The sequence below is a fragment of the Engystomops pustulosus genome, chromosome 11 (assembly GCF_040894005.1).
Source record: "Engystomops pustulosus chromosome 11, aEngPut4.maternal, whole genome shotgun sequence".
NCBI lineage: Eukaryota > Metazoa > Chordata > Amphibia > Anura > Leptodactylidae > Engystomops > Engystomops pustulosus.
The window spans coordinates 1,982,516-2,126,694 of NC_092421.1; the positions used below are offsets into that span (position 1 = coordinate 1,982,516).

The 144,179-nt window shown below is 41.8% G+C and overlaps 3 protein-coding genes across 8 annotated transcripts in view; all 3 read right to left on the reverse strand.

The window, feature by feature from the left end:
• Nucleotides 1-3,349: 3,349 nt before the first annotated feature.
• Nucleotides 3,350-18,103, reverse strand: LOC140106319 (uncharacterized). Of its 3 annotated transcripts, XR_011850761.1 has the most exons (8): nucleotides 17,850-18,103; nucleotides 16,619-17,073; nucleotides 16,349-16,468; nucleotides 14,862-14,918; nucleotides 11,847-11,975; nucleotides 7,140-7,243; nucleotides 5,520-6,131; nucleotides 3,350-5,436 (listed from the first exon to the last, which is right to left on the reverse strand). XR_011850761.1 is itself a non-coding variant. In XM_072130713.1 (7 exons), the coding sequence occupies exons 2-7, from the start codon at nucleotides 17,069-17,071 to the stop codon at nucleotides 6,092-6,094; spliced, it is 900 nt and encodes a 299-aa protein (XP_071986814.1). In that variant the 5' UTR covers nucleotides 17,072-17,073; nucleotides 17,850-18,103; the 3' UTR covers nucleotides 3,350-6,091. The 3 variants fall into 3 exon arrangements, 2 of the variants coding, with proteins under 2 accessions (XP_071986814.1, XP_071986813.1); XM_072130713.1 differs by having other exon boundaries at nucleotides 3,350-6,131; nucleotides 7,140-7,240; XM_072130712.1 differs by having other exon boundaries at nucleotides 3,350-6,131.
• Nucleotides 18,104-23,722: 5,619 nt separating this feature from the next.
• On the reverse strand, nucleotides 23,723-99,592 carry LOC140106318 (membrane-spanning 4-domains subfamily A member 4D-like). Of its 2 annotated transcripts, none has more exons than XM_072130710.1 (7): nucleotides 99,533-99,592; nucleotides 43,044-43,490; nucleotides 36,161-36,271; nucleotides 30,753-30,809; nucleotides 26,020-26,136; nucleotides 25,687-25,806; nucleotides 23,723-23,909 (listed from the first exon to the last, which is right to left on the reverse strand). In XM_072130710.1, the coding sequence occupies exons 2-7, from the start codon at nucleotides 43,476-43,478 to the stop codon at nucleotides 23,835-23,837; spliced, it is 915 nt and encodes a 304-aa protein (XP_071986811.1). In that variant the 5' UTR covers nucleotides 43,479-43,490; nucleotides 99,533-99,592; the 3' UTR covers nucleotides 23,723-23,834. The 2 variants fall into 2 exon arrangements, with proteins under 2 accessions (XP_071986811.1, XP_071986812.1); XM_072130711.1 differs by lacking the exon at nucleotides 99,533-99,592 and adding an exon at nucleotides 55,183-55,376.
• Nucleotides 99,593-121,592: 22,000 nt separating this feature from the next.
• The window catches only part of LOC140106328 (membrane-spanning 4-domains subfamily A member 4A-like), a 43,228-nt gene continuing 20,641 nt past the window's right edge, over nucleotides 121,593-144,179 (reverse strand). Inside the window, exons 2-7 of one of the 3 annotated variants that reach the window (XM_072130726.1) lie at nucleotides 142,575-142,858; nucleotides 132,984-133,094; nucleotides 127,299-127,355; nucleotides 126,564-126,722; nucleotides 124,531-124,650; nucleotides 121,593-121,878 (exon numbers count right to left, since the gene is read on the reverse strand). In XM_072130726.1, coding sequence (XP_071986827.1) covers nucleotides 121,768-121,878; nucleotides 124,531-124,650; nucleotides 126,564-126,722; nucleotides 127,299-127,355; nucleotides 132,984-133,094; nucleotides 142,575-142,844 — 828 coding nt within the window. In that variant the 5' untranslated portion in view covers nucleotides 142,845-142,858 and the 3' untranslated portion in view covers nucleotides 121,593-121,767. Of the gene's footprint in view, nucleotides 121,879-124,530; nucleotides 124,651-126,563; nucleotides 126,723-127,298; nucleotides 127,356-132,983; nucleotides 133,095-142,574; nucleotides 142,859-144,179 lie in introns of those variants that run through there. The other 2 variants (XM_072130729.1, XM_072130727.1) reach the window with 2 other exon arrangements.

Consider the following 144,179-nt stretch of genomic DNA (forward strand, 5'->3'; position numbering starts at 1 on the left):
CCTTCCTGAGAGCCTCGGGTCCTTCCTGAGAGCCTCGGGTCCTTCCTGAGAGCCTCGGGTCCTGTACACAGTGCGGATGTTTTATGGCTTCACGGTAAATGTCATTAGTGGTGTCTGAGAGCAAACAAATACACACGGGGGGGGGGGGGGGGGGGGTTGTCTATGTTTGGCGTTGTTTTGCCGCAGTTCTAGTGCACATGCTGTTTTGTGACTTTCCATTGCGCCACATAGGACAGTGCACAGTCCCTGGGACATAGACCCCAAATTCATTGTTTGCATAGACCAGCTCTCACAACTGGACTGGATTCATGATTTGCACATTTCCATTTTGGCTCAAGTTTTAATTGATTGCTTGTTCATTTCCCTTAGTGGTACAAGTAAAAAAAAAAAAGTAAAAAAAGTTTTTAAATAAAAATAAACTAAAAAATTAAGGCCTATTAAGGCCTATACATAATCTTTTACTTGTAACATAAAAAAGTGAAAATCACCATACAAACCTATAAAACACCATAAAGTATTGTCATGTCCACAATGACCCCTATAATAAATCAAAATCACTATTGAACCCAAGTGATGAAAGCCATAAAGGCATTAAAAAAATTTTTAAACACTAAAAATTATGATTTTTACCTATCTTGTCCCACATAAAATACATAAAAAGTGATAAAAAAAAAGTATATACTTATGTGTAATTAAATGTATATGCCATGTATAGACCAAAAATGAAGGGGGACATTAATCATCGGGGTCTCAGGTTCACCTATTTTTCCACTTGGTTTGTTCTTTCTTTGGCTTGTGATTTATGATGGATCTAGTTTAGTAAATGAGTTTTTGAATTGTCTCTTGTCCGATTCATTTGCATCTAGTTTTGCACAAAATTTGTCTCAAATGATTCCCCTACAGATTAGATCTGATTTGTGACCAATAATGGAATGGGTGCAGAAACTCAAAACCACTAAGTGTTGGACTTTTGCTTGCACCCAAAAAAGATGCAAAATTGAGACAAATTTAATAACTGTGCAAAAAAATGTGCAAAAAACAGTTGATAAAACTATGATCATTGCTTCAGTATGTGAGAGCACGTGTTCCATCAATGATCTGTATCTCCTCACATCCGGCAGCACTCGTGTAGCCTCACACCATGGACGCAGACCAATGTAATGCAGAGTGTGGTGTATGGTCTGAGCACTGATAGGCTGACCCCCCGCACCTCTGTGACCCCTCACCTCTATGACCCTTCACCTCTGTGACCCCTCACCTCTATGACCCCTCACCTCTGTGACCCCTCACCTCTATGACCCCTCACCTCTGTGACCCCTCACCTCTGTGACCCCTCACCTCTATGACCCCTGGAGCACTCACACGACAAGCTCTGGGTAAGACGCTGGGCATGTGCACTCAGTTTCTTCGGTTTGCCACGGCAGAGCCTGTTCTTAGTGGAATCAGTCGGACAGTGTGTGGTCTCGCCCAACGTGCTGCGTGTCAGTTTAGGGCGTCTTCTTATAGTCTAGGGCATTGATGGGGAACCTTTCAGAGACCGAGTGCCCAAACTACAACCAGAATCCACTTATTTACCATGAAGTGCCAACAAGGCATTTCAAGCAGTAACTTATTGTTACATCATTCAGTTGTATTGTCTCTCCTAAGGCCACCAATAGAGGAGGGCAAATTCAGAGCATCATTGTAGCTTCTCTCCAGGAAGAATGGTTGGTCCAGCAGGAGGACAATCTCCAAAGACCATGCAGCCCAGTCCACACCTTCTCACTTTTCCTTCAGTTTCAAACAGCCAGTGAAGTGTTGCTTTAAAATAGCTCTCAGCGTCTCTTTATTTGCTTGGGACTGCAGGAAGATTTGGTGGATGTGGTCCTGTTTGGTGAAATTGGGGCGGTGGCCCGGGTGCCCACAGAAAGGGCTCCAAGTGCCACCTCTGGCACCCGTGCCATAGGTTCGCCACCACAGGCCTAGGACATCTTCATGTAGATCCTCAGAGAGTTCTTAGCCATTATTTGCCATGTTGTTCTTCCAGGGACCAGTATGAGTGCAGGCAGTAACACCAAATCTACCCTGCATCCCACTCCCCATTCACACCTCAAACCCTGTGACACTAACGAGTCCCATAACACTAAGGAAGGAAAATGGCTAATTGGCTACAAGGGTTTAAGCCACTTTTATTGCCAGTGTCCTCAGTGTTTTCCATTGAAGAGATGAGGGGTGCACACAATTTTGTGAGATACATTACATTCAGATAAGAACAGAGGAAGTATGTGAACCCCTTATTGACTGTTGGAACGAACGTTTTTCTGTAAATAATAATGTAATAGTAAGAACAATGACGAGAGCGAGCCGGCTGCAGGTATGTCAATCACAGCTGAAGTGGGAAGAACTTGACTAGAGTGTCGATCGCTCTGACCCTACGGCCCAGATTTATTATGGCTTCTCTGCCAGTTGTCAGGTGGATAAACCACATGAATCTCCCTCTTCCTGACACTTTTCAGGTATCTACAACCCACATGCCACTGTAGGGACAGGGAGTGAGGCTGGCGGAGGGCGGGCCGTGGTGTAAATGCCCGGCCCGACACATTTACTATAGTCTCTGCTGGAGTTCGGGCAGAGACTGGAACAAAAAACTCTGCTCGGATCTACCGGTCAGATTTAGAGGAATTTGCTCCCATGTCAACACCTCTTAGTGAATGTCAGCGCAGGACGGCCGGGGAGGGTGATTGTAGGTGATATAGGACAACTAGAAGACAGTCCTTCCCTATGCCAAAGTGAGAACATAAAACATACATATACATACAAATAACACAAAAGAGAGGTCAGAGGTCACAGCAGAGACATGGCACAAAACCCGAATATAAAGTGATTATTGAAATACGTAAGTCAAGATCGAATAACCAGAAAATGTTGGGGGTCTCTGCACTCGGGAGGAGGAATTGCAGAACTAATTTTAAGGTGGGATTTCTATTTTTATCTTTTGGAAATGTGTAAATTTTAGGGCTAAATGAACGTATAACCGGCACAACTTCACCTCCATTTTGATTTATTGGGGTTAACGATCTTCCAAAAAGCTAAAAATTTAAAAACACTAATTATTCCCAAAATAGTCAATTCTGAAAATACAAAAAAATCCGATAAGCCGCATGACTTCAAAAAAAATTATCCAGACATTTAAAAAATGATGAAAATGTAAAGGAGACGATGGGAAATGTTATTCAGCAACTTATTTAGGTGGTAAAACTTCTGCCTGAAAACAAGATAACTTTAGTATTTAGAAATTTGTTTTATAAATAAACCCAAAACTTATCAGCCAAAATTTACCAGTAAAATGAAGTACAACATGTGGGGATGAAACAATCTCAGAATCGCTTTGATAAGTAACAGAGTTCAAAAGTTATAACCATATAAAGCGACGCAAGTCAGAATCCAAAAAATGGGGCTGAGCCTTAAGCTACAAAATGGCTGCGTCCTTAAGGGGTTAAAGACTCCCTCTCCCACAGCCCCAGGAAGAGACTGACGCGAGTAACCATGTCCTCAACCAAATGTAACACGCTTTATATAAATAATTGGGACCTTCCAATAAACATTTGCAAAATACTTCAGAACGTTTTTGTCTTTGTCTATACAGCAGTAAGTACAAGAATGAAAATGAGAGTCCATTGTCCATAGTCACGCTGCATTGTCGGCGTTACCGAGACCTTCAGCGTGGGAGTGGTCTGACGGGTGTAGCTCCTCCTTTCTCAGACTTGCGCGGTCTCCTAACCTCCTTTTTATACGTTTCTATTACATACATCACGTTACCATTACAAACGATACAGAAATCGCATCAATTACGTTTCCTGCTTAAAATATCAAAGAACTACCAAGGGGCCCCCCCCCCCCCCCCCCACCGTAATCCAGCCCTGATGACAAGGATCTATTCACACCCTTTCCATAGTAGACAGACATCGTCCACATAACAGGTCCACGGCGCTATCGATTCACTCTACCGACTCATATACAGGCAGTCCCCGGGTCACATACAACATAGGGTCTGTAGGTTTGTTCTTAAGTTGAATTTGTATGTAAGTTGGAACTGTATATTTTATCATTGTAATCCCAGTCAGAACTTTTTTGGTCTCTGTGACAATTGGATTTTAAAAATGTTTGGTTTTCATAAAAACCGGGATTAATAATAAAGCTTCATTACAGACACCTGTGATACCTGTTATAGTAGTTTATTGTAGCCTAGATATCCAGAGGTCCGTTTGTAACTAGGGGTCGTATGTAAGTCGAGTGTTCTTAAATAGGGGACCGCCTGTACAAATGTTTTTTCAAAAAATGCAATATAAATATTGGCATAACTTGGAGCCACATGGCCCCATTGAGGATCTGTAGCTGCAGGATATTTTACTTGACTATCCTCTGCTCTGCTGAAATGTTTTTCAGAAGTGATTTATGTGTAAAGAGAGTTAAATCCTTAATGGTAATAAATAAATCTATCGTGTCAGGGGGTGAGGAGGATAGAGCCTTCTGGAAGACGTCCATCCGAGGGCTCAGGACATCTGTAGTTGTTGGTCTTGGTCTTCTCCTGCCCCGCGGCCACCATGACTCCGGCTATTGTCTTATTCCTTTTAGAATGTTCTGTTTTCTGTTACTTTTATTGTATCTTATACTGTGTCTCTTATTTGTGGCTTCGGTTCTATACGGCCGATGCGGATTATCCTCCTAGCGATTGTGTAACCCAAGATCGGATTATCAGAATAAGCAGAAGAATAAAACGACGAGGCAGGGACCAGCGGACAGCGAGGTAGGGATAGGATCAGAGCCAGTAGCAGAACACTACAGACATTGGAATGAAGGTCGGTGTCTGACCAGCCGGGCCGCAACATTGCAGTTTATGGAAAAGTAAATGGTTTTTTTGCCCTAAATGGCAACTGATATCCTCAGCGAGACACAAATCCCACGAGACACAGATGTACCTGATGTATGCAGTAACTGCCTAGTGGGCCAGGAATCCAGCCCAACCTTCTGGGTCCCCGAGTGTCCCGGACCACCAGCAGCCTCTACGCCGGCCACAACAGCGGCTACAAGGGAAACACTCACTAGCGGATTCTGCTGATTCATAACTAAAACCCAGAGCTGGTATTTCTGGATACAAGAAGCAATTATTTATAACTATCGGTACCGGATAGTCCATTCTTACTGATATAAAATAGATCAGTACTCGGCCGGATTCCTTTACTCTTATATTTATAACACAGTTTACACTATAGCTGCTACAAGTAGAAACTACAAAAAGTGCATTCACTGGGCAAACCACAAAGGTCAGAGAAAGAACAATACAGTTTTATCACAATAAGGTGCATAACTCATGAAAAACATTTATAATAGGTAAGTAGTAAGTACACTTATTTTAAAGGCAACTGTCTTGCATGACTGTCTCTACTGTCTATATGACTGTCTCTTGTCTATATGACTGTCTCTACTGTCTTTATGACTGTCTCTACTGTCTATATGACTGTCTCTACTGTCTATATGACTGTCTCTACAGTCTATATGACTGCCTCTACTGTCTGTATGACTGTCTCTACTGTCTGTATGACTGTCTCTACTGTCTATATGACTGTCTCTACAGTCTATATGCTTTCTCTACAGTCTATATGACTGCCTCTACTGTCTGTATGACTGTCTCTACTGTCTATATGACTGTCTCTACTGTCTGTATGACTGTCTCTACTGTCTATATGCTGTCTCTACTGTCTATATGACTGTCTCTACTGTCTGTATGACTGTCTCTACTGTCTTTATGACTGTCTCTACTGTCTATATGCTGTCTCTACTGTCTATATGACTGTCTCTGTGGTCCTGTATTGCTGCCACTGCGGTCTTGGATCGCTGTCACTGTGGTTTTCCATGACTGTCTCTACTGTCTGTATGACTGTCTCTACTGTCTATATGCTGTCTCTACTGTCTATATGACTGTCTCTGTGTCTCTGTGGTCCCGTATTGCTGCCACTGCGGTCTTGGATCGCTGTCACTGTGGTTTTCCATGACTGTCTCTGTGGTTTTGGGTCACTGTTGTTGTTTTTTGCTGGTGTCACTTTGCCTCATGTCATCCTAGTGGCATCATGGCGAGTACATGGGAAGGTGATCTGCAGAGAGAGAAAAGAGTTTGTTAGGTGATAATTGATTTTAGTGTCATTTCTCTTCTTTCCCGGATTCTATTCTCTATTCCTTCCTTCCGGTTCTGTGTCCTCCTGTCTCCTATTCGATAATGATCTGCCACCATCAGGATGACGTAGATGACACAAAGGTTGACATTTCAGTAAAACAATAATCACAAAAACATTGAGGAAAAACTCCATTGGGATTAGAGAGAGAAAATAAATGTGGAATGTCCCATCCTATCGGAACAATGGATGTAACGAGTGTCTCCGTACCGGAGGCGTCATGTGGCCTCATCACCAACAAAGGCTTTTTATTAAAGGTTCTAATCTTTTTCCCGGTGTCTCATTATTACATTATATCATTTATGGACAGTTATAGTTTTATTTCTTACCCGATGCGGATTGGATGGGTCGGCACTGGAGGTGAGTGGACCCGCGGTGTAGGTTCAGGTTTGGATTTTAGGCTCATTCCTCCAGCCAGTTCCCTAGGAAACAGCAATGTCTATGCCCCAGGGAGCTCTAGTAACCAATCATAACCGTGGCTGGGGGCATTAATTTTCCAGACTTTAATACGCCGTACGCCAAACCTACATTTTGGGTCCACTCATCTCTGGTACCAAAATAGAAATGTGTATTTTTTACTTAGTGTAATGGTGACTTGTTCACTATATTTTTCACTCCTGTCTGGTGCTGTCAGCAGGTTTGAGGGGTCTGACCCCCTGATTGACTCCCTCAAACCCCAAAAGATACATGACCTTGTCCTGACACATTGGGGGTCATTATGGATAAATAATAGTGAACTTCCATTGAATGATCCATCGTCCAGTGGATGGAATGAAGGAAGGAGCCTAGAATCCTCGCTGCGTTCTCCATACAATGTTACCTAGAATGTAGAACCCGTGTCCGGTTTGTAACCTTCTGGAGACATTTATTACATACCGATGGAGGAGCCGCTGGGAAGGGCTCTCCCCGCAGGATTGGAGCACAAGTTACCTGTCTTCTAGAAAGGCACATCCGATGCAGGACGCAGCGAAGGAGATGAACAGCGTCAGAGCATTTAGTCCAATAAGGCAGCAGTATATGACAGTCGCTTTCTGCTGTGGGAACAAAATCGGGAAACTATGGTTACACCGTCTTCTAGATCTTTCTTATACACGTCACAGAGTTCAGGTCTATAGACATCCGGGAAATAAAAGAACTAACGCAGAGTGAGAGAAGGTAAAAGTGAGAAACAGACGGTAAGGAAAGAAGAGAAAAAGTTTAGCGAAGACCCATCAGCATGAACCTGCGACCTCTGATCAGGATTAACTCTTTAGATGCATTGATCCACTTCATTCGCTTCATCCAAAGTCTCATTTACATTTGCAAAGTAAAACAAAGGCTCCCACCAAGATCATGGAAATTGTTCCCATTCCTCATCATCGAGGCTCACAGACGGGTCGATTACTGTTCTGCCTAAATATATATGTACGCTGCATATAAAGGATGTAACAAAAAGGTTGGGACGGTGGAACATCTTGAAAAATATACATGAGATCGAAAAACAAAAAATGTGTCCAATATTTTTTAAAAATCTATACCAACCTCAGCCCCCTACCCCTGGGGGTGGAGCCAGGAGGCAACTTAAAATTCTTAAATGGGATCCCCCTTATTTTGTATCATTCCTTTTTTTGATAAAGAGAGAGTTAACAAAGGATACAAAGTGCAATAAGACGCAAATAGACAACATAATATCCAATTCTAAGTGAACAAAATCACCTATATAGGTGATGGACAATGAAAAGCCAATAGGGAAAGGCAAAGACACAGAAGTCTGAACCGGGTATTTCTATACATCCGCCTCATGCAGGGAAAAATAGATGGCGTCCATCATAGTATACACAAAACGTACCAGGAAAGGAGGAAAATAACAAAAACAATAATAAAGCGTATAAGGGAGACAACTCATGTGGAGAGGGTGGGGGTCAGAGGAGAGGTCAGGGATTGGGAGGAGTGATCCTGAAAATCTCAGCACTAAGCAAATACAACACTTTCCACATCAGGTGGACTCCCAGCTGGCAAGTCGGCCAACCGAGCAACCACCATCTCAAATCTCCCACCATTCCACCTGCTGTGACTTGAAATTAATCATAAAATGCAAAGATAAAACATTACAGAGAAACATAACATCTTAATAACAGGGCAGGAGGGACAACTTGAGTGTCGCCTCAAAGAGGGAGATAAGCTTGATTTATCAGCCATATAAACCGCCACATCCTGTAGGAGGGGAAGACGTCATGAGGTAACAGGGGAGGGGTGAGAACACATCTTAAGGGCACAGATCACCAACCATATTAAAGTGCAATAGCACCCAAACATTAACCCTTTTGCATCTAATAACATCAGCCCCCAGAGTAGTGGAAGCTTCCTTAAACAGTCAGGTGTAAACCACATGTTTAATTTTAACTGTGCAGTATCTGTACTGAGGAAGTATTGCAGGTGTTGGACTACTAATATTAGAAACTACTAACAGACTATTAACATCTGAATTGCTGCACATTTACGGAATGTACTGGATTAGTAATATCTGAAATATTGTCACACGATTAGAATTCATATCATTTGGACGACACATAAAGTGATATGGACCACTAACATCTGAATCACTGTGCACACTGTCAGGCTTCCGGGGCAGTGAACCCCTTGGACCACCGTGGACAATAACACAAGCCGACAGCTGGGACCGGAATCTAAGTGTCATCCGCCAGCGCATGCCATAGGGAATGGGGACACATGCGCTGGGACGGGAGCAGGAGCATGGAGAGGTGAGACTGGTAAGGACCACTGCCACGGAGAAGGGCACGGGATGTGGGACGCAGCGGCACCCGTGACACTTACCAGACATATTGTGGTCTAAAAGACTGGGAATTATTGGTGCAGTAATTGTACCCGCTATTAGTATCTATGTTATATTGAGCGGCAGATAAAAGGTCTTTCTGTATTGTTGGGAGTTGAGTTATGGGATTTCCTCGATGCAGCAATAAAATGGCAAATATGATGCAATATTTCCCTCCAAAACAATCTTGAAATAAAGGAATTTTAGGCCTTTAATCAAAAAGTACAGAGTTTCTTATTCCTCTGAAAGCTCTATGAATATACAAAATTAAAAGAATGTTTGGTGACCAAGAAACAGCCCAGACCCCTCAGCCAATATCACCCCCAACAGCTACAGGGGGCACTAAAAAAGGAAGGATCGCTGGAGAGAATGCAAAAACAGAAACATAAGAGAGGACCTGGATGCAGGTCTATAGTATAACATAACATTTCATATACCCTGAGGCACACAGCTTATACATCATGCCGCCCTTCCCTGCTGAGCCCTGCCCTGTGCCCAGCCTGCAGATTATTGCCACATATGGGGTATTGCCATATCCGGGAGAACCCACATCAAGATTTTTGTCTCCAGTGGCAGGGGCTGGGCACAAGATATTTAGAAATGCTGTTTTTGTACTATGCACTATACATAATGCACTATCCTTGGGTCACCACTTGTGGGGTTAAAATGCTCACTACAGCCCTAGAGGTTTTCATGGATGGGTGTAGTTTCCAAGATAGTGTCGGTTTTTAGGGGTTTCTACTGTACTGGTCTGTAAGGCCATCTACAAATGCTTTATGCTGCCAAAAGTATGTGAAACGCCTGTTCTCCAGTCCTTAACTTCTGAGCTCTGCCGTGCGCCCAGCATGTAGATTATTGCCACACATGGAGTATAGACCAACCCTGGGAGAATCTGCATCATGATTTTTGTGTCTCACCAATGGAATGAAGTGGTAAAAATATATTTGGCAATAAATTGCCATATGTAAAAAAAAATGCAGATTTTACTCTGCACCATTCTCTTTGTATCAGCATCTCAGGGGTTAAAATGCCCACTACAACCCTAGATAAAATACATTTTGGTGTAGTTACCAAAATGGTGACATCTTTTTGGGTTTTCTACTGTTCTGGTACTTTGTGTCACCTGAAAATATTTGTAGCCAAATCGGCCGCCAGAACCTAATAGCACAAATTCTCTTCTGCACTTCGCTCTGCGCCGCAACAGCAGCATCTGATATCCACATGTGAGGGATCGCCGTCCTCAGGAGATAAGATGTATTCTTACCCCTCAGCCTATGGATGTGCACCTTTCAGGGCTAAATTAGAATATTCTTATAAAAAAAATTTATATGAATAAATTTCCAATCCATTTTCGTTTGATTCCTGAGAAAGAATTAAAGGGTTAACAGACTTCCCAAAAGTTGGGGGTTTACAAAGTGGGTTTATAGTACAAAAGCTTCTAAAAGGGACTTACAAGCGAAATGATTCACCAAAAATACAGTATTTTGCAAATCCCTGGAAAATTTGAGAATTTGCTGCTAAAACTGTAAACATTGTAACATCTATACAAAAACCAGAAAAAAAGGAAAGAAGTATTTGAAAAATCCCCCCCCCCCCCCCCAGCGCTACAGTCTCTACTAAGAGGCTCCGGTAAATATGGGCCGCTCTGACCTGTAGACCTGGTAGGGACTGCTGGGGTTCCAGTGGGGACTATAGTAAATCCTATGGGTGTGTGAACGTTATACAATTTTCCAATATACATTCTGTATCAATTCCTCGTGGTTTTCTAGATCTCTGCTTGCTGTCCTGCTATAGAAAGCTTCTTTGTTGCGAGATGTAATTATTGCAGAGAGCAATCAGAGTCGTGTGATAGTAACAGCTCGTGTCCATCACACCCCTTACTGTACAATGTTACTCAGTGTTGTTGCTGTTTTAGCTCCTATCACTCAGTAATGGTCGGTGTAAGACTCCAGAGTGTGAGCGGGGTCTCTCTGAGCAGACACTTCATGATCCCTCTAGTTCTGTGAGCGGGGTCTCTCTGAGCAGACGCTTCATGATCCCTCTGTGCTGTGAGCGGGGACTCTCTGAGCAGACACTTCATGATCCCTCTGTGCTGTGAGCGGGGACTCTCTGAGCAGACACTTCATGATCCATCTAGTGCTGTGAGATGCTGTGTGCTGACAATGTGCTTAGATTATCAGGGTACAGGGTTATATACACTTTTATTTAGCTTCTCAACATTGTACTAGTATCTGACACATAGAACAAGAGATGAGACAGATCAGAGATGGATATAAAACACAATGACACTCTCGGTTCTGTTCACTCACCTAATCAATAAAACACACAGCTCTACTTTAAAGACTTTATCTTGCCTGTAGCTTGTAGAATAAGTCCCTGCACAGGAAGTGCCTGTGTCTGAGCTGGTATGGCAATGGAGGGGGAGGGGAAGGAGGCAGAGATAACTGCAGTGTGCAGACAGGAGAAGCTATTCATGAGAAGAATATGACCATAGTCAGAAGATTTATGGTCATATCCAAGGACAAACAAATTGTGTCCAGCAGGACTGATAGAGACAGGATGAACTTATATCTGTGAAATGCTGGATTTTTGTTAATAACAGTGAACTAGAGAATATGTTAATTTGTTCATCTGTGTTTATTTAAGAATCTTGTCTTCAAGGGGTTAAAGGACATCTACCATGAGACCATCTACCATCATCAAACGTAAAATCTTTCTAGATGATATGTATATTATGAGCTGCATGTCGCTGACCCGTGCTCATGTATGTCACAGATAACTGCACTGATTTACATGACTATATTTCGGATGATCTCATGACTTACCCGAGCTTTGTAACACATCGTAGGTTGTGTAAAGGTGCAGTGCAGGCTGTTTAGGTTATAAACATAAAAGGCAAGTCCAATCCCACTGACGAGGAAAGATAATACATTCATATAGAGGGCACATTGCACCTGCAAAATATCAGAATTGGGTTATGATGACTTTTGTTTTACATCACGACTAGAGCTGAGCGGTACTGACGTTCATGTCCGGTGTTTGAGTCCGGCGGCCGAACCTGTCCGCCAGGTCCTCTCATCTCTACTCACAACTTTTGTGGATGAAAATGAGGGACAAATGATTTTCTGGCCCTAAACCTGCACCCCCCCCCCTCCACCCCCACATAATTTCCCTTTTGTGGTAGAATTTGTCCCTTTCACTTTGTGGTAGATACATCCCACCCATGTATCTACTGTCAGCCAGGATGCCGTCTGGCTTTGGGGTAGCAATGGTGGCACCTTGTACAGGGGTGAGGGTGCTGGGGTCCCCATGAGTAGTGGGCAAAGCAACAACATCCCTTTTGTCCTTATACTCGACCAACACCATGTTCTGATTGCTGAGCGCCTTGATGTCCCCCTTTCTAAGTGGCTCCCTAATAAGGATCCAGGAGACCTCTATGGGTCCAGTGCCATAAGGACAGCGCCGCACACTACAGAACCTCTGGACCTGAGGGATTGGAATAGTGAAATGCTGGTATAAAAGTTATCCAGGTACAGGTGGTGACCCTTCTCCAGCAGTGGGTGCCCCAGATCCCACACAAGCCCCCCACTAACTCCTAGGACAGGGGGCATCCTGGAGGGATAATTCCGGTGTCATAAGCCCTAAACCTGTGGTGCTCCCGCGCAGCTTGTACATTGTGATGTACCTATGGGCAGTTACTGGTGGAATTTTAACCTGCCTTTGGAATGTACCCGTGTCTCGTCTACACAGATGTTTTGTAAAGGGGGGTGCGCCTCGACAAACTTTGGGCCAAAATGGTCGAGGCTTGGCCTAATTTTATATTGATGGTCAAATTATGGGTAGCTTTAAGGTGGGCATCGTGCATTGTATTGCAAAAATGTGATGATTGCCTCGTAGCGTGGCCGTGTCATCACTGTGCCGTAAATTGGAGTATTGTAGAAAACATCAGCACTCCAGCACTGACCAATCACACTGCCATGTGCAACACAAGACCCCAAAACCTCATCATCTGCATCTACAGGGTCCACCTAGAGAATGATGATGTGAGGTTTTGTGCCAAAAATTGCTGGACATATAAATTTGTCTGTGACACTACGAGATCTATGAGACCGTCAGCTGATCATAAATTAGGGGCAGATAATTTTCAGGAGGTGGGGTCCATGGAGGATCACTTGCAGACTCTAACTTTCATTGTTCTTTTTAGATCCATTGATTTTTACGCTTATAGTGACAAATAATGGGAAAACTGGCAAGACAGCCGGGAGCCTCTGGAAGGACATGTCCAGGACAATTGGATCAATATAGATTGTAACTAGAGATGAGCGGACCCAATGCTCAGAAATGAGTGGAGCCAATGGTGGGGTTCAGGTTCATTGTTCTGACTTAGACATTCTTGGGTTAAGAGATCAAACCTGTACCTGAACCCCAACATCGGCTCCGCTCATTGTGACCCAAACCAAATCTTTTGAAGAATTGAAACTCCTCAGAGAAATGAAACCCGGATGATTCTTTTATTGTTAGTTTGCAGTCAGGCACTTTGCTTTCCGGCACCCTCCAGCGCCCTTTATCAGGGCCAACACGTCAGGTATGTGAAGTGCATGTGATGTCCATGATGCTATATGAGCGGTCATTTGAAGCTGTATTGTGTTACAGTGTAATGCTACAAGCACACACACGTGTGCCCGCCGTACCGTAGCACAATGGACACACGGCGGTGCCGGGGAGAGGAGGAGGGGGTGAGCGCCGCTCACCCTCGCCCCTTTCCATAGAGGAACATGGCGCACGGACATGTCCTATCTTTTTACGGCTATGTAACCATACGGCGTTGCACTCCCATTGCTGATCCATAGGGGACGTATATCCAACGTGTATATGTCCCCCAACGGCTATGTGCATGAGGCTTAACTTTGGAGACGGTACCACACTGGCTAACAGCCCACTGGTGTTACAAAAGGTCTCTCCCAATGAGAGACTGCTGTTACCTAGTGTCCTCTTCCTATTGTTCAATCACCCTAGATTGTCTGAGGGGCATCTTAAAGGAAACCTACCATGTGATGTGATACAGTATGAAGGAAACATACCTTGAGACTGCTGTAGCTACACTGATGCAGGATCAGATCTTGGTTAATCCCTGAGCTGAGTGGTTTTGCTGATCAAACAGATATAATATTATGATAATGAAGCTCTGCCCCTTCTATGGCTGCTTCAGCGCTTGGTTCAGCGCTTCTCCTAGCAGGAGAGTTTTTCTCTGCAGGAGATGATGATGCAATCATTTTTCTACCTGCCAGACAGAATAATCAATTGCTTCACCATCCCCCAGCTGCTGTGTATGAGTGATCCAGCTCAGGTTGATTAGTCATGTCTTGACTAACCTACATTTGTATTTACAAGCTCCTGTGTGTAATGCGTTACATGCTGACCCAGCTTTCCCAAGGTCCTGAATGTTATAATTGTTTTTTCAGCAAAACCCCTCAGCTCAGGGATTAACCAAGATCTGATCCTGCATCAGTGCAGCTGCAGCATTCTCAGGGTATGTTTGCTTCATACTGCACCAAATCACATGGTAGGTTTCCTTTAAATCAGGATCAAGCAGAGGTAAGTAACCTCGTTATGTATGTATACTGCTTTGCTGATATTTTTACATTCAGAAATAACCCCTAATGGGAGCTCCCTGCATACACGATTATACGGCTCCCATTGAATATACATTGTATTTATCCATTTATGTAGGACAAGATCTGATACAATGTGATACAATGTGATACCATGTGATACGATGATTTGGTGGATAAACAAGATTTTTGGTCCATAAATCAAAAAAGTAAAATAAAACAACTCACGGAGCAGATGGAAGTCCGGGTCCAACTAAAAATCAAGGCGATTCCTGCAACGATGTGCTGGAAAGAAACCAAGAAATGTACAAATATTTGTAAAAGTCCATTTACCAAAATTGTGGCAAGGTTACAGCATCTTATACTGCGCCAGATTTATCTCTGCGCCTGACGATGTAGTGTAAGACGCCATGGCCCGGATTTATCCGTAGTGCGCCAGTTTGTAGTAAGTGTAGCGCGTCGCGCTCTGGTGCAGGGTGGGGTAGATTATAGTATACTGGCACCAGGTCTGCAATAATCTGGCGCACCCTCTTTTTTTGGGTGCACCTTCAATATATAGGGGAAGACACAATTCTGTCGAGTTGCTGTATTATACGCAGACACAAAACTGGCGCAGACACTTTATATACATGTGAAAGATCCAGAGACGTTCTTTTCAGTGCAAGGTCAGAGAAAACTGGTGCAGCCAATAACTCTACTTTGCACCCCCCATCACACATGCTTGCAATATCTAACCTTCAAGATTATTTCATGGCTTCTACTCAAGAGTTCTGGTGCAGAAACCCAGATAAATACCCCCCCCCCATTTGGGTCAATTATTTTTAAATAGTGTCTTGAGGTACATTCATGTCATGTGACCAGGGTGATGTCACCTAAGATCCTATACCATTTACATTTGCAAAATCTACCTATGCATAAATCTGATCCCATGAAATCATAGCAATCTTCATGGAGGATGAGGAGAAGTAGAAGTCCATGGAGGCTGCTGTGATTTCATGTGATCACATACATACATGGGGTAGATTTTGCAAATGTAGAGGATAATAGGACCATAGATGACATCACCCTGGTCACATGACATAAAGTGCCAATAGTAAGGAGGCATAAAGCATGGGAGGGGCCGGCCAATCAGGACACGCCCCCTTTAAAGTCAGGTAATATAAGATAAAGTTGTTTTATGGGGATGTGAGGGCAACAATTTTTAACTAAAAGCAGGGTGGCAGATGGTTAATAGGACTCTATGGGAACCTGTCACCAGCTGTATTTGTAAAAATGTGGTGACAGGTTCCCGTTAAATGTATGTCTGAGCATATGATGTATATATATAATAGATGGGGGGGATTTATCAAGCTGCCTAAGTGTATGAATGTGCTTAGTTGCCCATGGCAACCAATCACAGCTCCCCTTTAAAATATTCATGAGCAATGGTAAAATGAAAGCTGAGCTGTGATTGGTTGCCATGGGCAACTAAGCACATTCTTACACTTAGGCAGCTTGATAAATCTCCCCCGATGTGTGTATATAATGTACAGTATATATTATAAGGTAAAGGGCGGCTCCAGGCAACATCTTCTATGGGTTCCGGCCTCTCCTGGTAAAGTTACCTGATTTTCATACATCTTCAAAATGTTGTTGTTTAGGGACTTAAAGGGGCAAAGAATGATAACCCTATAAGGGAGGGCTCGGGGGGAAGGAATAGATAATAAAGTACTTACAAAGGCCGGCACCCAATATACAATGCCAAACAATGCGGGTGACACGTCACTGCTGATAGGAGAAGATTCCACCGATATTCCCAGAGATATCTCTATAATGAACACAATAATCAGGAGAATCTGGAAAGAAGACACAGACTCTGGTTAGGAAATCACAATGGCGCGCCTTTAGGTGCACAGTTATCTGCCGCAAAACTGGCGCAAACGCTACTCACAGACAAGTGCAAGCCTCTTATCACACGTCTCTGTGTGCCAACTACACAAACTCACCCCAAGAATTTTTGTTTGAAACCTCCTCATTGTATCTTTGAGGTCAGTATTTTGGGGAACTCCTGTGTTCTGATGGGAAAGAGTAGAAAGTCCACTGGGATCCGGAGAGACAGATGGAGTGTTAGGAGTGTTATCCTGTGGGTCTGGAGCTTGTTGAGCACTGGGAAGCACATTTGATACTTGAGAAGTAGAGAAAACATTATTTTCAGTTCTCGGTATCCAAATTTCAATAGTCGGTGATGTGTACAAGTAAGGATTACGCTCGTTCCACCCCGGTATTCGGTCAATGGTGTCATACGCAGGAGGAGGAGAAGAGTTGTCCCATTGCTGAGTGGCAGGTGGAGCAGAACGGATGTTTGACATTTGTGAAGTGCTGGACATTGGATACCCTGGAGGTCGGTAGTGAACGCGGCCATAGTCACAGCTGTTGTCTCCATTCATCGATGAGGACATTACTTGGTTAAAAAAAGAGTAATAATCGATTAATACAACAGATTTCTGAAACTGAAGTAAATGTAACAAACTGCCCACCAGAGACTTATCGTGAAGGTCTTAAACCTCTCCAGAACATCCGTACTAAACCAGACAGACTCTCACAGCTTTGCTTCGCTGTCGTGTATTATGGGGTCATGAAACGCAACAACAACAAAAGCCCAAAGGGTTTCCTCTGCCTCAACTTTGACGGAACAAAGGGGAAAATTACAGAGAACCAAGAAATAATCTATGGAACCAAACTCTAAAATAATGGAGAAGATCAGAAGCTCCTGCCGCAGACCCAACCTACTAAGCAATGAGGCGTCTAATAAGATGAGAACTTCCCAGAGACTGAAGCTGGAACCTAGTATTGGAGGACAATGTGGTGATAGACAACAAATGTTTGCTAGAGTTTAGTGGGCACCACGTAGCTCAGTACACCAGGATGGGTCGCTCGGTGCTCGGTGCTCATTTCATGTATGTAGAGCTCTAGTAGCCACCAACACAGCCAAAGCCAAAAACTAAGCCCGCTACACTCTATACATCACAATATACTATAGAATGTGTATCTCGGCTCTTGTGCATCGCTATATAAAGACAAAACTTTCCTTGTAACTTATAGAAGTTAATAAAATACAAAGGAAAAGGAGTTTTATACAATTCTGTAACGTGTTCTACCTAAATTAGACTATGAAAAGCTCAGCCAAGAACTAATATATGCAATAAAATGTAATAGTGGGAGCCGTCTGTGACTTACCTCGCCTGCGACAGAAGAAACCTTCTCCCTTGTGTCTGCTGATTCCTTCTTCATCCTCAGTGGAGGAATTACATGGAGCCGCATCATCCGGAGCCTGGAGCCTGTTACATAGAAATGTCAGAGATAGATGCTTTCCTCTGCTGTTGGCATCGCTCCCAGACCCACAGGCAGTGACGTCATCACCGATCACAGGGTCCTGGCATCTGGAGTTACATTTCTGGAGAAAGTAGTCCCTGCATTTTGATGTACGTCAGACTGTGTCTGCCCAAAGCAACCAGCTGGGGCGCGGCCCATTGTAGCCGAGCTTTTTATGGTCAACTAGAAGCACGTGTCCTAAAGAACAGAGAAAGCAAAGAAATCAAATGACTCTCCTCATAAGGGCATGCTTAGGCCGCGCACCTCCCAACTCTCCAGGATCATAGTATCTGGCTCTGGCCCACTGTGTCACCCAGAAGGAGGTCACCAAGAGAGCTGATTACAGACTCAGCTCCCCCTGTATTCCCCCGGGCCTGTGCTTCTCCTGTGTGTAGCAGAGCCGGCGGGCACAATGTGATGATGGCATCTGGCTGTCCACTTCAGAGCGGCATATAGCAGGGGCAGAGGAGAGAGGAGCTGCTGCACGGAACAGAAGAAGGTGAGTATATATGTTTATTATTCTACTGTGGGGGCATAGTAAGAGCGGGGACTGCTGGGGGATCACAATATGTGGGGGAGCTGCTAAGGGTGCAAAATCAAAGAGGAAGCTGCCTAAGGGGGCCCAATAAAAGAGGAAGCTGCCTAAGGGTGCAAAATAAAAGAGGAAGCTGCCTAAGGGGGCACAATAAAAGAGGAAGCTGCCTAAGGGTGCAAAATAAAAGAGGAAGCTGCCTAAGGGTGCAAAATAAAAGAGGGAGCTGCTAAGGGTGCAAAATAAAAGAGGAAGCTGCTAAGGGTGCAAAATAAAAGAGGAAGCTGCTAAGGGTGCAAAATAAAAGGGGGAGCTACCTAAGGGTGCAAAATAAAAGAGGGAGCTGCCTAAGGGTGCAAAATAAAAGAGGAAGCTACCTAAGGGTGCAAAATAAAAGAGGGAGCTGCCTAAGGATGCAAAATAAAAGAGGGAGCTGCCTAAGGGTGCAAAATAAAAGAGGGAGCTGCTAAGGGTGCAAAATAAAAGAGGAAGCTGCTAAGGGTGCAAAATAAAAGAGGGAGCTGCTAAGGGTGCAAAATAAAAGAGGGAGCTGCCTAAGGGTGCAAAATAAAAGAGGGAGCTGCCTAAGGGTGCAAAATAAAAGAGGGAGCTGCCTAAGGGTGCAAAATAAAAGGGGGAGCTGCCTAAGGGTGCAAAAAAAAGGGGGAGCTGCTAAGGGGGCACAATAAAAGAGGAAGCTGCCTAAGGGGGCACAATAAAAGAGGGAGCTGCTAAGGGTGCAAAATAAAAGAGGAAGCTGCCTAAGGGGGCAAAATAAAAGAGGAAGCTGCCTAAGGATGCAAAATAAAAGAGGGAGCTGCCTAAGGGTGCAAAATAAAAGAGGGAGCTGCCTAAGGGTGCAAAATAAAAGGGGGAGCTGCCTAAGGGTGCAAAAAAAAGGGGGAGCTGCTAAGGGGGCACAATAAAAGAGGAAGCTGCCTAAGGGGGCACAATAAAAGAGGGAGCTGCTAAGGGTGCAAAATAAAAGAGGAAGCTGCCTAAGGGGGCAAAATAAAAGAGGAAGCTGCCTAAGGGGGAAGAATAAGAGGGGGAAGCTGAGGGAGGCCACGATTAGAGGGAGGAGCTGCTGCGGGGGCACATACTTGAAAATTTGCTGGCCTTGATTATTTCAACCCCAGGTAGGTCCTGGAATAGATATAAATGCTGCACAGGCCCCCACCGGGTACATCAAGAGGCCACAGCATCTTAAAGCATCTGGCTGAGCCAGAGCAGAGACGCGGCTACATGTGCCAACGTATGGTAAATAACCCTCTATGTTTGACTTAGTCAAAATCATATGGAAATGGTAACAGTAGCTTCCTGCACTATTATTGGTTAATTATATCTTTACATATTGGGCCACATTTATTAAGTTGTCTGCACACATGTATTTATGGAGTGTTTCCACCAGCTTGCGACACAAAACTGTGCACCGTATTTGCACCGGCCGCCACATTTATGTGGAAAGTCTGACATAATTGTAGTGCGCACCCGTTTACCTGAGTGCACCAGAAAAAAAATGATGCACTCAGTTTAAGCAGTGTGGGTGAGCACAGGGTGCGCCACATTCATGCAGACCGTGCTGTTTGCCTTACGATTAGTACATGTAAAAGTCTTTATATGGTGCCGGACGAATGTTTCATTTGTAAAGTCCGAAATGTTTCTTGCATAATGTTGTACAGTCTCATGTGATTTGTGATGAAGTCAGACAAGCACATTCTTTCCTCCAAAATTTAGTTAAAGGGGTTTTCCCACGAAGACAAGTTAAGCCGTATCCACGGGATAGGGCCTAACTTACTGATCATTGGGGGTCTCAATGCTGACGGACCCCTCGCCGCTCCTCAGAGTAATGGAGCACACAGCCGCATGTGACGGTTCTGCTCCATTAATCTCTATGGAGCTGATGGAAATTGCAGGGCGTCTGCTCTATTACTCCTATGGAGCGACGTTTTTGCGGTCTTCGGGGACACTTCCCATGGGGTTTATGTTATTGAATGCACTCGCTGTAATGGCAAATATACAACAGGTTGTACAACTCGTAAATAAGCGAACATGTAAGAGATTCCACCATGACCTCTATTCAGGGCTTGTCGGGAACTTTTTCCTTCTATGGAATTGAATATGTCAAGAAACCGAAAAGAAGGGTGATTGGGGTAAAACTCTCCTCAGGCGAGAGGCGTTATGGATTTTCATCCGGCTCCCGATAGAATGAAATTATAAATCAGACGTCACATATTTCTATTAACATTTGATTTTTGTGTTTACATCGCGGCTTAATATTGTAACACTCCTTGAGAACGCAAACTTGTCTCTAATGTGTCCTGTGGTCATGTCAGGGTTAATATTGGTGTTTGTTTATTACAAAATGTTCGCTGTGCCGTGACTAAGAGCAGAGACGCGCGAATCGCGGAGGCTTTTCTACACCAGTTATGCTTTTATTATCTAAGATTGTGATCTCACCGAGCTGCCGTGGACAACGTCTCTTCTTATTCCGTAGTTTTCACAAAAAAAGGCTTTTAAATTATGCAAATTAGCTGTGCTGCCTGTGTGCACTCTGGGGGTCATTTACTTACCCGGTCCTGTCGCGAAACAGTGGTGCGTTCTCGGACGAGGATTCAGGTCTGCCAGGATTCACTAAGGCGCTCGATGTCCACCAGGTGTCGCTGCTGCGCCGAGGTCCGCCAGAGTTCACCATCCTCTTCCTGGTGCATGTAAGTGCATGTCAAGCGACACTTTTTCTTTCCGACGTTTTTCGAATCCGTCAGGTTTTCCGACGGCCACGTCCTCTGATTTCCGTTGCATGCAAGCCGGCGACGATGTGACACAATCCAATCACGTGCACCAAAAACCTGGGGCAATTCGGCGCAAAATGGTAACATTTGGAAAACCTGGTGAAAAAATGTGATTCAAACCCTTAGTAAATGAGCCCCTGTGTGTGTGTGCTATCAGTGCTGCCTGTGCTGTATGCATTACACATGTATGTGTAAAATCCCAGGATGTGGGCGGGACTCTCTAGCAGACACATTGGGGCAGATTTACTTACCCGGTCCATTCGCAATCCAGCGGTGCGTTCCCCGACGCTGATTTGGATTCTGTCGGGATTCACTAAGGTCGTGCGCCCGATGTCCACCAGGTGTCGCTGCTGCTCTGAAGTCCGCCAGAATTCACCTCCTCCGTCTCGGTCTATGTGAGTGCTATTTTTGCGACACCATTTTTTTTTTAATTCCCCGTTTTTTCCAAATCCGTCGGGTTTTCAGGCGGCCATGAAAGCTGGCGCCGATGCGCCACAATCCAATCGGGTGCGCCAAAATCCCGGGGCAATTCGGCGCAAATCAGAAAAATTCAGGAAACCCGACGGAAAAACGTGATTCGGACCCTTACTAAACGTGCCCCATTATGAGGTGTATATACACTTTCATCTGGCTTCTTACATTGTACTGACACATAGAAGGAGATGAGACAGATCAGTGAGATCCATGAGATGTCTATTACTGAGTCAGCTCTGCTACATCTCTGTTCTCAGTCTCACAGATATGTGCCTGCCTCCCCCTTCCCCCGGATCACTTATCTCCTTGTAGTTTGCAGCTTGTCTCTCCTCACAATCTCCTGCCAGGAAGTGTCTGTGTCTCTGAGCTCTGTGCAGGGGGCGGGGCTACAGGCACAAGACACAGAAATCTCAGCTGCACAATCTCACACAAAAATCCAAGATGCTGCCTCATCCTAAATCAGAAGTTACAGGGTCGTGTCTAGGGGCAACTGAAATTGTGTCCAACAGGACTGATAGAGACAGGGGGGATTATATCTGTGAGATGCTGCATTTGTGTTAATAACAGTGAATTAGAGAATGTGACTTCGATGTGCTGCCCCAAATTCAGGGATGTAGTCCAGTGATTGGGACCACGCGTTTCCGTGATGTACTGTCCCCTTTCTCCGGTCCTGTAGTCAGTCATGTCTGCGAATCGTGTAGTCCCAATTTTATCGGAAAATAAAAATATTGTCATATCAGTGACCTGAATCCTCGGCCTTTGGAGCAGGTGTCCAGGTCACATGGTTTGTCCTACACCTAAACGTCTACAATTTACTTACCCACCAGTTTCTAGTGACGGTATCCAGGGCGCTGCGGCCCATGCCGGCCACCTATCACGCCTCACTACCCAAGGTACATACTGGGGCAAATTTACTTACCCGGTCCATTCGCGTTCCAGCGGCGGCTTCTCCGCTCTGGATTCGGGTCCGGCCGGGATTTAATAAGGTAGTTCTTCCGCCGTCCACCAGGTGGCGCTGCTGCGCTGAAAGTAAACTCATCGCGCCGGAATGCACCGAGCTGGACCAGGTGAAGGTAAGCGGTCCTTATGCGACACATTTTCGGGTTTTAAATGCGGCGGTTTTTCCGAATACGTCGGGTTTTCGTTCGGCCACGCCCCCCGATTTCCGTTGCGCGCATGCCAGCGCCGATGCGCCACAATCCGATCGCGTGCGCCAAAATCCCGGGGCAATTTAAGTACAAGCGGCGCAGAACGGAAATATTCGGGTAACACGTCGGGAAAACGCGAATCGGGCCCTTAATAAATGACCCCCACTGTCTGTAACTATTATCTATAATACCTGGTGTAAGTTTCCTCTACCGTAATTGAAAGACGCCATCACAAACCTTGTACTATGATTGCTATGAAATTCAGACTTCCAACTGCGCGATGGATACAACAGTTTATTGATGTGTTTTTTACAATATCAGCACTAAGTGTATAAATACAGAATATCAAATCAGGAAGCAATTTCAATCTGTACACATCTTACAAAACCTTAAAGGAAACCTACCATGTGATGTGATGCAGTATGAAGCAAACATACCCTGAGACTGCTGTAGCTACACTGATGCAGGATCAGATCTTGCTTAATCCCTGAGCTGAGGGGTTTTGCAGATAAAACAGATATAACATTATGATAATGAAGCTCTGTCCCTTCTATGATTGCTCCCACGCTTCTCCTAGCATGTGAGTTGTTCTCTGCAGGAAATGATGATGTAATCACTTTTCTCCCTGCCAGACAGAATAATCAATTGCTGCACCATCCCCCAGCTGCTGTGTATGAGTCATCCATCTCAGGTTGATTAGTCATGTCTTGTCTAACTGGGATTAACCAAGATCTGATCCTGCATCAGTGCAGCTACAGCAGTCTCAGGGTATGTTTGCTTCATACTGCATCACATCACATGGTAGGTTTCCTTCAACATTTAAATACTAATATAACAAAACATTTTTATATCACATTGTTCTATTATAATTACACACTGAGGGGATACAGTATATGATTCCTCATCAGGATCTCTGGGTAACATATTCTGTTGGTGGTGGCGATGCTGACGAAACCCCAGCATTTGGAATGGGAAATAGCTGGAAAAAAAAGTGTGTTCATTTTTATCAGATTCATAAACAGTAGGAAAAATCTTAGGAATAACATCCACACTGTGTAAAGCATATATATATATATGTAAATTATTGAGGGTCACAACATAATGCAACCTAGAGGTACTGTATGTTTATTTAGGTTTATATTATATATCGCATTATTGAGGGGTCCCTCTGTAAATGTTGATATTTACAGGGGGCAAAGTGCAGGTTTGTTATGGAGGGTACATTTGATATAGGTGGGGTAAGTTGTGATGTGTGAATAGTAACGTGGAGCACAGTGTGGGATGTATACTATATATAATCTTGATTGTGGGGAAGGGGACACTAAGACACTAAAATTTGAATACAAACTAATAGGGCAAAGAAATGGAGGTAGTACCTTCCTACATGCAGATATGGACCCCTTATTTTATATGTATGATTACATTACATCCTTTCATATATAACCATATAGATCCTGTTTTGAAAATGAGCTTTTACGTTTTAGTTTCACTTTTAGTTATTGCAGACGTGTATTAAAAGTATCAGTAATCAGTATTCTGATCAGTTTTATTGACATTTTGTTATTTGTAAATACAAGGTAGAAACAATGTTGCACGTTATAGATCTCTATTGCTGGAGCGCGACTTTGCCGCCAAACTACTGAATCTGCACATCTGAGGTCGCTCTTGCAGGTGTAATATTCTATTTTTCCCTCCTTGCACAACACAAAGGGGCTCATTCACTAAGGGTCTGAACGCCGCACTTACGTCAGGTTTCCCGAATATTTCCTTTTTGCGACGAATTGCCCCGGGATTTTGGTGCATGCGATCGGATTGTGGCTCATCGGCGCCGGCTTTCACGCAACAGAAATGGGGGGGCGTGGGCGTCGGAAAACCTAATGGAATCGGAAAAACCTCGAAATTTAAAAAAAAAATGTGTCCCAAAAATAGCACTCATACACCGGAACGAAGGAGGTGAATTCCAGCAAACCTTGGCGGACTTCTGTGCAGCAGTGACACCTAGTGGACATGGGGCGCACGACCTTAGTAAATCCCGGCCAGACCCGAATCCTCCACTGAGAACACGCCGCTGGATCGCGATTAGACCGGGTAAGTAAATCTGCCCCAAAGTCTCTCCCTAATGATATCCTACGGCTGTTTTACCACCTTAAAGGAAACCTACCAGTTGATCCCGGGTGAAATGACCCCCTCAAACCACCCTCTGGGCTCTTTACCACTGACCCCAGGACATCAGACACAAACTGATAGTTTAGGCCAAAAAAGGATTCTATAATCTATAGAAATGTGGCTTTGGCGCTTCCCTTACGTCACCCTGGCGATTCTGTGCACCTCCGATATGTAATTATGCACTCCCCATCTTCATTGTGTTCCTCCTCCTTGGACCGAGAGACGGTGATGCCACTCAGCTCTCGGCAATTCTCACGCATGTGCAGTCAATGAATCTTGCGCAGCCGGCCACGACACATTGCAGCTGTGCGAGATTCACTGACTGCGCATGCGTGAGAAGTGCCGAGAGCTGAGTGGCATCACCGTCTCTCGGTCCAAGGAGGAGGAACACAATGAAGATGGGGCGTGCATAATTACATATCGGAGGTGCACAGAATCGCCAGGGTGACGTAAGTGAAGCGCTGAAGCCACATTTCTATAGATTATAGAATCTGAATATTGAGTCTGAATTGATTCACTGGATTTTCATGAGTCTGTTCATGTCTTCAAGTCTCACATTTAATGATAAGAAACCTCCAGTTCATCCTTACCTGAAAGTGTTTTGACTTCCAAGATAGAGCGTAAACCCCATAACATGTGGCAGGAAAGGAAAGCAGGAGCACCAGTGCATTCATAGCAATGATGGTATAGTACAGAGAAGAAGCCCCTCTCTGAAAATGGAGAAGACAAGGAAAGCTTCATCAGCAAAAACGTATAACCCAAGATAAAGCGTGAAACACTTTCAATATTGTTACAAGAAACAATGAAAAGCTAAATGTTCCATGTCTATCATTTCCCACAAGCAAATACTTCAACCACAAAACGGGAGGTATGGCTGATCCCGCCCCTATGTATAACTCATAAAAGTGACTTATTAGACTTACATACGGGTCATTAAAGTGATCGAAGAATTCAAGTTCCTGAAGGCCGAAAATACTAAATGTCATTCCAACAGCACAGAGAATACAGGCAACAATGGTAACGCAAACTGAGCTCTTCACCTAAACAAATATAAATCAAACAGAAGGTATCAATGGGTGAGCCATGAACACTAACCCCCATATACATATACTGTTATCATAGTGACATCGAAAAGATACATTGATTCAACAAGTACAACTTATAAATCCTAAATAATGGATCCAGAAATACCCCGCAAGAAGGTAACGTGGTGACTCAATCAATGCAAGGGGTGGAATTCATTAAGAAGATTCCACTGGGGAAGATTTACGTTCTTTCTTTGCCAGAAAACTGGTGAAGGCATAATGCATCTCCCACAATGTGTACTCAAGCTGAAACCTAGTGTATCACTCGTAAGAGTATACAAGAAGGGTGAAAAAGAGTGAAGTCTCCACCACGCCCCCTTGTTCAAATCCAACAAAATTGGTGTTGAACGTCTGTGTTGGTTTGTGCAGCAGAAATTTTTATTTGTGTCGTTATCATTTTTAAGATATTAATAAAAGTTTCCAGAGGTCATCAGAGGTCAACCAGACCCCCACAATACCAGAATCAAACTAAACTGGTGCCAATCAATTGTGCTACATTTGTGCTGCTTTTGTTTTGAAGATATTAACGAAATTGTAAAGGTCAAAAGTCAGGTCAGCTAGTCTTACCCCCCTCCCACATTAACTGAAACAAACAAAACTGGTGTCAAAAGACTGTGCAACGTTTCTGCTGGTTTGTGCATAAAATTATTATCATTTGTGCTGCTATACTTTTAAACTTATTGATCATTTTTTCCAGAGGTCAGCAGAGTTATTTCCTTCCAAAGTACAATGGGGCACATTTACTAAGGGTCCGTGGACCGCATTTCCACCGGGTTTCCCAACGATTTCCGTTTTACATTGCAAAAACAGGATTTTTTATTGCACGCGATCGGGTTGTGTCGCAATCGCGCCAGCTTTCATGCGACACAAATCGGCGGGTGGGCCGCCACATGATCCGAAGGATTCAGACAAACCGCAGGATTTAACTTTAAAATTGTGTCGCATATAATGCACTTACATGCACCGGGAAGAAGAAGGTGAACTCCGGGGACCTGATCGGGGAAGTGACACATGCAGGATATCGGGCGCAGGATCTTAGTGACTCCCCGCACAGCGCATTATACACGGACAATGCACTTACATGCACCAGGAAGAAGAAGATGAACTCCGGCGGACCTGAGCGGGGAAGCGACACATGCAGGATACCGGGCTCACACTGTAAGTGAATTGCGGCAGACGTGCGTTCTTGTCGGGGATCGTCATGGGCGAACCTGCCATGAGACGAGTTGAGATACTCGCCTCAGGCGGAACGCCTCCTACAGGAGACAGGGGATGATGTCAGGCTCCCGCCACATTCACCTGCTGCCAGCCTGCACATAACCCCATTCGGCCAGAAGATCCTCATGAACGTCAGCCATCACAGGTACCTGCACATCCCCTGCCCGCTACATTCACCCGGCCGGCACTTCCATCCACCGGCGGGAACAGGTACCTGACCACCGGCTGGCACATCACATGACCGACGGCCGGCACGTGCACCAGCCCAAAGTGTCTCCGCTCCCAGCTCTCCGCTATCGGCTCTTCACTGACCGCTACACGGTCTCCGCTGTCTGCTCCCATGTCTCGGCTCCCTGATCTCCGCTAACACCTACCCCACCCCCACGCCGACGCCGATTTCCCCCCGGCTCTGGCAAACATCCCTCCCCCCCTGCGCCGGAGGACAAGGCCGAATGGCCGGAACAAGAAAAAAGTAAGACATTTTTTATGTATGTATGTACATATGGATGTGTATACACTCACCGGCCACTTTATTAGGTCCACCTGTCCAAATGCTCGTTAACACTTAATTACTAATCAGCCAATCACATGGCGGCAACTCAGTGCATTTAGGCATGTAGACATGGTCAAGACAATCTCCTGCAGTTCTCCCGAGCCTCAGTATGGGGAAGAAAGGTGATTTGAGGCCTTTGAACGTGGCATGGTTGTTGGTGCCAGTAGGGCTGGTCTGAGTATTTCAGAAACTGCTGATCTACTGGGATTTTCACGCACAACCATCTCTAGGGTTTACAGAGAATGGTCCGAAAAAGAAAAAACATCCAGTGAGCGTCAGTTCTGTGGGCGGAAATGCCTTGTTGATGCCAGAGGTCAGAGGAGAATGGGCAGACTGGTTCGAGCTGATAGAAAGGCAACAGTGACTCAAATCGCCACCGGTTACAACCAAGGTAGGCAGAAGAGCATCTCTGAACGCACAGTACGTCCAACTTTGAGGCAGATGGGCTACAGCAGCAGAAGACCACACCGGGTGCCACTCCTTTCAGCTAAGAACAGGAAACTGAGGCTACAATTTGCACAAGATCATTGAAATTGGACATTAGAAGATTGGAAAAACGTTGCCTGGTCTGATGAGTCACGATTTCTGCTGCGAAATTCGGATGGTAGGGTCAGAATTTGGCGTCAACAACATGAAAGCGCGGATCCATCCTGCCTTGTATCAGCGGGTCAGGCTGGTGGTGCTGGTGTCATGGTGTTGTTGCTGACCATGTCCATCCCTTTATGAGCACAATGTACCCTGTAACATCTGATGGCTACTTTCAGCAGGATAATGCGCCATGTCATAAAGCTGGAATCATCTCAGACTGGTTTCTTGAACATGACAATGAGGTCACTGGACACAAATGGCTCCACAGTCACCAGATCTCAATCCAATAGAGCATCTTTGGGATGTGGTGGAACGGGAGATTCGCATCATGGATGTGCAGCCGACAAATCTGCGGCAACTGTGTGATGCCATCATGTCACTATGGAGCAAAATCTCTCAGGAGCTTCCAGCACCTTGTTGTATCTATGCCACGAAGAATTGAGGCAGTTCTGAAGGCAAAAGGGGGTCCAACCCGTTACTAGCATGGTGGACCAAATAAATTGGCCGCTGAGTGTATATTTTTATGCAGTATTTTAGTTTTATACTTCATGGCAGCACGCTATATGCATTTTATACTACATGGCGGCACGCTGTATGCATTTTACACTACATGGTGGTATGCGGTATGCATTTTACAATACATGGCGGTACGCCGTATGCATTTTACACTACATGGCGGTACGCTGTATGCATTTAACACTACATGGCGGCACTCAGTATGCATTTTACACTACATGGCGGTACTCTGTATGCATTTAACACTACATGGTGGCACTCCGTATGCATTTTACACTACATGGTGGTATGCTGTATGCAATTAACACTACATGGCAGTAAGCTGTATGCATTTAATACTACATTGGGGCACGCTGTTTGCATTTTATACTACATGGCGGCACGCTGTATGCATTTTACACTACATGGTGGTACGCGGTATGCATTTTACACTACATGGTGGTACGCTGTATGCATTTTACACTACATGGTGGTATGCTGTATGCAATTAACACTGTTCCCAAGTGAGCGGGCCGTGCGCGGCCTAGTCGGGAAGCAGGAGCGTTAGAGAGTTGAGTCAGGGCCGGGGTTAACCGAACCACAAGGAATCCGTACCAAGGATCGTGGGAGCGGCCGTGACATTACCTTAAATATGATAGCACCATAAACATAATTTTTTACTACACAAACATAGCACAAACATTTGAAACAAGTTTTGTGATTCAGTTAATGTGGGGGGGGGGGGCTGGCTGACCTTTTGACCTTTACTATTTCATTAATGTCTTCAAAACAAAAGCAGCGCAAGCAAAAATTTGAGCAGCAAAAACCTGCAAAAAACGTAACATAATTGTTTGGCACCAGTATTGTTTGATTTGGGTAATGTGGGGGGGGGGGGGCTGGTTGAAAAAAAAAAAGGATAGCAGCAGAAACGGAAATTTCTACTGCGCAAGCACAAAAATAGCACAAACGTTTGACATCAAATTTGTTAGATTTGCACAAGGTGGGGGGCCCAGCTTCACTCAGGTGGGCACAACTACTAACAACAGTGCAAACTGCACTAAAAGCAGAGTGCCCTGTGTAGTGTGCAGGGTGCGCCAAATTCAGGATTTCTGGCGCACATTCTGCATGAATCTGGTGACCCTGCACTGCTCCAGCAGAGTGCAGCGCCTGGGCCGTGCTCACTAGTGCTTCCCCAGCTTCTTCCTCTTCTTGTCGCGCTGCTCCTCTTCTGCCTCTCTCTGAGCCGTGCGCAGGTGATGACATCACGCACCGCATCACGTGCTCCCGGGTCATAGAGAGAGGCCCAGCAGAGCTCCGCATGGGTCATTTTCAGGTGGCCGGTGCAGTGACAGCATCACTACCTCCATAAGTGCTGGGGAGGGCCTGTACTTATCTCAGGCAGACACTGACCCTCCAGAGCACCGGTCGTGGTCATACACCCTGCGATCACAATTGTTACCCCCCTGCCTGGCAGCCAGGTGCACATATATACAGGGACTTGCTATTGCATTAGACAGTATTCAGACAGGTAGGATTTGTTCATGTCTATGCTGAGGCTGAATTTGCGTTGACACGTGTTTTGTGAATAAAACCCTTGATTTGGACTATAACCTGCGTGTGTCCCTGATCCTGCACTACTGCCTAGTATCTGCCAGAGCAATTCCCCAAATGTATATATTCATATATAATAAAAAATGGATTTAATTTGGAAACTCACAAAACATAAGGAAGGTTTCTGCGCGGCCGCCAGTAACAGAGAACCTGTAGTCAGATACTGCAAGACATAAAATACAGGGTTAAAATGATGTGTAACACTACTGGATCTTAATAAAGCCACATAGTGTCCAGACTCCAAACACTTTCTACAGACACGAGGATTCAGTTCAAATAATGACACCTCCAAGACTTGTCCCGAGCTGCAGCAACTCTCCAAAGTTTCAAAGGTGCCCTTAAAGGGGTCGTGTGAGACCCATAAAAATAGATATGTGGCCGGGGAGCGGCTGCTTAAAGATTATTTCATTGGATATTCTGTGGAGTTTCTCTAAAGGAGGGCTCTGCTGTGGGGGACTTTGCTATGGACATTACATTAAAGGGGGGTCCTGCTGTGGACATTTAATATAAGGAGGGCTCTGCTGTGGACATTTAATATAAGGAGGGCTCTGCTGTGGACATTTGTTTATTGAGGTGCGGCTGCTGCTGGACATTTTATTAGAAATGATGGACATAATTATTTAAGCCTCAGCTTATATGTGAGTATCTCCTCATAGTAAAAAGGCCAAAGCCAAGGGGCCATTATAGCTGTGTATAGTATGGGGTATTATAGTGTCCCCTTTCCTGTAGGTGTAGAGAATGCCCCCTGTCTATGGTGATGGTGTCAATGGGGCACATTACTAGCCCGTCCAGAGGAGTTCACAGAAAGTGCATTGTCCGTGTATAATGCGCTGTGCAGGGAGTCACTAAGATCCTGCCCCCGATATCCTGCATGTGTCGCTTCCCCGCTCATGTCCCTGGAGTTCCCCTTCTTCTTCCTGGTGCATGTAAGTGCATTGTCCGTGTATAATGCGCTGTGCTGGGAGTCACTAAGATCCTGCACCCGATATCCTGCATGTGTCGCTTCCCCGCTCAGGTCCCTGGAGTTCACCTTCTTCTTCCTGGTGCATGTAAGTGCATTGTCCGTGTATAATGTGCTGTGCGGGGAGTCACTAAGATCCTGCGCCCAATATCCTGCATGTGTATATTCCCCGCTCAGGTCCCCGGAGTTCACCTTCTTCTTCCTGGTGCATGTAAGTGCATTGTCCGTGTATAATGTGCTGTGCGGGGAGTCACTAAGACCCTGCACCCAATATCCTGCATGTGTCGCTTCCCCACTCAGGTCCCCGGAGTTCACCTTCTTCTTCCTGGTGCATGTAAGTGCATTGTCCGTGTATAATGCGCTGTGCGGGGAGTCACTAAGATCGTGCCCCCGATATCCTGCATGTGTCGCTTCCCCACTCAGGTCCCCGGAGTTCACCTTCTTCTTCCTGGTGCATGTAAGTGCATTGTCCGTGTATAATGCGCTGTGCGGGGAGTCACTAAGATCCTGCACCTGATATTCTGCATGTGTCGCTTCCCCGCTCAGGTCCCTGGAGTTCACCTTCTTCTTCCCGGTACATGTAAGTGCATTGTCCGTGTATAATGCGCTGTGCGGGGAGTCACTAAGATCCTGCACCTGATATCCTGCATGTGTCACTTCCCCGCTCAGGTCCCCGGAGTTCACCTTCTTCTTCCTGGTGCATGTAAGTGCATTGTCCGTGTATAATGCGCTGTGCAGGGAGTCACTAAGACCCTGCACCCAATATCCTGCATGTGTCGCTTCCCCGCTCAGGTCCCCGGAGTTCACCTTCTTCTTCTTGGTGCATGTAAGTGCATTGTCCGTGTATAATACGCTGTGCGGGGAGTCACTAAGATCGTGCCCCCGATATTCTGCATGTGTCGCTTCCCCGCTCAGGTCCCCAGAGTTCACCTTCTTCTTCCTGGTACATGTAAGTGCATTGTCCGTGTATAATGCGCTGTGCGGGGAGTCACTAAGATCGTGCCCCCGATATTCTGCATGTGTCGCTTCCCCGCTCAGGTCCCCAGAGTTCACCTTCTTCTTCCTGGTGCATGTAAGTGCATTGTCCATGTATAATGCGCTGTACGGGGAGTCACTGAGTGAGATCCTGCATCTGATATCCCCCATGTGTCGCTTCCCCGCTCAGGTCCCCGGAGTTCACCTTCTTCTTCCTGGTGCATGTAAGTGCATTGTCCGTGTATAATGCGCTGTGCGGGGAGTCACTAAGATCCTGCCCCCGATATCCTGCATGTGTCGCTTCCCCGCTCAGGTCCCCGGAGTTCACCTTCTTCTTCCTGGTGCATGTAAGTACATTGTCCGTGTATAATGCGCTGTGCGGGGAGTCACTAAGATTCTGCGCCCGATATCCTGCATGTGTCGCTTCCCCGCTCAGGTCCCTGGAGTTCACCTTCTTCTTCCTGGTGCATGTAAGTGCATTGTCTGTGTATAATGCGCTGTGCGGGGAGTCACTAAGATCGTGCGTCCGATATCCTGCATGTGTAGCTTCCCCGCTAAGGTCCCCGGAGTTCACCTTCTTCTTCCTGGTGCATGTAAGTGCATTGTCTGTGTATAATGCGCTGTGCGGGGAGTCACTAAGATCCTGCGTCCGATATCCTGCATGTGTCACTTCCCTGCTCAGGTCCCCGGAGTTCACCTTCTTCTTCCTGGTGCATGTAAGTGCATTGTCCGTGTATAATGCGCTGTGCGGGGAGTCACTAAGATCCTGCACCCGATATCCTGCATGTGTCACTTCCCCGCTCAGGTCCCCGGAGTTCACCTTCTTCTTCCTGGTGCATGTAAGTGCATTGTCCGTGTATAATGCGCTGTGCGGGGAGTCACTAAGATCCTGCATCCGATATCCTGCATGTGTCACTTCCCCGCTCAGGTCCCTGGAGTTCACCTTCTTCTTCCTGGTGCATGTAAGTGCATTGTCAGTGTATAATGCGCTGTGCGGGAGTCACTAAGATCCTGTGCCCGATATCCTGCATGTGTCGCTTCCCCACTCAGGTCCCGGAGTTCACCTTCTTCTTCCTGGTGCATGTAAGTGCATTGTCCGTGTATAAAGCGCTGTGCGAGGAGTCACTAAGATCGTGCCCCCGATATTCTGCATGTGTCGCTTCCCCGCTCAGGTCCCTGGAGTTCACCTTCTTCTTCCCGGTACATGTAAGTGCATTGTCCGTGTATAATGCGCTGTGCGGGGAGTCACTAAGATCCTGCCCCCGATATCCTGCATGTGTCGCTTCCCCGCTCAGGTCCCCGGAGTTCACCTTCTTCTTCCTGGTGCATGTAAGTGCATTGTCCGTGTATAATGCGCTGTGCGGGGAGTCACTAAGATCCTGCGCCCGATATCCTGCATGTGTCACTTCCCCGCTCAGGTCCCCGGAGTTCACCTTCTTCTTCCTGGTGCATGTAAGTGCATTGTCCGTGTATAATGCGCTGTGCGGGGAGTCACTAAGATCCTGCATCCGATATCCTGCATGTGTCACTTCCCCGCTCAGGTCCCTGGAGTTCACCTTCTTCTTCCTGGTGCATGTAAGTGCATTGTCAGTGTATAATGCGCTGTGCGGGAGTCACTAAGATCCTGTGCCCGATATCCTGCATGTGTCGCTTCCCCACTCTGGTCCCGGAGTTCACCTTCTTCTTCCTGGTGCATGTAAGTGCATTGTCCGTGTATAAAGCGCTGTGCGAGGAGTCACTAAGATCGTGCCCCCGATATTCTGCATGTGTCGCTTCCCCGCTCAGGTCCCTGGAGTTCACCTTCTTCTTCCCGGTACATGTAAGTGCATTGTCCGTGTATAATGCGCTGTGCGGGGAGTCACTAAGATCCTGCCCCCGATATCCTGCATGTGTCGCTTCCCCGCTCAGGTCCCCGGAGTTCACCTTCTTCTTCCTGGTGCATGTAAGTGCATTGTCCGTGTATAATGCGCTGTGCGGGGAGTCACTAAGATCCTGCGCCCGATATCCTGCATGTGTCGCTTCCCCGCTCAGGTCCCTGGAGTTCACCTTCTTCTTCCTGGTGCATGTAAGTGCATTGTCTGTGTATAATGCGCTGTGCGGGGAGTCACTAAGATCGTGCGTCCGATATCCTGCATGTGTAGCTTCCCCGCTAAGGTCCCCGGAGTTCACCTTCTTCTTTCTGGTGCATGTAAGTGCATTGTCCGTGTATAATGTGCTGTGCGGGGAGTCACTAAGATCCTGCACCCGATATCCTGCATGTGTCGCTTCCCCGCTCAGGTCCCCGGAGTTCACCTTCTTCTTCCTGGTGCATGTAAGTGCATTGTCTGTGTATAATGTGCTGTGCGGGGAGTCACTAAGATCCTGCCCCCGATATCCTGCATGTGTCACTTCCCTGCTCAGGTCCCCGGAGTTCACCTTCTTCTTCCTGGTGCATGTAAGTGCATTGTCCGTGTATAATGTGCTGTGCGGGGAGTCACTAAGATCCTGCACCCGATATCCTGCATGTGTCACTTCCCCGCTCAGGTCCCCGGAGTTCACCTTCTTCTTCCTGGTGCATGTAAGTGCATTGTCCGTGTATAATGCGCTGTGCGGGGAGTCACTAAGATCCTGCATCCGATATCCTGCATGTGTCACTTCCCCGCTCAGGTCCCTGGAGTTCACCTTCTTCTTCCTGGTGCATGTAAGTGCATTGTCAGTGTATAATGCGCTGTGCGGGAGTCACTAAGATCCTGTGCCCGATATCCTGCATGTGTCGCTTCCCCACTCAGGTCCCGGAGTTCACCTTCTTCTTCCTGGTGCATGTAAGTGCATTGTCCGTGTATAAAGCGCTGTGCGAGGAGTCACTAAGATCGTGCGCCCGATATCCTTCATGTGTCGCTTCCCCGCTCAGGTCCCCGGAGTTCACCTTCTTCTTCCTGGTGCATGTAAGTGCATTGTCTGTGTATAATGCGCTGTGTGGGGAGTCACTAAGATCCTGCGCCCGATATTCTGCATGTGTCACTTCCCCACTCAGGTCCCCGAAGTTCACCTTCTTCTTCCTGGTGCATGTAAGTGCATTGTCCGTGTATAATGCGCTGTGGGGGGAGTCACTAAGATCCTGCACCCGATATCCTGCATGTGTCACTTCCCCGCTCAGGTCCCCGGAGTTCACCTTCTTCTTCCTGGTGCATGTAAGTGCATTGTCTGTGTATAATGCGCTGTGTGGGGAGTCACTAAGATCCTGCGTCCGATATTCTGCATGTGTCACTTCCCCGCTCAGGTCCCAGGAGTTCACCTTCTTCCTGGTGCATGTAAGTGCATTGTCCGTGTATAATGTGCTGTGCGGGGAGTCACTAAGATCCTGCACCTGATATCCTGCATGTGTCCCTTCCCCGCTCAGGTCCCCGGAGTTCACCTTCTTCTTCCTGGTGCATGTAAGTGCATTGTCCATGTTGGAAATCCCGACAAAAGTGCATTCGCGGACCCTTAGTAATAAAGCCCCACTATCTCTGTAAAAGCCCTGGTTTCCTAACTGATCCTGACGCTAATTCCCACAGTATATAATATTAATACATGGTACATACATCTACAATACTTACAAAAGCTGATGTCCAGTATGGAATGCCATAGGACATTAATGTTAAGCGATTGTCCATCGGAAGAGACATGCTGACTCCAATCTGCACAAAGGCTGCAGCGATAATCACACCCTAAAAAATTAAGTGGAGAAAAACTATTATATTTACTCTCTAATACTAGGGATCATTGTCATAGAATTTATTTTTAGTGGTTTTATTTTTTTGACATTTCGATATTGAAGGGCCGGTAGTAGTTTAGCCAGCGGCCCAGAGATTGTATAGAACATATATGTCAGACGGTCTCTAGCTGCGTCTGCGCTGTGAACGCCCGTCATCATATCTGGGCAGGTGAAGCTGATTGGGCTTCAGGAGCTGAGTGATGGCTTATTCCATGCCCACCACTGCTCATCAGTTTCCTATATCTTATCCAATTTGGGTCATAGAGCAAATGTGATCTGCTGTTCCTTTTGGGTGGGCAGGTCCAGATATGTTTGTATCTCCAGCACTTCCATGGGGCTTCTGTGGTTGGGTATCTAGAGATCATCCAAGTATCGCCGTTCCAGTGAATTGTGGGTAAATGTTCTATTTTATTCCATCCCAGTACAGATTCCTCTTTGTCCTGGAGTTGGGCATTACAAAACGTAACACTGGAATTCTTGTACCCAGGTATTTTGTAGTTTCCCAATCTCAGGTAATACAGATTTTAGGGGCCTCTTTAGCCTCAGGATCTCTTGCTATATTTAAGTCCCCTAGTTAGGCTGCAAAGTACAAGATTACCACCAAGTGGTGGGAATAGGGCATTATTAGAATGCATGTTTAGATGTCTAGCAACTGTAAGGGTTATTGTTTACATTGATACTACTTGTAACCGTCCTGAGGCTTAGCAGGAAGCTAATTGGCTGGCACCCCAGAGTGTCAACACAGAGCAAACCTATAAATATAGGCTCAGTTTAGGGCTCTGGGTCTTAGTCTTCAGACTTATGTGTCCGTTCTGATATAATATACTTATCAAAAAAATAAAGGAAATACTCAAATAACACATCCTAGACCTTAATGAATGGAATATTGTCATTGAATACTTTGTTCTGTACAAAGCTGAATGTGCTGACACAAAATCACAAAAAAATGATCAATGGGAATGAAATTTATTAACAAATGTTGGCCTGAATTTGGAATCATCCCCCAAAATGGCAAAACACAGTCAAAATGAGGCTCAGTATTGTGAGCGGCCCCCAAGTGCCTGTATGACCTCCCTACAACACCTGGGCATGCTCCTGATGAGGCTCAGTATTGTGTGTGGTTTCCATGTACCTGTATGACCTCCCTACAACACCTCCGCATGCTCCTGATGAGGTCAGTAGTGTGTGTGGCCTCCACGTGCCTGTATGACCTCCCTACAACACCTCGGCATGCTCCTGATGAGGTCAGTAGTGTGTGTGGCCTCCACGTGCCTGTATGACCTCCCTACAACACTACAGCATGATCCTGATGAGGTCAGTATTGTGTGTGGCCTCCACGTGCCTGTATGACCTCCCTACAACACCTCCGCATGCTCCTGATGAGGTCAGTAGTGTGTGTGGCCTCCACGTGCCTGTATGACCTCCCTACAACACCTCGGCATGCTCCTGATGAGGTCAGTAGTGTGTGTGGCCTCCACGTGCCTGTATGACCTCCCTACAACACTACAGCATGATCCTGATGAGGCTCAGTATTGTGTGTGGTCTCCATGTGCCTGTATGACCTCCCTACAACACCTCAGCATGCTCCTGATGAGGCTCAGTAGTGTGTGTGGCCTCCACGTGCCTGTATGACTTCCCTACAACACCTGGGCATGCTCCTGATGGGGCTCAGTATTGTGTGTGTCCTCCATGTGCCTGTATGACCTCCCTACAACACCTGGGCATGCTCCTGATGAGGCTCAGTATTGTGTGCGGCCCCCATGTGCCTGTATGCCCTCCCTACAACACCTCGGCATGCTCCTGATGAGGCTCAGTATTGTGTGTGACCTCCATGTGCCTGTATGACCTCCCTACAACACCTCAGCATGATCCTGATGACGTCAGTATTGTGTGTGGCCTCCACGTGCCTGTATGACCTCCCTACAACGCCTGGGCATGCTCCTGATGAGGTCAGTAGTGTGTGCGGCCCCCATGTGCCTGTATGACCTCCCTACAACACCTCAGCATGATCCTGATGAGGTCAGTATTGTGTGTGGCCTCCACGTGCCTGTATGACCTCCCTACAACGCCTCGGCATGCTCCTGATGAGGTCAGTAGTGTGTGCGGCCCCCATGTGCCTGTATGCCCTCCCTACAACACCTGGGCATGCTCCTGATGAGGCTCAGTATTGTGTGTGACCTCCATGTCCCAGTATGCCCTCCCTACAACACCCCGGCATGCTCCTGATGAGGCTCAGTATTATGTGTGTCCTCTATGTGCCTGTATGACCTCCCTACAACACCTCAGTATGATCCTGATGAGGTCAGTATTGTGTGTGGCCTCCACGTGCCTCTATGACCTCCCTACAACACCTGGGCATGCTCCTGATGAGGTCAGTAGTGTGTGTGACCTCCATGTGCCTGTATGCCCTCCCTACAACACCTCGGCATGCTCCTGATGAATCTCAGTATTGTGTGTGGCCTCCATGTGCCTGTATGACCTCCCTACAACACCTCAGCATGATCCTGATGAGGCTGCGGATGGTCTCCTGAGGTATCTCCTTCCAGAGCTGGACTAAAGCATCGTGACTGGGGTGGATGAAGTGAGAGATGTCCCAGATGCGCTTAATTGGATTCATGTCTGGGGAACAAGTGGGCCAGTGCATAGTTTCAATGCCTTCCTCTTCCGGGAACTGCTGACCCACTCCAGCCACATGAGGGCTAGCATTGTCCTGCATTAGGAGGAACCCAGGGCCAACCTCAACCAGCATATGGTCTCACAAGGGGTCCGAGGATCTCATCTCGGTACCTAATGGCAGTCAGGCTCCCTCTGGCAAGCACATGGGGGGCTGTGCCGCCCTCCAAAGAAATGCCACCCCTCACCATTACTGCCAAACCGGTCATTCTGAAGGATGTTGCAGGCAGCAGATCACTCTCCACTGCATCTCCAAGTATCCTGTATGGTGTTGGGCTGTGCGCACAACCCCCATCTGTGGACATCGGGTCCTCATACCATCCACATAGAGATGGGTTCTAACCGGTTGTGCAGACACTTGCACATCTGTGGCTGCTGGAGGGGATTTTGCAGGGCTCTGGCAGTTCTCCTCCTGTTCCTCCTTGCACAAAGGCAGAGGTATCAGTCCTGCTGCTGAGTTGTTGCCCTCCTGGTAGCGCCTCCAGCTTTTGGACACTACCAGAGACAGCAAACCTGACCACTGGTCCGGGCTATGGGGCCTCAAAAGGAAGGATTTGTTTCCAGACTGTTTTCTGCTGTGGCATCATTCTTCTAATAAAAGGAACCATGAGTTGCCTTCCACTTCCATCATGGTCCTCCCACGGATCATCTGTCAGGGAATAATCGCCTATCCTGGGAGCACCTCCCCCTCTTCTTGCCGGCCAGGATGGGTGTGGATGAGGCGTCCGCTGGGACAAAGGCTCCCGTGACTTATAAAGCAGGTCCTCCAGTCCTGGCCTCCAGCCGCTCCTGCAGAATCTCAGCCCTGGTCCGGTGGTGGCACTTTATTATTATGCCTAATACAAATGAACCCAACATGAACTACAAGTAATTTTAGAGAAAGGAAATTAGGCCAGAAATTGATGTAAATGACAAGCAGTTGTTTCCAGTTGAACATTCGGCCTCATGAACACAAATCACATTAACCTTTCAGTAGTTTCTCTATAAGAGGCTAAAAGGAGAATCGCGGAAGAAACCAGACGGCTACGGAGAACGGCAGCTGCTGCCATGTGACATGAAATCAGAGCATCTCCGAAACGTGAACTACTAACAGACGCTGAAGAGACTCTCCCTGGAGCAACTCTGCTTCATTTACATCTAAGGAAAGGATTGGAGAACACCTCTGTATGAACACTGTCTACAATCTTGGTCATGGGATTCACTACATAACCTGAAAACCACCTACTTAGGATCTACAAGACGTCATAACTGCACCGCTATGCTCCCTAACCTCTTGCCATGGGCGTAACAACAGCCAAAGCGGCTGCTACAGGGCCCAGATGCAGGGGGCCTGGAGATGGACGGGCAAAGCATAAGCGATTGATGTACATCTAGGCCTGACCCCTATGTCACTGCTGGCAGGGGGCTTCAGCGTAACAAAACCCTGATATAGGGAGGCCTCCGGGCCCTGGACATACAGACAATTATAATTTGTTGATGATGTCCTCACTACCTCTCCTGAAAGTGGGATGGGCCCGGGACACATCAACAACAAAGCCCAGCCACCTCATATACAGTCCTGGCCATAAGTCCTGAGAATGACCCAAATCTCCTCCTGTCACATGATGTGTCCCTCTGGTCTGTCAGATGTTTATCACATACAGAGATACAAGTGCAATCATATTATGGGGAGCAGAAGCTTTTATTGTCAGGTAGGAGGAGTCACTGCAGCGAGTCAGTATCTGCAGGACCTCTCCTTCTTCTTCAGGACCTCTGCAATTCTCCCTGGCAGCTCTCACTCACCTCCTGCACCAGATCCTGACTGATCGCCATCCATTCCTGCACAATCACTGCTGCATTCTGTCACAATGTGTTGGTTTTGTTTGTCCCCCGTCTCCTGATGATTGACCACAAGTTCTCAATGGGATAAGATCCGGGGAGTCTCCAGGCCATGGACCCAGAATCTCTGTGTTCTGTTCCCGGGCCATGGACCCAGAATCTCTATGTTCTGTTCCCGGGCCATGGACCCAGAATCTCTGTGTTCTGTTCCCTGCACCATTTAGTTCTCCCCTTTATGGCCGGTGCTCCATCATGCTGGAGGAGGCTCTGCTCATCACCATCTGCTCCTGGAGGGTCGGGAGAAGCGGCTCCTGGAGGACATTCTGCTCCATCCTTTATTCATGGAGGTGTTTTTAGGCGATCCCCTTGGCTGAGAAGCCCCCCCCCCCCCACATGAATGGCTGCAGGAGGCTTTACAGGTGCAGGAGACAGGACTGGGGGCATCACTCACCTTGTCTTCTCCCAACAATCGGAAAGGGGATTCATCAGAGACAATGACCCCCCCCAGTCCTCAGCGTCCACTCCCTGCACCTCCTGCAGAATATCCGTCTGTCCCCCAGTCCTCAGCGTCCACTCCCTGCACCTCCTGCAGAATATCCGTCTGTCCCCCAGTCCTCAGCGTCCACTCCCTGCACCTCCTGCAGAATATCAGTCTGTCCCTGATGGTTTCTGGAGAGAAGCGGCTTCTGTGCTGCCCTCCTGGACACCAGGCCTTGCTCCAGGAGTCTCCGCAGTGTCACAGTGCGTGCAGATGCCTCACACCTGCTGCTGCCATTCCTGAGCTCTGCGATGCTGGGAGCCCCATCCCCAAGCTGAGACACTTGTAAGAGACGCTCCTGGCGCTTGCTGGTCCTTCTTTGGCTCCTGGAGCCTTTTTGGTAACAATGGAGCCTCTCTCCTGAATCCCTTGATGATGCGATAGATTGGTGACTGAGGTGACATCTTTCTCGCTGCGATAGTCTTCCCTGTTCGGACAGTTTTGTGCAGTGCAATGATGACTGCACTTGTTTCTTTAGAGATAACCATGGGTAACAGAAGAGAAACAATGATGCCAAGCACCAGCCTCCTTGTAAAGTGTCCAGGGGTGTGATTGTTACTTACTCCTGACAGATTGTCCCCCAGCCCTGTCCTCACTAGCTCACGCACCTGTGTTAATGGAGACATCACTGACACCATGGCCGCTGCTCCGCCTAAGGCGCCTGCAATGAAGGGGAAATGTGTTTTGGGGGAAAAGTTCATTTTCTAGGTAAATACTGACTCTGTAATGAATTGCTGTTAAGCTGATCCCTCTTTATAACATTCTGGAGAATATGCAAATTACCATTATAACACCTGATGCCGGAGACTTTGTAACAATTTACATTTGTATCATTCTCAGAACTTATGGCCATGACTGTACAGCCTGCCCGCCCTCTCCTATACCTTCTACTTTATGATCAGGTCACACTATACTGTATGTACATATATAATGTGTTTATACCATATAGTAATTGTGCAAATGTGATGTGTATATACTGTATGTGTGTGTATATAATGGGGGTCATTTACTAAGGGCCCGATTCGCGTTTTCCCGATGTGTTACCCGAATATTTCCGATTTGCGCCGATTTTCCCTGTATTGGCCCGGGATTTTGGCGCACGCGATCGTATTGTGGCGCATCGCCGCCGGCATGCACGCGACGAAAATCGGGGGCGTGGCCGAACGAAAACCCGATGGATTCGGAAAAACCGCCGCATTTAAAAAAAGAAATGTGTCACTTGGGACGCGCTTACCTTCAGCGTGTTCAGATGCTTTTCAGTGCAGCAGCGCCACCTGGTGGACGGCAGAGGAACTACCTTGATGAATCCCGGCCGGACCCGAATCCAGCACAGAGAACGCGCCGCTGGATCGCGAACGGACCGGGTAAGTAAATCTGCCCCAATGTGTGTATACTTACGTGTATATAAATGTATGAATATGTAGACAAATGTATGAGGTCTCTGCCTCTTGTCTCCATCTACCCTCCCATACAGATTGTGTGCCCTCACCGTACAATACAGTACAATTTTTTCATTAATGTTAGACCGAAATTCGTAGCTTTATCTTTCCATTATTGGGTTTTGTTCACATCTCTCCACAGGCTTCCGTCATTCTGCTCCATTACAATATAGAATATCCTCTTATATATTTGATGAATTCTCATACATTTCATAGGCTTTTTTCTACTAATTTGTTAAATAGCTTTTATCACTCACCCCACAAACATTGGGCCTTCCTTTCTTAAACCTTTGTTCAATGACTGATGAAGTTGTCCTTGGGTTTGGGGCATTGACCCTTCTTGGCGGTGTGACGTTATTGGATGTGAGCTCTGCTGTTACCGTAGGCGATTGGTGACTGTAGGTAGATGTTGCTCGTGAAGGTAATGGGTCCATTTGATAAGGTCTTGGTGTCTCCACAATCCATGGTGTGACAGTAGGTGAGCTCCCAAGCTGAGACGATGGTAGGAGAACATTCATAGGTGGCACATTGCTCAGGGTGTGATAAGCAGGGGGCGACTGGTCTTTCCATCTTATATCATCAGATTGGGGAAGAGAAGTTGTCCATATAGGTGAAGCTCCGATCTCACTATATGGTGGAGGATTCTGCTCCGGGTACGTAACACTGATGACATCATTTAAAGGTGAGGACATAGCCAGATATCACTATGGAGAAAAATTACATTGATTATGTTTTGTTATTCATGTTACCCTTACATTTGCTTGCAGAAGGGGCTTCCCTTGAAGAATGATGCAAAACTTTCTGGCTCTAACTAAAAATCCTTGACTAGAGCCAAGAACTGTAAGATGCTTTAAGAAGACGGCCAAAGTAATGATGACTTCTAGCTGTCCTGCAGTGGCTCGGGGGATCTATGGAGAAGGACTACTGGTCACATACAGCCCTGTCTAGGTGTTTTATGTGGGGGTGCCCAGTTCCTTTGTAGAGGACAGTAGGGACTCCAGTGACTGTGTGTCCTTCCTTTTCTCTAAGCTGAAACCAGGTGGAAATATCTGGGGGTTGTTCTGTAAATTGCACGTTCTAAATGTTTTGCATCTGGTTTTGAACTTGGTATTGAATAGGAGTCGTGACAAATGTGACAATGACACCTCAATTGTAACAGTCCAAGGTCTGTGAGGCTCCACCAGGAGGTAGAGGATGGGCTTTTACCAGAGATTAAGTTATGGGTAAACACATCTTTATTTTCTCATAGTGCCGGACAAGCCATCAGTAACATTACACAATCCTCAGCACGTGAGTCTGGTCATAGGTCACCGTGTGGTTTATGTGGTTTGAGTCCAATTCCTTATCAGAAAAGTCACTACCTCTCTCCATTCCACTCAATAAGCCATAAACATTGAAGGCAGAAGGAGGGAGGGTGTGTTAACAAGTAGTCTATCTTATAGGCTCATCCCTATCTCTCTGGACCCCAGGAGCCGGTTTGTATCCACTCGCCAATCTCTGTTCTCAAGGTTTGTATCTTCACTCCCCACTCACCTCTGTGCCCGGTAAGTACACATGAGCTACTACCAAAGCTGCCCCCCATTGTGGTTCCACCTTGACCATACTGCAAAGTCTCCTTATCAGCACAAATCACGTGCGCTACACACAATATTGGACTGGAGACACAGAGGAGCCTTTGTTATACGAGACTTGATGCTCATAAACCAACTCAACGCTGGATCACAGAGATCCAGAAAGGGACAACCTAATGCGGAGGCATCTCCTAGGGCAGTGATGGCAAACCTTTTAGACGCTGAGTGCCCAAACTACATCCAAAACCCACATATTTTTCGCAAAGTGCCAATGTGACAATTTAAACAGTAACTTATTACTCCCTGCTCTGTCACAGGTTTAAATTGTATAGGCACCTGAGGACATCAATACAGTAGAAAGAAGGAGAAAAAAGCTTTTGCTATCATTGTAGCTTCTTTCTAGGGTCCTGGGCTGCCTGGGACTGCAAGAGGCCTTAAGTCCTGTCTGGGGAAGTCTGCAGTGGGGTGATGGCACGGGTGCCCATAGAGAGGGCTCTGAGTGCCACCTCTGGCACCCGTGCCGTAGGTTCGCCACCACTGTCCTAGGGGATGATGAAGGGAGGGGATCCAGGAGGGACCAAGGAAACCCAGTCCAACACTGTGTTACCTTCCATGTATACGTCATGGTTGGTTCTGTTGTTCTCTGTTGGTTTCTGCAGAGACACAATATTCTCTGCCTGCAAAATGTGATTAGGATGAATAAACTGATGTCCGGTAAGGAAGAGACGGATGTAATGGCATCAGCCTTTCATTTACTGACTCTTGCTCATCTGTATTCCTCACCACATGGAACGGATAATGAACCAGAGATTTTTGGAAATAGCTTCCTGACACATAACCGAGGACAATAAGCGCGGTCATCCTCCATCACAATGATGATTATATCATATGAGACTAAAAGTATCTATTTGTAACCTGAAATGTGTCATCACTGAACTTTCCCTTTCCCTGCTGGCTGTAATATGGAAGCAGCATAGTCTCAGTACAGGCAGTCCCCGGGTTACATACAAGATAGGGTCTGTAGGTTTGTTCTTAAGTTGAGTTTGTATGTAAGTCGGAACTGTATATTTTATCATTGTAATCCCAGGCAGAATTTTTTTGGTCTCTGTGACAATTGGATTTTAAAAATGTTGAGTTGTCATAAGAACCAGGAGTTACACTAAAGCTTCATTACAGACGCCTGTGATAACTGTTACAGCTGATTATTGTATCCTGGGGCTAAAGTACAATAAATTACCAATATCCAGAGGTCCGTTTGTAACTAGGGGTTGTATGTAAGTCGAGAGTTCTTAAGTAGGGGACAGCCTGTATATTCACAGCAGTATTGTATGGACAGCATAGACATAAGGAGATGGGGCTAAAGGTGAACTCCTTCCACCTAGAGAACGGCAATAGCCGCTGATAACTGCTCCTATATATTCATGGATCGGGACTATTGGGATGCAGCAATAATTATTATCCTTATAATTGCACAATTGTTGTTATAAAAACATGAGATGTTGTAAATACTTTCCAAAATCTGTAAGTCAGAGACTGATAACCAAATCTCTTATTTGCGGCCACACGTGGCGCTTACATTTACTTTTGAGACACATTTCACGAGCTGCGGAGATATTTGCCTATTAACATTGCATTAACATTTGCATAAAGAAAATGTTAACACATTATGTAAACGTTTCACTAACATTGTATTTACAAAACACTTTTGTAAGCTGCAAGGCTAACAGTAATGTCATTAGACAAGTCTTGTTTCCTGAGCTGTTGTATTGGATTTCACAATGTAATGTGAACGCAGCCTAAATAATTTCCCGTGCTGAAGCGTCAGGCACTTATTGTAGGTGACCTGTGACCATATATATAGAGCTTCATCTCTCCTGTGCAGGTAATGACACACCAGCAGTTTCCCATCTAGAACACGGGTCATCGCTGGGGGTCTTAGACGTGGGCAAAAACTCAGAATATGGTCATAGATGGTAAACGCAGCCAAATCCAAAATCCCCTTCATTATTCTCATTTTCCCACACAATGATATTTTCAAAAATATAAAACTTTTTTTTTATATTATTGAGAACCCACTACAGCCGGTCCCCTACAGAAGAACACCCGACTTACAGACGACCCCTAGTTACAGACACCTCTGGATATTGGTAATTTACAGTACTTTATCCTTGGGCTACAATAAACAGCTGTAACAGATATCACAGGCGTCTGCAATGAAGATTTATTGTTACTCCTGGTTCTTATGAGAATCCAATATTTTTAAAATCCAATTGTCACAAAGACCAAAAAAAATTCTGTCTGGCATTACAATGATTAAATATACAGTTCTGACTTACATACAAATTTAACTTAAGAACAATCCTACAGACCCTATCCTGTACATAACCCGTGGGCTGCCTGTATTCATTTATTGGTTATTAGAGGAGATTCTGATTTTAGTTTAAAAACTGGTTTCTTATTTTTTAATTTTAGGAAAAAATCCAGTGAAATAGAAGATGCGAAGTGACAGCTATAAGTGGATGATAATAACATGACACATGGATCTATAGAATATGGGAATGCAGCTATAACTGGATGATAATAACATGACACACGGATCTATAGAATATGGGAATGCAGCTATAAGTGGATGATAATAACATGACACATGGATCTATAGAATATGGGAATGCAGCTATAAGTGGATGATAATAACATGACACACGGATCTATAGAATATGGGAATGCAGCTATAACTGGATGATAATAACATGACACATGGATCTATAGAATATGGGAATGCAGCTATAACTGGATGATAATAACATGACACACGGATCTATAGAATATGGGAATGCAGCTATAACTGGATGATAATAACATGACACATGGATCTATAGAATATGGGAATGCAGCTATAACTGGATAATAATAACATGACACACGGATCTATAGAATATGGGAATGCAGCTATAACTGGATGATAATAACATGACACATGGATCTATAGAATATGGGAATGCAGCTATAAGTGGATGATAATAACATGACACATGGATCTATAGAATATGGGAATGCAGCTATAACTGGATGATAATAACATGACACACGGATCTATAGAATATGGGAATGCAGCTATAACTGGATGATAATAACATGACACATGGATCTATAGAATATGGGAATGCAGCTATAACTGGATGATAATAACATGACACATGGATCTATAGAATATGGGAATGTAGCTATAAGTGGATGATAATAACATGACACACGGATCTATAGAATATGGGAATGCAGCTATAACTGGATGATAATAACATGACACATGGATCTATAGAATATGGGAATGCAGCTATAAGTGGATGATAATAACATGACACACGGATCTATAGAATATGGGAATGCAGCTATAACTGGATGATAATAACATGACACATGGATCTATAGAATATGGGAATGCAGCTATAAGTGGATGATAATAACATGACACATGGATCTATAGAATATGGGAATGCAGCTATAAGTGGATGATAATAACATGACACATGGATCTATAGAATATGGGAATGCAGCTATAACTGGATGATAATAACATGACACCTGGATCTATAGAATATGGGAATGCAGCTATAAGTGGATGATAATAACATGACACACGGATCTATAGAATATGGGAATGCAGCTATAAGTGGATGATAATAACATGACACATGGATCTATAGAATATGGGAATGCAGCTATAAGTGGATGATAATAACATGACACATGGATCTATAGAATATGGGAATGCAGCTATAAGTGGATGATAATAACATGACACACGGATCTATAGAATATGGGAATGCAGCTATAACTGGATGATAATAACATGACACATGGATCTATAGAATATGGGAATGCAGCTATAACTGGATGATAATAACATGACACATGGATCTATAGAATATGGGAATGTAGCTATAAGTGGATGATAATAACATGACACACGGATCTATAGAATATGGGAATGCAGCTATAACTGGATGATAATAACATGACACATGGATCTATAGAATATGGGAATGCAGCTATAACTGGATGATAATAACATGACACACGGATCTATAGAATATGGGAATGCAGCTATAACTGGATGATAATAACATGACACATGGATCTATAGAATATGGGAATGCAGCTATAACTGGATGATAATAACATGACACATGGATCTATAGAATATGGGAATGTAGCTATAACTGGATGATAATAACATGACACATGGATCTATAGAATATGGGAATGCAGCTATAAGTGGATGATAATAACATGACACACGGATCTATAGAATATGGGAATGCAGCTATAAGTGGATGATAATAACATGACACATGGATCTATAGAATATGGGAATGCAGCTATAACTGGATGATAATAACATGACACATGGATCTATAGAATATGGGAATGCAGCTATAACTGGATGATAATAACATGACACACGGATCTATAGAATATGGGAATGCAGCTATAACTGGATGATAATAACATGACACACGGATCTATAGAATATGGGAATGCAGCTATAAGTGGATGATAATAACATGACACATGGATCTATAGAATATGGGAATGCAGCTATAAGTGGATGATAATAACATGACACACGGATCTATAGAATATGGGAATGCAGCTATAAGTGGATGATAATAACATGACACATGGATCTATAGAATATGGGAATGCAGCTATAACTGGATGATAATAACATGACACACGGATCTATAGAATATGGGAATGCAGCTATAAGTGGATGATAATAACATGACACATGGATCTATAGAATATGGGAATGCAGCTATAAGTGGATGATAATAACATGACACACGGATCTATAGAATATGGGAATGCAGCTATAAGTGGATGATAATAACATGACACATGGATCTATAGAATATGGGAATGCAGCTATAAGTGGATGATAATAACATGACACATGGATCTATAGAATATGGGAATGCAGCTATAAGTGGATGATAATAACATGACACATGGATCTATAGAATATGGGAATGCAGCTATAACTGGATGATAATAACATGACACACGGATCTATAGAATATGGGAATGCAGCTATAAGTGGATGATAATAACATGACACATGGATCTATAGAATATGGGAATGTAGCTATAACCGGATGATAATAACATGACACATGGATCTATAGAATATGGGAATGCAGCTATAAGTGGATGATAATAACATGACACACGGATCTATAGAATATGGGAATGCAGCTATAAGTGGATGATAATAACATGACACATGGATCTATAGAATATGGGAATGCAGCTATAAGTGGATGATAATAACATGACACACGGATCTATAGAATATGGGAATGCAGCTATAAGTGGATGATAATAACATGACACATGGATCTATAGAATATGGGAATGCAGCTATAAGTGGATGATAATAACATGACACATGGATCTATAGAATATGGGAATGCAGCTATAAGTGGATGATAATAACATGACACATGGATCTATAGAATATGGGAATGCAGCTATAAGTGGATGATAATAACATGACACACGGATCTATAGAATATGGGAATGCAGCTATAACTGGATGATAATAACATGACACATGGATCTATAGAATATGGGAATGCAGCTATAACTGGATGATAATAACATGACACATGGATCTATAGAATATGGGAATGTAGCTATAAGTGGATGATAATAACATGACACACGGATCTATAGAATATGGGAATGCAGCTATAACTGGATGATAATAACATGACACATGGATCTATAGAATATGGGAATGCAGCTATAACTGGATGATAATAACATGACACACGGATCTATAGAATATGGGAATGCAGCTATAACTGGATGATAATAACATGACACATGGATCTATAGAATATGGGAATGCAGCTATAACTGGATGATAATAACATGACACATGGATCTATAGAATATGGGAATGTAGCTATAACTGGATGATAATAACATGACACATGGATCTATAGAATATGGGAATGCAGCTATAAGTGGATGATAATAACATGACACACGGATCTATAGAATATGGGAATGCAGCTATAACTGGATGATAATAACATGACACATGGATCTATAGAATATGGGAATGCAGCTATAACTGGATGATAATAACATGACACATGGATCTATAGAATATGGGAATGCAGCTATAACTGGATGATAATAACATGACACACGGATCTATAGAATATGGGAATGCAGCTATAACTGGATGATAATAACATGACACACGGATCTATAGAATATGGGAATGCAGCTATAAGTGGATGATAATAACATGACACATGGATCTATAGAATATGGGAATGCAGCTATAAGTGGATGATAATAACATGACACACGGATCTATAGAATATGGGAATGCAGCTATAAGTGGATGATAATAACATGACACATGGATCTATAGAATATGGGAATGCAGCTATAACTGGATGATAATAACATGACACACGGATCTATAGAATATGGGAATGCAGCTATAAGTGGATGATAATAACATGACACATGGATCTATAGAATATGGGAATGCAGCTATAAGTGGATGATAATAACATGACACACGGATCTATAGAATATGGGAATGCAGCTATAAGTGGATGATAATAACATGACACATGGATCTATAGAATATGGGAATGCAGCTATAAGTGGATGATAATAACATGACACATGGATCTATAGAATATGGGAATGCAGCTATAAGTGGATGATAATAACATGACACATGGATCTATAGAATATGGGAATGCAGCTATAACTGGATGATAATAACATGACACACGGATCTATAGAATATGGGAATGCAGCTATAAGTGGATGATAATAACATGACACATGGATCTATAGAATATGGGAATGTAGCTATAACCGGATGATAATAACATGACACATGGATCTATAGAATATGGGAATGCAGCTATAAGTGGATGATAATAACATGACACACGGATCTATAGAATATGGGAATGCAGCTATAAGTGGATGATAATAACATGACACATGGATCTATAGAATATGGGAATGCAGCTATAAGTGGATGATAATAACATGACACATGGATCTATAGAATATGGGAATGCAGCTATAAGTGGATGATAATAACATGACACATGGATCTATAGAATATGGGAATGCAGCTATAAGTGGATGATAATAACATGACACACGGATCTATAGAATATGGGAATGCAGCTATAACTGGATGATAATAACATGACACCTGGATCTATAGAATATGGGAATGCAGCTATAACTGGATGATAATAACATGACACATGGATCTATAGAATATGGGAATGTAGCTATAAGTGGATGATAATAACATGACACACGGATCTATAGAATATGGGAATGCAGCTATAACTGGATGATAATAACATGACACATGGATCTATAGAATATGGGAATGCAGCTATAACTGGATGATAATAACATGACACACGGATCTATAGAATATGGGAATGCAGCTATAACTGGATGATAATAACATGACACATGGATCTATAGAATATGGGAATGCAGCTATAACTGGATGATAATAACATGACACATGGATCTATAGAATATGGGAATGTAGCTATAACTGGATGATAATAACATGACACATGGATCTATAGAATATGGGAATGCAGCTATAAGTGGATGATAATAACATGACACACGGATCTATAGAATATGGGAATGCAGCTATAACTGGATGATAATAACATGACACATGGATCTATAGAATATGGGAATGCAGCTATAACTGGATGATAATAACATGACACATGGATCTATAGAATATGGGAATGCAGCTATAACTGGATGATAATAACATGACACACGGATCTATAGAATATGGGAATGCAGCTATAACTGGATGATAATAACATGACACACGGATCTATAGAATATGGGAATGCAGCTATAAGTGGATGATAATAACATGACACATGGATCTATAGAATATGGGAATGCAGCTATAAGTGGATGATAATAACATGACACACGGATCTATAGAATATGGGAATGCAGCTATAAGTGGATGATAATAACATGACACATGGATCTATAGAATATGGGAATGCAGCTATAACTGGATGATAATAACATGACACACGGATCTATAGAATATGGGAATGCAGCTATAAGTGGATGATAATAACATGACACATGGATCTATAGAATATGGGAATGCAGCTATAAGTGGATGATAATAACATGACACACGGATCTATAGAATATGGGAATGCAGCTATAAGTGGATGATAATAACATGACACATGGATCTATAGAATATGGGAATGCAGCTATAAGTGGATGATAATAACATGACACATGGATCTATAGAATATGGGAATGCAGCTATAAGTGGATGATAATAACATGACACATGGATCTATAGAATATGGGAATGCAGCTATAACTGGATGATAATAACATGACACACGGATCTATAGAATATGGGAATGCAGCTATAAGTGGATGATAATAACATGACACATGGATCTATAGAATATGGGAATGTAGCTATAACCGGATGATAATAACATGACACATGGATCTATAGAATATGGGAATGCAGCTATAAGTGGATGATAATAACATGACACACGGATCTATAGAATATGGGAATGCAGCTATAAGTGGATGATAATAACATGACACATGGATCTATAGAATATGGGAATGCAGCTATAAGTGGATGATAATAACATGACACACGGATCTATAGAATATGGGAATGCAGCTATAAGTGGATGATAATAACATGACACATGGATCTATAGAATATGGGAATGCAGCTATAAGTGGATGATAATAACATGACACATGGATCTATAGAATATGGGAATGCAGCTATAAGTGGATGATAATAACATGACACATGGATCTATAGAATATGGGAATGCAGCTATAACTGGATGATAATAACATGACACACGGATCTATAGAATATGGGAATGCAGCTATAAGTGGATGATAATAACATGACACATGGATCTATAGAATATGGGAATGTAGCTATAACCGGATGATAATAACATGACACATGGATCTATAGAATATGGGAATGTTGCTATAACTGGATGATAATAACATGACACATGGATCTATAGAATATGGGAATGCAGCTATAAGTGGATGATAATAACATGACACATGGATCTATAGAATATGGGAATGAAGCTATAAGTGGATGATAATACCATGACACATGGATCTATAGAATATGGGAATGCAGCTATAACTGGATGATAATAACATGACACATGGATCTATAGAATATGGGAATGTAGCTATAAGTGGATGATAATAACATGACACATGGATCTATAGAATATGGGAATGCAGCTATAACTGGATGATAATAACATGACACACGGATCTATAGAATATGGGAATGCAGCTATAAGTGGATGATAATAACATGACACATGGATCTATAGAATATGGGAATGCAGCTATAACTGGATGATAATAACATGACACATGGATCTATAGAATATGGGAATGCAGCTATAAGTGGATGATAATAACATGACACACGGATCTATAGAATATGGGAATGCAGCTATAACTGGATGATAATAACATGACACATGGATCTATAGAATATGGGAATGTAGCTATAAGTGGATGATAATAACATGACACACGGATCTATAGAATATGGGAATGCAGCTATAAGTGGATGATAATAACATGACACACGGATCTATAGAATATGGGAATGCAGCTATAAGTGGATGATAATAACATGACATATGGATCTATAGAATATGGGAATGCAGCTATAAGTGGATGATAATAACATGACACATGGATCTATAGAATATGGGAATGCAGCTATAAGTGGATGATAATAACATGACACATGGATCTATAGAATATGGGAATGTAGCTATAACTGGATGATAATAACATGACACATGGATCTATAGAATATGGGAATGCAGCTATAAGTGGATGATAATAACATGACACACGGATCTATAGAATATGGGAATGCAGCTATAACTGGATGATAATAACATGACACACGGATCTATAGAATATGGGAATGCAGCTATAAGTGGATGATAATAACATGACACATGGATCTATAGAATATGGGAATGCAGCTATAAGTGGATGATAATAACATGACACACGGATCTATAGAATATGGGAATGCAGCTATAACTGGATGATAATAACATGACACATGGATCTATAGAATATGGGAATGCAGCTATAACTGGATGATAATAACATGACACATGGATCTATAGAATATGGGAATGCAGCTATAAGTGGATGATAATAACATGACACACGGATCTATAGAATATGGGAATGCAGCTATAAGTGGATGATAATAACATGACACATGGATCTATAGAATATGGGAATGCAGCTATAACTGGTGTGGCAGGGTGGCTGCCACTAGAGAAGCTTTTGGGCATAAGGTGTGCATTTTGCCTTATGAAAAGCTGAGTAGAAGACAGACCTGGAAAAGTTGGGTCTGTCTAATTAAGTTGATTAGTTTTCAGCTGGAGGGGCTGCACTAATACATGGGGCAGACTTCACACTGGGCTCCACCCTGGGGAAGAGACAGGCGACGGCAAAGGCCTGTGGAGCGGTGGCAGTGAACTTGCTGTGTTTTTGGGGTGGCTGGCAGTAGGCCAGCACCTGGTGAGGTAGGGAACCTCGGTGTGTAGTTAGTGCCGGAGAGGCTTAGGTGTTATTTTTATGTTTTGAGTTTGTGTACTGCCAAATAAAGCTGGCTGAGGCCAGTTTTAACCTTACTCACATTGTGTGAATTCCCTGTGTGTGCTGGTCGTCTGCTTAGGAGACGACGATCCCCGGAGCTAATCCCTTACATATGGTGGCGGTATGCTGTGGCATGGAAATCAGCACACACAGCGAGATTTAAAGGGCCAGTAACCCTCATGTGAGAGACTGTTGTTCCTGCTGCTGGAGGCGCTGTGGTCACGGGAAGATTTGTCTTGGTGTGAGAGATATACAGAGACTGCTTGTTTGCTGTGGGAGTAATCACCATGGGTCCGATGGATGAGTTCCAGAGACGCTGGCGGCAGATGATGTGGGAGGACCTTGGAATGCCAGAAGCCATTCGGGTTATGGAGACCCCAAATGCCAAGCCGAGCGGATCCCAGCCGATGGTCCGAGATGTCTGTGATCGGTCTGCAGTTCCTGAGGAGAGGTTGCTATGTGCCGTTGCCAGGGGTAACCGACGGGAGCAGCTTTGCAGATGTCTACGGATGACCCGGTGTGTGGCGGAATGTCCTGCGGCCAAGTGGCCACGTGTTGCAGCTTGTATGCAGCAGCGCAAAGATGTGGTTGCTAGGGGCAACCAACGGCGACAGCGCCATGTGAGGTCAGTGCACCTCATTGTCCTCTGGTCAGGAGACCAGAGACGTTGCCAGTCAAGACCTGTGAGATGATAGTGGGTGGAATCCCGCTGATGGTGGAACTGGACTGTTCTCAGGATGTCTCCAGAGTTAATCCGGACATCTTATTGTTCCTGAAGTACCAGCCAGGGAAGGGTAAGACTGTCTGGATTGACTTTGAAAGTGATATTGCGATTGTGACACATAAGCTGGAGATTTGTGCAGATCTGGAGGTGGAGTTCATCCTGGGGAAAAACTTCCCTTTTTTCTGGGACTTGTGGGAAAGTATTCCAAGTAGTGGGAATAGCTGCTTTTCCTGGGAGACCCCTCTGACATCGGGTACAGTCCCAATCTCCCCAAAGGACGATCTGGAGAAGTCTCAGCGACCTGAGGTGATGGTGGGTGGAGTCTCAACAGGTTGCAGTCTGAACTGTGACCAAGGGGTCTTGATCCCACAGAAGGAGACTCTGAGACTGATAAAGTCTGATGGACTATGTGATGATGATAATATTTGTGATGCCTTAATTTCTGAAGTTAAACCAGAAAAGTGTAATGTTGTGCATAATCTGCCTCTAACCTGTGATTATAGTGTTAACTGTGATTATATGACACTACCTGTAACATGTGACAATACTGCAATGCCGATAACATCTGATAGCGTTACAATGTCTGTTCAGAATTATGCAGAGTGTGAACTAGGTGCAGCCCTAGATACTGAGAGAGTTAGCTCAGAGGTGCCCCTAGAGGTTGTGAGATGTAATGACACAGGTAGCGAGCCTGAGATGTGTAATGTAGCTAATGGCAGTTCAGATAGGGATACCGCCATAGCAAGGGCAGGTGAAGATAATGAGATCCTGATTGTTAGTGGTTTCCCTTCAGCCCAGAGTTACACAAACAGTGAGTGTGAACAGAGCCCTAGAGAAGCAGCTACTCGCTCAGAACCTGCAGGAGGTGGGGATAGCCTGTGTCAGTCACCTGTGGAGGAGTCTCACATCAGTGTTCAGGAAATGTCAGGGGGAGACCAGACATCTGATACACCTGAGGCTTCTGAGGAGATTGATGTACTGAGTTCGTGTGTGAACAAGGCCAGAAGAAGCATCAATAAACTGAAGCGTCATGTGAATACTGGTTTGCGGAATAACTGGTATAAATGCTACAATTGTCACGTGTCTTATAGAAGAAAAGATGACCTAAAGAGACATATATTACAGAAACATGAGTTGAAGATTGATATCTCGTACTGTCCTTTCTGTGATACAGTGTTTGCAAAGAAAAGTGAATGGGAGGTTCACATGTGTACGTGTTCGGGGAACAAAAGAAAGTGCCAAAATGGTGATGCCGACCTCCAGGTGTGTTCTGTCGTGATGTGGCACCAGAAGTGTCCTAGGAAGGAGACCAGGCGTAAACCAGACCCCTGTACACCTGCTGATGAACCGCAGAATACGCATGATGGCGTGCTGACTGAAATTGTGTGTGAACAGGGTGGAAGCGCCACTCTTAACCATACACCTACGGATGAGGGGACCCCAGATCCCCAGAAGGTGGTGGAACATGTGATGCACCAGCCCTTTGGTAGTTCTGCCTGCAGTGTGGTGAGTGCAGTCTACAACTCTGTGAGGGAAGGTCGCCCATGCATCCGCAGTGATCGTGATGTTGCTGAGAAGGAGGAGAAGCCCTTGACTGACGTTACAGTGACTGGATCAAGGCCTCTCATAGGCATTCTGGAGCCACCGGTTGCCACAAGTAATGACTTTGCTTGCAAAGGTTTGGGGAAACAGGAGTCCAACCTGGCTTTTCTTCAGCAGCCAACTGGAAAAGCCGTATTGAAGACAAATACAGTGACTGGTGCCCGAGACACTGTTACAGGTGCGACGTCCGGTATATTGGGCTGTGAAGCTGGTGCAGTACAAGGCGGTGTGGGTGTGACTAAGTCTGTAGTCTCAACCATGATGGCCACCCAAGTGGGATCGCTTATAACCAGTAGCCTGAATACAGTCTTGGGAAAATCCGAAGAATGGGTTAATGGTTACCCCCCGAAGACAGGTGAAGAGCTGTCTCAGCCTGCTGAACCTGTGGAGAAGGTTGAAGTGGCGCCAAGTCTACAACAAAGGGACCAGCCGAGTTGCTGTGTACGTGTGGAAGCTCTGTCGTCTCATCTCTGTCATAGTGCATGCCAGCATTCTCTGGGCAAGTGGAGGAATACCCAGATGGGCCCTACAGAGACTCCAGCACAGCTGCACCCAACGGTAGATCTGCCTGATCATCTGAAGTGCAAAAGTGAAGATGGTCTGGATGGTGAGAAGTGCCTTGAAGATATACCGGGTGATGACTGCAGTGGATGTGAGGAGACGGTGTCTGATATAATGTCAACAGAGCCCTCGAAATTCCTACACAGGAAAGACTCGGTGAAGACTGAGGTGTTGGCCAGCAAGGCGTATGAAAGACTGACCGAGGAAGAGGTCAGCCAGGAACCTAGTGCAAGCCATGAAGAGCTTAAGGCTGCCATTGTGGAAAGTCCATGCCAGGACTTGGGTCCAAAGTCCGAAGTGTTAGCTGGAGGTGATGAGGATGATGCTGATGTTGAGATGAGTTTCACCTACACCGAGAGCGGAGGTTGTGACCTCAGAGATAGCAAGCGCACAGCTTTGCAGACATGTGACCAGAAGCTCACCAATGTGAATCGTGCCCTGGTTCTGAACGGTAATGCCCCCTTCAATGACAAAGAAGGTGCCGAAGCTGAAGACTGGAAAACGGGCAAACCCGTGCGTGTCGTGTGCAATGCTAAGGGGAAAAAGCACAGTGCATATGCCTCAGTGGAGGGTAAACGGTGTGACGGCATCCACAAGGTGATGAAGAGAGGGGGCCTAACCATGCCAAGCCCTGAGGGGTATGTGGAGTCTCCAGTAAAATGCAAGAGAAAGAGGAGAAGAAAATCTATCATTGTTAATAGAGACATGATTGGAGATGATCAGTTGTGTGAAGGAAGAGATGCTGGGACTAATTTTGAGCTGTCTGTGTCTCCTGCAGTTAAGGAAAAAAGCTGTCATTTTCCAGGTATAGAAGATGTAGTAGATAGTAGGGTCTCTACAGTGCTTCTAGGAACCGTAGGGATTAGACCCCAATATAGGAGCTTTGACCCCGGAGGGAGAATTAAGCTTATTGATCAGGCCTACGGCCTTGATCACAGGGGGAGGATATGTGGCAGGGTGGCTGCCACTAGAGAAGCTTTTGGGCATAAGGTGTGCATTTTGCCTTATGAAAAGCTGAGTAGAAGACAGACCTGGAAAAGTTGGGTCTGTCTAATTAAGTTGATTAGTTTTCAGCTGGAGGGGCTGCACTAATACATGGGGCAGACTTCACACTGGGCTCCACCCTGGGGAAGAGACAGGCGACGGCAAAGGCCTGTGGAGCGGTGGCAGTGAACTTGCTGTGTTTTTGGGGTGGCTGGCAGTAGGCCAGCACCTGGTGAGGTAGGGAACCTCGATGTTTAGTTAGTGCCGGAGAGGCTTAGGTGTTATTTTTATGTTTTGAGTTTGCGTACTGCCAAATAAAGCTGGCTGAGGCCAGTCTTAACCTTACTCACATTGTGTGTATTCCCTGTGTGTGCTGGTCGTCTGCTTAGGAGACGACGATCCCCGGAGCTAATCCCTTACACTGGATGATAATAACATGACACACGGATCTATAGAATATGGGAATGCAGCTATAAGTGGATGATAATAACATGACACATGGATCTATAGAATATGGGAATGCAGCTATAAGTGGATGATAATAACATGACACATGGATCTATAGAATATGGGAATGCAGCTATAAGTGGATGATAATAACATGACACATGGATCTATAGAATATGGGAATGCAGCTATAAGTGGATGATAATAACATGACACACGGATCTATAGAATATGGGAATGCAGCTATAAGTGGATGATAATAACATGACACATGGATCTATAGAATATGGGAATGCAGCTATAACTGGATGATAATAACATGACACACGGATCTATAGAATATGGGAATGCAGCTATAAGTGGATGATAATAACATGACACATGGATCTATAGAATATGGGAATGCAGCTATAAGTGGATGATAATAACATGACACACGGATCTATAGAATATGGGAATGCAGCTATAAGTGGATGATAATAACATGACACATGGATCTATAGAATATGGGAATGCAGCTATAAGTGGATGACAATAACATGACACATGGATCTATAGAATATGGGAATGCAGCTATAAGTGGATGATATTAACATGACACACGGATCTATAGAATATGGGAATGCAGCTATAAGTGGATGATAATAACATGACACCTGGATCTATAGAATATGGGAATGCAGCTATAAGTGGATGATAATAACATGACACACGGATCTATAGAATATGGGAATGCAGCTATAAGTGGATGATAATAACATGACACATGGATCTATAGAATATGGGAATGCAGCTATAACTGGATGATAATAACATGACACACGGATCTATAGAATATGGGAATGCAGCTATAAGTGGATGATAATAACATGACACATGGATCTATAGAATATGGGAATGTAGCTATAACTGGATGATAATAACATGACACATGGATCTATAGAATATGGGAATGTAGCTATAACTGGATGATAATAACATGACACATGGATCTATAGAATAAGGGAATGCAGCTATAAGTGGATGATAATAACATGACACACGGATCTATAGAATATGGGAATGCAGCTATAACTGGATGATAATAACATGACACACGGATCTATAGAATATGGGAATGCAGCTATAAGTGGATGATAATAACATGACACATGGATCTATAGAATATGGGAATGCAGCTATAACTGGATGATAATAACATGACACATGGATCTATAGAATATGGGAATGCAGCTATAACTGGATGATGATAACATGACACACGGATCTATAGAATATGGGAATGCAGCTATAAGTGGATGATAATAACATGACACATGGATCTATAGAATATGGGAATGCAGCTATAAGTGGATGATAATAACATGACACATGGATCTATAGAATATGGGAATGTAGCTATAACTGGATGATAATAACATGACACATGGATCTATAGAATATGGGAATGCAGCTATAACTGGATGATAATAACATGACACACGGATCTATAGAATATGGGAATGCAGCTATAAGTGGATGATAATAACATGACACATGGATCTATAGAATATGGGAATGCAGCTATAACTGGATGATAATAACATGACACATGGATCTATAGAATATGGGAATGCAGCTATAACTGGATGATGATAACATGACACACGGATCTATAGAATATGGGAATGCAGCTATAAGTGGATGATAATAACATGACACATGGATCTATAGAATATGGGAATGCAGCTATAACTGGATGATAATAACATGACACACACGGATCTATAGAATATGGGAATGCAGCTATAAGTGGATGATAATAACATGACACATGGATCTATAGAATATGGGAATGCAGCTATAAGTGGATGATAATAACATGACACATGGATCTATAGAATATGGGAATGCAGCTATAAGTGGATGATAATAACATGACACATGGATCTATAGAATATGGGAATGCAGCTATAAGTGGATGATAATAACATGACACATGGATCTATAGAATATGGGAATGCAGCTATAACTGGATGATAATAACATGACACATGGATCTATAGAATATGGGAATGCAGCTATAACTGGATGATAATAACATGACACACGGATCTATAGAATATGGGAATGCAGCTATAACTGGATGATAATAACATGACACACGGATCTATAGAATATGGGAATGCAGCTATAAGTGGATGATAATAACATGACACATGGATCTATAGAATATGGGAATGCAGCTATAAGTGGATGATAATAACATGACACCTGGATCTATAGAATATGGGAATGCAGCTATAAGTGGATGATAATAACATGACACACGGATCTATAGAATATGGGAATGCAGCTATAAGTGGATGATAATAACATGACACATGGATCTATAGAATATGGGAATGCAGCTATAAGTGGATGATAATAACATGGCACATGGATCTATAGAATATGGGAATGCAGCTATAACTGGATGATAATAACATGGCACACGGATCTATAGAATATGGGAATGCAGCTATAACTGGATGATAACATGACACACGGATCTATAGAATATGGGAATGTAGCTATAAGTGAATGATAATAACATGACACATGGATCTATAGAATATGGGAATGCAGCTATAACTGGATGATGATAACATGACACATGGATCTATAGAATATGGGAATGCAGCTATAACTGGATGATAATAACATGACACATGGATCTATAGAATATGGGAATGCAGCTATAACTGGATGATAATAACATGACACATGGATCTATAGAATATGGGAATGCAGCTATAAGTGGATGATAATAACATGACACATGGATCTATAGAATATGGGAATGCAGCTATAACTGGATGATAATAACATGACACATGGATCTATAGAATATGGGAATGCAGCTATAACTGGATGATAATAACATGACACATGGATCTATAGAATATGGGAATGCAGCTATAAGTGGATGATAATAACATGACACATGGATCTATAGAATATGGGAATGCAGCTATAAGTGGATGATAATAACATGACACACGGATCTATAGAATATGGGAATGCAGCTATAAGTGGATGATAATAACATGACACATGGATCTATAGAATATGGGAATGCAGCTATAAGTGGATGATAATAACATGACACATGGATCTATAGAATATGGGAATGCAGCTATAAGTGGATGATGATAACATGACACACGGATCTATAGAATATGGGAATGCAGCTATAACTGGATGATAATAACATGACACATGGATCTATAGAATATGGGAATGCAGCTATAACTGGATGATAATAACATGACACATGGATCTATAGAATATGGGAATGCAGCTATAACTGGATGATAATAACATGACACACGGATCTATAGAATATGGGAATGCAGCTATAACTGGATGATAATAACATGACACATGGATCTATAGAATATGGGAATGCAGCTATAACTGGCTGAAAATCACATGACACATGGATCTATAGAATATGGGAATGCAGCTATAACTGGATGATAATAACATGACACATGGATCTATAGAATATGGGAATGCAGCTATAACTGGATGATAATAACATGACACACGGATCTATAGAATATGGGAATGCAGCTATAACTGGATGATAATAACATGACACATGGATCTATAGAATATGGGAATGCAGCTATAACTGGATGATAATAACATGACACATGGATCTATAGAATATGGGAATGTAGCTATAAGTGGATGATAATAACATGACACATGGATCTATAGAATATGGGAATGCAGCTATAACTGGATGATAATAACATGACACATGGATCTATAGAATATGGGAATGCAGCTATAACTGGATGATAATAACATGACACATGGATCTATAGAATATGGGAATGCAGCTATAACTGGATGATAATAACATGACACATGGATCTATAGAATATGGGAATGCAGCTATAACTGGATGACAATAACATGACACATGGATCTATAGAATATGGGAATGCAGCTATAAGTGGATGATAATAACATGACACACGGATCTATAGAATATGGGAATGCAGCTATAAGTGGATGATAATAACATGACACATGGATCTATAGAATATGGGAATGCAGCTATAAGTGGATGATAATAACATGACACATGGATCTATAGAATATGGGAATGCAGCTATAAGTGGATGATGATAACATGACACATGGATCTATAGAATATGGGAATGCAGCTATAACTGGATGATAATAACATGACACATGGATCTATAGAATATGGGAATGCAGCTATAACTGGATGATAATAACATGACACACGGATCTATAGAATATGGGAATGCAGCTATAACTGGATGATAATAACATGACACATGGATCTATAGAATATGGGAATGCAGCTATAACTGGATGATAATCACATGACACATGGATCTATAGAATATGGGAATGCAGCTATAACTGGATGATAATAACATGACACACGGATCTATAGAATATGGGAATGCAGCTATAACTGGATGATAATAACATGACACATGGATCTATAGAATATGGGAATGCAGCTATAAGTGGATGATAATAACATGACACATGGATCTATAGAATATGGGAATGCAGCTATAAGTGGATGATAATAACATGACACACGGATCTATAGAATATGGGAATGCAGCTATAACTGGATGATAATAACATGACACACGGATCTATAGAATATGGGAATGCAGCTATAAGTGGATGATAATAACATGACACATGGATCTATAGAATATGGGAATGCAGCTATAACTGGATGATAATAACATGACACATGGATCTATAGAATATGGGAATGCAGCTATAAGTGGATGATAATAACATGACACATGGATCTATAGAATATGGGAATGCAGCTATAACTGGATGATAATAACATGACACACGGATCTATAGAATATGGGAATGCAGCTATAAGTGGATGATAATAACATGACACATGGATCTATAGAATATGGGAATGCAGCTATAACTGGATGATAATAACATGACACATGGATCTATAGAATATGGGAATGCAGCTATAAGTGGATGATAATAACATGACACATGGATCTATAGAATATGGGAATGCAGCTATAACTGGATGATAATAACATGACACACGGATCTATAGAATATGGGAATGCAGCTATAACCGGATGATAATAACATGACACATGGATCTATAGAATATGGGAATACAGCTATAAGTGGATGATAATAACATGACACATGGATCTATAGAATATGGGAATGCAGCTATAACTGGATGATAATAACATGACACATGGATCTATAGAATATGGGAATGCAGCTATAACTGGATGATAATAACATGACACATGGATCTATAGAATATGGGAATGCAGCTATAAGTGGATGATAATAACATGACACATGGATCTATAGAATATGGGAATGCAGCTATAACTGGATGATAATAACATGACACATGGATCTATAGAATATGGGAATGCAGCTATAAGTGGATGATAATAACATGACACATGGATCTATAGAATATGGGAATGCAGCTATAAGTGGATGATAATAACATGACACATGGATCTATAGAATATGGGAATGCAGCTATAACTGGATGATAATAACATGACACATGGATCTATAGAATATGGGAATGCAGCTATAAGTGGATGATAATAACATGACACCTGGATCTATAGAATATGGGAATGCAGCTATAACTGGATGATAATAACATGGCACACGGATCTATAGAATATGGGAATGCAGCTATAACTGGATGATAACATGACACACGGATCTATAGAATATGGGAATGTAGCTATAAGTGAATGATAATAACATGACACATGGATCTATAGAATATGGGAATGCAGCTATAAGTGGATGATAATAACATGACACATGGATCTATAGAATATGGGAATGCAGCTATAACTGGATGATAATAACATGACACACGGATCTATAGAATATGGGAATGCAGCTATAACTGGATGATAATAACATGACACCTGGATCTATAGAATATGGGAATGCAGCTATAACTGGATGATAATAACATGACACACGGATCTATAGAATATGGGAATGCAGCTATAACTGGATGAAAATAACATGACACATGGATCTATAGAATATGGGAATGCAGCTATAACTGGATGATAACATGACACACGGATCTATAGAATATGGGAATGTAGCTATAAGTGAATGATAATAACATGACACATGGATCTATAGAATATGGGAATGCAGCTATAACTGGATGATAATAACATGACACACGGATCTATAGAATATGGGAATGCAGCTATAAGTGAATGATAATAACATGACACATGGATCTATAGAATATGGGAATGCAGCTATAACTGGATGATAATAACATGACACACGGATCTATAGAATATGGGAATGCAGCTATAAGTGGATGATAATAACATGACACATGGATCTATAGAATATGGGAATGCAGCTATAACTGGATGATAATAACATGACACATGGATCTATAGAATATGGGAATGCAGCTATAACTGGATGATAATAACATGACACACGGATCTATAGAATATGGGAATGCAGCTATAAGTGGATGATAATAACATGACACATGGATCTATAGAATATGGGAATGCAGCTATAACTGGATGATAATAACATGACACACGGATCTATAGAATATGGGAATGCAGCTATAACTGGATGATAATAACATGACACACGGATCTATAGAATATGGGAATGCAGCTATAAGTGGATGATAATAACATGACACATGGATCTATAGAATATGGGAATGCAGCTATAAGTGGATGATAATAACATGACACATGGATCTATAGAATATAGGAATGCAGCTATAACTGGATGATAATAACATGACACACGGATCTATAGAATATGGGAATGCAGCTATAACTGGATGATAATAACATGACACACGGATCTATAGAATATGGGAATGCAGCTATAAGTGGATGATAATAACATGACACATGGATCTATAGAATATGGGAATGCAGCTATAAGTGGATGATAATAACATGACACATGGATCTATAGAATATGGGAATGCAGCTATAACTGGATGATAATAACATGACACATGGATCTATAGAATATGGGAATGCAGCTATAAGTGGATGATAATAACATGACACACGGATCTATAGAATATGGGAATGCAGCTATAAGTGGATGATAATAACATGACACATGGATCTATAGAATATGGGAATGCAGCTATAACTGGATGATAATAACATGACACACGGATCTATAGAATATGGGAATGCAGCTATAAGTGAATGATAATAACATGACACATGGATCTATAGAATATGGGAATGCAGCTATAACTGGATGATAATAACATGACCCACGGATCTATAGAATATGGGAATGCAGCTATAACTGGATGATAATAACATGACACATGGATCTATAGAATATGGGAATGCAGCTATAACTGGATGATAACATGACACATGGATCTATAGAATATGGGAATGCAGCTATAAGTGGATGATAATAACATGACACACGGATCTATAGAATATGGGAATGCAGCTATAAGTGGATGATAATAACATGACACATGGATCTATAGAATATGGGAATGCAGCTATAACTGGATGATAATAACATGACACATGGATCTATAGAATATGGGAATGCAGCTATAACTGGATGATAATAACATGACACATGGATCTATAGAATATGGGAATGCAGCTATAACCGGATGATAATAACATGACACATGGATCTATAGAATATGGGAATGCAGCTATAACTGGATGATAATAACATGACACATGGATCTATAGAATATGGGAATGCAGCTATAACCGGATGATAATAACATGACACACGGATCTATAGAATATGGGAATGCAGCTATAACTGGATGATAATAACATGACACATGGATCTATAGAATATGGGAATGCAGCTATAACTGGATGATAATAACATGACACATGGATCTATAGAATATGGGAATGCAGCTATAAGTGGATGATAATAACATGACACATGGATCTATAGAATATGGGAATGCAGCTATAACTGGATGATAATAACATGACACACGGATCTATAGAATATGGGAATGCAGCTATAACTGGATGATAATAACATGACACATGGATCTATAGAATATGGGAATGCAGCTATAAGTGGATGATAATAACATGACACACGGATCTATAGAATATGGGAATGCAGCTATAAGTGGATGATAATAACATGACACATGGATCTATAGAATATGGGAATGCAGCTATAAGTGGATGATAATAACATGACACACGGATCTATAGAATATGGGAATGCAGCTATAACTGGATGATAATAACATGACACATGGATCTATAGAATATGGGAATGCAGCTATAAGTGGATGATAATAACATGACACACGGATCTATAGAATATGGGAATGCAGCTATAAGTGGATGATAATAACATGACACATGGATCTATAGAATATGGGAATGCAGCTATAAGTGGATGATAATAACATGACACACGGATCTATAGAATATGCGAAGTGCCAGCTATAAGTGGATGATAATAACATGACACATGGATCTATAGAATATGGGAATGCAGCTATAAGTGGATGATAATAACATGACACACGGATCTATAGAATATGGGAATGCAGCTATAACTGGATGATAACATGACACATGGATCTATAGAATATGGGAATGCAGCTATAACTGGATGATAATAACATGACACACGGATCTATAGAATATGGGAATGCAGCTATAAGTGGATGATAATAACATGACACACGGATCTATAGAATATGGGAATGCAGCTATAAGTGGATGATAATAACATGACACATGGATCTATAGAATATTGGAATGCAGCTATAACTGGATGATAATAACATGACACATGGATCTATAGAATATGGGAATGCAGCTATAAGTGGATGATAATAACATGACACATGGATCTATAGAATATGGGAATGCAGCTATAACTGGATGATAATAACATGACACACGGATCTATAGAATATGGGAATGCAGCTATAAGTGGATGATAATAACATGACACATGGATCTATAGAATATGGGAATGCAGCTATAAGTGGATGATAATAACATGACACACGGATCTATAGAATATTGGAATGCAGCTATAACTGGATGATAATAACATGACACATGGATCTATAGAATATGGGAATGCAGCTATAAGTGGATGATAATAACATGACACATGGATCTATAGAATATGGGAATGCAGATATAAGTGGATGATAATAACATGACACATGGATCTATAGAATATGGGAATGCAGCTATAAGTGGATGATAATAACATGACACATGGATCTATAGAATATGGGAATGCAGCTATAACTGGATGATAATAACATGACACATGGATCTATAGAATATGGGAATGTTGCTATAAGTGGATGATAATAACATGACACATGGATCTATAGAATATGGGAATGTAGCTATAAGTGGATGATAATAACATGACACATGGATCTATAGAATATGGGAATGCAGCTATAAGTGGATGATAATAACATGACACATGGATCTATAGAATATGGGAATGCAGCTATAAGTGGATGATAATAACATGACACATGGATCTATAGAATATGGGAATGCAGCTATAACTGGATGATAATAACATGACACACGGATCTATAGAATATGGGAATGCAGCTATAAGTGGATGATAATAACATGACACATGGATCTATAGAATATGGGAATGCGGCTATAAGTGGATGATAATAACATGACACATGGATCTATAGAATATGGGAATGCAGCTATAAGTGGATGATAATAACATGACACATGGATCTATAGAATATGGGAATGCAGATATAAGTGGATGATAATAACATGACACATGGATCTATAGAATATGGGAATGCAGCTATAAGTGGATGATGATAACATGACACACGGATCTATAGAATATGGGAATGCAGCTATAAGTGGATGATAATAACATGACACATGGATCTATAGAATATGGGAATGCAGCTATAAGTGGATGATAATAACATGACACATGGATCTATAGAATATGGGAATGCAGCTATAAGTGGATGATAATAACATGACACATGGATCTATAGAATATGGGAATGTAGCTATAAGTGGATGATAATAACATGACACATGGATCTATAGAATATGGGAATGCAGCTATAAGTGGATGATGATAACATGACACACGGATCTATAGAATATGGGAATGCAGCTATAACCGGATGATAATAACATGACACATGGATCTATAGAATATGGGAATGCAGCTATAAGTGGATGATAATAACATGACACATGGATCTATAGAATATGGGAATGCAGCTATAAGTGGATGATAATAACATGACACATGGATCTATAGAATATGGGAATGCAGCTATAACTGGATGATAATAACATGACACATGGATCTATAGAATATGGGAATGCAGCTATAAGTGGATGATAATAACATGACACATGGATCTATAGAATATGGGAATGCAGCTATAAGTGGATGATAATAACATGACACATGGATCTATAGAATATGGGAATGCAGCTATAAGTGGATGATAATAACATGACACATGGATCTATAGAATATGGGAATGCAGCTATAACTGGATGATAATAACATGACACATGGATCTATAGAATATGGGAATGCAGCTATAAGTGGATGATAATAACATGACACATGGATCTATAGAATATGGGAATGCAGCTATAAGTGGATGATAATAACATGACACATGGATCTATAGAATATGGGAATGCAGCTATAACTGGATGATAATAACATGACACACGGATCTATAGAATATGGGAATGCAGCTATAAGTGGATGATAATAACATGACACACGGATCTATAGAATATGGGAATGCAGCTATAACTGGATGATAATAACATGACACATGGATCTATAGAATATGGGAATGCAGCTATAACTGGATGATGATAACATGACACATGGATCTATAGAATATGGGAATGCAGCTATAACTGGATGATAATAACATGACACATGGATCTATAGAATATGGGAATGCAGCTATAACTGGATGATGATAACATGACACATGGATCTATAGAATATGGGAATGCAGCTATAACTGGATGATAATAACATGACACACGGATCTATAGAATATGGGAATGCAGCTATAAGTGGATGATAATAACATGACACATGGATCTATAGAATATGGGAATGCAGCTATAACTGGATGATGATAACATGACACATGGATCTATAGAATATGGGAATGCAGCTATAACTGGATGATAATAACATGACACACGGATCTATAGAATATGGGAATGCAGCTATAAGTGGATGATAATAACATGACACATGGATCTATAGAATATGGGAATGCAGCTATAACTGGATGATAATAACATGACACACGGATCTATAGAATATGGGAATGAAGCTATAAGTGGATGATAATAACATGACACATGGATCTATAGAATATGGGAATGCAGCTATAAGTGGATGATAATAACATGACACATGGATCTATAGAATATGGGAATGCAGCTATAACTGGATGATAATAACATGACACACGGATCTATAGAATATGGGAATGCAGCTATAAGTGGATGATAATAACATGACACATGGATCTATAGAATATGGGAATGCAGCTATAACTGGATGATAATAACATGACACACGGATCTATAGAATATGGGAATGCAGCTATAACTGGATGATAATAACATGACACATGGATCTATAGAATATGGGAATGCAGCTATAAGTGGATGATAATAACATGACACATGGATCTATAGAATATGGGAATGCAGCTATAACTGGATGATAATAACATGACACATGGATCTATAGAATATGGGAATGCAGCTATAAGTGGATGATAATAACATGACACATGGATCTATAGAATATGGGAATGCAGCTATAAGTGGATGATAATAACATGACACATGGATCTATAGAATATGGGAATGCAGCTATAACTGGATGATAATAACATGACACATGGATCTATAGAATATGGGAATGCAGCTATAAGTGGATGATAATAACATGACACATGGATCTATAGAATATGGGAATGCAGCTATAAGTGGATGATAATAACATGACACACGGATCTATAGAATATGGGAATGCAGCTATAACTGGATGATAATAACATGACACATGGATCTATAGAATATGGGAATGCAGCTATAACTGGATGATGATAACATGACACATGGATCTATAGAATATGGGAATGCAGCTATAACTGGATGATAATAACATGACACACGGATCTATAGAATATGGGAATGCAGCTATAAGTGGATGATAATAACATGACACATGGATCTATAGAATATGGGAATGCAGCTATAAGTGGATGATAATAACATGACACATGGATCTATAGAATATGGGAATGCAGCTATAACTGGATGATAATAACATGACACATGGATCTATAGAATATGGGAATGCAGCTATAAGTGGATGATAATAACATGACACATGGATCTATAGAATATGGGAATGCAGCTATAAGTGGATGATAATAACATGACACATGGATCTATAGAATATGGGAATGCGGCTATAAGTGGATGATAATAACATGACACACGGATCTATAGAATATGGGAATGCAGCTATAAGTGGATGATAATAACATGACACACGGATCTATAGAATATGGGAATGCAGCTATAACTGGATGATAATAACATGACACATGGATCTATAGAATATGGGAATGCAGCTATAACTGGATGATGATAACATGACACATGGATCTATAGAATATGGGAATGCAGCTATAAGTGGATGATAATAACATGACACATGGATCTATAGAATATGGGAATGCAGCTATAAGTGGATGATAATAACATGACACATGGATCTATAGAATATGGGAATGCAGCTATAACTGGATGATAATAACATGACACATGGATCTATAGAATATGGGAATGCAGCTATAAGTGGATGATAATAACATGACACATGGATCTATAGAATATGGGAATGCAGCTATAAGTGGATGATAATAACATGACACACGGATCTATAGAATATGGGAATGCAGCTATAACTGGATGATAATAACATGACACACGGATCTATAGAATATGGGAATGCAGCTATAACTGGATGATAATAACATGACACACGGATCTATAGAATATGGGAATGCAGCTATAACCGGATGATAATAACATGACACACGGATCTATAGAATATGGGAATGCAGCTATAAGTGGATGATAATAACATGACACATGGATCTATAGAATATGGGAATGCAGCTATAAGTGGATGATAATAACATGACACATGGATCTATAGAATATGGGAATGCAGCTATAAGTGAATGATAATAACATGACACATGGATCTATAGAATATGGGAATGCAGCTATAACTGGATGATAATAACATGACACACGGATCTATAGAATATGGGAATGCAGCTATAACTGGATGATAATAACATGACACACGGATCTATAGAATATGGGAATGCAGCTATAACTGGATGATAATAACATGACACACGGATCTATAGAATATGGGAATGCAGCTATAACTGGATGATAATAACATGACACACGGATCTATAGAATATGGGAATGCAGCTATAACTGGATGATAATAACATGACACACGGATCTATAGAATATGGGAATGCAGCTATAACTGGATGATAATAACATGACATGGATCTATAGAATATGGGAATGTAGCTATAAGTGGATGATAATAACATGACACACGGATCTATAGAATATGGGAATGCAGCTATAAGTGGATGATAATAACTTGACACATGGATCTATAGAATATGGGAATGTAGCTATAACTGGATGATAATAACATGACACACGGATCTATAGAATATGGGAATGAAGCTATAAGTGGATGATAATAACATGACACATGGATCTATAGAATATGGGAATGCAGCTATAACTGGATGATAATAACATGACATGGATCTATAGAATATGGGAATGCAGCTATAAGTGAATGATAATAACATGACACATGGATCTATAGAATATGGGAATGCAGCTATAACTGGATGATAATAACATGACACACGGATCTATAGAATATGGGAATGCAGCTATAACTGGATGATAATAACATGACACATGGATCTATAGAATATGGGAATGCAGCTATAACTGGATGATAATAACATGACACATGGATCTATAGAATATGGGAATGCAGCTATAAGTGGATGATAATAACATGACACACGGATCTATAGAATATGGGAATGCAGCTATAACTGGATGATAATAACATGACACATGGATCTATAGAATATGGGAATGCAGCTATAAGTGGATGATAATAACATGACACACGGATCTATAGAATATGGGAATGCAGCTATAACTGGATGATAATAACATGACACATGGATCTATAGAATATGGGAATGTTGCTATAAGTGGATGATAATAACATGACACATGGATCTATAGAATATGGGAATGCAGCTATAACTGGATGATAATAACATGACACATGGATCTGTAGAATATGGGAATGCAGCTATAACTGGATGATAATAACATGACACATGGATCTATAGAATATGGGAATGTAGCTATAAGTGGATGATAATAACATGACACATGGATCTATAGAATATGGGAATGCAGCTATAAGTGGATGATAATAACATGACACATGGATCTATAGAATATTGGAATGCAGCTATAACTGGATGATAGTAACATGACACATGGATCTATAGAATATGGGAATGCAGCTATAACTGGATGATAATAACATGACACATGGATCTATAGAATATGGGAATGCAGCTATAACTGGATGATAGTAACATGACACATGGATCTATAGAATATGGGAATGCAGCTATAACTGGATGGTAATAACATGACACATGGATCTATAGAATATGGGAATGCAGCTATAAGTGGATGATGATAACATGACACACGGATCTATAGAATATGGGAATGCAGCTATAAGTGAATGATAATAACATGACACATGGATCTATAGAATATGGGAATGTAGCTATAAGTGGATGATAATAACATGACACACGGATCTATAGAATATGGGAATGCAGCTATAACTGGATGATAATAACATGACACACGGATCTATAGAATATGGGAATGCAGCTATAAGTGGATGATAATAACATGACACATGGATCTATAGAATATGGGAATGTAGCTATAAGTGGATGATAATAACATGACACATGGATCTATAGAATATGGGAATGCAGCTATAAGTGGATGATGATAACATGACACACGGGTCTATAGAATATGGGAATGCAGCTATAAGTGGATGATAATAACATGACACACGGATCTATAGAATATGGGAATGCAGCTATAAGTGGATGATAATAACATGACACACGGATCTATAGAATATGGGAATGCAGCTATAACTGGATGATAATAACATGACACACGGATCTATAGAATATGGGAATGCAGCTATAACTGGATGATAATAACATGACACACGGATCTATAGAATATGGGAATGTAGCTATAACTGGATGATAATAACATGACACATGGATCTATAGAATAAGGGAATGCAGCTATAACTGGATGATGATAACATGACACATGGATCTATAGAATATGGGAATGCAGCTATAACTGGATGATAATAACATGACACACGGATCTATAGAATATGGGAATGCAGCTATAACTGGATGATAATAACATGACACACGGATCTATAGAATATGGGAATGCAGCTATAAGTGGATGATAATAACATGACACATGGATCTATAGAATATGGGAATGCAGCTATAACTGGATGATAATAACATGACACATGGATCTATAGAATATGGGAATGCAGCTATAACTGGATGATAATAACATGACACACGGATCTATAGAATATGGGAATGCAGCTATAAGTGGATGATAATAACATGACACATGGATCTATAGAATATGGGAATGCAGCTATAACTGGATGATAATAACATGACACACGGATCTATAGAATATGGGAATGCAGCTATAAGTGGATGATAATAACATGACACATGGATCTATAGAATATGGGAATGCAGCTATAACTGGATGATAATAACATGACACACGGATCTATAGAATATGGGAATGCAGCTATAAGTGGATGATAATAACATGACACATGGATCTATAGAATATGGGAATGCAGCTATAAGTGGATGATAATAACATGACACACGGATCTATAGAATATGGGAATGCAGCTATAACTGGATGATAATAACATGACACATGGATCTATAGAATATGGGAATGCAGCTATAAGTGGATGATAATAACATGACACACGGATCTATAGAATAAGGGAATGCAGCTATAACTGGATGATAATAACATGACACATGGATCTATAGAATATGGGAATGCAGCTATAACTGGATGACAATAACATGACACATGGATCTATAGAATATGGAAATGCAGCTATAAGTGGATGATAATAACATGACACATGGATCTATAGAATATGGGAATGCAGCTATAAGTGGATGATAATAACATGACACACGGATCTATAGAATATGTGAATGCAGCTATAAGTGGATGATAATAACATGACACATGGATCTATAGAATATGGGAATGCAGCTATAACTGGATGACAATAACATGACACATAGATCTATAGAATATGGAAATGCAGCTATAAGTGGATGATAATAACATGACACATGGATCTATAGAATATGGGAATGCAGCTATAAGTGGATGATAATAACATGACACATGGATCTATAGAATATGGGAATGCAGCTATAAGTGGATGATAATAACATGACACACGGATCTATAGAATATGGGAATGCAGCTATAAGTGGATGATAATAACATGACACATGGATCTATAGAATATGGGAATGCAGCTATAAGTGGATGATAATAACATGACACACGGATCTATAGAATATGTGAATGCAGCTATAAGTGGATGATAATAACATGACACATGGATCTATAGAATATGGGAATGCAGCTATAACTGGATGATAATAACATGACACATGGATCTATAGAATATGGGAATGCAGCTATAACTGGATGATAATAACATGACACACGGATCTATAGAATATGGGAATGCAGCTATAACTGGATGATAATAACATGACACACGGATCTATAGAATATGGGAATGCAGCTATAAGTGGATGATAATAACATGACACACGGATCTATAGAATATGGGAATGCAGCTATAACTGGATGATAATAACATGACACATGGATCTATAGAATATGGGAATGCAGCTATAAGTGGATGATAATAACATGACACATGGATCTATAGAATATGGGAATGCAGCTATAACTGGATGATAATAACATGACACATGGATCTATAGAATATGGGAATGCAGCTATAAGTGGATGATAATAACATGACACACGGATCTATAGAATATGGGAATGCAGCTATAAGTGGATGATAATAACATGACACACGGATCTATAGAATATGGGAATGCAGCTATAACTGGATGATAATAACATGACACACGGATCTATAGAATATGGGAATGCAGCTATAAGTGGATGATAATAACATGACACACGGATCTATAGAATATGGGAATGCAGCTATAACTGGATGATAATAACATGACACATGGATCTATAGAATATGGGAATGCAGCTATAACTGGATGATAATAACATGACACATGGATCTATAGAATATGGGAATGCAGCTATAAGTGGATGATAATAACATGACACACGGATCTATAGAATATGGGAATGCAGCTATAAGTGGATGATAATAACATGACACATGGATCTATAGAATATGGGAATGCAGCTATAAGTGGATGATAATAACATGACACATGGATCTATAGAATATGGGAATGCAGCTATAAGTGGATGATAATAACATGACACATGGATCTATAGAATATGGGAATGCAGCTATAAGTGGATGATAATAACATGACACCGGATCTATAGAATATGGGAATGCAGCTATAAGTGGATGATAATAACATGACACACGGATCTATAGAATATGGGAATGCAGCTATAAGTGGATGATAATAACATGACACATGGATCTATAGAATATGGGAATGCAGCTATAAGTGGATGATAATAACATGACACACGGATCTATAGAATATGGGAATGCAGCTATAAGTGGATGATAATAACATGACACACGGATCTATAGAATATGGGAATGCAGCTATAACTGGATGATAATAACATGACACATGGATCTATAGAATATGGGAATGCAGCTATAAGTGGATGATAATAACATGACACATGGATCTATAGAATATGGGAATGCAGCTATAACTGGATGATAATAACATGACACACGGATCTATAGAATATGGGAATGCAGCTATAAGTGGATGATAATAACATGACACACGGATCTATAGAATATGGGAATGCAGCTATAACTGGATGATAATAACATGACACATGGATCTATAGAATATGGGAATGCAGCTATAAAGTGGATGATAATAACATGACACACGGATCTATAGAATATGGGAATGCAGCTATAAGTGGATGATAATAACATGACACACGGATCTATAGAATATGGGAATGCAGCTATAAGTGGATGATGATAACATGACACATGGATCTATAGAATATGGGAATGCAGCTATAAGTGGATGATGATAACATGACACATGGATCTATAGAATATGGGAATGCAGCTATAAGTGGATGATGATAACATGACACATGGATCTATAGAATATGGGAATGTAGCTATAACTGGATGATGATAACATGACACACGGATCTATAGAATATGGGAATGCAGCTATAACTGGATGATAATAACATGACACACGGATCTATAGAATATGGGAATGCAGCTATAAGTGGATGATAATAACATGACACACGGATCTATAGAATATGGGAATGCAGCTATAACTGGATGATAATAACATGACACACGGATCTATAGAATATGGGAATGAAGCTATAAGTGGATGATAATAACATGACACATGGATCTATAGAATATGGGAATGCAGCTATAAGTGGATGATAATAACATGACACATGGATCTATAGAATATGGGAATGCAGCTATAAGTGGATGATAATAACATGACACATGGATCTATAGAATATGGGAATGCAGCTATAACTGGATGATAATAACATGACACATGGATCTATAGAATATGGGAATGTAGCTATAACTGGATGATAATAACATGACACATGGATCTATAGAATATGGGAATGCAGCTATAAGTGGATGATAATAACATGACACATGGATCTATAGAATATGGGAATGCAGCTATAACTGGATGATAATAACATGACACATGGATCTATAGAATATGGGAATGCAGCTATAACTGGATGATAATAACATGACACATGGATCTATAGAATATGGGAATGCAGCTATAACTGGATGATAATAACATGACACATGGATCTATAGAATATGGGAATGCAGCTATAAGTGGATGATAATAACATGACACATGGATCTATAGAATATGGGAATGCAGCTATAACTGGATGATAATAACATGACACATGGATCTATAGAATATGGGAATGCAGCTATAACTGGATGATAATAACATGACACATGGATCTATAGAATATGGGAATGCAGCTATAAGTGGATGATAATAACATGACACATGGATCTATAGAATATGGGAATGCAGCTATAAGTGGATGATAATAACATGACACACGGATCTATAGAATATGGGAATGCAGCTATAACTGGATGATAATAACATGACACACGGATCTATAGAATATGGGAATGCAGCTATAAGTGGATGATAATAACATGACACATGGATCTATAGAATATGGGAATGCAGCTATAAGTGGATGATAATAACATGACACATGGATCTATAGAATATGGGAATGCAGCTATAAGTGGATGATAATAACATGACACACGGATCTATAGAATATGGGGAATGCAGCTATAAGTGGATGATAATAACATGACACACGGATCTATAGAATATGGGAATGCAGCTATAAGTGGATGATAATAACATGACACATGGATCTATAGAATATGGGAATGCAGCTATAACTGGATGATAATAACATGACACATGGATCTATAGAATATGGGAATGCAGCTATTACTGGATGATAATAACATGACACACGGATCTATAGAATATGGGAATGCAGCTATAACTGGATGATAATAACATGACACATGGATCTATAGAATATGGGAATGCAGCTATAAGTGGATGATAATAACATGACACACGGATCTATAGAATATGGGAATGCAGCTATAAGTGGATGATAATAACATGACACACGGATCTATAGAATATGGGAATGCAGCTATAAGTGGATGATAATAACATGACACACGGATCTATAGAATATGGGAATGCAGCTATAAGTGGATGATAATAACATGACACACGGATCTATAGAATATGGGAATGCAGCTATAACTGGATGATAATAACATGACACATGGATCTATAGAATATGGGAATGTAGCTATAACTGGATGATAATAACATGACACATGGATCTTTAGAATATGGGAATGCAGCTATAAGTGGATGATAATAACATGACACACGGATCTATAGAATATGGGAATGCAGCTATAACTGGATGATAATAACATGACACATGGATCTATAGAATATGGGAATGCAGCTATAACTGGATGATAATAACATGACACACGGATCTATAGAATATGGGAATGCAGCTATAAGTGGATGATAATAACATGACACACGGATCTATAGAATATGGGAATGCAGCTATAACTGGATGATAATAACATGGCACACGGATCTATAGAATATGGGAATGCAGCTATAACTGGATGATAATAACATGACACATGGATCTATAGAATATGGGAATGTAGCTATAACTGGATGATAATAACATGACACATGGATCTATAGAATATGGGAATGCAGCTATAAGTGGATGATAATAACATGACACATGGATCTATAGAATATGGGAATGCAGCTATAACTGGATGATAATAACATGACACATGGATCTATAGAATATGGGAATGCAGCTATAACTGGATGATAATAACATGACACATGGATCTATAGAATATGGGAATGCAGCTATAACTGGATGATAATAACATGACACATGGATCTATAGAATATGGGAATGCAGCTATAACTGGATGATAATAACATGACACATGGATCTATAGAATATGGGAATGCAGCTATAAGTGGATGATAATAACATGACACATGGATCTATAGAATATGGGAATGCAGCTATAACTGGATGATAATAACATGACACAGGGATCTATAGAATATGGGAATGCAGCTATAACTGGATGATAATAACATGACACACGGATCTATAGAATATGGGAATGCAGCTATAACTGGATGATAATAACATGACACAGGGATCTATAGAATATGGGAATGCAGCTATAACTGGATGATAATAACATGACACACGGATCTATAGAATATGGGAATGCAGCTATAACTGGATGATAATAACATGACACACGGATCTATAGAATATGGGAATGCAGCTATAAGTGGATGATAATAACATGACACATGGATCTATAGAATATGGGAATGCAGCTATAAGTGGATGATAATAACATGACACATGGATCTATAGAATATGGGAATGCAGCTATAAGTGGATGATAATAACATGACACACGGATCTATAGAATATGGGAATGCAGCTATAAGTGGATGATAATAACATGACACACGGATCTATAGAATATGGGAATGCAGCTATAAGTGGATGATAATAACATGACACATGGATCTATAGAATATGGGAATGCAGCTATAACTGGATGATAATAACATGACACAGGGATCTATAGAATATGGGAATGCAGCTATAACTGGATGATAATAACATGACACAGGGATCTATAGAATATGGGAATGCAGCTATAACTGGATAATAATAACATGACACACGGATCTATAGAATATGGGAATGCAGCTATAAGTGGATGATAATAACATGACACACGGATCTATAGAATATGGGAATGCAGCTATAACTGGATGATAATAACATGACACATGGATCTATAGAATATGGGAATGCAGCTATAAGTGGATGATAATAACATGACACACGGATCTATAGAATATGGGAATGCAGCTATAACTGGATGATAATAACATGACACATGGATCTATAGAATATGGGAATGCAGCTATAAGTGGATGATAATAACATGACACATGGATCTATAGAATATGGGAATGCAGCTATAACTGGATGATAATAACATGACACATGGATCTATAGAATATGGGAATGCAGCTATTACTGGATGATAATAACATGACACACGGATCTATAGAATATGGGAATGCAGCTATAACTGGATGATAATAACATGACACATGGATCTATAGAATATGGGAATGCAGCTATAAGTGGATGATAATAACATGACACACGGATCTATAGAATATGGGAATGCAGCTATAAGTGGATGATAATAACATGACACACGGATCTATAGAATATGGGAATGCAGCTATAAGTGGATGATAATAACATGACACACGGATCTATAGAATATGGGAATGCAGCTATAAGTGGATGATAATAACATGACACACGGATCTATAGAATATGGGAATGCAGCTATAAGTGGATGATAATAACATGACACACGGATCTATAGAATATGGGAATGCAGCTATAAGTGGATGATAATAACATGACACATGGATCTATAGAATATGGGAATGTAGCTATAACTGGATGATAATAACATGACACATGGATCTTTAGAATATGGGAATGCAGCTATAAGTGGATGATAATAACATGACACACGGATCTATAGAATATGGGAATGCAGCTATAACTGGATGATAATAACATGACACATGGATCTATAGAATATGGGAATGCAGCTATAACTGGATGATAATAACATGACACACGGATCTATAGAATATGGGAATGCAGCTATAAGTGGATGATAATAACATGACACACGGATCTATAGAATATGGGAATGCAGCTATAAGTGGATGATAATAACATGACACATGGATCTATAGAATATGGGAATGCAGCTATAACTGGATGATAATAACATGGCACACGGATCTATAGAATATGGGAATGCAGCTATAACTGGATGATAATAACATGACACACGGATCTATAGAATATGGGAATGCAGCTATAAGTGGATGATAATAACATGACACACAGATCTATAGAATATGGGAATGCAGCTATAAGTGGATGATAATAACATGACACACGGATCTATAGAATATGGGAATGCAGCTATAAGTGGATGATAATAACATGACACATGGATCTATAGAATATGGGAATGCAGCTATAAGTGGATGATAATAACATGACACACGGATCTATAGAATATGGGAATGCAGCTATAAGTGGATGATAATAACATGACACACGGATCTATAGAATATGGGAATGCAGCTATAACTGGATGATAATCACATGACACATGGATCTATAGAATATGGGAATGCAGCTATAAGTGGATGATAATAACATGACACACGGATCTATAGAATATGGGAATGCAGCTATAACTGGATGATAATAACATGACACACGGATCTATAGAATATGGGAATGCAGCTATAAGTGGATGATAATAACATGACACATGGATCTATAGAATATGGGAATGCAGCTATAACTGGATGATAATAACATGACACATGGATCTATAGAATATGGGAATGCAGCTATAAGTGGATGATAATAACATGACACACGGATCTATAGAATATGGGAATGCAGCTATAAGTGGATGATAATAACATGACACACAGATCTATAGAATATGGGAATGCAGCTATAAGTGGATGATAATAACATGACACACGGATCTATAGAATATGGGAATGCAGCTATAAGTGGATGATAATAACATGACACATGGATCTATAGAATATGGGAATGCAGCTATAAGTGGATGATAATAACATGACACACGGATCTATAGAATATGGGAATGCAGCTATAAGTGGATGATAATAACATGACACACGGATCTATAGAATATGGGAATGCAGCTATAACTGGATGATAATCACATGACACATGGATCTATAGAATATGGGAATGCAGCTATAAGTGGATGATAATAACATGACACACGGATCTATAGAATATGGGAATGCAGCTATAACTGGATGATAATAACATGACACACGGATCTATAGAATATGGGAATGCAGCTATAAGTGGATGATAATAACATGACACATGGATCTATAGAATATGGGAATGCAGCTATAACTGGATGATAATAACATGACACATGGATCTATAGAATATGGGAATGCAGCTATAACTGGATGATAATAACATGACACATGGATCTATAGAATATGGGAATGCAGCTATAACTGGATGATAATAACATGACACATGGATCTATAGAATATGGGAATGCAGCTATAAGTGGATGATAATAACATGACACACGGATCTATAGAATATGGGAATGCAGCTATAAGTGGATGATAATAACATGACACACGGATCTATAGAATATGGGAATGCAGCTATAACTGGATGATAATAACATGACACATGGATCTATAGAATATGGGAATGTTGCTATAACTGGATGATAATAACATGACACATGGATCTATAGAATATGGGAATGCAGCTATAAGTGGATGATAATAACATGACACATGGATCTATAGAATATGGGAATGCAGCTATAACTGGATGATGATAACATGACACATGGATCTATAGAATATGGGAATGCAGCTATAAGTGGATGATAATAACATGACACACGGATCTATAGAATATGGGAATGCAGCTATAACTGGATGATGATAACATGACACATGGATCTATAGAATATGGGAATGCAGCTATAACTGGATGATAATAACATGACACACGGATCTATAGAATATGGGAATGCAGCTATAAGTGGATGATAATAACATGACACATGGATCTATAGAATATGGGAATGCAGCTATAAGTGGATGATAATAACATGACACATGGATCTATAGAATATGGGAATGCAGCTATAACTGGATGATAATAACATGACACATGGATCTATAGAATATGGGAATGCAGCTATAACTGGATGATAATAACATGACACACGGATCTATAGAATATGGGAATGCAGCTATAAGTGGATGATAATAACATGACACATGGATCTATAGAATATGGGAATGCAGCTATAACTGGATGATAATAACATGACACATGGATCTATAGAATATGGGAATGCAGCTATAAGTGGATGATAATAACATGACACATGGATCTATAGAATATGGGAATGCAGCTATAAGTGGATGATAATAACATGACACATGGATCTATAGAATATGGGAATGCAGCTATAACTGGATGATAATAACATGACACACGGATCTATAGAATATGGGAATGCAGCTATAACTGGATGATAATAACATGACACACGGATCTATAGAATATGGGAATGCAGCTATAACTGGATGATAATAACATGACACATGGATCTATAGAATATGGGAATGCAGCTATAACTGGATGACAATAACATGACACATGGATCTATAGAATATGGGAATGCAGCTATAAGTGGATGATAATAACATGACACACGGATCTATAGAATATGTGAATGCAGCTATAAGTGGATGATAATAACATGACACACGGATCTATAGAATATGGGAATGCAGCTATAAGTGGATGATAATAACATGACACATGGATCTATAGAATATGGGAATGCAGCTATAACTGGATGATAATAACATGACACACGGATCTATAGAATATGGGAATGCAGCTATAACTGGATGATAATAACATGACACATGGATCTATAGAATATGGGAATGCAGCTATAAGTGGATGATAATAACATGACACATGGATCTATAGAATATGGGAATGCAGCTATAACTGGATGATAATAACATGACACATGGATCTATAGAATATGGGAATGCAGCTATAAGTGGATGATAATAACATGACACATGGATCTATAGAATATGGGAATGCAGCTATAAGTGGATGATAATAACATGACACATGGATCTATAGAATATGGGAATGCAGCTATAAGTGGATGATAATAACATGACACACGGATCTATAGAATATGGGAATGCAGCTATAAGTGGATGATAATAACATGACACACGGATCTATAGAATATGGGAATGCAGCTATAACTGGATGATAATAACATGACACACGGATCTATAGAATATGGGAATGCAGCTATAAGTGGATGATAATAACATGACACACGGATCTATAGAATATGGGAATGCAGCTATAACTGGATGATAATAACATGACACATGGATCTATAGAATATGGGAATGCAGCTATAAGTGGATGATAATAACATGACACACGGATCTATAGAATATGGGAATGCAGCTATAAGTGGATGATAATAACATGACACACGGATCTATAGAATATGGGAATGCAGCTATAAGTGGATGATAATAACATGACACACGGATCTATAGAATATGGGAATGCAGCTATAAGTGGATGATAATAACATGACACACGGATCTATAGAATATGGGAATGCAGCTATAAGTGGATGATAATAACATGACACACGGATCTATAGAATATGGGAATGCAGCTATAAGTGGATGATAATAACATGACACACGGATCTATAGAATATGGGAATGCAGCTATAAGTGGATGATAATAACATGACACACGGATCTATAGAATATGGGAATGCAGCTATAACTGGATGATAATAACATGACACATGGATCTATAGAATATGGGAATGCAGCTATAAGTGGATGATAATAACATGACACATGGATCTATAGAATATGGGAATGCAGCTATAAGTGGATGATAATAACATGACACATGGATCTATAGAATATGGGAATGCAGCTATAACTGGATGATAATAACATGACACATGGATCTATAGAATATGGGAATGCAGCTATAACTGGATGATAATAACATGACCCATGGATCTATAGAATATGGGAATGCAGCTATAACTGGATGATAATAACATGACACACGGATCTATAGAATATGGGAATGCAGCTATAAGTGGATGATAATAACATGACACATGGATCTATAGAATATGGGAATGCAGCTATAACTGGATGATAATAACATGACACAGGGATCTATAGAATATGGGAATGCAGCTATAACTGGATGATAATAACATGACACAGGGATCTATAGAATATGGGAATGCAGCTATAAGTGGATGATAATAACATGACACACGGATCTATAGAATATGGGAATGCAGCTATAAGTGGATGATAATAACATGACACATGGATCTATAGAATATGGGAATGCAGCTATAACTGGATGATGATAACATGACACACGGATCTATAGAATATGGGAATGCAGCTATAACTGGATGATAATAACATGACACACGGATCTATAGAATATGGGAATGCAGCTATAAGTGGATGATAATAACATGACACACGGATCTATAGAATATGGGAATGCAGCTATAAGTGGATGATAATAACATGACACACGGATCTATAGAATATGGGAATGCAGCTATAACTGGATGATAATAACATGACACATGGATCTATAGAATATGGGAATGCAGCTATAAGTGGATGATAATAACATGACACATGGATCTATAGAATAGGGGAATGCAGCTATAAGTGGATGATAATAACATGACACACGGATCTATAGAATATGGGAATGCAGCTATAAGTGGATGATAATAACATGACACATGGATCTATAGAATATGGGAATGCAGCTATAACTGGATGATGATAACATGACACACGGATCTATAGAATATGGGAATGCAGCTATAAGTGGATGATAATAACATGACACACGGATCTATAGAATATGGGAATGCAGCTATAACTGGATGATAATAACATGACACACGGATCTATAGACTATGGGAATGCAGCTATAAGTGGATGATAATAACATGACACACGGATCTATAGAATATGGGAATGCAGCTATAAGTGGATGATAATAACATGACACATGGATCTATAGAATATGGGAATGCAGCTATAACTGGATGATAATAACATGACACACGGATCTATAGAATATGGGAATGCAGCTATAACTGGATGATAATAACATGACACACGGATCTATAGAATATGGGAATGCAGCTATAACTGGATGATAATAACATGACACACGGATCTATAGAATATGGGAATGCAGCTATAACTGGATGATAATAACATGACACATGGATCTATAGAATATGGGAATGCAGCTATAAGTGGATGATAATAACATGACACATGGATCTATAGAATATGGGAATGCAGCTATAAGTGGATGATGATAACATAACACACGGATCTATAGAATATGGGAATGCAGCTATAACTGGATGATAATAACATGACACACGGATCTATAGAATATGGGAATGCAGCTATAACTGGATGATAATAACATGACACATGGATCTATAGAATATGGGAATGCAGCTATAAGTGGATGATAATAACATGACACATGGATCTATAGAATATGGGAATGTAGCTATAACTGGATGATGATAACATAACACACGGATCTATAGAATATGGGAATGCAGCTATAACTGGATGATAATAACATGACACACGGATCTATAGAATATGGGAATGCAGCTATAACTCGATGATAATAACATGACACACGGATCTATAGAATATGGGAATGCAGCTATAAGTGGATGATAATAACATGACACACGGATCTATAGAATATGGGAATGCAGCTATAAGTGGATGATAATAACATGACACACGGATCTATAGAATATGGGAATGCAGCTATAAGTGGATGATAATAACATGACACATGGATCTATAGAATATGGGAATGCAGCTATAAGTGGATGATAATAACATGACACACGGATCTATAGAATATGGGAATGCAGCTATAAGTGGATGATAATAACATGACACATGGATCTATAGAATATGGGAATGCAGCTATAACTGGATGATAATAACATGACACATGGATCTATAGAATATGGGAATGTAGCTATAACTGGATGATAATAACATGACACATGGATCTTTAGAATATGGGAATGCAGCTATAAGTGGATGATAATAACATGACACACGGATCTATAGAATATGGGAATGCAGCTATAACTGGATGATAATAACATGACACATGGATCTATAGAATATGGGAATGCAGCTATAAGTGGATGATAATAACATGACACATGGATCTATAGAATATGGGAATGCAGCTATAACTGGATGATAATAACATGACACACGGATCTATAGAATATGGGAATGCAGCTATAAGTGGATGATAATAACATGACACACGGATCTATAGAATATGGGAATGCAGCTATAAGTGGATGATAATAACATGACACATGGATCTATAGAATATGGGAATGCAGCTATAAGTGGATGATAATAACATGACACACGGATCTATAGAATATGGGAATGCAGCTATAAGTGGATGATAATAACATGACACATGGATCTATAGAATATGGGAATGCAGCTATAAGTGGATGATAATAACATGACACATGGATCTATAGAATATGGGAATGCAGCTATAAGTGGATGATAATAACATGACACATGGATCTATAGAATATGGGAATGCAGCTATAACCGGATGATAATAACATGACACATGGATCTATAGAATATGGGAATGCAGCTATAAGTGGATGATATTAACATGACACACGGATCTATAGAATATGGGAATGCAGCTATAAGTGGATGATAATAACATGACACATGGATCTATAGAATATGGGAATGCAGCTATAAGTGGATGATAATAACATGACACACGGATCTATAGAATATGGGAATGCAGCTATAAGTGGATGATAATAACTTGACACATGGATCTATAGAATATGGGAATGCAGCTATAACTGGATGATATTAACATGACACACGGATCTATAGAATATGGGAATGCAGCTATAAGTGGATGATAATAACATGACACACGGATCTATAGAATATGGGAATGCAGCTATAAGTGGATGATAATAACATGACACATGGATCTATAGAATATGGGAATGCAGCTATAAGTGGATGATAATAACATGACACACGGATCTATAGAATATGGGAATGCAGCTATAACTGGATGATAATAACATGACACACGGATCTATAGAATATGGGAATGCAGCTATAACTGGATGATAATAACATGACACATGGATCTATAGAATATGGGAATGCAGCTATAACTGGATGATAATAACATGACACACGGATCTATAGAATATGGGAATGCAGCTATAACTGGATGATAATAACATGACACATGGATCTTTAGAATATGGGAATGCAGCTATAAGTGGATGATAATAACATGACACACGGATCTATAGAATATGGGAATGCAGCTATAACTGGATGATAATAACATGACACATGGATCTATAGAATATGGGAATGCAGCTATAACTGGATGATAATAACATGACACACGGATCTATAGAATATGGGAATGCAGCTATAAGTGGATGATAATAACATGACACACGGATCTATAGAATATGGGAATGCAGCTATAACTGGATGATAATAACATGACACATGGATCTATAGAATATGGGAATGCAGCTATAAGTGGATGATAAGAACATGACACATGGATCTATAGAATATGGGAATGCAGCTATAAGTGGATGATAATAACATGACACATGGATCTATAGAATATGGGAATGCAGCTATAACCGGATGATAATAACATGACACATGGATCTATAGAATATGGGAATGCAGCTATAAGTGGATGATAATAACATGACACATGGATCTATAGAATATGGGAATGCAGCTATAAGTGGATGATAATAACATGACACATGGATCTATAGAATATGGGAATGCAGCTATAAGTGGATGATATTAACATGACACACGGATCTATAGAATATGGGAATGCAGCTATAACTGGATGATAATAACATGACACACGGATCTATAGAATATGGGAATGCAGCTATAACTGGATGATAATAACATGACACATGGATCTATAGAATATGGGAATGTAGCTATAACTGGATGATAATAACATGACACATGGATCTATAGAATATGGGAATGCAGCTATAAGTGGATGATAATAACATGACACATGGATCTATAGAATATGGGAATGCAGCTATAAGTGGATGATAATAACATGACACATGGATCTATAGAATATGGGAATGCAGCTATAACTGGATGATAATAACATGACACATGGATCTATAGAATATGGGAATGCAGCTATAAGTGGATGATAATAACATGACACATGGATCTATAGAATATGGGAATGCAGCTATAAGTGGATGATAATAACATGACACACGGATCTATAGAATATGGGAATGCAGCTATAAGTGGATGATAATAACATGACACATGGATCTATAGAATATGGGAATGTAGCTATAACTGGATGATGATAACATAACACACGGATCTATAGAATATGGGAATGCAGCTATAACTGGATGATAATAACATGACACACGGATCTATAGAATATGGGAATGCAGCTATAACTGGATGATAATAACATGACACACGGATCTATAGAATATGGGAATGCAGCTATAAGTGGATGATAATAACATGACACATGGATCTATAGAATATGGGAATGCAGCTATAAGTGGATGATAATAACATGACACACGGATCTATAGAATATGGGAATGCAGCTATAAGTGGATGATAATAACATGACACATGGATCTATAGAATATGGGAATGTAGCTATAACTGGATGATGATAACATAACACACGGATCTATAGAATATGGGAATGCAGCTATAACTGGATGATAATAACATGACACACGGATCTATAGAATATGGGAATGCAGCTATAACTCGATGATAATAACATGACACACGGATCTATAGAATATGGGAATGCAGCTATAAGTGGATGATAATAACATGACACACGGATCTATAGAATATGGGAATGCAGCTATAAGTGGATGATAATAACATGACACACGGATCTATAGAATATGGGAATGCAGCTATAAGTGGATGATAATAACATGACACATGGATCTATAGAATATGGGAATGCAGCTATAAGTGGATGATAATAACATGACACACGGATCTATAGAATATGGGAATGCAGCTATAACTGGATGATAATAACATGACACATGGATCTATAGAATATGGGAATGTAGCTATAACTGGATGATAATAACATGACACATGGATCTTTAGAATATGGGAATGCAGCTATAAGTGGATGATAATAACATGACACACGGATCTATAGAATATGGGAATGCAGCTATAACTGGATGATAATAACATGACACATGGATCTATAGAATATGGGAATGCAGCTATAAGTGGATGATAATAACATGACACATGGATCTATAGAATATGGGAATGCAGCTATAACTGGATGATAATAACATGACACACGGATCTATAGAATATGGGAATGCAGCTATAAGTGGATGATAATAACATGACACACGGATCTATAGAATATGGGAATGCAGCTATAAGTGGATGATAATAACATGACACATGGATCTATAGAATATGGGAATGCAGCTATAAGTGGATGATAATAACATGACACACGGATCTATAGAATATGGGAATGCAGCTATAAGTGGATGATAATAACATGACACACGGATCTATAGAATATGGGAATGCAGCTATAAGTGGATGATAATAACATGACACATGGATCTATAGAATATGGGAATGCAGCTATAAGTGGATGATAATAACATGACACATGGATCTATAGAATATGGGAATGCAGCTATAAGTGGATGATAATAACATGACACATGGATCTATAGAATATGGGAATGCAGCTATAACCGGATGATAATAACATGACACATGGATCTATAGAATATGGGAATGCAGCTATAAGTGGATGATATTAACATGACACACGGATCTATAGAATATGGGAATGCAGCTATAAGTGGATGATAATAACATGACACATGGATCTATAGAATATGGGAATGCAGCTATAAGTGGATGATAATAACATGACACACGGATCTATAGAATATGGGAATGCAGCTATAAGTGGATGATAATAACATGACACACGGATCTATAGAATATGGGAATGCAGCTATAAGTGGATGATAATAACATGACACATGGATCTATAGAATATGGGAATGCAGCTATAAGTGGATGATAATAACATGACACACGGATCTATAGAATATGGGAATGCAGCTATAAGTGGATGATAATAACATGACACATGGATCTATAGAATATGGGAATGCAGCTATAAGTGGATGATAATAACATGACACACGGATCTATAGAATATGGGAATGCAGCTATAAGTGGATGATAATAACTTGACACATGGATCTATAGAATATGGGAATGCAGCTATAACTGGATGATATTAACATGACACACGGATCTATAGAATATGGGAATGCAGCTATAAGTGGATGATAATAACATGACACACGGATCTATAGAATATGGGAATGCAGCTATAAGTGGATGATAATAACATGACACATGGATCTATAGAATATGGGAATGCAGCTATAAGTGGATGATAATAACATGACACACGGATCTATAGAATATGGGAATGCAGCTATAACTGGATGATAATAACATGACACACGGATCTATAGAATATGGGAATGCAGCTATAACTGGATGATAATAACATGACACACGGATCTATAGAATATGGGAATGCAGCTATAAGTGGATGATAATAACATGACACATGGATCTATAGAATATGGGAATGCAGCTATAAGTGGATGATAATAACATGACACACGGATCTATAGAATATGGGAATGCAGCTATAAGTGGATGATAATAACATGACACACGGATCTATAGAATATGGGAATGCAGCTATAACTGGATGATAATAACATGACACATGGATCTATAGAATATGGGAATGTAGCTATAACTGGATGATAATAACATGACACATGGATCTTTAGAATATGGGAATGCAGCTATAAGTGGATGATAATAACATGACACACGGATCTATAGAATATGGGAATGCAGCTATAACTGGATGATAATAACATGACACATGGATCTATAGAATATGGGAATGCAGCTATAACTGGATGATAATAACATGACACACGGATCTATAGAATATGGGAATGCAGCTATAAGTGGATGATAATAACATGACACATGGATCTATAGAATATGGGAATGCAGCTATAAGTGGATGATAATAACATGACACATGGATCTATAGAATATGGGAATGCAGCTATAACCGGATGATAATAACATGACACATGGATCTATAGAATATGGGAATGCAGCTATAAGTGGATGATAATAACATGACACATGGATCTATAGAATATGGGAATGCAGCTATAAGTGGATGATATTAACATGACACACGGATCTATAGAATATGGGAATGCAGCTATAAGTGGATGATAATAACATGACACACGGATCTATAGAATATGGGAATGCAGCTATAACTGGATGATAATAACATGACACACGGATCTATAGAATATGGGAATGCAGCTATAACTGGATGATAATAACATGACACACGGATCTATAGAATATGGGAATGCAGCTATAAGTGGATGATAATAACATGACACATGGATCTATAGAATATGGGAATGTAGCTATAACTGGATGATAATAACATGACACATGGATCTATAGAATATGGGAATGCAGCTATAAGTGGATGATAATAACATGACACATGGATCTATAGAATATGGGAATGCAGCTATAAGTGGATGATAATAACATGACACATGGATCTATAGAATATGGGAATGCAGCTATAAGTGGATGATAATAACATGACACACGGATCTATAGAATATGGGAATGCAGCTATAACTGGATGATAATAACATGACACATGGATCTATAGAATATGGGAATGCAGCTATAAGTGGATGATAATAACATGACACACGGATCTATAGAATATGGGAATGCAGCTATAACTGGATGATAATAACATGACACATGGATCTATAGAATATGGGAATGCAGCTATAACTGGATGATAATAACATGACACATGGATCTATAGAATATGGGAATGCAGCTATAACCGGATGATAATAACATGACACATGGATCTATAGAATATGGGAATGCAGCTATAACTGGATGATAATAACATGACACATGGATCTATAGAATATGGGAATGCAGCTATAAGTGGATGATAATAACATGACACATGGATCTATAGAATATGGGAATGCAGCTATAACTGGATGATAATAACATGACACACGGATCTATAGAATATGGGAATGCAGCTATAAGTGGATGATAATAACATGACACATGGATCTATAGAATATGGGAATGCAGCTATAAGTGGATGATAATAACATGACACATGGATCTATAGAATATGGGAATACAGCTATAAGTGGATGATAATAACATGACACATGGATCTATAGAATATGGGAATGCAGCTATAAGTGGATGATAATAACATGACACACGGATCTATAGAATATGGGAATGCAGCTATAAGTGGATGATAATAACATGACACATGGATCTATAGAATATGGGAATACAGCTATAAGTGGATGATAATAACATGACACATGGATCTATAGAATATGGGAATGCAGCTATAAGTGGATGATAATAACATGACACATGGATCTATAGAATATGGGAATACAGCTATAAGTGGATGATAATAACATGACACATGGATCTATAGAATATGGGAATGCAGCTATAAGTGGATGATAATAACATGACACACGGATCTATAGAATATGGGAATGCAGCTATAAGTGGATGATAATAACATGACACATGGATCTATAGAATATGGGAATACAGCTATAAGTGGATGATAATAACATGACACATGGATCTATAGAATATGGGAATGCAGCTATAAGTGGATGATAATAACATGACACATGGATCTATAGAATATGGGAATGCAGCTATAAGTGGATGATAATAACATGACACATGGATCTATAGAATATGGGAATGCAGCTATAAGTGGATGATAATAACATGACACACGGATCTATAGAATATGGGAATGCAGCTATAAGTGGATGATAATAACATGACACACGGATCTATAGAATATGGGAATGCAGCTATAAGTGGATGATAATAACATGACACACGGATCTATAGAATATGGGAATACAGCTATAAGTGGATGATAATAACATGACACATGGATCTATAGAATATGGGAATGCAGCTATAAGTGGATGATAATAACATGACACACGGATCTATAGAATATGGGAATGCAGCTATAAGTGGATGATAATAACATGACACACGGATCTATAGAATATGGGAATGCAGCTATAAGTGGATGATAATAACATGACACATGGATCTATAGAATATGGGAATGCAGCTATAAGTGGATGATAATAACATGACACATGGATCTATAGAATATGGGAATGCAGCTATAAGTGGATGATAATAACATGACACCTGGATCTATAGAATATGGGAATGCAGCTATAAGTGGATGATAATAACATGACACATGGATCTATAGAATATGGGAATGCAGCTATAAGTGGATGATAATAACATGACACATGGATCTATAGAATATGGGAATGCAGCTATAAGTGGATGATAATAACATGACACCTGGATCTATAGAATATGGGAATGCAGCTATAAGTGGATGATAATAACATGACACATGGATCTATAGAATATGGGAATGCAGCTATAAGTGGATGATAATAACATGACACATGGATCTATAGAATATGGGAATGCAGCTATAAGTGGATGATAATAACATGACACATGGATCTATAGAATATGGGAATGCAGCTATAAGTGGATGATAATAACATGACACATGGATCTATAGAATATGGGAATGCAGCTATAAGTGGATGATAATAACATGACACACGGATCTATAGAATATGGGAATGCAGCTATAAGTGGATGATAATAACATGACACATGGATCTATAGAATATGGGAATGCAGCTATAACTGGATGATAATAACATGACACATGGATCTATAGAATATGGGAATGCAGCTATAACTGGATGATAATAACATGACACCTGGATCTATAGAATATGGGAATGCAGCTATAAGTGGATGATAATAACATGACACATGGATCTATAGAATATGGGAATGCAGCTATAAGTGGATGATAATAACATGACACATGGATCTATAGAATATGGGAATGCAGCTATAAGTGGATGATAATAACATGACACACGGATCTATAGAATATGGGAATGCAGCTATAACTGGATGATAATAACATGACACACGGATCTATAGAATATGGGAATGCAGCTATAAGTGGATGATAATAACATGACACACGGATCTATAGAATATGGGAATGCAGCTATAAGTGGATGATAATAACATGACACATGGATCTATAGAATATGGGAATGCAGCTATAACTGGATGATAATAACATGACACATGGATCTATAGAATATGGGAATGCAGCTATAAGTGGATGATAATAACATGACACATGGATCTATAGAATATGGGAATGCAGCTATAAGTGGATGATAATAACATGACACATGGATCTATAGAATATGGGAATGCAGCTATAAGTGGATGATAATAACATGACACATGGATCTATAGAATATGGGAATGCAGCTATAAGTGGATGATAATAACATGACACATGGATCTATAGAATATGGGAATGCAGCTATAAGTGGATGATAATAACATGACACATGGATCTATAGAATATGGGAATGCGGCTATAAGTGGATGATAATAACATGACACACGGATCTATAGAATATGCGAAGTGCCAGCTATAAGTGGATGATAATAACATGACACATGGATCTATAGAATATGGGAATGCAGCTATAAGTGGATGATAATAACATGACACACGGATCTATAGAATATGGGAATGCAGCTATAAGTGGATGATAATAACATGACACACGGATCTATAGAATATGGGAATGCAGCTATAAGTGGATGATAATAACATGACACACGGATCTATAGAATATGGGAATGCAGCTATAAGTGGATGATAATAACATGACACACGGATCTATAGAATATGGGAATGCAGCTATAACTGGATGATAATAACATGACACACGGATCTATAGAATATGGGAATGCAGCTATAAGTGGATGATAATAACATGACACACGGATCTATAGAATATGGGAATGCAGCTATAAGTGGATGATAATAACATGACACACGGATCTATAGAATATGGGAATGCAGCTATAAGTGGATGATAATAACATGACACATGGATCTATAGAATATGGGAATGCAGCTATAAGTGGATGATAATAACATGACACATGGATCTATAGAATATGGGAATGCAGCTATAAGTGGATGATAATAACATGACACATGGATCTACAGAATATGGGAATGCAGCTATAAGTGGATGATAATAACATGACACACGGATCTATAGAATATGGGAATGCAGCTATAACTGGATGATAATAACATGACACATGGATCTACAGAATATGGGAATGCAGCTATAAGTGGATGATAATAACATGACACATGGATCTATAGAATATGGGAATGCAGCTATAACTGGATGATAATAACATGACACACGGATCTATAGAATATGGGAATGCAGCTATAAGTGGATGATGATAACATGACACACGGATCTATAGAATATGGGAATGCAGCTATAAGTGGATGATAATAACATGACACACGGATCTATAGAATATGGGAATGCAGCTATAAGTGGATGATAATAACATGACACACGGATCTATAGAATATGGGAATGCAGCTATAACTGGATGATAATAACATGACACACGGATCTATAGAATATGGGAATACAGCTATAAGTGGATGATAATAACATGACACATGGATCTATAGAATATGGGAATGCAGCTATAAGTGGATGATAATAACATGACACACGGATCTATAGAATATGGGAATGCAGCTATAAGTGGATGATAATAACATGACACATGGATCTATAGAATATGGGAATGCAGCTATAAGTGGATGATAATAACATGACACATGGATCTATAGAATATGGGAATGCAGCTATAAGTGGATGATAATAACATGACACATGGATCTATAGAATATGGGAATGCAGCTATAAGTGGATGATAATAACATGACACCTGGATCTATAGAATATGGGAATGCAGCTATAAGTGGATGATAATAACATGACACATGGATCTATAGAATATGGGAATGCAGCTATAAGTGGATGATAATAACATGACACACGGATCTATAGAATATGGGAATGCAGCTATAAGTGGATGATAATAACATGACACACGGATCTATAGAATATGCGAAGTGCCAGCTATAAGTGGATGATAATAACATGACACATGGATCTATAGAATATGGGAATGCAGCTATAAGTGGATGATAATAACATGACACATGGATCTATAGAATATGGGAATGCAGCTATAAGTGGATGATAATAACATGACACATGGATCTATAGAATATGGGAATGCAGCTATAAGTGGATGATAATAACATGACACATGGATCTATAGAATATGGGAATGCAGCTATAAGTGGATGATAATAACATGACACATGGATCTATAGAATATGGGAATGCAGCTATAACTGGATGATAATAACATGACACATGGATCTATAGAATATGGGAATGCAGCTATAAGTGGATGATAATAACATGACACACGGATCTATAGAATATGGGAATGCAGCTATAAGTGGATGATAATAACATGAAACATGGATCTATAGAATATGGGAATGCGGCTATAAGTGGATGATAATAACATGACACACGGATCTATAGAATTGTCAGGTAACATCTAGTAGCAGATACTCACATACTGGAGCTCCAGCTGCACCACACGCAGTGTCTGTACGCGTCTCCTCTCCCGTCTGTGAGAATAACATAAAATGTAATAAAGTGTCGCAACAACTTCTTGTATCTTCATTACCCAATGACTCCGTATGTGGAATTATGATCTCCGAAGGGGATTTCCCATCTGAGTTTATGCTGCTGTAATGTAACACGTAGGGGCTCATTCACTAAGGGTCCGCGGAGCGCATTTTTTTTAGTTGGGTCTCCCAATGATGTCTGTGTTGCGCCGCATTTAACAGGGGGTTTTGGCGCATGCAATCGGATTTTGGCGGATTTTCAGCTTGCACGCAACAGAAATGGGGGGGGGGGCGGGCCGTCGGACAACACAATGGATTTGGACTACGCGCAGGATTTAAAATTTCAAATTGTGTCGCAAGACATGCACTTACAAGCACCGGGAAGAAGAAGGTGAACTCCGGCGGACCTTGGCGCAGCAGCGACACCTGCAGGAACTCGGAGGCACAAGCTACGTGAATCGCGTAGACTTCATCTTTGTCGGAGCGTCCGGATCGCGGATCACAACAGCATAACCCATTGTATATTGTACCAAATGTTGTAACGACTCAAATCAACCAAAGGACCTGATCACATAGATGACATTTATTCCTGCATAGTTTTTTCTGGGCTAAAAATATTTAGCAACAATATGAGACTGGGGTCTGACCCCCTATAATCATCTGTTCACACCGGTCAATGCAAAGACAAAGGAGCATTACATTACTATCCCCTCAGCTTGGGTGTGAGATTCCCTCTTTTATGTTAAGTCGATCCAATTTACCTATAGAAAATAAGTCCTGCTCAGAGGCTGCAGGGGGAGGCCCCAAAATTTCCATGTAAATTTAGAGGAGATTTTTATGTAAATAAGCACATTTTCACATTAAAGAGGGAATTTTGCCTACTTGAGGGGGTTGGTGGTTTAATGGGGTAAAATCTGGTGACTCTTTATGTAGAATGTGCATTGGGATTTTAGATTTATTAGACTTTTTGGTCTGAAAATAAATACTGTCGAATTATTATATGTATATTACATAATAAGAAAAACACACTGTAACGCAGTATAACCTTATATCCCCAATACATGGGAACTCATTCAACTATAGAAGGTTTCTCAAAAAAGAATAAATAGGTTTATGAGGAGAAATATGATAAGAATTGGGGGTCACCTCCATTATTCTACATCTGCTCTGGGGTCTCCAGCATTATACATCTGCTCTGGGGTCTCCAGTATAATACATCTGCTCTGGGGTCTCCAGTATTATACATCTGCTCTGGGGTCTCCAGTATTATACATCTGCTCTGGGGTCTCCAGTATTATACATCTGCTCTGGGGCCTCCAGCATTATACATCTACTCTGGGGTCCACAGTATTATACATCTGCTCTGGGGTCTCCAGTATTATACATCTGCTCTGGGGTCTCCAGTATTATACATCTGCTCTGGGGTCTCCAGCATTATACATCTGCTCTGGGGTCTCCAGCATTATACATCTGCTCTGGGGTCTACAATATTATACATCTGCTCTGGGGGTCTCCAGTATTATACATCTACTCTGGGGTCCACAGTATTATACATCTGCTCTGGGGTCTCCATTATTATACATCTGCTCTGGGGTCTCCAGTATTATACATCTGCTCTGGGGTCTCCATTATTATACATCTGCTCTGGGGTCTCCAGTATTATACATCTGCTCTGGGGTCTCCAGTATTATACATCTGCTCTGGGGTCTCCTGTATTATACATCTGCTCCGGGGTCTCCAGTATTATATATCTGCTCTGGGGGGTCTCCAGTATTATATATCTGCTCTGGGGGGTCTCCAGTATTATACATCTGGTCTGGGGTCTCCAATATTATACATCTGCTCTGGGGTCTCCAGTATTATACATCTGCTCTGGGGTCTCCTGTATAATACATCTGCTCTGGGGTCTCCAGTATTATATATCTGCTCAGGGGGGTCTCCAGTATTATATATCTGCTCTGGGGGGTCTCCAGTATTATACATCTGCTCTGGGGTCTCCTGTATTATACATCTGCTCTGGGGTCTCCAGTATTATATATCTGCTCTGGGGGGTCTCCAGTATTATACATCTGCTCTGGTGGTCTCCAGTATTATATATCTGGTCTGGGGTCTCCAATATTATACATCTGCTCTGGTGGTCTCCAGTATTATATATCTGCTCTGGGGTCTCCAGTATTATATATCTGGTCTGGGGTCTCCAGTATTATATATCTGCTCTGGTGGTCTCCAGTATTATATATCTGGTCTGGGGTCTCCAACATTATACATCTGCTCTGGGGTCTCCATTATTATACATCTGCTTTGGGGTCTCCAGTATTATACATCTGCTCTGGGGTCTCCAGTAGTATATGTCTGCTCTGGGGTCTCCTGTATTATACATCTGCTCTGGGGTCTCCATTATTATACATCTGCTCTGGGGTCTCCAGTATTATACATCTGCTCTGAGGTCTCCAGTATTATACATCTGCTCTGGGGTCTCCTGTATTATACATCTGCTCTGGGGTCTCCAGTATTATACATCTGCTCTGGGGTCTCCAGCATTATACATCTGCTCTGGGGTCTCCTGTATTATACATCTGCTCTGGGGTCTCCAGTATTATACATCTGCTCTGGGGGTCTCCAGTATTATACATCTGCTCTGGGGTCTCCAGTATTATACATCTGCTCTGGGGTCTCCAGTAGTATATGTCTGCTCTGGGGCTCTCCAGTATTATACATCTGGTCTGGGGTCTCCATTATTATACATCTGCTCTGGGGGTCTCCTGTATTATACATCTGCTCTGGGGTCTCCAGTAGTATATGTCTGCTCTTGGGGTCTCCTGTATTATACATCTGTCCACTGGGTTCTCCATTATTAGTGTCTGGTTTGTGCGCTGTATTAGTAGTCTGCTCTGGGGTCTCCATTATTAGTGTCTGGTTTGTGCACTGTATTTGTAGTCTGCTCTGGGGTCTGTATTAGTATTTGTTTCGGGGGTGATATGTGCTGTACTATGGTTGTTGGCACATGAAGGGTTACTGGTGCAGTCCCCTGAATCTGAGCAGTGCGGACAATAGAGGATGTGGACGCCTGGCGCTGAGTATGTCTAACATCCGGTTACAGCCTCCTCCTGCACATCCGGTTACAGCCTCCTCCTGCACATCTGGATACAGCCTCCTCCTGCACATCTGGTTACAGCCTCCTCCTGCACATCCGGTTACAGCCTCTCCTGCACATCTGGTTACAGCCTCCTCCTGCACATCTGGTTACAGCCTCCTCCTGCACATCCGGTTACAGCCTCCTCCTGCACATCTGGATACAGCCTCCTCCTGCACATCTGGTTACAGCCTCCTCCTGCACATCTGGATACAGCCTCCTCCTGCACGTCTGGTTACAGCCTCCTCCTGCACATCTGGATACAGCCTCTCCTGCACATCTGGATACAGCCTCCTCCTGCACATCTGGTTACAGCCTCCTCCTGCACATCCGGTTACAGCCTCCTCCTGCACATCCGGTTACAGCCTCCTCCTGCACATCTGGATACAGCCTCCTCCTGCACATCTGGTTACAGCCTCCTCCTGCACATCTGGTTACAGCCTCCTCCTGCACATCTGGTTACAGCCTCCTCCTGCACATCCGGTTACAGCCTCCTCCTGCACATCCGGTTACAGCCTCCTCCTGCACATCTGGATACAGCCTCCTCCTACACGTCTGGTTACAGCCTCCTCCTACACGTCTGGATACAGCCTCCTCCTGCACATCTGGTTACAGCCTCCTCCTGCACATCTGGATACAGCCTCCTCCTGCACATCTGGTTACAGCATCCTCCTGCACATCTGGTTACAGGCTCCTCCTGCACATCTGGATACAGCCTCCTCATGCACATCTGGATACAGCCTCCTCCTGCACATCTGGATACAGCCTCCTCCTGCACATCTGGTTACAGCCTCCTCCTACACGTCTGGTTACAGCCTCCTCCTGCACATCTGGTTACAGCCTCCTCCTGCACGTCTGGTTACAGCCTCCTCCTGCACATCTGGTTACAGCCTCCTCCTGCACATCTGGATACAGCCTCCTCCTGCACGTCTGGTTACAGCCTCCTCATGCACATCTGGATACAGCCTCCTCCTGCACATCTGGATACAGCCTCCTCCTGCACATCTGGTTACAGCCTCTTCCTACACGTCTGGTTACAGCCTCCTCCTGCACATCTGGTTACAGCCTCCTCCTGCACGTCTGGTTACAGCCTCCTCCTGCACATCTGGTTACAGCCTCCTCCTGCACATCTGGATACAGCCTCCTCCTGCACGTCTGGTTACAGCCTCCTCATGCACATCTGGATACAGCCTCCTCCTGCACATCCGGTTACAGCCTCCTCCTGCACATCTGGTTACAGCCTCCTCCTGCACATCTGGATACAGCCTCCTCCTGCACATCTGGATACAGCTGTAACCTGTAAAGTGTTTTTTCAGCTTTGCTTTAGTTTTGAAGGTTTAACATTGGTTAGAAAAAAACACACACATGGCTCCTCAGCTTCATCAGTGAAATAAATCCACCTGTCATGAGTTTTTTTTTTGTAGACCCACAGACTTCTATTCCACGGTCAATGAAAAAAGCCAAATCAGTGGCTCCCTAAGGTTTCCATGAAAATCATGGAGCTCCCTTGGGTGTCGGGGTCAGGCTGGGACCCCAAGTACCACAGATTCTCCAAAGGGACCAGAAACTGAATGAAATGAATGGCTGCAAAGTCCAGCAGAAGACACATCGGTTATGTGTGATCTCGATTATTCCATATTGGATGATTCACCATTGTGTATTATTGGATCTTATTTGCCATTTGGACTTGTACAGGTCGTGTTTAGGTACAGGATGGGATCTCAGTCCTTTCACCCCTTGTGGGACCCTCGTAGCCCCCGTCCAATACTGTAACCGTCAGTCACTTCTGATATTGCACGACTTATGTTCCTGTATTTTGCATAAATGTTTTACTAGATTGAAGCAATTGAATCTTTATTACTTTATGGTGACCTCGTCATGGGATCTCATAAAGGTCAATTAACTTGTTTCAATGGTCCAAAGATTCAGGGTCAGGATTCATGTGTTTGTGTGACTAATATTATTGAAATGTAAATTTATAAGACATCAGATAGTGATTGCTGCTACGTGTGAGGATCGAGATTTTATGGCTACAATCAAGTATTTTAAAAGGAATTTCCAGTAGAATACAAATTCCCTTGACCTGAAGGTATCGACCTCTCGCTGCTCCCTGGATGGGGTGATTGCATTCTCCTAGCATGTGTCCATAGGGAGGAGATGGTCGCTCCATTCCCAGCACTACACAGGATTTATTAGATGTGCTGGGTCATTCTGTATAACTTGTATCTAACATGACTATGGAATCACAGATTATAGAAACATCAACAACTGCAAAAGGACAAAGAAATGTAAATAAACTTAAACATTCGCAAAACAAAACTCAATCTTTCCTCCGCCTAACAAATTCCTCCCAGACCTAACCTCATCATCCATGACTCCGCACTCTCCCCGCTCCCTAAGCTCCGCAGCCTTGGACTCGTCCCTTAAGCCTCACATCCCGGCCCTTACTACAACCTGGGAATGCAGCTATAAGTGGATGATAATAACATGACACATGGATCTATAGAATATGGGAATGTAGCTATAACTGGATGATGATAACATAACACACGGATCTATAGAATATGGGAATGCAGCTATAACTGGATGATAATAACATGACACACGGATCTATAGAATATGGGAATGCAGCTATAACTCGATGATAATAACATGACACACGGATCTATAGAATATGGGAATGCAGCTATAAGTGGATGATAATAACATGACACACGGATCTATAGAATATGGGAATGCAGCTATAAGTGGATGATAATAACATGACACACGGATCTATAGAATATGGGAATGCAGCTATAAGTGGATGATAATAACATGACACATGGATCTATAGAATATGGGAATGCAGCTATAAGTGGATGATAATAACATGACACACGGATCTATAGAATATGGGAATGCAGCTATAACTGGATGATAATAACATGACACATGGATCTATAGAATATGGGAATGTAGCTATAACTGGATGATAATAACATGACACATGGATCTTTAGAATATGGGAATGCAGCTATAAGTGGATGATAATAACATGACACACGGATCTATAGAATATGGGAATGCAGCTATAACTGGATGATAATAACATGACACATGGATCTATAGAATATGGGAATGCAGCTATAAGTGGATGATAATAACATGACACATGGATCTATAGAATATGGGAATGCAGCTATAACTGGATGATAATAACATGACACACGGATCTATAGAATATGGGAATGCAGCTATAAGTGGATGATAATAACATGACACACGGATCTATAGAATATGGGAATGCAGCTATAAGTGGATGATAATAACATGACACATGGATCTATAGAATATGGGAATGCAGCTATAAGTGGATGATAATAACATGACACACGGATCTATAGAATATGGGAATGCAGCTATAAGTGGATGATAATAACATGACACACGGATCTATAGAATATGGGAATGCAGCTATAAGTGGATGATAATAACATGACACATGGATCTATAGAATATGGGAATGCAGCTATAAGTGGATGATAATAACATGACACATGGATCTATAGAATATGGGAATGCAGCTATAAGTGGATGATAATAACATGACACATGGATCTATAGAATATGGGAATGCAGCTATAACCGGATGATAATAACATGACACATGGATCTATAGAATATGGGAATGCAGCTATAAGTGGATGATATTAACATGACACACGGATCTATAGAATATGGGAATGCAGCTATAAGTGGATGATAATAACATGACACATGGATCTATAGAATATGGGAATGCAGCTATAAGTGGATGATAATAACATGACACACGGATCTATAGAATATGGGAATGCAGCTATAAGTGGATGATAATAACTTGACACATGGATCTATAGAATATGGGAATGCAGCTATAACTGGATGATATTAACATGACACACGGATCTATAGAATATGGGAATGCAGCTATAAGTGGATGATAATAACATGACACACGGATCTATAGAATATGGGAATGCAGCTATAAGTGGATGATAATAACATGACACATGGATCTATAGAATATGGGAATGCAGCTATAAGTGGATGATAATAACATGACACACGGATCTATAGAATATGGGAATGCAGCTATAACTGGATGATAATAACATGACACACGGATCTATAGAATATGGGAATGCAGCTATAACTGGATGATAATAACATGACACACGGATCTATAGAATATGGGAATGCAGCTATAACTGGATGATAATAACATGACACACGGATCTATAGAATATGGGAATGCAGCTATAACTGGATGATAATAACATGACACACGGATCTATAGAATATGGGAATGCAGCTATAAGTGGATGATAATAACATGACACATGGATCTATAGAATATGGGAATGCAGCTATAAGTGGATGATAATAACATGACACACGGATCTATAGAATATGGGAATGCAGCTATAAGTGGATGATAATAACATGACACACGGATCTATAGAATATGGGAATGCAGCTATAACTGGATGATAATAACATGACACATGGATCTATAGAATATGGGAATGTAGCTATAACTGGATGATAATAACATGACACATGGATCTTTAGAATATGGGAATGCAGCTATAAGTGGATGATAATAACATGACACACGGATCTATAGAATATGGGAATGCAGCTATAACTGGATGATAATAACATGACACATGGATCTATAGAATATGGGAATGCAGCTATAACTGGATGATAATAACATGACACACGGATCTATAGAATATGGGAATGCAGCTATAAGTGGATGATAATAACATGACACATGGATCTATAGAATATGGGAATGCAGCTATAAGTGGATGATAATAACATGACACATGGATCTATAGAATATGGGAATGCAGCTATAACCGGATGATAATAACATGACACATGGATCTATAGAATATGGGAATGCAGCTATAAGTGGATGATAATAACATGACACATGGATCTATAGAATATGGGAATGCAGCTATAAGTGGATGATATTAACATGACACACGGATCTATAGAATATGGGAATGCAGCTATAAGTGGATGATAATAACATGACACACGGATCTATAGAATATGGGAATGCAGCTATAACTGGATGATAATAACATGACACACGGATCTATAGAATATGGGAATGCAGCTATAACTGGATGATAATAACATGACACACGGATCTATAGAATATGGGAATGCAGCTATAAGTGGATGATAATAACATGACACATGGATCTATAGAATATGGGAATGTAGCTATAACTGGATGATAATAACATGACACATGGATCTATAGAATATGGGAATGCAGCTATAAGTGGATGATAATAACATGACACATGGATCTATAGAATATGGGAATGCAGCTATAAGTGGATGATAATAACATGACACATGGATCTATAGAATATGGGAATGCAGCTATAAGTGGATGATAATAACATGACACATGGATCTATAGAATATGGGAATGCAGCTATAACTGGATGATAATAACATGACACATGGATCTATAGAATATGGGAATGCAGCTATAAGTGGATGATAATAACATGACACACGGATCTATAGAATATGGGAATGCAGCTATAACTGGAGGATAATAACATGACACATGGATCTATAGAATATGGGAATGCAGCTATAACTGGATGATAATAACATGACACATGGATCTATAGAATATGGGAATGCAGCTATAACCGGATGATAATAACATGACACATGGATCTATAGAATATGGGAATGCAGCTATAACTGGATGATAATAACATGACACATGGATCTATAGAATATGGGAATGCAGCTATAAGTGGATGATAATAACATGACACATGGATCTATAGAATATGGGAATGCAGCTATAACTGGATGATAATAACATGACACACGGATCTATAGAATATGGGAATGCAGCTATAAGTGGATGATAATAACATGACACATGGATCTATAGAATATGGGAATACAGCTATAAGTGGATGATAATAACATGACACATGGATCTATAGAATATGGGAATACAGCTATAAGTGGATGATAATAACATGACACATGGATCTATAGAATATGGGAATGCAGCTATAAGTGGATGATAATAACATGACACACGGATCTATAGAATATGGGAATGCAGCTATAAGTGGATGATAATAACATGACACATGGATCTATAGAATATGGGAATACAGCTATAAGTGGATGATAATAACATGACACATGGATCTATAGAATATGGGAATGCAGCTATAAGTGGATGATAATAACATGACACATGGATCTATAGAATATGGGAATACAGCTATAAGTGGATGATAATAACATGACACATGGATCTATAGAATATGGGAATGCAGCTATAAGTGGATGATAATAACATGACACACGGATCTATAGAATATGGGAATGCAGCTATAAGTGGATGATAATAACATGACACATGGATCTATAGAATATGGGAATACAGCTATAAGTGGATGATAATAACATGACACATGGATCTATAGAATATGGGAATGCAGCTATAAGTGGATGATAATAACATGACACATGGATCTATAGAATATGGGAATACAGCTATAAGTGGATGATAATAACATGACACATGGATCTATAGAATATGGGAATGCAGCTATAAGTGGATGATAATAACATGACACACGGATCTATAGAATATGGGAATGCAGCTATAAGTGGATGATAATAACATGACACACGGATCTATAGAATATGGGAATGCAGCTATAAGTGGATGATAATAACATGACACACGGATCTATAGAATATGGGAATACAGCTATAAGTGGATGATAATAACATGACACATGGATCTATAGAATATGGGAATGCAGCTATAAGTGGATGATAATAACATGACACACGGATCTATAGAATATGGGAATGCAGCTATAAGTGGATGATAATAACATGACACACGGATCTATAGAATATGGGAATGCAGCTATAAGTGGATGATAATAACATGACACATGGATCTATAGAATATGGGAATGCAGCTATAAGTGGATGATAATAACATGACACATGGATCTATAGAATATGGGAATGCAGCTATAAGTGGATGATAATAACATGACACCTGGATCTATAGAATATGGGAATGCAGCTATAAGTGGATGATAATAACATGACACATGGATCTATAGAATATGGGAATGCAGCTATAAGTGGATGATAATAACATGACACATGGATCTATAGAATATGGGAATGCAGCTATAAGTGGATGATAATAACATGACACCTGGATCTATAGAATATGGGAATGCAGCTATAAGTGGATGATAATAACATGACACATGGATCTATAGAATATGGGAATGCAGCTATAAGTGGATGATAATAACATGACACATGGATCTATAGAATATGGGAATGCAGCTATAAGTGGATGATAATAACATGACACATGGATCTATAGAATATGGGAATGCAGCTATAAGTGGATGATAATAACATGACACATGGATCTATAGAATATGGGAATGCAGCTATAAGTGGATGATAATAACATGACACACGGATCTATAGAATATGGGAATGCAGCTATAAGTGGATGATAATAACATGACACATGGATCTATAGAATATGGGAATGCAGCTATAACTGGATGATAATAACATGACACATGGATCTATAGAATATGGGAATGCAGCTATAACTGGATGATAATAACATGACACCTGGATCTATAGAATATGGGAATGCAGCTATAAGTGGATGATAATAACATGACACATGGATCTATAGAATATGGGAATGCAGCTATAAGTGGATGATAATAACATGACACATGGATCTATAGAATATGGGAATGCAGCTATAAGTGGATGATAATAACATGACACACGGATCTATAGAATATGGGAATGCAGCTATAACTGGATGATAATAACATGACACACGGATCTATAGAATATGGGAATGCAGCTATAAGTGGATGATAATAACATGACACACGGATCTATAGAATATGGGAATGCAGCTATAAGTGGATGATAATAACATGACACATGGATCTATAGAATATGGGAATGCAGCTATAACTGGATGATAATAACATGACACATGGATCTATAGAATATGGGAATGCAGCTATAAGTGGATGATAATAACATGACACATGGATCTATAGAATATGGGAATGCAGCTATAAGTGGATGATAATAACATGACACATGGATCTATAGAATATGGGAATGCAGCTATAAGTGGATGATAATAACATGACACATGGATCTATAGAATATGGGAATGCAGCTATAAGTGGATGATAATAACATGACACATGGATCTATAGAATATGGGAATGCAGCTATAAGTGGATGATAATAACATGACACATGGATCTATAGAATATGGGAATGCGGCTATAAGTGGATGATAATAACATGACACACGGATCTATAGAATATGCGAAGTGCCAGCTATAAGTGGATGATAATAACATGACACATGGATCTATAGAATATGGGAATGCAGCTATAAGTGGATGATAATAACATGACACACGGATCTATAGAATATGGGAATGCAGCTATAAGTGGATGATAATAACATGACACACGGATCTATAGAATATGGGAATGCAGCTATAAGTGGATGATAATAACATGACACACGGATCTATAGAATATGGGAATGCAGCTATAAGTGGATGATAATAACATGACACACGGATCTATAGAATATGGGAATGCAGCTATAACTGGATGATAATAACATGACACACGGATCTATAGAATATGGGAATGCAGCTATAAGTGGATGATAATAACATGACACACGGATCTATAGAATATGGGAATGCAGCTATAAGTGGATGATAATAACATGACACACGGATCTATAGAATATGGGAATGCAGCTATAAGTGGATGATAATAACATGACACATGGATCTATAGAATATGGGAATGCAGCTATAAGTGGATGATAATAACATGACACATGGATCTATAGAATATGGGAATGCAGCTATAAGTGGATGATAATAACATGACACATGGATCTACAGAATATGGGAATGCAGCTATAAGTGGATGATAATAACATGACACACGGATCTATAGAATATGGGAATGCAGCTATAACTGGATGATAATAACATGACACATGGATCTACAGAATATGGGAATGCAGCTATAAGTGGATGATAATAACATGACACATGGATCTATAGAATATGGGAATGCAGCTATAACTGGATGATAATAACATGACACACGGATCTATAGAATATGGGAATGCAGCTATAAGTGGATGATGATAACATGACACACGGATCTATAGAATATGGGAATGCAGCTATAAGTGGATGATAATAACATGACACACGGATCTATAGAATATGGGAATGCAGCTATAAGTGGATGATAATAACATGACACACGGATCTATAGAATATGGGAATGCAGCTATAACTGGATGATAATAACATGACACACGGATCTATAGAATATGGGAATACAGCTATAAGTGGATGATAATAACATGACACATGGATCTATAGAATATGGGAATGCAGCTATAAGTGGATGATAATAACATGACACACGGATCTATAGAATATGGGAATGCAGCTATAAGTGGATGATAATAACATGACACATGGATCTATAGAATATGGGAATGCAGCTATAAGTGGATGATAATAACATGACACATGGATCTATAGAATATGGGAATGCAGCTATAAGTGGATGATAATAACATGACACATGGATCTATAGAATATGGGAATGCAGCTATAAGTGGATGATAATAACATGACACCTGGATCTATAGAATATGGGAATGCAGCTATAAGTGGATGATAATAACATGACACATGGATCTATAGAATATGGGAATGCAGCTATAAGTGGATGATAATAACATGACACACGGATCTATAGAATATGGGAATGCAGCTATAAGTGGATGATAATAACATGACACACGGATCTATAGAATATGCGAAGTGCCAGCTATAAGTGGATGATAATAACATGACACATGGATCTATAGAATATGGGAATGCAGCTATAAGTGGATGATAATAACATGACACATGGATCTATAGAATATGGGAATGCAGCTATAAGTGGATGATAATAACATGACACATGGATCTATAGAATATGGGAATGCAGCTATAAGTGGATGATAATAACATGACACATGGATCTATAGAATATGGGAATGCAGCTATAAGTGGATGATAATAACATGACACATGGATCTATAGAATATGGGAATGCAGCTATAAGTGGATGATAATAACATGACACACGGATCTATAGAATATGGGAATGCAGCTATAAGTGGATGATAATAACATGAAACATGGATCTATAGAATATGGGAATGCGGCTATAAGTGGATGATAATAACATGAAACATGGATCTATAGAATATGGGAATGCGGCTATAAGTGGATGATAATAACATGACACACGGATCTATAGAATATGGGAATGCAGCTATAAGTGGATGATAATAACATGACACATGGATCTATAGAATATGGGAATGCAGCTATAAGTGGATGATAATAACATGACACATGGATCTATAGAATATGGGAATGCGGCTATAAGTGGATGATAATAACATGACACACGGATCTATAGAATTGTCAGGTAACATCTAGTAGCAGATACTCACATACTGGAGCTCCAGCTGCACCACACGCAGTGTCTGTACGCGTCTCCTCTCCCGTCTGTGAGAATAACATAAAATGTAATAAAGTGTCGCAACAACTTCTTGTATCTTCATTACCCAATGACTCCGTATGTGGAATTATGATCTCCGAAGGGGATTTCCCATCTGAGTTTATGCTGCTGTAATGTAACACGTAGGGGCTCATTCACTAAGGGTCCGCGGAGCGCATTTTTTTTAGTTGGGTCTCCCAATGATGTCTGTGTTGCGCCGCATTTAACAGGGGGTTTTGGCGCATGCAATCGGATTTTGGCGGATTTTCAGCTTGCACGCAACAGAAATGGGGGGGGGGGCGGGCCGTCGGACAACACAATGGATTTGGACTACGCGCAGGATTTAAAATTTCAAATTGTGTCGCAAGACATGCACTTACAAGCACCGGGAAGAAGAAGGTGAACTCCGGCGGACCTTGGCGCAGCAGCGACACCTGCAGGAACTCGGAGGCACAAGCTACGTGAATCGCGTAGACTTCATCTTTGTCGGAGCGTCCGGATCGCGGATCACAACAGCATAACCCATTGTATATTGTACCAAATGTTGTAACGACTCAAATCAACCAAAGGACCTGATCACATAGATGACATTTATTCCTGCATAGTTTTTTCTGGGCTAAAAATATTTAGCAACAATATGAGACTGGGGTCTGACCCCCTATAATCATCTGTTCACACCGGTCAATGCAAAGACAAAGGAGCATTACATTACTATCCCCTCAGCTTGGGTGTGAGATTCCCTCTTTTATGTTAAGTCGATCCAATTTACCTATAGAAAATAAGTCCTGCTCAGAGGCTGCAGGGGGAGGCCCCAAAATTTCCATGTAAATTTAGAGGAGATTTTTATGTAAATAAGCACATTTTCACATTAAAGAGGGAATTTTGCCTACTTGAGGGGGTTGGTGGTTTAATGGGGTAAAATCTGGTGACTCTTTATGTAGAATGTGCATTGGGATTTTAGATTTATTAGACTTTTTGGTCTGAAAATAAATACTGTCGAATTATTATATGTATATTACATAATAAGAAAAACACACTGTAACGCAGTATAACCTTATATCCCCAATACATGGGAACTCATTCAACTATAGAAGGTTTCTCAAAAAAGAATAAATAGGTTTATGAGGAGAAATATGATAAGAATTGGGGGTCACCTCCATTATTCTACATCTGCTCTGGGGTCTCCAGCATTATACATCTGCTCTGGGGTCTCCAGTATAATACATCTGCTCTGGGGTCTCCAGTATTATACATCTGCTCTGGGGTCTCCAGTATTATACATCTGCTCTGGGGTCTCCAGTATTATACATCTGCTCTGGGGCCTCCAGCATTATACATCTACTCTGGGGTCCACAGTATTATACATCTGCTCTGGGGTCTCCAGTATTATACATCTGCTCTGGGGTCTCCAGTATTATACATCTGCTCTGGGGTCTCCAGCATTATACATCTGCTCTGGGGTCTCCAGCATTATACATCTGCTCTGGGGTCTACAATATTATACATCTGCTCTGGGGGTCTCCAGTATTATACATCTACTCTGGGGTCCACAGTATTATACATCTGCTCTGGGGTCTCCATTATTATACATCTGCTCTGGGGTCTCCAGTATTATACATCTGCTCTGGGGTCTCCATTATTATACATCTGCTCTGGGGTCTCCAGTATTATACATCTGCTCTGGGGTCTCCAGTATTATACATCTGCTCTGGGGTCTCCTGTATTATACATCTGCTCCGGGGTCTCCAGTATTATATATCTGCTCTGGGGGGTCTCCAGTATTATATATCTGCTCTGGGGGGTCTCCAGTATTATACATCTGGTCTGGGGTCTCCAATATTATACATCTGCTCTGGGGTCTCCAGTATTATACATCTGCTCTGGGGTCTCCTGTATAATACATCTGCTCTGGGGTCTCCAGTATTATATATCTGCTCAGGGGGGTCTCCAGTATTATATATCTGCTCTGGGGGGTCTCCAGTATTATACATCTGCTCTGGGGTCTCCTGTATTATACATCTGCTCTGGGGTCTCCAGTATTATATATCTGCTCTGGGGGGTCTCCAGTATTATACATCTGCTCTGGTGGTCTCCAGTATTATATATCTGGTCTGGGGTCTCCAATATTATACATCTGCTCTGGTGGTCTCCAGTATTATATATCTGCTCTGGGGTCTCCAGTATTATATATCTGGTCTGGGGTCTCCAGTATTATATATCTGCTCTGGTGGTCTCCAGTATTATATATCTGGTCTGGGGTCTCCAACATTATACATCTGCTCTGGGGTCTCCATTATTATACATCTGCTTTGGGGTCTCCAGTATTATACATCTGCTCTGGGGTCTCCAGTAGTATATGTCTGCTCTGGGGTCTCCTGTATTATACATCTGCTCTGGGGTCTCCATTATTATACATCTGCTCTGGGGTCTCCAGTATTATACATCTGCTCTGAGGTCTCCAGTATTATACATCTGCTCTGGGGTCTCCTGTATTATACATCTGCTCTGGGGTCTCCAGTATTATACATCTGCTCTGGGGTCTCCAGCATTATACATCTGCTCTGGGGTCTCCTGTATTATACATCTGCTCTGGGGTCTCCAGTATTATACATCTGCTCTGGGGGTCTCCAGTATTATACATCTGCTCTGGGGTCTCCAGTATTATACATCTGCTCTGGGGTCTCCAGTAGTATATGTCTGCTCTGGGGCTCTCCAGTATTATACATCTGGTCTGGGGTCTCCATTATTATACATCTGCTCTGGGGGTCTCCTGTATTATACATCTGCTCTGGGGTCTCCAGTAGTATATGTCTGCTCTTGGGGTCTCCTGTATTATACATCTGTCCACTGGGTTCTCCATTATTAGTGTCTGGTTTGTGCGCTGTATTAGTAGTCTGCTCTGGGGTCTCCATTATTAGTGTCTGGTTTGTGCACTGTATTTGTAGTCTGCTCTGGGGTCTGTATTAGTATTTGTTTCGGGGGTGATATGTGCTGTACTATGGTTGTTGGCACATGAAGGGTTACTGGTGCAGTCCCCTGAATCTGAGCAGTGCGGACAATAGAGGATGTGGACGCCTGGCGCTGAGTATGTCTAACATCCGGTTACAGCCTCCTCCTGCACATCCGGTTACAGCCTCCTCCTGCACATCTGGATACAGCCTCCTCCTGCACATCTGGTTACAGCCTCCTCCTGCACATCCGGTTACAGCCTCTCCTGCACATCTGGTTACAGCCTCCTCCTGCACATCTGGTTACAGCCTCCTCCTGCACATCCGGTTACAGCCTCCTCCTGCACATCTGGATACAGCCTCCTCCTGCACATCTGGTTACAGCCTCCTCCTGCACATCTGGATACAGCCTCCTCCTGCACGTCTGGTTACAGCCTCCTCCTGCACATCTGGATACAGCCTCTCCTGCACATCTGGATACAGCCTCCTCCTGCACATCTGGTTACAGCCTCCTCCTGCACATCCGGTTACAGCCTCCTCCTGCACATCCGGTTACAGCCTCCTCCTGCACATCTGGATACAGCCTCCTCCTGCACATCTGGTTACAGCCTCCTCCTGCACATCTGGTTACAGCCTCCTCCTGCACATCTGGTTACAGCCTCCTCCTGCACATCCGGTTACAGCCTCCTCCTGCACATCCGGTTACAGCCTCCTCCTGCACATCTGGATACAGCCTCCTCCTACACGTCTGGTTACAGCCTCCTCCTACACGTCTGGATACAGCCTCCTCCTGCACATCTGGTTACAGCCTCCTCCTGCACATCTGGATACAGCCTCCTCCTGCACATCTGGTTACAGCATCCTCCTGCACATCTGGTTACAGGCTCCTCCTGCACATCTGGATACAGCCTCCTCATGCACATCTGGATACAGCCTCCTCCTGCACATCTGGATACAGCCTCCTCCTGCACATCTGGTTACAGCCTCCTCCTACACGTCTGGTTACAGCCTCCTCCTGCACATCTGGTTACAGCCTCCTCCTGCACGTCTGGTTACAGCCTCCTCCTGCACATCTGGTTACAGCCTCCTCCTGCACATCTGGATACAGCCTCCTCCTGCACGTCTGGTTACAGCCTCCTCATGCACATCTGGATACAGCCTCCTCCTGCACATCTGGATACAGCCTCCTCCTGCACATCTGGTTACAGCCTCTTCCTACACGTCTGGTTACAGCCTCCTCCTGCACATCTGGTTACAGCCTCCTCCTGCACGTCTGGTTACAGCCTCCTCCTGCACATCTGGTTACAGCCTCCTCCTGCACATCTGGATACAGCCTCCTCCTGCACGTCTGGTTACAGCCTCCTCATGCACATCTGGATACAGCCTCCTCCTGCACATCCGGTTACAGCCTCCTCCTGCACATCTGGTTACAGCCTCCTCCTGCACATCTGGATACAGCCTCCTCCTGCACATCTGGATACAGCTGTAACCTGTAAAGTGTTTTTTCAGCTTTGCTTTAGTTTTGAAGGTTTAACATTGGTTAGAAAAAAACACACACATGGCTCCTCAGCTTCATCAGTGAAATAAATCCACCTGTCATGAGTTTTTTTTTTGTAGACCCACAGACTTCTATTCCACGGTCAATGAAAAAAGCCAAATCAGTGGCTCCCTAAGGTTTCCATGAAAATCATGGAGCTCCCTTGGGTGTCGGGGTCAGGCTGGGACCCCAAGTACCACAGATTCTCCAAAGGGACCAGAAACTGAATGAAATGAATGGCTGCAAAGTCCAGCAGAAGACACATCGGTTATGTGTGATCTCGATTATTCCATATTGGATGATTCACCATTGTGTATTATTGGATCTTATTTGCCATTTGGACTTGTACAGGTCGTGTTTAGGTACAGGATGGGATCTCAGTCCTTTCACCCCTTGTGGGACCCTCGTAGCCCCCGTCCAATACTGTAACCGTCAGTCACTTCTGATATTGCACGACTTATGTTCCTGTATTTTGCATAAATGTTTTACTAGATTGAAGCAATTGAATCTTTATTACTTTATGGTGACCTCGTCATGGGATCTCATAAAGGTCAATTAACTTGTTTCAATGGTCCAAAGATTCAGGGTCAGGATTCATGTGTTTGTGTGACTAATATTATTGAAATGTAAATTTATAAGACATCAGATAGTGATTGCTGCTACGTGTGAGGATCGAGATTTTATGGCTACAATCAAGTATTTTAAAAGGAATTTCCAGTAGAATACAAATTCCCTTGACCTGAAGGTATCGACCTCTCGCTGCTCCCTGGATGGGGTGATTGCATTCTCCTAGCATGTGTCCATAGGGAGGAGATGGTCGCTCCATTCCCAGCACTACACAGGATTTATTAGATGTGCTGGGTCATTCTGTATAACTTGTATCTAACATGACTATGGAATCACAGATTATAGAAACATCAACAACTGCAAAAGGACAAAGAAATGTAAATAAACTTAAACATTCGCAAAACAAAACTCAATCTTTCCTCCGCCTAACAAATTCCTCCCAGACCTAACCTCATCATCCATGACTCCGCACTCTCCCCGCTCCCTAAGCTCCGCAGCCTTGGACTCGTCCCTTAAGCCTCACATCCCGGCCCTTACTACAACCTGCCGCCTCCATCTCAGGAACATCTCTCGCATCTGACCCTTCGTCAATCCAGAGTCTACAAAATTGCTATTCCCTGCCGTCTTCATCTCCCTTTGGACTACTGCAACAATCTTCTCTGTGGTCTCCCAGCAAATTCTCGCCCCTCCAATCCATGCTTAAAGAACATCTACCACCAGGATGAAGGACTGTACACCAAGCACACTGACATACTGGTGTGTGGCTTATTTTAGATTCTTACACCCTGGTTTTTACAAAAAAAGGGTTTTAGAATTATGCAAATGAACCTGAGGGGCTATGGGCTCCATAGGTGTTAATGGATCCTGGAGACCCTTAGGCTCATTTGCATAATTTTGAAAGCCTTTTTTTCTTAAAAACAAGGGCATTGATTCATAGCGCATAGAGATGAATGGAGCCGAAAGGACGTGTGTAGCCACCTGCTCCATCCATCTCCGGGAGCGACGGCGGTACCTCGGATCCCTTGGACCCCCCATTCTCATGATCTTTGGGGGTGTTATCACGAGGAACCCCACTGATCAACAAATTATTAACTATTTAATAGCTGAATGAATGTCACCATGTACAGATAATGAAACTGTTTAAGGAATAAATTTAGTTCAAAAGAAATGGGACCTCATGTGGAGCCGCTCTACAGCCTTTCTCTGGCATCTAACATGTGCATCTGCCCTCAGGGTAGAAATGTCCTCACATAGATTTTCTTAGATGAATAAATCCATTTCACCTAATGAGCAGCTTTTCAAAAAAAAATAATATTTCGTGTTATCTTTCTAGTGTGTTTCTATTTGTGCAAATGAAGATTAGTTTACTCCGGCCCCGAGGAATCTTTAAAACTTCAAATCTTTATTTTTCTCAAAAATTCCAAAAATTGTACAAAATAACAAGTATCCTTTAACGCATCACCAAGTATGATTACTGTGGAAAAGAGGCGCCCAAAAGAGGCATGCCATGTTTAAGGGCCATTTACCCCTTCTTCAGGTCAACTGAAGGGAACTTTCTGACATTGGTATAATACAATAAAAGTAAAAATATAGATAAAAGCAAACGTGATACATTAAGAAACATAATCTGCATCCAAAGCAAATCAGCAAGTCTAACCCCTTCATGACCAGGCCCTTTTCTTTTTGCATTTCCATATTTCACTCCCCACCTTCAAAAATTGATAACTTTTTAATTATTCCATGTACAGAGCTGTGCGAGGGCTTGTTTTCTGCGTAACAGATTACACTTCATAGTGACGGTATTGAATATTCCATGCCATGTACTGGGAAGAAGGAAAAAAATTCCAAATGCAGTGAAAATGGTCTTCTGACGCTAATATTGTTTTCATACTTTGGTGCACGGAGCTGTGGGGGGTGTCATTTTTGCTACTTTTGATGTTTTTAATGGCAAAAGTGCAATTTTCAACTTAGGGCGCTATTTTCCATTATGGGGTTAAACAATGTGAAAAACCGTTACTATATTTTGATAGATCGGGCATTTTCGGATGCGGCGATACCTAACATGTTTATGATTTTTATTGTTTATTTCTATTTATATGACTTCTAGGGAAATTTTTAGTTTTTTTATTTATATAATTTGGGATTTTTTCACTCCATCAGGGTTTCAGTTCTGGGTTTTTGCATAGCCCACAAGGGCAGGTCACATGACCCATTAGGCCCTGACAAAAAATGACATGTTCTTCACCAAGGCTCCTCCGCCAGTTTTGCAAACCTTATGCTGGCTTACACATGTCTTGCATGGAGTAGAGACTTCTGTGGGTTGTCTGCCATAAAGCCCTGACTACTGGGGGCTGCAGGGACTTTACCTTTGTGCAACTTTCTTCCATCTCCCTCCTGCATCTCTGGAGCTCAGCCTCAGGGATCTTAGGGTTCTTCTTTACCTCTCACACCAAGGTTCTTCTCTAACGATTGCTTAGTTTGGATAAACGCCAGGTCAAGGAAGAGTTGTGGAATCGTCCTAAACTTTTTCCATTTAAGGAACCACTGTGCTCTTAGGAAAATTGAGTGCTGCAGGAATTCTTTTGTAACCTTGGCTAGATCTGTGCCTTGCCACAATTCTGTCTCTGAGCTATTTGGGCAGTTCCTTAGACCTAAGGATTCTCATGTTCTCTGACCTGCACTGTGAGCGGTGAGGTCTTGTGTAGACAGGTGTGCGCCTTTCCTGATCAAGTCCAATCAGTTAAAATAAACACAGCTGAACTCCAATGAAGGAGTAGAACCATCTCAAGGAGGATCAGAAGGAAATGGACAGCATGTCAGTTGAATGTGAGTGTCACAGCAAAAGTCCTGTATACTTATGACCAGGTGATATTTCAGTTTTTCTTGTTAAATAAATTAGCAAAAATATCTACAGTTCTGTGTTTTTTTTCCAGGATGGGGCAGAGGGCACATTAATGAGAAAAAAAAGAACTTTTTTGATCTTTCCTACTGGCTGCAATGAAACAGAGAGTGAATAATTTAAAGGGGTCTGAATCCTTTCTATACGCGCTGTATCTTTTTTCCTTTTTCCTATATTAATGAAAATTTGATAATCGAAACAGCAACTACTAAAGGCTCCTTATAAATAGTATATAGTGATGTAACCCTCCCTTATATTAATCAGATAATAAGCGTCTCTGTAAGTTCACACCAAAAGGTCATTGAAATCAATGGGAGAAGAAGTTATCTTTGGCTGCACAGATCATTTAATGGTAATTTGCCAAGTTATACTTGTGTACATCTCCGTAAATTGGTTGGTGGAGGTGGTGTCTGCGCAAATCCTGGAGAGACGACTGGATTCATTGACACCACAACATCATTTTGGATCAAAAATACCTAAAAAAGAGGAAACAATAAGTAAAGTCCGAGCACACGGGAGAGGTAGGGCTCAATCTATTTTGGAGTCAGACATCAGTATTCATATTCGAGTGTGATAAAGTCATATACACAACTTGTGGTTCAAACATATTAGGGTAGACATGTGGGCGTGGTCTATGTAGATGGTTGGGCACATGGTAAAAAGTCTGTGCACGGCATCAGTGTGTGGATTCTCTCTGATGAGTTTGATTGATTGCAGGAATTGGACCATTTGTATGTGTGTTACTGAATGTCCGCCTGTCTCTGAGTCTCTACATTCAGGTTCCTGGCTGCCAAAGTTTGCAGCAATGGGGGTCATTCACTAAGGACCCGATTCACGTTTTCCCGACGTGTTCCAATTTGCTCCGATTTTCCCTGAATTGCCCCGGGATTTTGGCGCACGCAATCGGATTGTGGCGCATCGGAACCGGCATGCACACGGCAGAAATCGGGGGCGTGGCCGAACGAAAACCTGACGGATTAAAAAAAAGTGTCGCTGGACATGCGCTTACCTTCACCAAGTATAGGATCATGCACTGCGCTGGGCCTCGGGGAACTTCAGGGCAGAAGCGACACCTGGTGGAAGTCGGAGGAACTGCCTTAGTGAATCGCCGGAAGACCCGAATCCACCGCTGAGAACGCGCCGCTGGATCGCGAATGGACCGGGTAAGTAAATCTGCCCTAATGACTTTAAGCTTTGCTGCAGTTTCTCCTGCTCCTGCACTGATCATAGGAGCAGGACCGGAGCTCCAGCTATTAGCCACCAGGGTGTAGCGAGAAGGTTTATTACCACTTCTGACTTTTCTGACTTCTCCTTTTCTCCGTGCGGCACGTGTCGGGTGCGGGTACATGTCTTTGCTGCAGACTTAATGGTAACACCTGCCGATCGACTTCAGAAAGATGAGCGCTGCCATCTTGCCGAAGATCGTCACTCCCCATGACGTCATCGGGGAGCAGCCATCAGTCGCCATGACAGCCTCGGGTCTTCCAAAGACCCTGTCTCATTTTAACCCATTCATTACAATCTGATAATTGCACATTGTAATGAATGAGGAAGAAAATCCCCATATACTGTAGTATGGCAGTATATGACAGCATCAATCAGACTACCTAGGGTTAGTTTTTGATAATAAATGATAATAAAAAAACCTAAAAATTCAAATCCCCCCCCCCTTTCCCTAGAACTGACATAAATATAAATAAACAGTAAAAATCATAAACCCATCAGGTATCACCGCGTCCGAAAATGCCCGATCTGTCAAAATATAATAACCGTTTTTAACTGCGTTTAACCTCATAATGGAAAATAGCACCTAAATTAGAAAATAACACTTTTTTGCCATTTTGAAAAATATTTTAAAAATACAATAAAAAGTGATCAGAAGGTCGTACAGTCCTAAAAATGGCGGCATTGAAAATGTCATCAAAAGTCGCAAAAAATGACGCCACCCACAGTACTTCGGGCACCAATGTATGAAAAAGTTTTTAGCGCCAGAAGATGGCAAAATCCAAAAAAACATTTGTACAGGAGGTTTTAATTTTTGTAAATGTATGAAAACATTATAAAACCTATAAATTTGTTATTCCTGTGATTGCACCGACCCAAATAATTCAGTAGACCTGTCATTTGGGGCGCACAGTGAAATACGTAAAATCCAAGCCAACAAGAAAACGGCGCAAATGCGTTTTTTCACCTTTTCACTGCATTCGGAATTTTTTGTCCGCTCTCCACTACACGGCATGGAATAATAAATACTTCACTATGAAGTGCAGAAAACAAGCCGTCACACAGCTATTTACATGTAAAAATAAAAAAGTTATAGATTTTTGAAGGTGGGGAGTAAAAAAATGGAAATCAAAAAACCAAAAAGGGCCTGGGTGTTAAGGGTTAAAGGAAATCTAACATTTGATTTGATGCATTATGAACCAAAAATATCTTGTTTGATCCCTGAACTGTGTGGTTTTGCTAAAAAAACTATTATAAAATATGATAATGAGGCTCTGTCACTCCTGAGCCTGGCTCTGCACTTCTCCTCTTGCATTAGTTATTCACTGCTCCAAAGAATGATGTAATCACTGTGTTGTGCCTGACAGGCAGAAGTAATCAATCACTGCACCACCCCCCAGCTGCTGTGTATGAGTCATCCCTCTCAGGTTGATAAGTCCTGGCCGGACAGTTCAGAAAACTCAGTGTAATGTGTTTATCAACGGCAGCCTGCATGTAACCCAGCTTTCCCAAGGTCCTGAATGTTATAATTGTTTTTGAGCAAAACTACTCAGCTCAGGGATTAAACAAGATATGTTTCTGCATCAGTGTAGCTACAGCAGTCTCACGGTGTGTTTGCTTCATACTGCATCACATCACATGGTAGGTTTCCTTTAAAGCCTGTTCAGGCCTTATCATTAGGGGTTAATATATACACAGTCTGCGATATGAACCTTAAGGACTGTCCTCAAATGGAAATATCCAAACATTTGTATGTATGGATGCCTGGCCAAGCTATAAATGTCAAACATTAATCTGAACTTATTTTATTGGTTCTAAAATTTTAAACTTCTGTCCTTTCATTAACGAAATGATTTTGAAGGATTTGGATCTATTCCATATATATATATACTATATACTGTTACCTGAGGAGCCTCTGTCACCTTTGGTAGAGAACGGCATCCAAAAATGGAGAAGGACAAGGAAATACAGAAAACTAACAAGTTTAGGAAGAGAAGAGTAGATCCAAATCCATATACAACATCCTGCAAAGACATAGAAAGAACAAGGCAGGGCAACCAATCACAGCTCAGCTTTCATTTCACCAGTGCTCATGAATATTTTAAACGGGAGCTGTGATTGGTTGCCATGGGCAACTAGAAATATTCTGGCTTTCAGACACTTGATAAATCTGCCCCATTGTCCCTGCCTTTGGTTTTAGTCAATTTACATTGCACCAGGGCCGGTTATGGACAAAGTGGGGCCCAAAATAAAACTCTTTGATGAACAGTCAGTAAGAGGCTCCTTATCCCTGCACAATAATAACACCTTGTAGTTACACCCAGTAGGAGGTAAGTGTCTGTAATACGGGGCTATGGGAGAATGTTATAGGAGAGACAGATAGATGGAGGATCGAAGAGAAAGATGAAAGATCAGAGAGATTTATAGATGCAGAACTATAAAGTGGATAATATATACTTAGATAGAAATATAGGGGGTCATTTACTAAGGGCCCGAATCACATTTTTCCGACGGGTTATCCGAATATTTCTGATTTGCGCTGATTTTCCCTGAATGGCATGCACGTGACCGAATCACATTTTTCCGACGGGTTATCCGAATATTTCTGATTTGCGCTGATTTTCCCTGAATGGCATGCACGTGACGAAAATGGGGGGGCGTGGCCGTAAGAAAGCCCGACGGATTCGGAAAAACCGCCGCAAGTAAAAAAGGGTCGCTTGACACGCACTTACCTGCACCCAGCGGAGGACGGTGAACTTCAGTGAACTCCGACGAACTTCAGCGCAGCAGCGACACCTGGTGGACATCGGAGGAACTACCTTAGTGAATCGCCGGAAGACCCGAATCCTCTGCAGAGAATGCGCCACTGGATCACGACAGAACCGGGTAAGTAAATCTGCCCCATAGATGATAGATATGAGAGATACAGTAGAAGAGAGAGAGAGAGATCGATTGATAGATGAGTAGATGATAGATAAGAGATAGATGGGTACCTCTAAGTTATAGGAGATGGAGAACTAGACAGATAGATGATGATATATAGACAGGAGATGGATGGTATATAGACAGGAGATGGATGATCAGCATCTTCACCCGGACATCAACCAAGGGGTATTAAAGGAATAATACATCCTCTATCCACAAAAGTTCATATGTAGGGGGCCCTGGACAAATGCCCAGTTTGCCGCCCCCTAACGCCGGCCCTGCTCCGCACTATAAGTGCACGAGTGATCAAGAATACATATATAAATATATATTTTTTTTTTATTAATTTTTTTATTGAGTTTTAACAGTTTGCATAAGACAGGAAAGAAATAATTGCAGTGAACTACCGGTGTATCCAAGTGGAAGGGGGGTGCAGAGGGGAAGGGGGGATTATACATACCACAGGGGGGGGTCGATACAATATTAACCACAACAGATAGTAACAGTAACCACAACAGTAACATGTTCAAGAATACTTCATATTAGCCACATCATTTACCAGGTTTAATAACAGCACAGAATATTAGCCAAATAGAATGATAACAACATAAAATAATAACCATATTGGTGAGTAACATGCAAGGCGCGGATATCTGCCCCACCATGGCAGGACCTGACCCTGGATCTTCTGAGTTTAGGGTAGTTAAACATTTTGGTCTCTTGTCTGATGCTGCACTGACTGACTGCCGGCAAGCAGCGTGAGGATCGTACAGCTACAAGCTACAGGCAGATAAGGTCTTTATCCAGGGGAGAGGGAGGGAGATATATAGCAGTGCTCTGTATGATGTGGATGTGATAGTAGAACTAAAAAAATATGCAAAGTTTTGAAGGAAAACCTCGCCTCTTTTAGCTCCTTGTAAGGCAGCTCCCTTGACATCAAGCAGGACCTACAAGAGGCCTCATGACATGATACGGGATTAAAACTAAACCAGTCTCCTTAATGAGCACTTACCTGTGGACACTTACAGGATTCCTCGTCAGTATCTTCCTTATGGCCACATTCATAGTCATTATTATCGCAGTGTAAAAGGGCTACATCATGGATAATTAGGATCATAGCAATAACAGTAAAGATGGAGCTGATAATGCGGAAGGCAAAGGATCCTTTCAACTGTAGAAACAAAGTACAATGTCATTGAATAGATACAGAGATATTGTATTATAACTGAAGTCACTTCTAAGTAAGTTATGTTGTACAATATCCATGAATGAATGGGATAGAACCAAACGGGTTTATTATGCCCCGGAGTGAGGGGTACAGCATTTCTGTACTCAGGATTGGAATTCATCAAATAGTTTCTCTCAATAAAAAAAAGCCCTTCTAGGACACCAGGATGAAAGATTGTAAACCAAGCACACTGACATACTGGAGTGCGCCCCCTCTGGCAGGTTTGGCCTCTCATACCCTTGTTTTTACATAAAAAGGTTCAAAAATTATACAAATAAGCCTGAGGGGCTCCGGGCTCCATTGCTATTAATTGATCTTGGAGCCTTTCAGGTTAATTTGCATAATTTTTAAAGCTTTTTATTTTTAAAAACAGTGGGAAGCTAAGAGAAGAGCAGATCCTGGCAGAGGGGGCGCCCACCAGTGATTTGCCAGATTGGCTGTTCGGCCATCAACCTGGAAAATGTCAGGGTGAACGCAAAGTCGTGTCCGCAGAACTCTAATGTATAGCACGTCACTCACCAAGCAGATGGTGCGCTTATGTTCAGCAGCGATGGACAGACATCCCGCAATGACCTGCTGTGAAAAAATAAACAGTTATAAGTCAATAAAAATATTTTCAGAAATCCTCCACCAGATGTCAAGTTATATACAATTTTTTTATTCTATACCGGAGGTCGATTTGTCGAGCAGGAAAGTCCATGGCTGCCAGAAAGATTATTCATAACCAGCATTATGGTAATTTTTATTGGAAATCTTTATTTGTCAGGGGGACTGAATGAAGATTTCAGTCCTGTCAAGGGTGCTCCTGCGACGCACCTCCTGGGTCACAGTCACACCTGTGCCCCTCCCCCTGCCCCAGTCTTCCACTGCCGCACTTACCTCGCAGCGATCCAGCGCTGACTCCGGCGGCACGGCACGTGGCTCTGTCTCCTTATAATTGCGCCTGATAATTGCACCTGGCCGGCTGCCAATTCTGATAAATTCCCAACCCCTTCCTGTGTCCCCTGCCGGATCTTTGTGCTTCCATGCCTGAGAGAAAGCTGTATTCCAAGCCCTCTGCGTTTATCCTGATTTCCCGTTGTGACCTCGATTATGTTCCTGACTTCGCTCCTGTGCTGCCTGTCTCAACCTCCTGCCTGTCCCCGCCCACGCTTCTGCCTCACAACCTTGTACTTCGTTTTGGCCACCACAAAGTCACACCTATGGAGCGACCTGGTGGTACCACTCTGCAGCAATTGTTGGTCACGCAGCGACACACTACTACGGCTTCATGATCTTCGGCAGAACCCAGACTATGACTATCCATGCCCACTTAATATAACTGAGACCCCAAGCTATGCACAGAGTTCATCACACAGTGCTCTATGCACATTGAGCTGATGCCTACGCAAGGTCTAAGGTCTGCTCTTCGGGAAAGCCTTCCTCTGGGACAGGAACGACCCGGTCACAGCTAATATCTCCACTTTCCTCGCAGAATTGCGGTCCATCCCCTGCTGAATTTACACCAAGGGGACTCATCTGTTGGTGACTGCGCAGGTCAATTCCACACTTTAGCATCTAAGCTCTCGTGGAATGAAGCGGCTTTGGTCGCCATTTTTAAAAAAGGACTGTCTGGTCAAGTTAAAGACGCACTTGCTGCACGTGACCTGCCGACTACGCTAACTGACCTCATCATTCTGGCCACTCAGATTGACATATGCTTTGCTGAGCGTTCTGAAGTCAGGACTCGATGTTTGCCCCGCCTGGCTCCTGTTTTCAAAAGACCGTGCCTATTCCAGAGGAACTGATGCAGGTGGATAAAGCTTGTCTGACACCCCAAGAGCGCTCCCGACGAAGACAGGAGAACCTTTGCCTCTATTGTTCCAGCCCGGAGCACTTTCTTGAGTCTTGTCCAGCCCGACCTCAAGCAAACTTATGCACCTAGGGTTCTTGGGAGGAGCGTCCCTAGGTGAGAGTAAAGCTTCCCCACGACTGAAGCCACTGGCTATCTCCTCCATCAGTGGGCAGGTTCTCAGCGATCCAGTCTCTTATCGCACCGAGCTCCTGTCTCTTCTGTCTCTGCAAGTTCGGGCTATGGACAAGGAGAGAGTGTCATTTTTTGTGCTTCCCCGATCTAAGTCTGACATTCTGCAACAACACGCTTCAGCACTCGACTGGCAGACTGGGGAGATTCTTCGCTGGGGTCCAGAGTGCCAGTCTCCCTGTCTCTTTGGCCAGTGTCCACCATGTCTGATTCGGTATCCTCCAAGCCTCTGGTGGTTCTTCCCACTGCTTATACGGACTTTGCTGACGTCTTCTCAGAGAAACAAGCAGAGACTCTGCCACCACACCGTCCTTACACCTGTCCTATAGAGCTGCTGCCTGGCACATGTCCGCCACGAAGTTGGGTGTACGCATTGTCCATACCCTAAACCACGGCAATGTCAGCCTATATCAAGGAGAATCTGCAGAAAGGTTTCATCCGCAAGTCTTCTGCCAGTGCTGGATTCTTTTTTGGGGCCAAGAAAGATGGTTCTCTCTGACTCTGCATAGACTATCGTGGCCTCATAAAGAAAACTAAAGCAAAAGATAAAAACAAAGGTGGGCAAGAAGACGGCGCCTCGTATATTAACCCCTTAAGGACGCAGGGTTTTTCCGCTCATTTCTCGCTCTCCAACTTCAAAAATCCATAACTTTTTCATTTTTACGTGTACAGACCTGTGTGAGGGCTTATTTTGTGCGTATCAAATTTTACTTTCCGTAATGTTATTTATTTTAACATGCCGTGTACTGCGAAGCTGAAAAAAAATTCCAAATGTGGAAAAATTGGAAAAATAACCGCACGTGCGTCACGTTCTTGTGGGCTCAGTTTTTTCGACTTTGACTGTGCACTCAAAATAACACGTCAGCTTTATTCTCTGGTTCGGTGCGATCGCGGTGATACCAAATTTATAGGTTTTATTGTGTTTTAATACATTTTCAAAAATTAAACTAATGTGTACAAAAAAGAAAAAAAAAATTTTTGCCATCTTCTGACGCTAATAACTTTTTCATACTTTGGTGCACGGAAATGTGTGAGGGGTCATTTTTTGTGAAATGAGGCGACGTTTTCATTGCTACCATTTTGAGGTCTGTGCGACATTTTGATCATTTTTTATTTCATTTTTTATGTGATGTAAAAGGTGTAAAAGTCGCATTTCGGACATTTGGGCGCCATTTCCCGCCTCGGAGGTCACCGCCGGCCATAACCATTTTTATATTTTGATAGATCAGGCATTTTGGGACGCGGCGATACCTAATATGTCTGTGATTTTTACTGTTTATTTTGTTTTATATCAGTTCTAGGGAAAGGGGGGTGATTTGAATTTTTAATATTTTATTAATTTTTTTTATTTTTTAAACTTTTCTTTTTTTTACCACTATTTCTTAGACCATCTAGGGTACATAAACCCCAGATGGTCAGATAGCTCCTACCATATACTGCAATACTTCTGTATAATACTTCTGTATAATACTTCTGTATAATACTTCTGTATTGCAGTATATGGCATTTTTGCAGCACAATCTGGTGTGATTGTTCCTCCAGAATGACCAGTTGTTGCCGCTCCTGTGGATCTGCAGCAGCTTTCTCCTGTCAAGACTTATGTCTGCCCTGCTCATCGGAAGAGGATACTAACTTGGGGACATTGCTCTCATGTGGCTGGGCACCCTGGGGTGCAGAGTTCTGCAGCTCTCATATCTCAATACTACTGGTGGCCAGATCTGGTCAAGGATGTTTGAGATTTTGTGAGTTCCTGTGCTTCCTGTGCCCATAACAAGTTGTCTCAATCCAGCAGGTCTGCTCCTGCCATTGCAGATGCCCAGTTGCCCGTGGACTCACAGAGCCATGGACTTGTTATGGATCTCCCATCTTCTTCCGGTAATACAGTCATCTGGGTGGTAACAGATCAGTTCTCCAAAATGTCCCACTTTGTGGCTCTGTCGTCATCTCCTCGTCTTGCCAGACTGTTCTTTCTCCATATCTTCCGGCTACATGGTCTTTCCCTACAAATGGTCGTGGACCGCGGGGTCCAGTTTGTTTCTAGGTTCTGCCCTTTTCTCTGCAATCAACTGCAGGTCAAGCTGGACTTCTCCTCCGCATATTATCCTCAGTCTAACGGGCAGGTAGAGAGAGTCCTCCAGACGGTGGGCTGCTATTTGCGGCACTTTGTCTCTGCTCACCAGGACAACTGGTCCTTCCTCTTACCTTGGGCGGAATTTTCTTATAATTCTCTAGACTCTGAATCAGCCAGTGCTGCTCCCTTCTTAATTGTCTACAGGCGACTTCCACGCCCACCTCTTCCTCCATTTCTTCTGATGTTACTGCTGTAGAAAAACTGGTACAAGATCTTAGTCCATCTGGGAGCAAACTTGCCATTCTCTACTTTGGGCGTCCACCCGCACCAAAACACAGGCCGACAGGAAACGAAGGCCTCCCCCAGTCTTCTCACCTGGAGATAAAGTCTGGCTGTCCTCCAGATATCTCAAACTCGGTTCTCGATTTCTGGGCCTATTTTAGGTACTAAGGCGCATGAATCCTGTGGCATACAAACTTTGTCTGCTTCCCACCATGCGTATCCCGAAATCCTTCCATGTCTCCCTCCAGAAAGCAGTCAACTTGAATCTTTTCTCCCGACAAATAGCTCCTCCTGCTCCTGTGGCTGCACCAATGTCTATGAAGTCAAAGAGGTCCTGGACATGAAGTTGGTTAGATGGAGATGGTACTTTCTCGTTGACTGGAAGGGGTTCGGACCAGAGGAGAGATCCTGGGAGCCAGAGGATAACAACTTGGACCGTGGCCTTCTGCAAAAATTCCTCCAATCCAAGTAGAGAGGGAGGCCGAAGGCGTGGTGGGTTCTGTCACAGGTACTCCTGCAACCCACCTCCTGGGGCGTACCCGTGCCCCTCTCTGCTTCTTACCTTGCCGCAATCCAGCGCTGACTCCAGCGGCAAAGCACGCATACCCGCCTCCTGGCTTCCTCGGCTTCCTGAGATTTAAAGGGCCAGCGCACCGATAATTGGCACTGGCCAACCCCTTCCTGTGTTCCGTGCCGGATCTATGTGCTTCCATGCCTGACAGAAAGCTGTATTTGCGATTATCTTGATTTCCCATTGTGGCCTTGATTTTGTTTCTCACTTTGCTCCTGTGCCGCCGGTCCCGACCTACCGCTACATCCCCAACTCCAATCCTGTGCTGCTCGACCTTCTGCCTGTCCCCGGCCATGCTTCTGCCTCACGACTTTGTACTACGCCTTGGCCACCAACGTGGACAATGTCGCACCTGTGGAGCGACCTGGTGGTACCACGCCACAGCATGTCCAACTCGCTTTGCAGCAGGCTCTGGTGAATACCGGGTGACACTTAGACTCCGCTCCTAAGTGTCGCCTTACATCATTGTCCGCGATGGTCCAGTGGGTCCACTACACCTGGTGCCTGACAAGTCCACACAGACATGGAGGCGGGCTGGATAGGTGTGAAGGGAGCAGCCTTGGCTGTAGAGTTATAGCAGCACTAGGAACTGGCACATGACGCAGACATAGGAGGTCATTTACTAAGGGCCCGATTCGCGGTTTCCCGACGTGTTACCCGAATATTTCCGATTTGCGCCGATTGAACCTGAATTGCCCCGGGATTTTGGCGCACGCGATCGGATTGTGGCGCATCGGCGCTGGCATGCACACGACGGAAATCGGGGGGAGTGGCTGAACGAAAACCCGACATATTCGGAAAAACCGCGCTTACCTTCACCTGGTCCAGCTCGGTGTATTCCGGCGCGTTCAGATGATTTTCAGCGCAGCAGCGCCACCTGGTGGACGGCGGAGGAACTACCTTCATAAATCCCATCCGGACCCGAACCCAGCGCAGAGAACGCGCTGCTGGATCGCGAATGGGCCGGGTAAGTAAATCTGCCCCATAATGCTGTATTGGTGGGTGAACAAATCCATCAATTTGCCAGATTGGCTGTTCGGCCGCCAATTCGGCAATATGGTCTGTTGGCCGAACCCAAACACCAAAACCGACCATTGTATCGGCTCCTTAGTATTCATGAAGCCAGCAATGCAGGGGAAGTGACCCTCTCGCTAAGCCTCTGTGCTGGATGAAGGGAATTTCGTGTCACTGAACATATTGAAGATTTGCACTGATGTAACACATTATAATTGATACATGCATTGACATTGTACTTACAAGAAAAGGCACCAAAATAGCAACTCCACTTTGAAAAGTTAAAGGGAATGTGTTGATAGTCATAGCTACTCCCAAAGCAAGCTCCACGTTGGCTGAAAAAATCATTACAGTCTAAAAAAAAATTGAGAACAAAAGATGAAAAACTTTTTATATTATTACAGATTTTTTTCTTAATTAGACATATTTACTTGTGCCACTTCTGTTCAGTTTGGAGTCTTTTTCACTTATTTGTGATAGCGGTGGTTCAGGTCCACTACCCCTGAATCCTGACAATAACATCCTGACATGGATTGTGCCCCATATACTTACCCCTGAGGAAGCCCTTGGAGGCGGAACGCGTGGGGAACAATCCTCCACCCCCCAACTTGAAGACGGTGATATCACTTTTAGGCTTTGTGGACTTTATGTGTTTGACTGCTCATGGTATAAGATGCTCATGGTATAAGATGCTGATGGTATAAGGTGCTCATGGTATAAGATGCTCATGGTATAAGATGCTGATGGTATAAGATGCTGATGGTATAAGATGCTCATGGTATGAGATGCTCATGGTATAAGATGCTCATGGTATAAGATGCTCATGGTATAAGATGCTCATGGTATAAGATGCTCATGGTATAAGATGCTCATGGTATAAGATGCTCATGGTATGAGATGCTCATGGTATAAGATGTTCATGGTATAGGATGCTCATGGTATAGGATGCTCATGGTATAAGATGCTCATGGTATAAGATTCTCATGGTATAAGATGCTCATGGTATAAGATGCTCATGGTATAAGATGCTCATGGTATAGGATGCTCATGGTATAAGATGCTCATGGTATAGGATGCTCATGGTATAGGATGCTCATGGTATAAGATGCTCATGGTATAGGATGCTCATGGTATAGGATGCTCATGGTATAAGATGCTCATGGTATAAGATGCTCATGGTATAAGATGCTCATGGTATAGGATGCTCATGGTATAAGATGCTCATGGTATAAGATGCTCATGGTATAAGATGCTCATGGTATAGGATGCTCATGGTATAGGATGCTCATGGTATAAGATGCTCATGGTATAAGATGCTCATGGTATAGGATGCTCATGGTATAAGATGCTGATGGTATAAGATGCTCATGGTATAAGATGCTGATGGTATAAGATGCTGATGGTATAAGATGCTCATGGTATAGGATGCTCATGGTATAAGATGCTCATGGTATAAGATGCTCATGGTATAAGATGCTCATGGTATAAGATGCTCATGGTATAGGATGCTCATGGTATAGGATGCTCATGGTATAAGATGCTCATGGTATAAGATGCTCATGGTATAGGATGCTCATGGTATAAGATGCTGATGGTATAAGATGCTCATGGTATAAGATGCTGATGGTATAAGATGCTGATGGTATAAGATGCTCATGGTATAGGATGCTCATGGTATAAGATGCTCATGGTATAAGATGCTCATGGTATAAGATGCTCATGGTATAGGATGCTCATGGTATAGGATGCTCATGGTATAAGATGCTCATGGTATAGGATGCTCATGGTATAAGATGCTCATGGTATAAGATGCTCATGGTATAAGATGCTCATGGTATGAGATGCTCATGGTATAAGATGCTCATGGTATAAGATGCTCATGGTATAAGATGCTCATGGTATAGGATGCTCATGGTATAAGATGCTCATGGTATAAGATGCTCATGGTATAAGATGCTCATGGTATAAGATGCTGATGGTATAAGATGCTCATGGTATAGGATGCTCATGGTATAAGATGCTCATGGTATAAGATGCTCATGGTATAAGATGCTCATGGTATAAGATGCTCATGGTATAGGATGCTCATGGTATAGGATGCTCATGGTATAAGATGCTCATGGTATAAGATGCTCATGGTATAAGATGCTCATGGTATGAGATGCTCATGGTATAAGATGCTCATGGTATAGGATGCTCATGGTATAGGATGCTCATGGTATAAGATGCTCATGGTATAGGATGCTCATGGTATAAGATGCTCATGGTATAAGATGCTCATGGTATAGGATGCTCATGGTATAAGATGCTCATGGTATAAGATGCTCATGGTATAAGATGCTGATGGTATAAGATGCTCATGGTATAAGATGCTCATGATATAAGATGCTGATGGTATAAGATGCTCATGGTATGAGATGCTCATGGTATGAGATGCTCATGGTATAAGATGCTCATGGTATAAGATGCTGATGGTATAAGATGCTGATGGTATAAGATGCTGATGGTATAAGATGCTCATGGTATGAGATGCTGATGGTATAAGATGCTGATGGTATAAGATGCTCATGGTATAAGATGCTCATGATATAAGATGCTGATGGTATAAGATGCTCATGGTATAAGATGCTCATGGTATAAGATGCTCATGGTATAAGATGCTGATGGTATAAGATGCTGATGGTATAAGATGCTCATGGTATAGGATGCTCATGGTATAGGATGCTCATGGTATAAGATGCTCATGGTATAGGATGCTCATGGTATAAGATGCTCATGGTATAAGATGCTCATGGTATAAGATGCTCATGGTATAGGATGCTCATGGTATAAGATGCTCATGGTATAAGATGCTCATGGTATAGGATGCTCATGGTATAAGATGCTCATGGTATAAGATGCTCATGGTATGAGATGCTCATGGTATAAGATGCTCATGGTATAAGATGCTCATGGTATAAGATGCTCATGGTATAGGATGCTCATGGTATAAGATGCTCATGGTATAAGATGCTCATGGTATAAGATGCTCATGGTATAAGATGCTCATGGTATAGGATGCTCATGGTATAAGATGCTCATGGTATAAGATGCTCATGGTATAAGATGCTCATGGTATAAGATGCTCATGGTATCAGATGCTCATGGTATAAGATGCTGATGGTATAAGATGCTGATGGTATAAGATGCTCATGGTATGAGATGCTCATGGTATCAGATGCTCATGGTATAAGATGCTCATGGTATAAGATTCTCATGGTATAAGATGCTCATGGTATAAGATGCTCATGGTATAAGATGCTCATGGTATAAGATGCTCATGGTATAGGATGCTCATGGTATAAGATGCTCATGGTATAAGATGCTCATGGTATAGGATGCTCATGGTATAGGATGCTCATGGTATAAGATGCTCATGGTATAAGATGCTCATGGTATAAGATGCTGATGGTATAAGATGCTGATGGTATAAGATGCTCATGGTATAGGATGCTCATGGTATAAGATGCTCATGGTATAAGATGCTCATGGTATAAGATGCTCATGGTATAGGATGCTCATGGTATAGGATGCTCATGGTATAAGATGCTCATGGTATAGGATGCTCATGGTATAAGATGCTCATGGTATAAGATGCTCATGGTATAAGATGCTCATGGTATGAGATGCTCATGGTATAAGATGCTCATGGTATAAGATGCTCATGGTATAAGATGCTCATGGTATAGGATGCTCATGGTATAAGATGCTCATGGTATAAGATGCTCATGGTATAAGATGCTCATGGTATAGGATGCTCATGGTATAGGATGCTCATGGTATAAGATGCTCATGGTATAAGATGCTGATGGTATAAGATGCTGATGGTATAAGATGCTCATGGTATAGGATGCTCATGGTATAAGATGCTCATGGTATAAGATGCTCATGGTATAAGATGCTCATGGTATAAGATGCTCATGGTATAGGATGCTCATGGTATAGGATGCTCATGGTATAAGATGCTCATGGTATAAGATGCTCATGGTATAAGATGCTCATGGTATGAGATGCTCATGGTATAAGATGCTCATGGTATAGGATGCTCATGGTATAGGATGCTCATGGTATAAGATGCTCATGGTATAGGATGCTCATGGTATAAGATGCTCATGGTATAAGATGCTCATGGTATAGGATGCTCATGGTATAAGATGCTCATGGTATAAGATGCTCATGGTATAAGATGCTGATGGTATAAGATGCTCATGGTATAAGATGCTCATGATATAAGATGCTGATGGTATAAGATGCTCATGGTATGAGATGCTCATGGTATGAGATGCTCATGGTATAAGATGCTCATGGTATAAGATGCTGATGGTATAAGATGCTGATGGTATAAGATGCTGATGGTATAAGATGCTCATGGTATGAGATGCTGATGGTATAAGATGCTGATGGTATAAGATGCTCATGGTATAAGATGCTCATGGTATAAGATGCTGATGGTATAAGATGCTGATGGTATAAGATGCTCATGGTATAGGATGCTCATGGTATAGGATGCTCATGGTATAAGATGCTCATGGTATAGGATGCTCATGGTATAAGATGCTCATGGTATAAGATGCTCATGGTATAAGATGCTCATGGTATAGGATGCTCATGGTATAAGATGCTCATGGTATAAGATGCTCATGGTATAGGATGCTCATGGTATAAGATGCTCATGGTATAAGATGCTCATGGTATGAGATGCTCATGGTATAAGATGCTCATGGTATAAGATGCTCATGGTATAAGATGCTCATGGTATAGGATGCTCATGGTATAAGATGCTCATGGTATAAGATGCTCATGGTATAAGATGCTCATGGTATAAGATGCTCATGGTATAGGATGCTCATGGTATAAGATGCTCATGGTATAAGATGCTCATGGTATAAGATGCTCATGGTATAAGATGCTCATGGTATGAGATGCTCATGGTATAAGATGCTGATGGTATAAGATGCTCATGGTATAAGATTCTCATGGTATAAGATGCTCATGGTATACGATGCTCATGGTATGAGATGCTCATGGTATAAGATGCTCATGGTATAAGATTCTCATGGTATAAGATGCTCATGGTATACGATGCTCATGGTATGAGATGCTCATGGTATAAGATGCTCATGGTATAAGATGCTCATGGTATAAGATGCTCATGGTATAAGATGCTCATGGTATAAGATGCTCATAGTATAAGATGCTCATGGTATAAGATGCTCATGGTATAAGATGCTCATGGTATAAGATGCTCATGGTATAAGATGCTCATGGTATAAGATGCTCATGGTATGAGATGCTCATGGTATAAGATGCTCATGGTATCAGATGCTCATGGTATGAGATGCTCATGGTATAAGATGCTCATGGTATAAGATGCTCATGGTATAAGATTCTCATGGTATAAGATGCTCATGGTATAAGATGCTCATGGTATAAGATGCTCATGGTATAGGATGCTCATGGTATAAGATGCTCATGGTATAAGATGCTCATGGTATAAGATGCTCATGGTATAAGGTGCTCATGGTATAAGATGCTCATGGTATAAGATGCTCATGGTATAAGATGCTCATGGTATAGGATGCTCATGGTATCAGATGCTCATGGTATAAGATGCTCATGGTATAAGATTCTCATGGTATAAGATGCTCATGGTATAAGATGCTCATGGTATAAGATGCTGATGGTATAAGATGCTGATGGTATAAGATGCTCATGGTATAAGATGCTCATGGTATAAGATGCTGATGGTATAAGATGCTGATGGTATAAGATGCTCATGGTATAAGATGCTCATGGTATAAGATGCTCATGGTATAAGATGCTCATGGTATAAGATGCTCATGGTATAAGATGCTCATGGTATAAGATTCTCATGGTATAAGATGCTCATGGTATAAGATGCTCATGGTATAAGATGCTCATGGTATGAGATGCTCATGGTATAAGATGCTCATGGTATAAGATGCTCATGGTATAAGATGCTCATGGTATAAGATGCTGATGGTATAAGATGCTCATGGTATAAGATGCTCATGGTATAAGATGCTCATGGTATAAGATTCTCATGGTATAAGATGCTCATGGTATAAGATGCTCATGGTATAAGATGCTCATGGTATAAGATGCTCATGGTATAAGATTCTCATGGTATAAGATTCTCATGGTATAAGATGCTCATGGTATAAGATGCTCATGGTATGAGATGCTCATGGTATAAGATGCTCATGGTATAAGATGCTCATGGTATAAGATGCTCATGGTATAAGATTCTCATGGTATAAGATTCTCATGGTATAAGATGCTCATGGTATAAGATGCTCATGGTATGAGATGCTCACGGTATAAGATGCTCATGGTATAAGATGCTCATGGTATAAGATGCTCATGGTATAAGATTCTCATGGTATAAGATGCTCATGGTATAAGATGCTCATGGTATAAGATGCTCATGGTATAAGATGCTCATGGTATAAGATGCTCATGGTATAAGATTCTCATGGTATAAGATTCTCATGGTATAAGATGCTCATGGTATAAGATGCTCATGGTATGAGATGCTCATGGTATAAGATGCTCATGGTATAAGATGCTCATGGTATAAGATGCTCATGGTATAAGATGCTCATGGTATAAGATGCTCATGGTATAAGATGCTCATGGTATAAGATGCATGCTTATCCTACAAATAGGCACCTGCCACTTTATTCTCTGGATTAATCATTTGCATTATACATATCATTATTCCTAGCAGGCTGTGATTTATTTGTATTGATTCACACCAGTAAAGGTCATGACCGGACCTATTGGGGCTTGTTAGCATACTACATGTATCCGACGTGCCTATGCATTGTGGTATGGTACATGTGGCCATATGTTTTTAAATGTTTTTATGAAAGTGCTACTATATTTCAATAAAGTAAGAAGTCATTTGATAGTATATTTTATGATTATTCTTTCTTGGCCATTTTCATGCACATCCTCACTGCTTAGTCTATGCCCAATATCCTGCATGTGTCGCTTCCCCGCTCAGGTCCCCGGAGTTCACCTTCTTCTTCCTGGTGCATGTAAGTGCATTGTCTGTGTATAATGCGCTGTGCGGGGAGTCACTAAGATCCTGCGCCCGATATCCTGCATGTGTCGCTTCCCCGCTCAGGTCCCCGGAGTTCACCTTCTTCTTCCTGGTGCATGTAAGTGCATTGTCTGTGTATAATGCGCTGTGCGGGGAGTCACTAAGATCCTGCACCCGATATCCTGCATGTGTCACTTCCCCGCTCAGGTCCCAGAAGTTCACCTTCTTCTTCCTGGTGCATGTAAGTGCATTGTCCGTGTATTATGCGCTGTGCGGGGAGTCACTAAGATCGTGCACCTGATATCCTGCATGTGTCTCTTCCCCGCTCAGGTCCCCGGAGTTCACCTTCTTCTTCCTGGTGCATGTAAGTGCATTGTCCGTGTATAATGCGCTGTGCGGGGAGTCACTAAGATCCTGCGCCCGATATCCTGCATGTGTCTCTTCCCCGCTCAGGTCCCCGGAGTTCACCTTCTTCTTCCTGGTGCATGTAAGTGCATTGTCCGTGTATAATGCGCTGTGCGGGGAGTCACTAAGATCCTGCGCCCGATATCCTGCATGTGTCGTTCTCCGCTCAGGTCCCCGGAGTTCACCTTCTTCTTCCTGGTGCATGTAAGTGCATTGTCCGTGTATAATGCGCTGTGCGGGGAGTCACTAAGATCCTGCCCCCGATATCCTACATGTGTCACTTCCCCGCTCAGGTCCCCAGAGTTCACCTTCTTCTTCCTGGTGCATGTAAGTGCATTGTCCGTGTACAATGCGCTGTGCGGGGAGTCACTAAGATCGTGCCCCCGATATCCTGCATGTGTCGCTTCCCCCGCTCAGGTCCCCGGAGTTCACCTTCTTCTTCCTGGTGCATGTAAGTGCATTGTCCATGTATAATGCGCTGTGCGGGGAGTCATTAAGATCCTGCGCCCGATATCCTGCATGTGTCACTTCCCCGCTCAGGTCCCGGAGTTCACCTTCTTCTTCCTGGTACATGTAAGTGCATTGTCCGTGTATAATGCGCTGTGCGGGGAGTCACTAAGATCGTGCGCCCGATATCCTGCCTGTGTCGCTTCCCCGCTCAGGTCCCCGGTGTTCACCTTCTTCTTCCTGGTGCATGTAAGTGCATTGTCCGTGTATGATGCGCTGTGCGGGGAGTCACTAAGACCCTGCGCCCGATATCCTGCATGTGTCGCTTCCCCGCTCAGGTCCCTGGAGTTCACCTTCTTCTTCCTGGTGCATGTAAGTGCATTGTCCGTGTATAATGCGCTGTGCGGGGAGTCACTTAGATCATGCGCCCGAGATCCTGCATGTGTCACTTCCCCGCTCAGGTCCCCGGAGTTCACCTTCTTCTTCCTGGTGCATGTAAGTGCATTGTCCGTGTATAATGTGATGTGCGGGGAGTCACTAAGATCCTGCGCCCGATATCCTGCATGTGTCACTTCCCCGCTCAGGTCCCCGGAGTTCACCTTCTTCTTCCTGGTGCATGTAAGTGCGTTGTCCGTGTATAATGTGCTGTGCGGGGAGTCACTAAGATTGTGCATCCTATATCCTGCATGTGTCGCTTCCCCGCTCAGGTCCCTGGAGTTCACCTTCTTCTTCCTGGTGCATGTAGTTGCATTGGATGCGACACAATTTGAATATTAAATCCTGCGCTCAGTCAGAATCAGTTGGATCATCCGACGGCCTGCCCCCTAATTTCTGTCACATGAAAGCCGGCGCAAAATCTGATCATGTGCAACACAATCTCCTTCCAAATAGCTGTCGCTGCGGCGCAAATCCCGAAAATTTTCCAAAATCCGATAAAAGTGCTTTTCACGGACCCTTAGTAAATAAGCCCCAATGTATGTGAACCCCTTGTCAAATATATAACACCATGTAATTAACCATTAATACCCAACCGCCATAGGTTGAAATAGATAATCATAGCGGCCCGTTGCTGCAATTATATTGCTGCAAGATATATTTTGTCCTCCGGATCGCGCTGGCATTGCTATTGTCTTTTGGAATTTGAACAGCTGGAAACGCAAAATATTTCTGTGTCCTTAAGGTGTTAAATTGGATTCCAGATATTTATTTATCGTAGGAAATCTACCATCAAAGTCCCTTATGATAATCCCGGGACATTACTCCTAGATCCAGGCACCGGGACTGTGGGATCTTCTTATATGTGTTATCCATGGTCTCCTGCCTTCTAACATCAACTTTTATAATTATGCTAATGAGCCTGAAATGCTTGGCACTCCGTCATCCCTGAAGATTACAGCAGTCACAGTGCCTGGATCTATGGGTAAAGCTCCTGGTTTTATCCTTGCCTGACTTTAATGACTCATAAGAAGTGCTGCAGAGATGCAAGTCCTAATTACGTGACTTGGGGAGTGATCGCACAGGGTTAAATTATTCAGCTCGCTCAATCTTACATTCACCTTTCACTCAAGACACACATTGAGAATAAACCGCACCTCATACAGTCCCGCCACTTATTGAATTAAACCTGGGACCAATCTGAGACATCACTGATCAGACCTGAAGTCCAGCACATGATGTCAATCACATGGGAGGAGGTGCTCAGAGGCAGGAGAGCTTGACTTCAGTGTTACACTCCTCCTCCCTGACTTTATAGAAGCTGATTTTCTGGATGATGTCACCACTCTGGGCCATGAAGGAAACATCATCTAGAAGCTGCTCAGCTGCTAACCCTACCGTTAGTGGTTTATTAGGTCATTTTTTTACATGCCACTCACCCCCAAGATTTTTGGTTTGCCTTTAAGGAATGTTTGGTATGAAGGAGATGACGGCTCTGTACTTGTTACCGCTGCACCAGTTACATTGATTCGTGGCTCCGCTGTTGTCACTTGCCACGCGGCTCCTGCGGGAGAGGCATCGCTTCCAGGATATGGAGGAGGAAGGTCTATGTGGGCTGGAACTTGTGTATTCCCGCTGTGACCCATCCAGGACGCCGGGCCCGGGGCGCTGTAGGCAGGAGGTGAATTCTCATAGATTGTTACAGACATTGTGGACACCGAGGCTGCAAGAAGAAATGGAACGTTCAGAATTTACTAAACAAAGAACGAATAAAACTGTAAGAGGAGGAAGGCAAAGCTGAACATCCCTGTCATCTCTTACTCAGGATTTCATCTCCATCATCTCTTTGTATTTTGGAAACCTTGGGGCTCATTTACTAAGGCCCTTGCCCCAGTTTTCTGTCGGACTTTGCACGTTCTTTCTGGTGCAATCGCCTTGCACAGGTATTAGTGTCTGCGCCACATTTGTGTTGCACGTGACCTAGGAATCATGCGACACAATGGCCCTCAGGGGGCAGCAGTGATCTATTTCTGCAACCGGTAATCTGTCAGAAATCGACTTGGCAGATTCCACAAATATCCCTATTCACCATTTAGGGCCTGACTGCACCGGACGCGACTTTCACATCCGAATATTGTGCTGTGTCGGGTATAGTGCAGTCATAACACAAATGGGACGCACTCCACAGGAAACTGCACCTACCACAGTGTGAGCGGCTCCTGATAATGTATCAGAGTTTATACGGTTTTAAAAAGACACTTGTCCATCACATTCAACCAAGGAAGGGAAGGGATTGGGGGAAACAATTCTATATAACAACCATCAATGTTATTTAGGTGTAAAAAGGTATCTAGACCCTTCCTGAAGCTCCCTGCTGTCCCTGCTGTGACCAGCGCCTGAGCTCTCTGCTGTCCCTGCTGTGACCAGTGCCTGAGCTCTCTGCTGTCTCTGCTGTGACCAGCGCCTGAGCTCTGCTGTCCTCTGCTCCTGAGCTCTCTGCTGTCCCTGCTGTGCTCTGCTCCTGAGCTCTCTGCTGTCCCTGCTGTGACCAGCGCCTGAGCTCTCTGCTGTCCCTGCTGTGACCAGCGCCTGAGCTCTCTGTCCCTGCTGTGCTCTGCTCCTGAGCTCTCTGCTGTCCCTGCTGTGACCAGCGCCTGAGCTCTCTGCTGTCCGTGCTGTGACCAGCGCCTGAGCTCTCTGCTGTCCCTGCTGTGACCAGCGCCTGAGCTCTCTGCTGTCCCTGCTGTACTCTGCTCCTGAGCTCTCTGCTGTCCCTGCTGTGACCAGCGCCTGAGGTCTCTGCTGTCCCTGCTGTACTCTGCTCCTGAGCTCTCTGCTGTCCCTGCTGTGACCAGCGCCTGAGCTCTCTGCTGTCCCTGGTGTGCTCTGTGCCTGAGCTCTCTGCTGTCCCTGCTGTGACCAGTGCCTGAGCTCTCTGCTGTCCCTGCTGTGCTCTGCTCCTGAGCTCTCTGCTGTCCCTGCTGTGGCAAGTGCCTGAGCTCTCTGCTGTCCCTGCTGTGACCAGCGCCTGAGCTCTCTGCTGT

Bases quoted from the DNA above. Each gene is read 5' to 3' on its own strand.
- LOC140106319 (XM_072130712.1), bottom strand. From the start codon at position 17,071: ATGTCCTCATCGATGAATGGAGACAACAGCTGTGACTATGGCCGCGTT. The intron at 14,919-16,348 runs GTAAGTACTTTA...GTTTCTTTCCAG, and splicing joins TATATTGGGTGCCGGCCTTT to CACATCGTTGCAGGAATCGC. The intron at 6,132-7,139 runs GTAACTTGTGCT...CTCTCTCTGCAG, and splicing joins TGTGCCTTTCTAGAAGACAG to ATCACCTTCCCATGTACTCG.
- LOC140106318 (XM_072130710.1), bottom strand. From the start codon at position 43,478: ATGTCCTCACCTTTAAATGATGTCATCAGTGTTACGTACCCGGAGCAG. The intron at 36,272-43,043 runs GTGAGTGATAAA...TTAATTTTTTAG, and splicing joins GAAGGCCCAATGTTTGTGGG to GGTGTGATTATCGCTGCAGC. The intron at 23,910-25,686 runs GTAAGGATGAAC...TTTTTTTTCCAG, and splicing joins GGAAGTCAAAACACTTTCAG to CTATTTCCCATTCCAAATGC.